This window comes from Phodopus roborovskii, unplaced genomic scaffold (genome assembly GCF_943737965.1).
Source record: "Phodopus roborovskii unplaced genomic scaffold, PHOROB, whole genome shotgun sequence".
Taxonomy (NCBI): domain Eukaryota; kingdom Metazoa; phylum Chordata; class Mammalia; order Rodentia; family Cricetidae; genus Phodopus; species Phodopus roborovskii.
Genome location: NW_026126645.1, coordinates 7,199,226 through 7,338,636, shown reverse-complemented (window position 1 = coordinate 7,338,636; position 139,411 = coordinate 7,199,226). Strand labels below are relative to the sequence as shown.

General features: G+C 51.7%; 6 protein-coding genes across 8 annotated transcripts in view; 3 read left to right on the top strand and 3 right to left on the bottom strand.

Moving 5' to 3' along the window:
- Spen (spen family transcriptional repressor) overlaps positions 1-14,645 on the top strand; it is a 68,419-nt gene extending 53,774 nt beyond the window's left edge. The window contains exons 11-15 of the mRNA XM_051173559.1: positions 3,412-11,440; positions 11,958-12,458; positions 12,606-12,800; positions 13,055-13,213; positions 13,554-14,645. Coding sequence (XP_051029516.1) covers positions 3,412-11,440; positions 11,958-12,458; positions 12,606-12,800; positions 13,055-13,213; positions 13,554-13,685 — 9,016 coding nt within the window. The 3' untranslated portion in view covers positions 13,686-14,645. The remainder of the gene's footprint in view (positions 1-3,411; positions 11,441-11,957; positions 12,459-12,605; positions 12,801-13,054; positions 13,214-13,553) is intronic.
- A 960-nt stretch (positions 14,646-15,605) lies between these two features.
- Positions 15,606-37,027, bottom strand: Zbtb17 (zinc finger and BTB domain containing 17). 3 transcript variants are annotated; one of them, XM_051173478.1, is made up of 16 exons: positions 36,876-37,027; positions 34,457-34,543; positions 20,970-21,176; positions 20,112-20,300; positions 19,456-19,596; positions 19,070-19,192; positions 18,398-18,639; positions 18,174-18,316; positions 17,790-18,090; positions 17,411-17,498; positions 17,213-17,329; positions 17,005-17,125; positions 16,728-16,858; positions 16,263-16,472; positions 16,066-16,155; positions 15,606-15,986 (listed from the first exon to the last, which is right to left on the bottom strand). In XM_051173478.1, the coding sequence occupies exons 3-16, from the start codon at positions 21,172-21,174 to the stop codon at positions 15,703-15,705; spliced, it is 2,385 nt and encodes a 794-aa protein (XP_051029435.1). In that variant the 5' UTR covers positions 21,175-21,176; positions 34,457-34,543; positions 36,876-37,027; the 3' UTR covers positions 15,606-15,702. The 3 variants fall into 3 exon arrangements, with proteins under 3 accessions (XP_051029435.1, XP_051029433.1, XP_051029436.1); XM_051173476.1 differs by lacking the exon at positions 34,457-34,543 and having other exon boundaries at positions 36,876-37,019; XM_051173479.1 differs by lacking the exons at positions 19,070-19,192; positions 34,457-34,543 and having other exon boundaries at positions 36,876-37,020.
- A 20,248-nt stretch (positions 37,028-57,275) lies between these two features.
- Hspb7 (heat shock protein family B (small) member 7) lies at positions 57,276-59,750 on the bottom strand. Its single transcript, XM_051173680.1, has 3 exons — positions 59,349-59,750; positions 58,706-58,854; positions 57,276-57,505 (listed from the first exon to the last, which is right to left on the bottom strand). Exons 1-3 carry the CDS (start codon positions 59,539-59,541, stop codon positions 57,326-57,328), a joined length of 522 nt encoding a protein of 173 aa, XP_051029637.1. The 5' UTR covers positions 59,542-59,750; the 3' UTR covers positions 57,276-57,325.
- Positions 59,751-65,522: 5,772 nt separating this feature from the next.
- LOC127213336 (chloride channel protein ClC-Kb) lies at positions 65,523-75,581 on the top strand. The gene is made up of 19 exons (XM_051173678.1): positions 65,523-65,646; positions 66,285-66,413; positions 66,817-66,945; positions 67,998-68,137; positions 68,453-68,530; positions 68,604-68,682; positions 69,007-69,132; positions 69,446-69,530; positions 69,607-69,708; positions 70,201-70,285; positions 70,535-70,708; positions 71,328-71,397; positions 71,550-71,660; positions 71,999-72,212; positions 72,750-72,883; positions 74,617-74,705; positions 74,850-74,933; positions 75,158-75,244; positions 75,534-75,581. Exons 1-19 carry the CDS (start codon positions 65,547-65,549, stop codon positions 75,579-75,581), a joined length of 2,064 nt encoding a protein of 687 aa, XP_051029635.1. The 5' UTR covers positions 65,523-65,546.
- A 9,535-nt stretch (positions 75,582-85,116) lies between these two features.
- On the top strand, positions 85,117-96,494 carry LOC127213228 (chloride channel protein ClC-Ka). Its single transcript, XM_051173534.1, has 19 exons — positions 85,117-85,208; positions 85,767-85,866; positions 86,546-86,674; positions 87,304-87,432; positions 88,141-88,280; positions 88,560-88,637; positions 88,716-88,794; positions 89,242-89,367; positions 89,838-89,922; positions 90,014-90,115; positions 90,669-90,753; positions 90,946-91,119; positions 91,893-91,962; positions 92,073-92,183; positions 92,522-92,735; positions 94,004-94,137; positions 94,887-94,975; positions 95,096-95,179; positions 96,318-96,494. Exons 2-19 carry the CDS (start codon positions 85,767-85,769, stop codon positions 96,492-96,494), a joined length of 2,106 nt encoding a protein of 701 aa, XP_051029491.1. The 5' UTR covers positions 85,117-85,208.
- A 1,376-nt stretch (positions 96,495-97,870) lies between these two features.
- Fam131c (family with sequence similarity 131 member C) lies at positions 97,871-112,258 on the bottom strand. Its single transcript, XM_051173523.1, has 7 exons — positions 111,980-112,258; positions 103,410-103,528; positions 101,470-101,505; positions 101,128-101,221; positions 99,059-99,241; positions 98,757-98,867; positions 97,871-98,240 (listed from the first exon to the last, which is right to left on the bottom strand). Exons 1-7 carry the CDS (start codon positions 111,999-112,001, stop codon positions 97,984-97,986), a joined length of 822 nt encoding a protein of 273 aa, XP_051029480.1. The 5' UTR covers positions 112,002-112,258; the 3' UTR covers positions 97,871-97,983.
- Between the last annotated feature and the right edge of the window lie 27,153 nt (positions 112,259-139,411).

Below are 139,411 nucleotides of genomic sequence, written 5' to 3'. Positions count from 1 at the left end.
CCATGGACAAGTCAAACAGCCCTGATTCATCCATAAGGGATGAAATCACGCTGCTGACTGTGTCCCAGTGCTCTATTGTTCTGTTCTCTGCTGAAATTAGTGAGCTTCATAGATCCAGCAAAGTAAGCTGTTGAGATGGGTGTGTGCGTGCATGTGCGTGTACCCGCTTGCGAGAGAGCCAGAGGTTAACTACAGGTGTCATTCCTTAAGAGCTGTCCATCTTGCTTTTTCTGAAACAAGACTCACTGTTGTCTGGGGCTTCACACCTGCTCCTCCTGTCTCCATATTCCCAGTGCTGGGATTCTAAGCATGCTATCGGCAGCTTTTTAGATGGGTGCTGGGAATTGAACTGAGGTCCTTGGGCTTGCAGACATTTGGCAAAGCACTTCACCATCTGTATTTTCAGATATAATTTTAATTTTATGTTCTGTTGTGTTAGGCAATGAATTAAACAGAGCATTGTACATGGACATTTTACTACTACGTTCTACCCTAGCCCCCGTTTGCTTAAAACATTTCTTGATACTGTGGAGTTTTTTGTTGTTATGTTGTTTTTGATAGTGGCATTTGGGGAGAGGGGATTGTTTTTTGAGACTCTGTCTCGCCAATCTTGACTGGCATGGAGCTCTCTGTGTAGGCCAGGCTGGCCTTGAACTCTTATGGACCCATCTACCTTAGCCTCTTAAGTGCTTTGATAAGCAAAAAGCATGTGCTGCTACAGCCAGCATGATAATAGGTTTTTAAAGTAAGGTTTATCTGTCATGCTTGATTTGGTGGCTTGAGGAGCCAGAGGATTCTGTGTTCAAAACCAGTGTGAGGTACAGAGCACCTAGACCCTGCTCAAGAACAGATACACAAATCATGGCATGAGACACAGCACTAGAATGCATGTGTTTGTGTTTAGAGACATAGTTTCTCTGTATAACAGTCTTGGCTGTCTTGGAACTCTCTCTGTATACCAAGCTGTTCTCAAACTCACAGAGATCTGCTTGCTCTTGCCTCCCCAGTGCTGGGATTAAAGATATTTGCCACCACTGCTCAGCAGAGTTCTATGTGGAACTGTGAAAAGCATGAACTAAAAACAAGCCTACTGTTGAGCAAAGTAGTAAGCATTCTAGGTAGTCGTCTATTTTCTTTGTATTGGAGAGTATATAGTGTCTTCACCTTCACGGAGGGAAATACTTCTTGCCTTGTGTATTAAAATTGCTCTAGTAAAACAAAAAACAAAAAACTATGGGTTTTTGTTTGTTTGTTTGTTTGTTTTGTTTTTCCCTCAAGCATTTACTTTGTAATCCTCACTAGTCAGGAACTTCCTGTGTAGACAAGGCTGGCTTCAGATTCAGGGACCTGCCTTCCTCTGCCTCTTGAGTGCTGGGGTCAGGGTTATGCACTACCACATCTGGCTAATGATGGTTGTTTTAACAACTGTTTCTGTGTTCCAGTGAGCCACAAAGTGATGTAATTGCTACGGAGGCCAGGGCTCAGAACCAGGCTGTGCTCTTGCTGATGACACTTGAATGGCTTTTTATCAGAGCAGGATTGATTGGTTGGTTGATTGATGATTGGTTGTGGGTAAGCTGACAGTTGAATGAAGCTTATGGTAGACAGTGTCTGCCTCTGAGTGCATCCCCAGTTGCATTCGTGAGAGAGGGGTCACTGAGTATCCAGGCTGGCTTTGAGCTCACTCTGTAGCCCAAGTTGGCCTTGAACCGGTGGTTCTCCTGCCTCAGTCTCCAAGTAGCTGGGATCACAGGCCTGTGTCATCACATCCACCAGGGCTATTGATTCTTAACTTATGTGTTTGTGTTCTAATGGAAAATGGGAACCGTTTATTTTTATTTTCACTTCTGCCGTCACTACTATACCGTAGACAACTGGAATGCACTGTGTGGCTGATAAGACTGGCCTTGAACTTGTGATCTTCCTGCCTCTGCCTGAGCTTCCAGGCACATGCCACTATGCTTTGCTCTCAGATCTTAGGTGTTGACACTTTCAGGAATTTGGCAGTTGGACACATGTCACTTAAATTTTTCTAGGTGGGTCATTGAGATGGCTCAGCGGGTACAACACTTGCCATAAAAGCCTGCACTTAGTTAGATCCCTGAAACTCAGGTGGAGGGAAAACCAAGACTGCAGGGCTGTCCTCAGAAGTCTCACATGTGCTGTGATGTGTACACACCCACACACGATGCTCGCAATAAAATAAGGGTTTTCCGGAAGGAATGGGAAGGAACCAGCATCCCTCTTGTAGGAAGGCGCTCAGTTTTATTTTTCCATGCAAGCTGACTCTTGTTCTGAGTGCACTGAGTAGGTTACTGTAGCGAACATTTTATAGTTCTTAAAGCCAGTCTTGATTTGTTAGCTGGCAGTTTGAAGAAAAGCGAAAAAAAAAAAAGGTAAATGGAAAAGTTGGAGCTAATTTTGTTTTTAATTTTTTTTCAGGGAGGGGTTTTAAGAAACAAACCATGACTGTTGATACTTAAACACCACAGGGTTTCTCTGTGTAGCCCTGGCTGTCGTAGAACTCACTCTATACATCAGACTGGCCTCAAACTCAGAGATCTGCCTGCCTCTGCCTCCCAAGTGCTGGGATTAAAGGTGTGCACCACTGTGCCCAGATCAACACTTTTTAAAAGACTTACTTATTTTTATTTTATCTGTGAGTGTTTTGCCTGCATGTGTGTATGAAGGCGAAGTTGTATCTGGTGCCCAAGGAGGTCAGACGAGGGCGTCAGTTCCCTTGGAACTGGAGTTGTGGAAGGCTGCGAGCCACCATGTGGGTTTTGGGAGCTAAACATGGGTCCTTTGCGAGAATAGTAGTGAGCTTAACTTCTAAGCCATCTTTCTAGCCCTGAGATTTAAACTTTTGAAAAATTCTTTTTTTAAAAATTGATATAATTACATATGTTTACTAGGTACAATGTGATAATCTAATATAGTACATGCATAGGGTACAGCTCAGTGGAATTGGGCTGAGTGGTAGTGGGTCTCCTTAAATATTTGTCTTTTAGGTAAGATTATTGAGTTTCTTTTATAACTGTAAGTACTGGGTATGCATGGTTGTTCTTGCCTTTAATTCCCACACTCCAGAGGCAGAAGCAGGAGATCCCTGTGAGTTGGAAGACAGCCTGGTCTACAGAGTGAGTTATTTAGGCCTCCAGCTTATAATTCTCAGAGCAGCATTTGCTGCTGCTAAACACCTGCAGGTGAACAAGTGTAAAGCAATGCTAAAGGATTCCAGATATCCTGTGTAAGGTTTTCACCGTGTGCCCCAGGCTGGCCTTGAACTTGTGCAGTTGAGGTCATGAGCTGTCCTCCTGCCTCTGCCCTTTGAGTGCTGGGATTGTGGAGGTGGGACTGCAAATGTTGAGAAGACAGAAGTGGTAACACAATCTTTCTGATGTTTGGCAGAGAGGAACGAAGAGGATCCTATGACTACAGCCAGGATCGGACATACTATGAAAGTGTCCGGACTCCGGGCACCTACCCTGAGGACTCCAGGAGGGAGTATCCAGCTCGAGGGAGAGACTTTTACTCTGAATGGGAAACGTACCAAGGGGAGTATTATGAGTCCCGATACTATGATGATCCACGTGAATACAGAGAATATAGGAGTGATCCTTATGAACAAGATATTCGCGAATACAGCTATAGGCAGAGAGAACGGGATCGAGAACGGGAAAGATTTGAGTCCGACAGGGACCGGGACCATGAGAGGAGGCCCATTGAGCGAAGTCAGAGTCCCGTGCACTTGCGTCGTCCGCAGAGTCCCTGTGTGTCTCCTGCACACTCGGAGAGGTTGCCGAGTGACTCTGAGAGGAGGCTGTACCGCCGGTCATCAGAGAGAAGTGGCAGCTGCAGCTCAGTGTCCCCGCCACGGTACGATAAACTGGAGAAGCCTCGGTTGGAGCGCTATACAAAAAATGAAAAGACAGAGAAAGATCGGATTTTTGATCCTGAGAGAATAGAGAGGGAGAGACGAATAATTCGTAAGGAAAAAGTAGAAAAGGACAAACCTGACAGACAGAGACGGAAAGGAAAAGGCCATTCCCCCAGCTCTCAGTCTTCCGAAACAGAGCAAGAAAATGATGGCGAGCAGAGCCCCGAGAAAGCCCGGAGTGCTACTAAACTGAGCAGAGAGAAAGGTGACAAGGAAGGGCCAGCCAAGAACCGCCTGGAGCTCATGCCTTGTGTGGTTTTGACTCGAGTGAAAGAAAAGGAGGGGAAAGTCATTGACCACCCTCCGCCAGAAAAGACCAAAGCCAGGTTTGACCACGACAGTGTTAAGCCTTCAGCCCTGGGTCAGAAGTCCCAGGCTTCTCAGATGGAGCCCGCCAAGTCAGACTCGTCTGCAGTGGAGTCCGCTAGAGGAAAAGCACCAAGGGAAAAGGCCCTTTCAAGCCATGCCGAGGTGGTGGATAAGGAGGGCAGGCCTAAACTCAGGAAGCACCTCAAGCCAGAGCAGCCGCCTGAGGGCCTCAGTGCTCTGGACCTGGAGAAGCTAGAAGCCAGGAAAAGGCGCTTTGCAGAATCCAACTTGAAAGCAGAAAAGCAAAAACCAGAAGTCAAGAAAAGCAACCCTGAGACAGAGGACACACGAGTGCTTCTAAAGAAGCAGCCTGATGTGTCGAGAGACAGCGTTCCGCTGAGGGGAGGGGAGTCTGAAAGAAAGCCTGTGAGAAAAGAGATCCTTAAAAGGGAATCAAAAAAAACTAAGCTGGACAGACTTAATTCGGCTCCCAGCCCCAAAGACTGCCAGGAGCCTGCTGGTGTCTCCTCAGGGTCTGGCTCACGGCCCAGCTCAGATGTACACACAGGCCTGGGAGATCCAACACACGGGTCTGTGGAAAGTCAAGAAGCCCAGCCCAAGAAAGCCACCCCCTCCAAACCTCAGCTCAAACAGCTGCCACTCCTAGACAGTCAAGGGCCCGAGAAAGAGGAAGTCAGGAAAAACTACTGCCGTCTTCGTGATGAGCCTTCAGAGCATAAAGCAGGCCAGGAGAAGCCACACGCAGTAAATGCTGAAGAAAAACTTGGCATTGACATTGATCACACACAGAGTTACCGAAAACAGATGGAACAGAGTCGCAGGAAACAGCAGATGGAAATGGAAATAGCCAAGTCTGAGAAGTTCGGCAGTCCTAAAAAAGACATAGATGAATATGAGAGACGCAGCCTCGTCCATGAGGTGGGCAAGCCCCCTCAGGATGTCACCGATGACTCGCCCCCCAGCAAAAAGAAAAGGATGGATCATGTTGACTTTGATATTTGTACCAAAAGAGAGAGAAATTACAGAAGCTCACGCCAGATCAGCGAGGACTCTGAAAGGACCAGTTCTCCCAGTGTCCGCCATGGCTCCTTCCACGAAGATGAGGACACCCTGAGTTCCCCTAGACTGGTGTCACTTAAAGGGTCTCCTAAAGGGGATGTAGCAGTGAGAGAAGACCCTTTAAAATTTAACCCTTATGATTCTAGCAAGAGAGAGCAGGCGGCAGACATGGCCAAGATAAAACTGTCTGTCTTAAATTCTGAAGATGAACCAAATCGCTGGGACCCTCAGATGAAACAGGACCCCAGCAGGTTTGATGTGAGTTTTCCTAATAGTGTCATCAAGAGAGACAGTTTACGGAAGAGGTCTATACGTGATCTGGAGCCTGGTGAGGTGCCCTCCGACTCTGATGAGGACGCTGAGCACAAATCCCAGTCACCCAGGGCCCCTACCGTCTATGACAGTCCTCGGCTGTCTTTTTTATTAAGGGACAGAGACGATAGACTTCGTGAGCGAGATGAAAGACTGTCTAGTTCTTTAGAAAGAAATAAATTTTATTCTTTTGCTCTGGATAAGACAATCACACCAGACACTAAAGCTTTGCTCGAGAGAGCTAAGTCTCTGTCTTCGTCCCGGGAAGAAAACTGGTCTTTTCTTGACTGGGACTCCCGGTTTGCCAATTTTCGAAACAACAAAGATAAAGAAAAGGTTGACTCTGCCCCAAGACCAATTCCATCCTGGTACATGAAAAAGAAGAAAATCAGGACTGACTCTGAGGGGAAAATGGATGCTAAGAAGGATGACCACCGGGAGGAGGAGCAGGAGCGGCAGGAGCTGTTCGCCTCTCGGTTTTTGCATAGCTCCATCTTTGAGCAGGACTCCAAGCGGCTGCAGCATCTTGAAAGGAAGGGGGAGGAGTCTGACTTCCCTCCCGGAAGGCTGTACAGCAGACAAGCATCTGATGGGGCCAGCAGCACAAGTGACCCGATCCAGGAGCCAGTGGTCCTGTTCCACAGCAGATTCATGGAGCTCACACGGATGCAACAGAAGGAGAAGGAGAAGGACCAGAAGCCCAAAGAGGCCGAGAAACAGGAGGACGCAGAGACCGTTGCCAAGACCCCAGAAGCTGCCACAGAGACTAAAGAGCCAGAGCCGAAAGTTCCCGTTCCAGTTGGGCTTCCTGCGGTCACCCCTGTGACGCCAGAACCAGCACCATCAGTACCAGAGAAGGCTGGGAAAACATCAGAGGCTCCTTCACTGACAGGAGAGAAGCCTGTGGAGCCAGCCCCTGTACTGGAAGAGGCGAAGTCCGCACCTGAGCCCGTTCCTGCCCCTGTGGAGCAGCCTAAGCAGGTAGACTTGCCCCCAGGAGAGGGCGCCAGTGGAAGTACTGCTGTGGTACCTTTGGCTACTCAAGAAAGCTCCAGTACTGACCCCATCCCTTGTGCGGATGCCGAGCCTCTGGCTCCTGGGACCGCAATGTCCAAGGTAGAGAGCAATGTAGATCCAAAACCCAGCAGTCCCCAGCCGCTTTCCAAGCTGACTCAGAAGTCTGAGGAAGCTGAAGAGCCGAAAGTGGAGAAGCCAGATGCAGCTCCAGTCATTGAGCCCAACGCCACTCAGAAAGCTGAAGTCGTGCCTGAAGTTCAGCCCCCAGCCTCTGAAGACGTAGAGGCCAATCCTCCAGTCTCTGCGAGAGACAAGAAGACAAACAAAAACAAGCGTTCCAAGACACCGGTCCAGGCAGCAGCTGCAAGCATCGTAGAGAAGCCTGTCACCAGAAAGAGCGAGAGGATAGACCGGGAAAAGCTGAAGCGGTCCAGCTCCCCTCGAGGAGAAGCACAGAAGCTGTTAGAACTGAAGTTGGAGGCTGAGAAGATCACAAGGACTGCGTCTAAAAGCTCTGGGGGGGACCCCGTGCTCCCTGAGCCCAGCCTACCTCTCAGTCGAACCAGGCGGCGGAATGTCAGGAGTGTTTATGCCACCATGGCTGACCACGAAAGCCGCTCTCCAGCTAAAGAGCCTGCTGAGCAGCCGAGAGTGACCAGGAAGAGACTAGAGCGGGAGCTGCAGGAGGCTGCGGTAGTTCCCACCACCCCTCGGCGGGGAAGGCCTCCTAAAACACGCCGGCGTGTTGATGAGGATGAAGAGCATGAGACAAAAGAGCCAGCAGAAACACCCAAGCCAGCTGAGGGCTGGAGGTCTCCCAGGTCGCAGAAGTCAGCAGCCGCTGGTGGGCCCCACGGGAAAAGGGGGAGGAACGAGCAAAAAGCCGAGGCTGCTGCTGAGGGCGGTACCCAGGTGAACACGAGGGAAAGTAACGCTAAGTCCAGGGGTGATAGAGAAGCAGCCGGTGATCCAAAACGCGACAGGAGAGACGCCAACACAGACAGAAATGGGCCCGACCCCTTCCCAGCTGAGGCGGTGGAGAACAAGCCCCCTCCTGAGAAAATCACCAAATCAAAGAGAGGGCGTGCCCGCAGCACCAGGTCAGCAATGGACAGAGCTGCACATCTGAAAAGCCTGGACATGGCCACCAGGGCTGCAGGGCAGGCTGTGGACAAGGAAGCTGGTCTCGTGGAAGTCTCTCCTGAGAAAAATGAGGGTCCCCCAAAGGAAAGTGTGTCCTCATCTCAGCTGAAAAATGACCCAGTTGACCCTAAGAAGGCTGCAGAGAAGGAAGACGTGTCTACCTCCACGGTGACCCCAGAAGCCACACGGCTAGCCAAGCAGAAGGAGCTGGAACAGGCTGTGGAGAACATTGCAAAGCTCACTGAGCCCTCCACCGGTGCGGCTGGCAAGGGAGCGGCCACGGGGACTTCTGAAGGCCCTGCCACGGAGGATGGCCACAAGCCTGCACATCAGGCAAGCGAAACTGAACTGGCTGCAGCCATTGGCTCCATCATCAGCGACAATTCTGGAGAGCCTGAAAATGTCTCTGCGTCTCCCTCCTTCCCCACAGGATCTCAGACAAATGTTCAGGAAGGGATGGAGCCTCGGCCCGCTGAGGCCGCACCTGGGGCCTCAAGATCAGATGTTGTTTCCCAGTCTTCTGGCTCGCAGCCCAGTGCCTCGGACCCTGCAGCAGGTTCTGCAGACACCACCAAGGAAACCAGAGGGAACAGCAGTGACTCTGTACAGGAAGCCAGGGGGTCTAAAGTGGAAGCCACTCCTCCCCGAAGAGACAAAGGGCGTCAAAAGACGACACGATCACGCCGGAAAAGGAATACCTACAAGAAAGTGGCCACTGCCATAGAGCCTCGTGCCACTGAGGCTGAGCAGGCTCAAAGTGAGAGCCCAGCTGCTAACGAGGCAATGGCGGCACCCCCAGAAGCTCCTCAGGAAGAAAAGCAGACTGAACAGCCCCAACCCACTCCTCCTAGGGAATGCACTTCTGACCCAAGCAAGACCCCACCCTCTGAGAGTCTGTGTCAGGAAAGCAGCGTTGAAGAAAAGACTCCGTGCAAAGCACCCACACCCCCTGACCTTCCGCCTCTTTCCCAGCCATCGCTAGTGGACGATGAGCCCCAGGCCAGGTTCAAGGTGCATTCAATCATCGAAAGTGATCCAGTGACCCCACCCAGTGACTCAAGTATACCTCCACCCACAATCCCTTTAGTGACAATAGCAAAGCTGCCACCCCCTGTCATTCCTGGGGGAGTCCCACATCAGAGTCCCCCTACTAAGGTGACAGAGTGGATCACAAGACAGGAGGAGCCTCAGACTCAGTCCACCCCATCTCCAGCTCTTCCCCCAGACACAAAGGCCTCTGATGTGGACACCAGCTCCAGTACACTGAGGAAGATCCTCATGGACCCCAAATACGTATCTGCAACAGGGGTTACTTCCACAAGTGTCACCACAGTCATCGCAGAGCCGGTGAGTGCTGCTCCTTGTCTGCATGAGGCACCGGCCCCTCCATGTGAACCCAGACAACTTCCCTTAGAAGAAAAGTCAGCAACTCCAGTGTCAAATGCTTCTGACACACAACCCTCAGAGGTCCCAGTGGCTGCTGACAAAGAGAAGGTGGCTCCTGTCATTGCCCCTAAAATCACGTCTGTTATTAGCCGGATGCCTGTCAGCATTGACCTGGAGAATTCACAGAAGATAACTTTGGCAAAACCAGCTCCTCAGACCCTGACTGGCCTGGTGAGTGCCCTGACTGGCCTGGTCAATGTCTCTCTGGTCCCAGTGAATGCCTTAAAGGGTCCTGTGAAGGGCTCAGTGACCACACTGAAAGGGTTAGTGAGCACCCCTGCTGGGCCTGTGAATCTCCTAAAGGGCCCCGTGAATGTCCTCACTGGGCCTGTCAATGTCCTGACCACTCCAGTGAGTGCCACCGTGGGCACAGTGAGCGCTGCCCCCGGCACCGTGAATGCTGCTGCAGGTGCAGTGACTGCTGCATGCGGTGTGACTACCACAGCAGGCACAGCACCTGTGACAGGCGCTGCAGTGACTGTGCCGGCAGCGAAGGGTAAACAGAGGTCAGGCAGCAATGAAAGCAGCCGCTTCCACCCTGGGTCTATGTCGGTGATTGATGAGCGGCCGGCAGACACAGGCTCTGGTGCAGGGCTGCGTGTGAATACTTCCGAAGGAGTCGTGCTTCTAAGCTACTCGGGACAGAAGACGGAAGGCCCACAGCGGATCAGTGCCAAGATCAGTCAGATCCCTCCAGCCAGTGCGATGGACATTGAGTTTCAGCAGTCAGTATCAAAGTCCCAGGTGAAGCCTGATTCAGTCACCCCATCTCAGTCTGCACCCAAAGGCCCTCAGACCCCTTCAGCTTTTGCAAATGTGGCCACCCATTCCACCCTGGTACTGACTGCCCAGACATACAATGCCTCTCCGGTGATCTCCTCTGTGAAGACGGACCGTCCATCCTTGGAAAAGCCTGAGCCCATCCACCTGTCAGTGTCCACGCCTGTCACCCAGGGTGGCACAGTGAAGGTTCTCACCCAAGGCATTAACACTCCCCCAGTGCTGGTTCACAACCAGCTTGTTCTCACCCCAAGCATAGTCACCACTAACAAGAAACTCGCTGACCCCGTCACTCTGAAAATAGAGACCAAGGTCCTTCAGCCAGCTAACCTGGGGCCCACCCTCACTCCCCACCACCCTCCTGCCCTGCCCAGCAAACTGCCTACAGAAGTGAACCATGTCCCTTCGGGACCCAGCACCCCAGTAGATCGAACCATTTCCCACTTGGCAGCCACGAAGCCAGATACACATACTCCTCGACCTAGTGGGCCTACGCCAGGTCCATTCCCAAGGGCGTGCCATCCCAGCAGTACCACATCCACAGCGCTGTCCACCAATGCCACCGTCATGCTGGCTGCAGGCATTCCCGTGCCCCAGTTCATCTCTAGTATACACCCGGAGCAGTCTGTCATCATGCCACCCCACAGCATCACGCAGACTGTGTCCCTTGGTCACCTTTCACAAGGTGAGGTGAGAATGAACACACCCACATTGCCCAGCATCACCTACAGCATCCGGCCAGAGACTCTGCAGTCTCCTCGGGCTCCTCTGCAGCCCCAGCAGATGGAGGCAAGGACCCCGCAGCGTGTGGGCACACCCCAGCCTGCCACAGCCGGTGTACCTGCTCTGGCCGCCCAGCACCCTCCCGAGGAAGAAGTGCACTATCACCTCCCTGTGGCTAGAGCTGCAGCCCCCGTACAGTCAGAAGTGCTGGTCATGCAGTCTGAGTACCGACTGCACCCATACACTGTGCCCCGCGACGTGAGGATCATGGTGCACCCACACGTGACTGCTGTCAGTGACCAGCCCAGGGCCGCTGAGGGGGCAGTGAAGGTGCCACCAGCCAACAAGGCCCCCCAGCAGCTGGTGAAAGAAACCGTTAAGACTTCAGATGCCAAAGCAGTCTCTGCCCCAGTCCCAGCCCCGGGCCCTGTGCCTACCCCCGCCCCTACCCCTCACGGTGAGGCTCGAATCCTCACAGTCACCCCCAGCAACCAACTTCAGGGGCTGCCTCTGACCCCACCTGTGGTTGTAACCCATGGGGTGCAGATTGTGCACTCCAGCGGTGAACTGTTCCAAGAATATAGGTATGGAGACATCCGTACCTACCATGCCCCAGCTCAGCTCACACACACTCAGTTTCCTGTTGCCTCCTCCATCAGCCTTCCCTCCAGGACCAAGACTTCTGCACAGGTGAGGAAGCCAGGTTTCCTCCCTACCATTTTGGGCATGCACTTGGGGAATTTGTTGTTTAGAAAGACAGGCAGGCCATCAAGATGGCTCAGTGGGTGAAGCTACTTGCTTAAGTGTGAACCTGGAAACCCAAGTTTGGTCTCCAGAACCCTCCTAAGAATAGAAGAACTAACTCCAGGGTTGTCCTCTAACCTCCACATGGACACACAGTAGCACACTTGTGTGTGTGTGCCAACATGCACTCACACATACAGTAATAAGAAATGTTAAAAAAAAAAAAAAAAAAAAGCAACTTTGAGCAAGGACTATAAGGTATGGATGAGCAGGTCATGACCACAGCTCTTGGGTGTGGGGAGACACTGTGTGAGGGCTTCTGCCTGCAGGACACGTGTTGTTATTATGACTTGCATTTCCTCTGTGGCCTGACTGTGAGACAAGGGTCCACTGAGTTCTTGTTTGGGAGCTGGGGCTGTACAGCCGATCCTGACTGTTCCTTTGTCTTCCTTCCCAACTCTAGGGCCCTCCTGAAGGTGAGCCCTTGCAGCCCGCACAGTCTGCCCCGTCTACGCAGTCTACGCAGTCTACGCAGCCTGCACCATCTACCCCACCCTGCCAGCCCTCCCAACTCAACCAGCCTTCCCAGCCACTGAGTAGCAAGATGCCCCAGGTCTCCCAGGAAGCAAAGGGGACTCAGACAGGAGGGGCTGAGCAGCCTCGCCTCTCAGCAGCTGTCCCTGCAAGCAGGCCACCTGAGCCCCATGTTCAGGTTCAGAAGGCGCCACTGGAAACAGGCCAGCCCACACACCCCTCCCCCGCGTCAGTCTCCGTGAAGCCGGACCTCCCGAACCCTCTTCCCTCTCAGGCTGCCCCAAAGCAGCCACTGTTTGTCCCTGTGGCCTCGGGCACAAGCACCCCACCTGGACTGACTCTTCTTCACGCTGAAGCCCAGTCAGCCCCCAAACAAGATTCTTCACACCTGACATCACAGAGGCCTGTGGATATGGTCCAGCTTCTGAAGGTAAGATGGACAGAGGCTGCTCTTGACACCCTGACTTTGTTGTGTCCTAAATGTGCCCCAATCTCCCAGCTGATAGGCTACTAAGCTGTCCCCGGGGTCACGTTGGGCATGTCATGACCTTATTTCTGATTTGTCGCCTGTAAGCAGAAGTACCCCATCGTGTGGCAGGGCCTGCTGGCCCTCAAGAACGACACAGCCGCTGTGCAGCTCCACTTTGTTTCTGGCAACAATGTCCTGGCCCATCGGTCCCTGCCTCTCTCTGAAGGTGGTCCCCCCCTGAGGATTGCCCAGAGGATGCGGCTGGAGGCCTCACAGCTGGAAGGAGTCGCCCGGAGGATGACAGTAAGACATAGGGCCCTGGTAAATGTCCATGAGATTCACAGGAGGTAAGAGCACATAGCCTCGGTGGCTTAACTCCAGGCTTTGATAGCTCTTTGACGTGGGCAGCGAAGGACAAGCTACTTGGGTAGAGAAATACCTCTAGTCTCAGAAGTGACCATGTTAGTGTGACACAGCCATCTTAGAGGCGCCCAGCCCCTTTGGTAGGACACATGCTGCTCAGTCGGGAGATCCTTAACCACTCGCCTCTGCTCCAGGTGGAAACAGATTACTGTCTGCTGCTGGCTCTGCCCTGTGGTCGTGACCAGGAGGATGTGGTGAGCCAGACAGAGTCCCTCAAGGCTGCCTTCATCACGTACCTGCAGGCCAAGCAGGCAGCAGGGATTATCAACGTCCCCAACCCTGGCTCCAATCAGGTTGGTCCACTGTGCCATCACTACCCCACATTTGTACACACAGCTAGCACCAGTTTAGGTCAGGGCAGGAGGGCTGGCCCCGGCCGGCTTTGTGGCGTGGGTATTTCTAATACCAACCAGAGTACCCCAGGAGCTCCCAGAGGAGGTGGAACCATAGCACCATGGGTAATGGCCACCAGTTGCCCATCCTGGAAAGAGATAGCTGAGTGGGGGAATGGTGACACCCTGCCCTGATAAGCAGTCTGACTGGGGGGTGGGGAGGGGCTGTCAAGGCCTCCTAGGCACAAGTATGGGGGGGCATGGAAGACAGTGGGTCCCACTTTCTTTCTCCCTCTTCCAGCCTGCCTATGTGCTGCAGATCTTCCCACCCTGTGAGTTCTCTGAGAGTCACCTCTCCCGCCTGGCCCCTGACCTCCTTGCCAGCATCTCCAACATCTCTCCCCACCTCATGATTGTCATTGCCTCTGTGTGAGGCTCTGCTGCAAGAAGATGAACACAGGACAGAACTGTGGACAACCCAGCCAGGCAGAGGGGAAGCTGCTGAGGGGCAGACTGCCAGGCGCCACCAGCTGCCCTCGCTCTTGCGCCCACCCCGCTCCGTGGATAGACCTCCTCTGGGGGTGGTGCTGCTTGTATGTTTACATGAAATTCTCGCCCAGGACAGACCACCAACCATGGCCTCACAGAAACCTTAGGGGCTGGCTTCCCACCTTTGGAGAAAAGGGACAGGGCAGTGGGAGGAGTCGTTTGTGTTGGACAGAACCGGCCTTTGCACTAAATTAGTGACCTGCATGGCGAACACAGGCTGTGACGCTCTGGACGTGTACGTGAGCACGCCTTGGACTCATGCAGGACTTGGGACTTGTGCTGAAGCCTTGGTGTCAAGGAACATTTCATTGGGTATTTTTGCCCCATCTCTTCCTCCTCTCTTCCCCGGCTCATCGGACATGTCATTTCTCTTCATTCTCCTGCTGCCGCCGCCACCTTCAACTCATCGGATGTACAGTTTACAGTTGAGTAAAAGCGAACAGAAGGATTCTTTCTTGGTCGGATGTGCAGAACTTGAGATGTGTATATATAAATATATAATATATATAAATATATATAATACTGACTTAAATCAAATTTCCCTGACATACATTTTTTTTAATCTGTGCCAAAAATGTGTTTTCAAAGAAAATCTTATTTTCATACTCAGACTTTGTACCGTCACTCATTTGTATAAGTGCGCTTCGTTACAGCACGGGTCCTGCTCCTGCAACATGGAAGTGTCACACAGCACCTGTACAGAAAGACCTGGCCAACTCCCTCTTCCTGTGACTCGGACCTCTCCCTGACTTCCTAACACTTATTAATTTATGAAACTGTTTTTCTCAGCGCAGTTTTGTTGTGTGTCCATTGGATTACAAACTTTATTAAAAAATACAAAACACTTCAAGTGTGGATGTGGTTGTCGCTCAAGTGGGAACCACGGGGTCCCTGGCTTGCTGGAACTGTAGTTCCCACCCGAGCCTGTGAACAAGGCCCTTTTCTGCTCCCTAACCCTCCTGGGACCTTTCTCTTTGTACCTGAGGGCTTGAATCACATACTGGCCTGCCCTCAGCCTGTCTCTTAGGCCAATGGGAGGGAAGGGACTTCAGATGTTGATAATGAAGTCTCTCCTTCCTTCCTTCCTTCCTTCCTTCCTTCCTTCCTTCCTTCCTTCCTCCCTCCCTCCCTCCCTCCCTCCCTTCCTTCCTTCCTTCCTTCCCCATTGCAAGCTCCTGCTCTGAGCCTCTTGCAGGATGCATTCCCTTCTCCCCTCCCTGAGGCATTGTTGTTCTTTGTAGTAGTAGCAAGGAGCCTAGTATTCCTGGGGCTGTTAATTTTATGCCTGCTTCAAGACAAGAAAAAGCAGGGACACCAGTTGCTGAGCTACAGATCAGGCCTGTCCAATTCCCTAGGGCTCCTCCATGGGAAAGATCACAGCTCTGCCTGCTGGGATCCCAACATCAAAGCTTCTGGCTGCTCTGTTCCCTTCTCTCCTTGCCAGCCTGGTGGTAGCCTGCAGCAAGTTAGTGTTGCCACAGGAAGGCATCGCTGAGGCCCTAGTTTATTGAGAAGCCGGCAGTCTATACACTGCTCTTGCATTCATTGCTGCTCTGGATAAATAAAGGCTGCCTGGGTCTCTGAAGCTTTGCGCCCTGGCACAGGGAGCTGCATCTCAGCCACGGGGCGCTGCCCACACCTTAAATAATGAAGGACACAGTGTGCAACTCTACTTTCCATGATGAACAGCAGGATGTCCCAGGAAGTGTGGTCCCTGAGTTGTTGTTAACTGTGTTCTACAGTATCAGCTCTGTAGGTGACAGCTACCCACCCACCCATGGGGACACAGGGACCATAGGCAACATTAGAAAATAATCCAATTTATTCTCTAGGGATAGGGCAGGAGCACCTTGAGTCCCAGGGTGCCTTCCACTTTAAATAAGCAGTCAGAGGCCACCTGCTCACTCTGCAGGTGGTGGGCAATCAGGAGCTGTGGGCGGGGTTTCTGCCAGTGTTGGATGGCCCTCAGCCCCATCTCTGGGATGGAAGACCAGCTCTCCTGCCTGCAGCATCTGCCCGGCTGGCCATGTGCTGCCTGGCCCATACTGCTGGTAGAAGTCCGCATCTGTCTGGAACATGACCAGTGCCTGGGCTGTGTGGATCCGAACATGCTGGGCCAGGCTGTTGGCATCCAGGAACTTGTCCCCACAGGAATCACAAGCGTAGAGGATGTGGGTGTTGGGGTCTGTGGAGGTGGGGGCTGTGGTCAGGATGGGAAGGCCCGTGGGTCCACCGGCGTTCATGCCCCAGACTGCCCCGCTCACCTTCTTCCTGCACCTGCTTGACAGCCTTGCTGATCTCGGCTTTCAGTACTTCCGTCTCATCAGCTGTCACTGCAGCCCCCACTGGCACCACTGTGGGCAGAGTCAGCAGGGCCTAAGGCAGAAGCCACAGGGACCTACCCCATCGCTCAACCAAGGCAAGGTGCCTGTGGCTGCCCCCTGCTGCCTACAGTCCACACCTGTGAGCTGAGTAACTGCTGTTGCTGCCAGAGCCTCGGTAGCCAGTGTGACCATGTCGTCCACAGTGACCACGCTGACCTCACCACCTTCTTCTGGCTCCAGGATCTTGATGCCCGCCTTGCCCTGATGCACGGTCTTTACGTGAGAACGCAGGTTGTCTACCCGGTTGAAACCACGACCACACTTGTCACACAGGTAAGGCTTCTCTCCTGGTGGGGAGGCAAGTTACCATCCTGCCACCTGCAGGCCTCCCAGCGCCCAGCAGCCCCATCTTTTCTAGCAAGTTCTCTGGCAGCTGCCCCTGCTGACAGGTGCCTCAAGAACACCCTCCTCCTGGAAGCTCCAAGGCAGCTGGAGTCCACATTTGAACTGAACTTCAAGGCTACCTGTAAGCAAGTGTGGTCCAGGGCTCCCTCCCTCTGGCCCCTGGGAAGGGATGTCACAGGCAGGCAGCACATGCTCACCAGTGTGGATGATTATGTGCTTGGACAGGTCCCCCACATTCACAAAGGCCTTGCTACACACGCTGCACTTGTGTGGCCGGATGTTGTCGTGGTGGCGAATGTGATTGGCCAACTGGCTGGACTGGACGAATCTACAGGGCCACAAGTTAGAGGCTCGTGTTGCCCCACAGGAGCTTTGGTTGGGGAGGGGGGTTGGGAGTACCCACCACTCTGGGACACAGCCTGGGACACTCTGGGACTTGGCCTCATGCTCCCCGGGGTGGGGGCAGACCACTACCTCTTGCCACAGCGCTCACAGACGTAAGGCTTCTCCCCTGTGTGTTGGCGCACGTGGGCGATGAGGGAGCTGGCTTGAGTGAAGGCTTTGCCACACATCACACACTGGCACGGCTTCTCACCTGGGGCAGAGGCACACAAGGCACTGGCACCCACTCGGCTGGCTCCCTGTGCCCCTTCCACAGCCCACACAGGGCCTCCTCACCCACCCGTGTGGATCCGTACGTGCCGCTGCAGCGCGCCTGGGTCAGCAAACTGACGCTGACAGTGAGTGCACACATAGGGCTTCTCCCCGCTGTGTATCCGCAGGTGCCGCTTGAGGTTCCCTTTGGAGATGAAGGGCGACACTGGCGTGCTGCACTGTGAGGGGCTGAGGGACAGGGGGGACCAGGGTGCTCTGGGCCTACCTGAGGTGGTGAATTGCTTCCCGCACTCCCGGCACTTGAGAGGGCCATCGGCAATGTGGATCTTCAAATGGGCCTTCAGGTTCCCCACCTGCACCCAGACAGGGGCTCAGAAGGGTCCCCTAGGAACCCGGCTTCTGCCCAACCCCTTGAGCCAGAAAACAATGGACTTTCTGGTCTCTCAGATGAGCAGAAGCCCACCCCAGACTGAGGCCCAGGCCCCAGCAGTGGAAGGAAAATGCAGCATAGCCTGGAAGTCGGCTTGCCCTTCAGAGAACCATCCTAGGAGAGCCCCTGCCCACAGACACACTGGCTGTCCCTATGCTGACCCTCGGGAGCCACTAGCAGGACCCTACCGTGCTGGCTTAGGGAGGGTGCACACCTGGTTGAACTTCTTGTCGCAGTGAGGGCACTTGTGCTCCTTGTTGGTGTCATGAGTCTCCAGGTGGCGCATCTTGGAGGTGGGGTCAGAGAAGGAGCGCCCACAGTAGTCGCACTGGTAGGGCTTCTGGCCACTGTGCACCAGCTGGTGGCGCTTGAGGTTGCCCGAAGTAGTGAAGAGCTTGCCACAGTCCCCGCAGCGGTAGCGCGCCTCCCCCGAGTGTCTCTTCTTGTGCAGGTTGAGCAGGCTGATGAGCCTGTAGCTCTTGCCGCACTCCTCACACCCATAGGGTTTCAACGGGCTGTGGGTGAGAAGGTGCTAGGTGATAGGAAGGGTTGCAGGGTCCAGGGAGGCCCCCAGTGTGGGGGAGGCAAGGCGGGGTACCTGTGTGTCTTCTCGTGGGCCTTGCATGCTGCGGGGTCTGAGAAAGCTTTGCTGCACTCCCGGCATGAGAAGGGTTTCTCACCCGTGTGGATGCGGATGTGGCGCTTAAAGTTCCCGGTGTGCGTGAACTCCTTCCCACAGTCCTGCGGGCGCAGCAGGGAGGGTGCATGAGGGGCTGTAGAGGCCCTGGAGACACAGGGCTGGCCCCGCCCACGGCCCCGCACCTCGCACTTGTGGATGATGGAGCCATAAGCCTTGGACTCGGTGCGATCCCCGTAGGTGCCTGAGCGCAGGTTCCGGCCCTCCATGCCAAGCTCCTGCCCAGAGTCTGTGCCTGCAGACTCTTCGTTCTCCTCAGGGGTGTCCCCATTCTCCAGATGCATCCCCTCTTCCTTGACTGTGGCAGGCCCTGTGGCCTCTTCCTCTTGTTCCTCTTCTCCTTTGCTGGCTGGCTCCACTTCCATTTCTGCACAGAAAGAGCAGGTCCTGAGGGACTTGGCTGGGCTCAGAGTACCTTCTGGGTCTGGCCCAACCCCCTCCCCACTTCACAAACGCCTCCTTTAGGTGACCCCAGGATCTGTAACCTAAGTGTTTGCTACTTGGAAGGTGTTAAGGCCTCAGGCAGATGTGTGTGGCACTTTCAGCCAACAAGAACTTGTGAGGTTGGCTGTGGGAAGCATGGCACACTTGTGTAATGCCCAGGGCTGTGATGGGGCGCTTCCAGACTAAGGGAAACATGGGGGGGGGGGGGATGATGTGTAACTAAGACAGCTCAAGAGTCAAGAAAGAAAAAAGCTCAACGATGGCCAAGCAGGACAGGCTAGAAGGGAAGAGGTGATCCAAAAGGGTAGTGAGGTGTGCGTGGCAAGGCCGGCGCTGGCTGGGGAGAGGGGCACCTTGCTCTGAGCTCTCTGACAAGGCCTCAGCTTCTGCCGCAGCCATGCCGCTCGTGGGGTCGGGCTTGAGCTGCACAGATGGAGGCTCCCGGGGAGCGTCAGCCTTCTCCGTCTGCTCTGCACCTGAGGAGGGATGGGAGGCCGGATTGGGACTCTGTAGAGGCCAAATAGGTCTCTTCCATGGCTGGAACACACCTGTAGAGCAAACTATCTGAACTAGACATAAGCCAGAAAAGTACAGGAGCGCATGCCACCCCACCTCTCAGCCACAAAGCCTTTACTACTCAGGGGCCCAGGCTGCTGGCAGGTGATGGGCAGAACCAACTTCCTGGTGTCCGTTACCTCCTTCCAGGTAGCCAGCCCATGAGAACCGAATCACAACTCACCACTGGCTGTGCTTTCTGCCTGGCCACCCCGCTCCTCTTTGAGCTCTCTGCCTGGGCCTGTGTGTGGACTGTTTCTTGCATGGTCCAGCCTGCTCAGCATGGTAGCAGCAGCCTTCTCTTCTTTGGCTCTCTTGTCTCCTCCTGGAGACAGAACAGGACAGACTTGTCATTTTCCATCAAGTGTCCACTGTCAGAGGGGTGAGGTGGCTTCTCAAGTCCCTCTGGGGACTTGTAGGTGCTTCACTGGTTTGTTCAGAGAACACCTTACCCCAGGACACTGACTTCACAACCACTGAAGCTGTGACAGCACCACACTTGGGCAGTAGACACTGACTGGTGAGCAGCAGGAGGGGGACAGTAAAGAACCTGCCCATGATGGGAGTCTGCAGGCTTCTGAGGACACCCTGAGAGCCAGGGAGCTCTGGGAGGGCAGCCTCAGGAGCTCTGCTCCAGGGTACCAAGTGACCCAGGTGTGGCTCCCGCTCTCTGCTGCTCGAGGGTAGGAAAGGGCAGGCGTGGGGACCCTTCCCAGACCAGCACTCCACAGTGACGGCAGGGTAGATGAGGACCCAGAAAGGTGACCCAGAATCGGGCAAGACCTCAGTAAGAAGCCAAGTCCCTTGAGCACTTTTCAGGGCAGCCTGCGGTGACCTTACCTTCTGCGGCTGAGGCCTGGGTATCTTCCCCAGTGCTGCTGCTCGGCTCAGCAAGGGACTTGAGTGTATTGCAGGCTGTGATAATGTCCTGCACCTGAAGGAAGCTGGCCACAGCCAGCACATCATCCACATTCTCAGGGCTAAGGCTCAGCTTAGCAGTGTACATGAACTCCAGCACCTGGCGCAGGCCTGTCAAGGACAAGACAGCCGTCCGTCACAGACCCACTGCAGGGCCTACCAATGGTCTCTCCATCCAGTGGGGGAAACCAAATTTTGGAAAATTGAGAGGTAAGCCTCCACCACCTGTCCGCCGGGCTAGGGACAGCTTCTGAAAAGATAAACTGGGGATAGGACACCTCATCCCTCTGACAGCAGGGTCTTCAAGACACCATCACCTGCTCTACCTAACCTTCAGTCATCTGACATTTGTATGTCTGTTGCCACATCTACAAAATAAGAGAAGACCTTGTCCTAACCATCTCAAAAACAGATCAAGGGCTCTGCATGGGAGTACAGACCTAGAACTGGTCCATCCTTCCTCCAGCCCAGGCCCCAGCTAGCCCCTCGTCATTCTTGACCCATCCTGGCTATCGTCCCCATGACTGATCTGGCCTCAGAAAGGGATACGGAGTGTCTAGAGCCAGCCTTAGCTCTATCCCTGCTAACAAGGCTGGTCCTACTCTCTCTGCCCTGATTGTACTGTGAACCTGTGTCCCTGGCCACTTCACACCTAGTCAGAAGAGATGGGATAAACTTGGTACCCACAGGGTCAGAGCTCAAACTCAGGCGGGACATAGCCTGCTGGCACTGCCCTAAAAGGGCCCTGCATAAGATGAGGCTCTGACCCCAACAGGGTACCTGCCGCATTACTGATGTCCAGATGAACCACGTCCTTCTGGTCCACAAAGAGCATCTTGAAGTATTCGCTGCAGGCTGCCAGCACCACCTTGTGAGCCTTGAAGTCAACACCGTCCACCACAAAGGTGCAGTCACAGAGAAGGCCCAGTTGCCGCTGCTGGTTCAGCTGCTCCAAGACACGCTGGCTGTGCTGGGGGAAATCCATGGCTGCAGAGAGCCAGAGCCTCCGGTCAGAATTGAGAGGATACTAGCCCAACTCCATGCCAACTGCCAAGCCCCAGGTGAGATTCACAGAGGAGCTGGGGAGCATTAACAAAGGGAGAGGCTTTTCTACCACCAAAGGGCACATGATTCCAGACACCTGCTATAAGTCAAGGCCGCCCAGTTGCTCCCAAAGCTTACTCAACAGGGCAAGTAGTTCCCCAAACCAAAAAGTATCAAGATAGACCTCATAGCAGAATAAGTTCGACGTAATGAGCTAAGGGGCCAAAAGGCAAACACACAAAACAATTGCTGTCTCACAAAAGAGGTTGACAAAAAAGAACACACACACACACACACACTATTAGAATAAAATACAAATGTTCAGCTTTAGGACTCTAAGTCCAGGCAGAACTCCCTCTTCTGCAGCTCCCACAGGCTCCAGGCAAGTTCCTTGTACACACATGGCTGGGTTCTTTAGGGTAGGGATCTTGCTAGGTCTTTCTCTTTCTCTCCATCCTTGTGTTCCCACTCCCCCCTTGCTTAGTCCCTCCCTCTCTCAGGCTTACAGAACTACATAAATAGTTAGGTTTGCTGCCACCAGAAACCTCTGAGCCGTGACTCTCTCAGGAGAGAGAATTGACTCCAATCCTGATCCACGAGCTGCCTGGGCCAGCTTCTCTGTTAAGGGCCTCACTTAATGCCTGGAAATCCCACAGCTGTCCCAGGGGAGTGTGCTTGGAGAAGGTCTTGGCCTGGTGCCCAATTATGAACTACACAGACCAAGCTGAGGTAATATCCAAGTCGTCCCTGCATGTCCAGCGCCACTGCAAAACCTTCTGGAGATCAGCAATCTCCTAGGAAACAATGGGCTTTGCTTTATAGAAGAAAGGTGCTTCGGGACATTTCAAAGTAAATCCCAGCACCCACTGTGTGAGACCACAGTACACAGAGCTGGCTGCAATGCTGAACACAAACCCCAGTAACAGCCAGCTGCTGCAGAACCAGGCTACTCTGGGCAGGAAAGTGACTTTGGGGAACTCTGCCCCACTGCAGCAGTACTGGCTGCTCCTGATAAGGGGCTGTCACTGGCCTACAGCCTAGAGCTACAATGACCTGTGAAGCTGGCCATCTGAGGAAAGCCAACAGAAGGCAAGCCCCTTCACGCCAGCACAAGCAGTCACCACCCTATGGTTTCTGGAAACAAGAGTATGTGCCTGCAGTCTCAGCACTCAGGAAGCTGAGGCAGGAGAATGACAAGTTTCAAGCCAGGCAGTCACATAATGAGTTAGGATATTTTGTTTATGGTCTCACAGTAAAGCTTGCCTAAAGATCAGAGTGCAGAACTTGTCACACTAGGTAGCCATAGAGGCCAGACAGAGGTGGCACGCACCTTTAATCCCAGCCCTCAGGAGGCAGAGGCAGATGGATCTTTGATAGTTCAAGACCACCCTGGGCTACATGAAATCGATTCAGCCTAAAATAGAACAGAGCCAAGTGGTGGCAGCACACACTTTTAACCCCAGCATTTGGATCCCATTGGATCCCATGCCTTTAATCCCAGCACTAAGGAGGCATAGACAGGAATATAAGGCGAGAGGAAACAGGAGCTCTCTGCAGTCAGTCTGAGGATGCAGCCTGAGGACAGGCTCACCCCTACGGTCTGAGCATTGGTAGAGGTAAGAACTCTAGTAGCTGGCTGCTCTGCTTCTCTGATCTTCAACTTTCACCCCAATAGCTGGCTGAGTTTTTATTATTAAGAGCAAAGAGAACTGGTGGGACAATGCACCACTGTCTCAGAGAACAAGAGATACGGGGGTCTGAACTTGCTGAGCTAAGGCGAAGTCGCTAATGGGGAAGGAGCAGTGGTGTCAGGCTGGAGATGCAGCCCGGTTCCCCAGGCCCATGCAGGGACACTGCTTCTGGGCCTGGCAGTGCTGACATCTACAGCTAGAAGGCAGCCTGCAGCAAGAGTTAGGCACAGGACACCCACAGCAAAGCCACTGCAAATCAGGATGCCTTGTAAAAACACTTTCTCTAAGTCAGTGGTTCTCAACCTTCCTGATGCTGTGACCCTTTAACACAATTCCTCATGGGGTGACCCCCAACCGTAGAATTATTCTCATTATACTTCATAATTAATTTTGCTACTGTTATGAATCATAATGTGAATATCTGTATTTTCCAGTGGTCTTAGGTGACCCCTGTGAAAGGGTTGAGACCCACAGGTTGAGAACGGCTGCTCTGAGTCCTCAAACCCCAGAAAGAGCAAACTCCCACTGAAGGGATGAAAGGGAGACTCTCTGTTTTCCAGAAGACAAGACACGGGGAAGTAAGCCATGTCCAGGCCTGGAGCTACGAGTCCTTTCTGAGATGCCCAGGAGCTGAAGGGTGCACACACCAAGGCAGCAAGCAGGAGTGACCTAGAGCTGTCTTCTGAGGTGGAAAAGCTGCGGGCAGCCAAGAGTCCTGGTCACTCCCCACAGCCACAGTGAAGCCCTCTGGAGTGCAGGGACGAGCTGACACTCTGTGTCTGCTTTTGCGCTTGTGGACCCTGCTGGTCTTGGTGGAGCCCGGCACCCTTCCTCTGTCTGGGATGGTCCACTATTCCCTCTCTTTTCCTCACCAGTTCCTAAAGGTGCCTACTTCTTAGAGCTCTGTGAGCTGTGCAGTGTGTCATGCCCCACGTGATTCTGTCAGTGAACAACTGGGGTTTTTAATTGTTTTTTTTCCAGACAGTTTCTCTGTGTAGCCCTGGCTGGCCTCAAACTCACCTGTCTCTGCCTCCCCAGTGCTGGGATTAAATGCGTGCACAACCACTACCGGGCTGTTTTTCGGGTTTGTTTTGTTTCTGTTTTTTTGAGAAAGGGTCTCACTGTGTAGCCCTGGTTGGCTTATTAGAACCCAAAAGATCCACCTGCTTTTGCCTCCCAAGTGCTAGATTAAAAAAGTGTGCACCACCACACCCAGCAAGTTCAAAGTTCCTAATAAAACAAATAAATAGGCAGTCACAATGGCCCCTAGCAAAGGTTTGTCACTCTGCATGGGAAGTGGCAGGACAATAAGCCTCAGTGGAGGGAACAGCTTGACAAAGGCACATATAGGCGGGACCCAGGAGGACTGGCACATCTCAGTACAAACCATTCAGATCTGAGATCCACTCTGCTCAACTCAACAAGTTCCTCCAACAATGAAGAAGCAGCATGTAGATTTGTTTCAACCTGCAAACAAGCACACAACTATGCTGGGCACCAAGGACTAGGGAGGAATTCTCCAGACCTGAATCCAGGGTTTGCCACTGGCTGCCAGGGGGCCAGAGTCTCTCCAGTGGTGAAGCGACTCACACGTTCTTTACAGGGTTAGTTACATCAACTCAAATAGACCAGAGGCACACACCTACGCACCCAGCAGCCATCTTTTAGCAGGAAGCAGAGAGACACATTCTAAATTACTCCTTTTTAAGCTCAAAGCCCTTATTCATGTGGTCTCTATATCCTTTTCCTGGGCACTCTGGATGTTACTAGATCCACCAATCATAACCCGTCATCCCTTCTCAATGTCATCTGGAAAATTCCTGTAACACAATGAGGCGAGAGAATGACACATCCAAGGGGGCATGTGCTGAGCAAAGGGCTCCTGGGGTGGATTTTCTCTGCTGAGAGGTACTTCACACCAAGCCACTGCACTGTTAAACCCTCAGGGTACTCGTGTACCATGAGCTGCCTGCCTGCAGCACCGGGTGCCTGAACTGCATGGCTCTGTACCAAAGCCAAATGGGCTCCTGTCACACACTGAGAAATGACCCAATGTACAGCAGGCACTGACTAACATAAGGGGTGGTGCCACATCTTAGGCCAGAAAAACAACAACGCTCCCTCAAGCAGACACGCTACACTTGGCAGGCTCCCAGAATGGACTGGCCTGCTCTAGCTTGTACACAAAGAAGTCCCCACTGAGTGCTGCTAACCTTTCCTGATCATTCTGGAAATACAAGTGGCTCACAGACAGACATACTCAGGGCCAGGAAATAGAAGTTCACAACAGGCCACCTCCAGGAGGTTGAAAGCTATGTGCCTAACCTCACTACCAACTTGTCTCTTCAGGTACAACCTGGCAGAGAAAACAATTACCTGCCCTGCTTGCATGGTGCTCCCTCATCCAGCAAATGCTTGCCTTGCAGAGAGCAAGACTGTGTTCTTCCATGTTTAGCAGTTTCTCTCGATATGTAAACATGTGCACACACACACACACACATACACACACACACACACACGCGCACACGCGCACACACCCTACCTACAAAGACACTCCTTCGGTGATGAGAGGGGACAGAGGCAGGGATCAAATCCAGGGCCTTGCACAAACTTGGGAACCAGCTGCTCTACCACTGAGCTATGTTCCCAGCTCTCCCTCTCCCTTTTTTTATTTTTTTTTTTTTTGGTTTGTTTGTTTGTTTGTTTGTTTGTTTTTGGAGACAGGGTTTCTCTGTATTGCTTTGGAGTCTGTCCTGGAACTAGCTCTGTAGGCCAGGCTAGCCTCGAACTCAGAGATCCGCCTGCCATTGCCTCCCAAGTGCTAGGATTAAAGGCGTGCGCCACCAATGCCTGGCTAGCTCTCCCTCTTTTAAACATCCAGATCTGCCTGGGCCACTCCAGATTTGGATGCTTCATCCTCTACTGACACTGCTACCCTGACTGAGGACATGTCTGCCAGTCCTGAATCCACAACTTTTTATAATTTGTTATTATAAAAGGTCAATTCAGTTTTGTTTTTGTAGCCCTGGCTGTCCTGGAACTTACTTAGTAGACCTGCCTGTGCCTCATGAGTCCTAGGATTAAAGGCGTGGGACAGCACTGCCCACCTTGATTGATTTCATTTATTGGCCTGTTTTGTTTTGTTTTCTTCTTGAGCCAACACAGATTGACCTCAGACTCACCTTGTAGCACAGGCTAACCCTGACTCACAACCCTTCTCCCTACCTCCCAAGTGCTGGGGTTGCAGGTACACACGGTCAGGGCAGGCTTTGTTTTGTGTCTCACTTGTCCTATGATACCCATCATGCCAGGGTACAAACACAAAGGCCTGGACCACATGCTTGATGCCTTTTTGTTCAGTTTGGGTTTTTGAGACACAGTCCTTAGGCTGGCTTTGAACTTGTGGTATAGCCAAGGATGGCCTTGAACTCCTGGTCTTCCCATCTCCCAAGTAGAGAAGCTCTAGCATCTTGATATTGTATGTCCCAGCCTCTAGAACTATGAGAAACATACCTGTTTATTACTCTGTTATAGCAACATAAAACACACTAAGATGAGCATTTGACTCGGGAGGCAGAGGCAGGCAGGTCTCTGTGAGTTCAAGGCTAGCCTGGTCTATAGAGTGAGTTCCAGGACAGGCTCCAAAGCTACACAGAGAAACCCTGTCTCGAGAAAAAAAAAAAAAAAAAAAAAAGATGAGCATTTGAGAAACATTCACGATCCTGGATGGGCAATCTCCCCGTACTCAGCCACAGACGACAACACCTGTAGTCGTGACACCTGGTGACTCAACAGCTCATAAATCTGACTAGCCCCTCGCTGTACCCATGTGACGTAAGGCACTACGCTGTGGGCCTCAGAGGAAGAAGACTAATGACTGACAGCACAGGTTAACACTGCTATCAAGTGCTGTGGAAAGACAGGTAGAAATAACAGCCAAGAAAAGGAATGAGGAGGGCCTCTCCCAGGAGGCGGAGTCTAAGCAAAGACCCCAGGCAGTGGGAGAGAGGGAGCCGTGCCACATGTGGGCAAGAGCAAGGGCAATGCTCTCTCTTTGAAAAGCCCGTGTGAAAGGACCGCACAGGCGGCCGGGCTGCAGGACAGGCTGTCACCCAGGGTCTCAGGGGAAGCTAGACTTTAGAATCAAAGTGTGTGTGTGTGTGTGTGTGTGTGTGTGTGTGTGTGTGTGTGTCCCCCGTTTCCCTTCCCTTCCCTCCTCTGTCTCCCCTCCCCAGGTCCCATAAATCTTGTCTGGGTTCAAATCTGTTTTGTACTGGTGGATGAACTTGCTGCCTCCCCCCTGCAAATGCTGGTGTGCCACCACACAAGGTTTATGTGGCAGTGGGACAGGCTTCATTTATGGCAGGCAAGCACTTCGCCCATTAAGCTGCACACACGTCTTTAAAAGCCTTGGGAGAACTGAAAATAGATTGGCAATACTCTGAAAGGGCCACTTAGCAGTTTAAGCGACCACAAGGGAGCAAGAGCAGGGCAGGAGGGTCAGGCAGCCTCGGCCACTGCCTCGGGCGGCCTCAAAAGCTGGCTGCAGTACTCTGATTAAGAGCATGTGCTGGCTGGGCGTGGTGGCACATGCTCTTAATCCCAGCACTCAGGAAGCAGAGGCAGGAGGAGCTCTGAATTCCAAGCCAGCCTTATCTACTAAGTGGGTTCCAGGCCAGCCAGGGCTCTCTCTGTGTGTGTGTGTGTGTGTGTGTGTGTGTGTGTGTGTGTGTGTGTGAGAGAGAGAGAGAGAGAGAGAGAGAGAGAGAGAGAGAGAGAGAGAACACATCCATTGCAGCTGACATAATTAGCTGTTGAAGTAGTTGTGGGCTGTGACAGGGAGAAGGGTTGGGGGGAAGCAGAGGACCACATGAAAGTTCTGTCACGAGAAGCTGCCATGGTAGAACCATTCCTCAGGAAGGAGAAAAAAACAAGAGCCAATGGAAAACCACAAACTCTGTTCCGACAAACTACGGCAGTAATAAAGAAAGGAGATACTGGATACAAAAAAACAGGGCCAGCATGATGGCCTGAGTTCCATCCCTGCAACTCACAATGTAGGACAGAACCAGCACCTTCACATGGGCATACATAAACACAAAATAAACACATACATGCAGTTTTTTTCTAAAGAGAAAGAACGAGGGAAGAGTTGTGGGAAATGAACCTGTGAGGACAGACTAGGGCTGTGACAGCCCCCTAGTCTGAAGAGCAGCCAGTAGAGACTGGCCAACTACTGGGTGGAGACCCCCTCAGCTGGCATCATGCTTGCTTAATACAAAGCTCTGGGTACAATTCCGGGCAATGTACAAACTTCTGAGCGTTGGTACGCCCCCGAAATCCTCAGCTACACAGAGCGTGAGGCAAGCATGGGTAACACGAAGCCCTGCCCCATAAATAAATAAATAAAGATGACAAAATAAAGACAATTCTCACTTGGACCGTTGGGACCTGAAAAAACGTCAATGTCCCCTTCGGGACTAGAAGGGTTTAAGTCTCTGGGCCTCCCACAGAATACCACAGAACCGTGAAGGGTTTCTCCCTTGAGGGGCTCAAGGCCCCAGTGACATTCAGCATAGTCCTGAGCACTGCCATGCTGAGTCACAATGAGGCTGACTCATGCTTCGGAGAGACACCCACATCCTGCAGGGCATGTGGAAAAACAGTAAAGGGGCTCCTCTCAAAAGGGCACATGGGGACAGTTGTTACCCACAATAAATAATATCCATTAAAAACTAAAACAGAGGTAGGGAGGAAGTTGAGTTGGGAGGGAGATATTTGACTTGGGGCCAGAGGCGTCTTTTCCATCATAAAACCTTTAAGGCATCTCTAACTGGCTGTGATGGAATGTACCTGTGATCCTGGTATCAGGAGGCAGAGGCTGGAGGATTCCAGCTAGTTTAAGGCCAGCCTGAGCTATCTTGTGAGACTCAAAAATAACAAAAGACACTTTCTACAAGACCCAGTGACTAAAAACTTCTCAAGAAAAAAAATATTTCATAAGGGAAATGGAAAATTACAATTTTTTTCCATAAAGAATGAGTCAGACAGGAAAATTCTGGGAACAGATCTCTGAAGGGGACCCTAGAGCAGTGGCACCCTTAGCTCCAGCCGCAGATGCAACCGTGATGCTATGAAGAGCCTGCCCCTGCTGAGACCACAGCTCCCAGGCCTGGCTACAGCCCAGGGCTTGGAATCCAAGCAGAGCTGGTCCTGGGGCAGCAGGAACCTCCACTTCCTTTCCCTAAACCTGGGGGACAGTGGAGGCTTCTACTTTGTAAAGCTGCTTGCTGTTTGGCACCGTCATTATTACATGTAAAAAACATGCTGCAGTGACAGCCAGGAGACCAGGGGAGCCTACTGCCAAAGGCTCACTTTCCTCAACCAGATGCAACCCAAGGCCTCAGTGCTTGAGACTCAACAGCAGCACCCCTTCCTTTCCTCAAGAGACATGACTTGCCCAAGCAAAGAGGCTTCACTGACAAAGGCCACAGTATGACCATCCCACAGAGAAAGAGACTCGTTGTCTGTGTTCTATGATTTCATTGTCCCTTGGAGCTGAATGGCATTCCATCACACACAGAGTCACTGCTGTTACTGCCCAGCCAAATTGCTGAAGACATCACCTGCTCTGGCTTCAGGGTAGGAGAAATCAGGCTGAAATTGAGATAAAGCTTTCTCCCTACCGGCTAGCCCTCATGGTGCCAGAAGGTGCTGTGTAGCTGCAAGGAGAGAACTGTTAGCAGCAGCCGGTCTCTATGGAGTACACTACTCACTGATCAGACAAGAAGTGCCCACTGGTGAGGTGGGATGTCCTTCTGTACGCTTCCAATATGTGTTGCTTTTATTGGCTGATGAATAAAGGTGCACCTATGGCAGCTAGGTGGGAATCCAAGCAGAGATACAGGGAGAAAGAAGACAGAGTCAAGGAAGATGCCAGTAGCCGCCAGAGAAGTATGATCCAGAGCATTACCAGTAAGCCACAGCCATGTGGTAATACACAGATTAATAGAAATGGTTAATTTAAATGTAAGAGCTAGCCAGTAATAAGCCTGAGCCATCGGCCAAACAATTATAGTCAATATTAGCCTGAGTAATTTTATAAGCAGCAGCAGGACTGGTGGGCTGGACAGAAAAGTTCAGGCTATACATTGGTGTAACAGTGGTGAGTCTGTTAAGGGGTAACCAAAAGTTTTCTGAATGACTTGAGTGATACTCCACAGAAGGGGACTAACTCATGCTTGGCACTGTCAGCTGGTCAAAGCTTTTGGCTAGAAAGGTCAGGCCCTAACAGGGAGGCTACAGCTGTCATTTTTCTCAGTGGACATGATGTGCCCATAGAATTGCCTTCTGAATAATTATATTAATGCTCAGAGCTCTAGGCTGCCGTCAGCATTGGCCAGAGAAGTTTCTTTTGGGATTGGGTAGCTGTGACCACAGAGACTCATAACTTGTCAGTCAGACAGCCATAAACGGGATACCTATACCACTCTTCTAAGCATCAGGGGACATCATGGGGGGTTAGCAGAAAGGATGTGAGCACCTGCGGGAGGGCGAGTGCTGTGGACCACAACATGGCCCTGGAATGAATTCCTACACTTCCAGCAGCTGTGATGACCTACACCTGACTAGACCCATCCTGAGACGGAGCCCAGGCGCTCAGGAGGTGCCACCCCGCCCCCTGTAAAACCCCATCAGCCATGCAACCCTAATTAAACTCAGCCGGTTAAGTGAGAGCATGTGTGTGTGAAAGAGAGAGAGACAGAGACAGAGAGAGAGAAGGGGGTGTGAAAATAGAGAGAGGACTCGCTGGGAAGAAGGGGGAGAACAGGATTGGAAGTGTTGAGAATGTGACCATGAGAATGAGAACACGATCAAATGTAATATGTGCATGTATGAAGTGCAGTAATGAAATCATTATTATATATAATTGGCATGTGATAAAAACATTAGTTATTCAAAAGAAAGATGCTTATGCTGAGCGTATGGTGGCACCTGTGCTCTCAGCATGAGGGTGAAGACAGGAGAACCAGGACTTCAGGGCTAATTCAGCTACATGCAAGCCTGTCTGAAAAGAATGGAGAAAGACTTAGTGGACCCCAGTATGACACGTGTTCCTCACATGCTGACCTTTCCTGGAGTTTCCCCCATTAGGACTGAGAAATAAGGCCCCTCCTATGGTTAAGATTTAATAAATGTTAAAAGAAAGAGTCAGTTCATGAGCCTGCACATCACCAGGACATGTGCCTGAAGTAGGACAGAAATCAGTGACAAGAAGATGAGGCTTTCTACTAGCAGTTAGCAGGCTGGCTTTTTAACTTTAAATCTTCAACACAGCATTGTCTTAGGACTCCCAACAGTCCCAAGCCATGGTAATGTACATGTGTAATCCCAATGTTTGGGTTGCTGAGGCAGAAGAACTAAATTCAAGGACAGTCTGGTCTGCAGCAAAATCCTATCTCAAAAACAGAAGCCAGGGCTGGGCATTGGTGGTGCATGCTTTTAGTCCCAGCACTCAGGAGGCAAAGGCAGGCAGATCTCTGTGAGATTGAGACCAGCCTGGTCTACAGAGTGAGTTCCAGGACAGCTTCCAAAGCAATACAGAGAAACCCTATCTCAAAAAACAAAACAAACAAAAAGAACAAACAAAAACCAACCAAAACAAAAACAAAAACAAAAACCAAAACCAAAAAACAAGAGCTGGGCAGTGGTGTTACACACCTTTAATCCCAGCACTACAGAGATAGAGGCAGGTGGATCCCTGAGTTCAAGGACAGCCTGGTCCACAGAATGAATTCCAGGACAGCTAAGACTACATAGTGAAACCAGTTTTAAAAAACCAAAACAGCCAGGTGGTGGTGGCGCACATCTTTAGTCCCAGCACTCAGGAGGCACAGGCAGGCAAATGTCTGTGAGTGTAAGGCCAGCCTGCTCTACAAAGCTACACAGAGAAACCCTGTCTCAAAAATCCAAAAAAAAAAAAAATTGAAAAAAAAAAAAAAAACAAAAACCAAAATGGGCTGGAGAGATGAGAGATGGCTCGGTGGTTAAGAGCACTAACTGCTCTTTCAGAGGACTGGGTTTGATTCCCAGCACCCACATGGCCGCTCACAACTGTCTGTGATTGCAGTTCCAGGGAAGCTGATACCTGTGCCATAGCACCAATGCATATAAAATAAAAATAAATTTAAAAAAAAACAAACAACAACAACAAAACCAGGGGCTGGAGAGGAGGCTCAGCAGTTAAGAGCCCTTCCTCCTCTTACGGAGGAGCCGGGTTTAATTCTCAGCACCCACATGGCAACTTATAACCATCTATAATTCTAGTTCTAGAAGATCCAATGCCCTCTAGCCTCTATAGGCACAGACATACATGTTGGAAAAGCACCCATATACATAAAATAAAAATAGAAAGCAATATAAAAACAAAACCAGCCAGGGATGGTGGCACACACCTGTCACCCCTGCAATTGTGAAGCAGAGGCAAGAATTACAACTGAAGCCAGTGAATTCAAAACCCATCTCAGTAAGAAAGCAAGCTCAAAGCAATTCTAAGACTATCTCAACAGTTTAAAACTCTACATATTTATTAAGTTTAAATCTCTCTCTCTCTCTCTCTGTGTGTGTGTGTGTGTGTGTGTGTGTGTGTGTGTATGTGTGCCGGTCGGAAGACAACCTGTAGGAGTTAGTTCTCTTTCCATCATTGGATTCCAGGGGTCAAACTCAGGCGGTAAGGATTGTTGCCAGCTCCCTCCCCTTTGTCTTTGAGACAGAGTCTCATGCTGCCCTTGAACTCAATATATAACCAAGAATGATGCTGAACTTCTGATCCTCCTGCCTCCACCTCTCAAATGCTACATGGCCAGTTATGCAGAACTGGAGACCAAACCAGGGCCTCTGTGAATGCTAGGACCTGGCCCCATCTCAACAGTGTTTACAGCCTGTGATAAGTATCATCTGAAATGAAGATGGGACCAGCAAGAGTGACCATCACACTACAGGAACTCGTTAGTGAGGTGGTACAGATATGTTAGCAAAACACTGATACATAAAATAAATAAATAAGTCTAAACAAATAATCTCTTTCTATCAGGAAGGTGGACAGCATCCCAGTGTAAAAAGGCAGGTAGGTTCTCATGGCTGGGTCTTCTCCAGCAGTAATTTAGTATGACTTGTTCTTTGCTCCAGACTCAGCATGGCCCAGGCACCACACCAAATAAAAATATACCATTCTACACATCAGAACCTTACAGGTGAGTGAGAGGTCCCTGCTCTCTCTCCCTTTTTGAGAGATGGAGTTCATATATGATGGCAGGACCTGAGGGAGTCTGTGCCATTAGATGGATGTCAGCACTGAAGCAAAAACCCACATAGGTGAAGAAATCCTGTTCCAGATGCAACTCATGGGACACTGTGGCCTGATCAACAACTCTAGAATGAATATTCCTAGATTGTTCAGGTGTGAAGAAAGAAAGCTATTTTACGTTAGCCACTATATCTCGGGCTGCTTTGCTGGAACATTTTATTTCATTGATTTGCAACAAAGAAATTTGAACCCAAGGCCTTAAACAGGCTAGGCTAGCACTCTACTACAGAGCCCTAGAGGAAAACTTTAGATTTCACCTAATTAAAATAATTTAAAATCTGGGTGTTGTGATGCACACCTTTAAACCCAGCACACAGGAGGCACTAGCAGAGTATGAAGCCAGCCAGGTCTACTAAAGAACCAGGATAGCCATGGGTAGAGAGACCCTGTCTCAAAAAAATAAAATAAAAAGCAAGCATACCCAATAATTATTCCATTTTAGTTTTTAGTTTCGCTGACAAAAATAAGTAGAGCTAGGTGGTGGTAGCAAACGCCTTTAATCCCAGCAGGCAGATCTGACTTCGAGGCCTCTATAGAGGTCTATAGAGATAGCTAGGAATGTTACACAGAGAAACTGTCTCAAAACCTCATTCCCTATACCCCAAAATTAAGTAGATCAGGCATGATAACTCAAGGCTATAATCCTAGAATCCTAGGGTTAGGAGAATCACTGAGTTCAAAGCTAGCCTGAGTAACAAAGCAAATACCATTGAGATGCTATTCAAGAAAGAAAACAAAGTGTTATCCACAATTTCACAATAAAACTATAACAAGGTTTGTTTGTTTTCACTAAATTTTTTGAAACAGAGTCTTGCTATGTAGCCCTAGCTGGCTTCAAACTCAGAGGTCCACCTGCCTCTGAATCCCCAAGTTCTAGAACCAAAGATGCACACCACCACACCTGACTTTATTATTATTTTTAAATAATAATATGGTGATGTGAACCATGCTGAGTGTAGATAATGACTAAAAACAAACCATCTCAGCTGGGCATGCTGGCACACGTCTTTATTCTCAGCACTCGGGAGGCAGAGGCAGAGGCAGGCAACTCTCTGAGTTTGAAGCCAGCCTGGTCAGGCAACACAAAGAAGCCCTGCCCTGAAAACAAAACAAACAAACAAGCTTCTCCTGCAGACAGCTTCCATCCTGCAGTACTATAGACATACCTCAGATCTCCAAAAAGCCGGGGGCTCTCTTTTCAGACAGTGTGCCTGTAGGAACTCCAGTTCGGCTCCCCTCCTCCAGGACATCACCTGAATCGAAGATACCCAAGTAGAAGTTGCAGTGATGACATGAGGGGACCGCTTGCTTCTAGGACCAGCTCCTCCTCTCTCACCCATCATCAGGCAACTGCAGAGCTCACTACAGAGCCTGGCAAAGGTAACCCCTCAGCGAGTGAACGGTAAAATGAATTACTATTGACCTGCTGTAGAAAAGACTGTGTTTGTTGGGCCTGGGAAACAAGATAAATGATCAGGGTCCCAGGCTCCACCCTCAGGAACTCCTTCCTGAGACAGGCCCAGCTAGTGTTGATGATCTGCCCAGCTGAGTGCAGTATAGGCTTTCCTGAGATGCCCACAACACTGGTTCTCCTCCCATGCATATCCTCACCTAGGTGACCTCTGTGGATGACAGTGGTAAGCTCACTGCCACACAGCTTCACATCAATGTTTTAGACAGGGTTTTGGTTAGCTGTTGTTCTGTTTTGTTTTTAGACAGGGTCTCACTCCATAGCGAAGGCTGACCTGGAACTTGCAATATAGCTCAGGCTATATGCTGAGTTGAGCTGTCCACAATTCTGTTTTGGCTTCCCTAGAGCTGAGATTCTAGGCAGTCACCACCACCCCAGATTTACCCGATTGTTTCTCAAGCATGTATTTCCAACTCATTTAAAACTAAATCTTTCCTCTCTTTAAGTGTGTTCCTTATCCTGATTCCTACCACACCAAGCAATGCCAACATCCACCAGCCAAGGACAGGGGACAGCACCTGGGACTTGGCTTAGCAGGCAAAAGTGCTTGCTTTGCTGTGCGAGCCTGACAACCTGAGTTTGATTCCCCGGAAGCCACAATGCAGTAGGGGCACAGCTGTAATCTCAGCTCTCCTGGGGAGAGAGGACAGGATGCCTGGGGTAGCTAGCCTAGAATATACTACACAGCAAAAACAAGAGAGTCTGACCCAACAAGGTGGAGGATGAGAAACAAATCGACTCTTAACACCTTGTTCTCTGACCCCCCACACACACACTTTTAAGAAGAAATGGAACAATCCTGTGCCTTCTCACTGGAGTTATCACCATGTTTTATCAATTCATTCTCCAAATTCATCTCCCCAATCAAGGCCACCCTTACGCCTCACTTAAATCAGCCTGGCAAACTCTTGGTACTTTTGCTTTTTTTGGTTTGTTTCGTTTTTGAGACTGGGTTTCTTTCTGTAGCTTTGGAGCCTGTCCTGGAACTCTGCTCTGAGCACCAGGCTGGCCTTGAACTCGCAGAGATCTGCCTGCCTATGCCTCCCTAGTGTCCAGATTAAAGGTGGCAGCCTGGCCATCTCTTGATTTCAGTGTCACTCTTCAACTTGCCCAGTGATCTTTCTTGTTCACAAACCTGGTTCTTAAACGCGTTCCCATTAACTTAAAAGTGCTGGACTTTGCAACATCCCAAAGACTCAGGCTCTTACTGTCCCTGTCTGCTAGCGGAAGAGGACTTTGAGCATTCTCACAGACAACACCTTCAACTCTCGATATCCCCACCCTTCTGCCTCAGTCCCCAAAGTATCCTTTAGGCTCAGCTTCCTGGGAGAATGGGATTCCCTGGATTCACTGAGTAAGGTGTCCCTGAGTAAGGCTCCTGTCCTGCAGCACAGTGACATCTGAAAAGCCTGTTTCTCTCTCCCACGTCGAGTCTTCGCCCTCGGAACGGCGATGACACAAATAACAGCAAGGGACTTTCCAGACCCTTCTCTAACCGTCTGTACACCCATTGCCTCGTGTAACCCATCCCACAACCTCAAAAGACAGGTTTTATTATAAGCCCTGCGTTAAGGATGAGGAAACTGAGGCGGAGTCTCCGCTTGGAGCCGGGAACCCTGGTCGCACCAGCGGACTCGGCATCTACGGCTCGGTCCTCAGATCTGTCAGGGGCGGAGAGGAGGGGAACAGGGTGGCCGGCTGGATGGTGAATGAGTGAATGAATGAATGGTGTCTGGTGGGGGCGGTGCCCGCCCCTCTCCCGCAGCACCCAGGCCGCCCCCGCCGGCCCCGCACTTCGCCCCCACGCGGCCGCAGCACGCCCACCCGCCGCGGCCGGCGCGCGGGGTCAAGGGGCGGTGACAGCCCGGCGGCGGGGGCGGAGATGCCACCAGCCGCGGTGTCACCCGGTCCCAGAGGCGACTCGCGCCCCTTCGGCAGCGCGGGGTGCACGGTCACCCCCTCCGGGCCGCCCCAGCCGCTCCCGGCCCCGCGGCGCCCTCCGCCCCGGCCTCCCCTCCCCCACACAACCGTCCCGGCATCCCAAGTGCCCGCCCGCTGCCGCCTCCGTCCCGCCCCCGGGGACTCCGCGGCCGCCGGCGCTGGCCCAGCCTCACCTGCCATGTCCCGAACCCCACCACAGAGGGAGGTGCATCACGGCCGCGAGAAGGCCCGGGACAGCGCTTCACAGCAGACAAAGGGCGCCGCCATGTTAGAGCCGGGCGGAACCGACCTCGCTGGCTTCCCGGCTGTGACTTCCGTAGCTTGCACAGCGCTCGCACTACGTGCGCGACCGCCAACGGGCGCATGCGCCTGGCCAGGCAAAAGTTCGTTAGTGTGCTCCTGTGACTGTCCGCATTTAAACTCCTGCCTTGGTTTTCCGCTCCAAGTAGATCCGCTCCTGCACCTACTGTGGTCCGGGCACCATGTTCATTGTCGCACTTGTTACTCACACCGTAAAAGCGTATCATTTCTCTTTTTTTTTTTTTTTTTTTTTTTAAGAGTGAAAACTTTAGGTGCAAAAAGGGTTAAGTAAACTGTACATACTCGCACATCTTTGTGACAGCAGAGATGTGAACCAAGTTGTGGCTCCCATTATGGTTTTGGTAATGTTTTTGCAATACTAGGGATCAGTGGCAATTTGGACTGGGTTGGTGTCTCTACACATTCACATAGATACATTTAGGCAAAAGTCATAAGTAGATCTTAGTTTAAAAAAAAAAGGTATAGGCATGGTGTTAATCCCATTGATGGAGAATAAGGTCACTACCACAGTTAAAAGACAAATTTGAAGTAAGTTTAATTAAATACTGCCCAGGTGGATGGACCCTGGCCAGTCCATACCCCAGTTCCTGGGAAATGGCCTAGAATTAAGTATGGCAAGGGCTTAGGAAGGAAAACCGCGTAATTCATTGCATTTTCCCATAAGGTTCAATCAAGGGCAAGCATACATCCTGACGTATTTAATTCCTGTCTAATCGCCTCCTGCCACAGTGGTCAAGCATATCTGATGCAGATGGGTTAAACAAACCTATTGAGGGGAGTGAAAACACGTGGCTTGTTATCTCCCATGAACACTAGCCTCCAGCATTTCAGGAGCTATCTGTCTTTGGGCAAGTGACTTGCAGATCAGATGCATTTTTGTTTCATGGATCTTTATGGCATAGTAATTAAAACTTAAAATGTATCTTTGGCTCTCATATCCCTCTCCCCCTTGAGTTGTATCCTGAGTCAAATCCCTGACGCTGTAATGGGTACCTCTTTATATTGGAATCTAAGAATCATCACCTTAATGGTACCCAGAGGGGAATTATTACTTAGTTAAGGCATCAGTGATGCAAGAGCCAACAGCAGTTAACAGAAGCAGAAGGGCCAAAGGCCCAGTGATGGCTGACATCAGAGGTACTGTTTAGAAGGAACCAGAATATGAGACTGGGGATCAGGAACTTACTTAATCTGAGGTCAGCTTTTTTGCAATGATTTCTTTTTTTAGTACAGACGATTATTTCTAATGCTTCCTTAAAGCTATACAATAACCTCTCTGAGCTGGGCAGTGGTGACACATGCATTTAGTCCCAGCACTCTGGAGGCAGAAGTAGGTGGATCTCTGTGAGTTCGAGACCAGCCTGGTCTACAAGAGCTAGTTCCAGGACAGCCTCCGAAACCACAGAGAAACCCTGTCTCCTGTCTTGAAAAACAAACAAACAAACAAAACAACAAAAACAATAACCTCTCTGTTTTGCATAGAGCAGGTTGAGTGCCCTATCATACTAGAGAACTGTTTCAGCTAATGACCCTTCTGTTGATAGATCTGGATCTACTTGGCTTTAACAGGTACCTTTCCCAGCATGCCAATAGGCACTATAGGTAGCTATTTTGTCCCCTATGCCAGGGAGTTTCCTTTGATCTAACATTACAACCTATTGCAGGATAAGGGGCAATACACTCTCTTCTGTAACTACTTTAGGCTGAAACTAGGACACAGTTGTCAGGGCCCAGGGAGGCTGGAATGTTAGGCAAAAGCAAGGAGGAAATTCAGCTAATGGGGCCTCCATCAGAAGCATCTGGTTCACTACCCAGCTGAAGAGACAGAGAGCAATTACTTGGACTAGACTGGTCCACATCAGCTTTTAGCAAGTCCAGGTTTAGAGCAAGTTGTAGTTTGCAGCTGATGCTTGGATGTGTCTGCCTGCCAAGTGGGAATCTGCTGAGACAGATATAGACTATGGACAGAAGTTAAAATTTAGAAACTTAAAGGAAAATATTATATTTGGAACTTTCAGGCCCATTGTCCTAGTAACTAGAGAAGGGGAGGAGTCCCAAGACCAGGAGAGAGAGAGAGAGGAATACCATCCTCAGGAATAGACAGGTAGGGAAAAAGACTGTTTGCCTGGAGTCCTTTTTACCTGTGAGAAGTGAATCCAAGTCTTATGACTCCCTCAGTTCTCTGAAGCTTACACGAATGTCTTAGTTTACAAAAAGACATAAAAATTTTTAGATATATTAGCATTGCCAATCTGTACCGAAATATACACTGTAGAAAAAGTAGGTAACATGTGACTGTAAAATAGCTGGGGTAGACTCACACCTTTGAGTCCTAGCAAAAGCTATAGATTTGGGTTAAAAAGCATGAACATTTTTCCTCTGTCCAGAGATCCAGCTATAGACCAGACAGAAATGTCTTTAACCCAATAAGAAGCCCCACTAGAAGACAACCAAAAGAAATCTAAAAATCTTAGCTTCTGACTGAACAGTAGCGAGTCGGTGCTCTACCAGCTTATCAGAACTCCACTGATCAATGTTAAAACTTTGAACTTTTGAAATCTTAGGGTAACAACAGCATAGAAGGGGAAGGAAATCTGAAACATTTTGCATTTTCATTTACCTTAAATCATTTACTTATAACTTTACAACTTAAATCATTTTTCTGAGACTCTCAGAATGAACTTAAGCTTTGACATCCTTAGACCTTTATGTCAATATACAAAAATCCATACCAATGAGAAATATTTGAGACTACTAGTTGGGTTTTTTGTTTGCTTGTTTGTTTAAAAGTAGGTTCAGTAATATACACTTTCCTATATCCCACCTCTTTTTTATTTTGTTTTTTAAAGATCCCAAATCTAACTGCTTTGTTCAGTTTCCTCCCCGACCATGACCAATAACAACCAACCACCCTTAAACGATGTCAAACTCCCATAGAATGACCGGAAATCATCCATCCCACCTCTTGGGAATATGGGCATTGTGTTCTCTAGAATACTTTCTAGAGGTGACAGCATCTCTAGGGGACCCTTAGAAAATTGGGGTATGGTCAAGTCCTGGGAAAGCTGTATTATTTTTTTGTTTAGTCTCTGTGTGATGGGAAAGTGTAGATCTTGTCTGAAGTCTTGGCAGACTGCACCGTCTCAGATAGTAACTTTTTTTTGTTTACTTTTCCAGACAAGATTTCTCTGTGTAGCTCTCTGGATGTTGTCCTGGAACTCACTCTGTAGACCAGGCTGGCCTCCAACTCACAGAGATCTGCCTGCCTCCACCTCCTGATGCTGGGATTAAATGTGTGTACCACCACCCAGCTCATCTAGCAGCTTTAAAGTTGTTTTGGATGTAGATTTTTGAGGAAAGTGTAACTAAGGTGTTCCAAGAGGGTGGATCATTTGAACTACTTGTTTCGTGTTTCTTCATGCCCAGTCTTTTTGTTCTGAAAGCATACAAACTTTTAAAGGAACATACATGTCTGTATTAATACAAGTATGGAATGTGCAGTGTGCACAAGTCAGCTAAAGAGTATTTGTTTAATGTTTGAACAGGTAAAAGACATCTGTCTTCTTCTTCTTCTTCTTCTTCTTCCTTCTGGGACAGCATTTCTCTGTGTAGCCCTGGCTGTCCTGAAACTCACTCTGTAGACCAGGCTGGACTGGAACTCACAGAGATCCATCTGCCTCTGCCTCCTGAGTGCTGGGACTAAAGGCATGCATTGCCACTGCCAGGTGACATCTTTCAATTTTATAAGTCTGATTGGACTATGTAACAAAACTGTTATGAGGACTCTGTAGCCAACAAGATTTATCATGTCTCACCCAGTCTTGAAGCTGTTCTCAATTAGAGGAATCAGCATACATGTCACCTGTCCTGGAGTCTTTACTAGCTTCCTCCCTCATGTCTGCAGCCAAGATCCTCAGGAGGTTTCCCCCAGTCAAATCTGATCTTTATTCATTTTGAAGGAATCCACAGCTTTTTGTTTCACCTTTTTCCAATGCAACATATTTCCCGACTTCCATTCTGAAGCCAAGACATCTCTAAAGTGTACAGGCTAGTTTCATTCAGCAGTTCCTTCCACAATGCAATGTCTCTCAACAGCTCCTGTTCATTCATCAGCATTTAATAAAATACCTTATTTTTATTTCAAGAGGTAAGATTTAGCAGGGCATTGGTGGAGCACACCTTTAACCCCAGCACTTGGGAGGCAGAGGCAGGCAGATCTCTGTGAGTTAGAGGCCAGCCTGGTCTACAGAGTGAGTTCCAGGACAACATCCAGAGAGGGAAGATTTAGGGCACAACCACAGTCTTCACAACACAAAACCAAGCTCCAACAGTGCAAACAATCCAAAGCTCGAGATCTGGGATTCATTCACAATCCTTTAGATTTTCCAAAGAGGCTCTTCAGCCCCACCCTTGGGAGCATATACACAGTCACCTTTTAGATCCCAGCCTGCTCTGTTTTCCTGGTGGCTGGTGCTTATGGTGCTTAACACATGGCACCAGCATTTCCAAAACTTCTAAGGCACACCATTGCAACTGGGCTCTCTTTAGGAACTCTTAACCCTGCCACACATTTGCAAACCTCAGCTGTTTCCATGATCCCTTCGTGTCTTTAAAACCATTATCGCCTGGGTGACTCTTAAATGACAAAGGTTTAGCTGCCAGAGAAAGGTACATTCTTGCATGTAAATGCATGGAGTTGCATTCCTGTTATCAAACAAGCATTGTTTTTAAATCCTATCTTTCATAAACCTCGTTTTCAGGACAGGACAGGAATTATCAGCCTCATCCAAAGTATCTTGGAGACCTGTTGTTGCCTCCTTGGTAGACCCACTCCACTTGGTCACCTTTAATCAAGATAATGGAGGTGAAATCATATGACATCCATCCTCTCCAACCCTAGCAAAGATGGCTGCCAGACAGGTGGCTGCCCTGAGATGGTGGAAATCTGAAATGGAATCATGCCCATGAGATAATTACTATGCTTTGCCAGAAACAAACATTTCAATGTTCCTCTGACCCTCATCTAACTTATGGTCTTTGTGGGTTTCTCTGTCTCAAAAATCAAACAAACAAACAAATGCTGTACCCTGTGAGAGCCAAAAGTCACACCTTAAGTTTTAATTGCTATGCCATAGAGATTAATAAAACAAAAATGCCTCTGATCTACAAGCCCCTTGCCCTAGGACAGATAGTTCTGAAATGCTAGACGTTATTGTTTATAGTAGATAACAAGCCACAAGTTTCCACTTTCCTAAACAAGTATGTTAGACCCAGCTACATTGGATATGCCTGACCACATGTGGGCAGGAAGTTCACAAACAGGAAATATGTCAGAATGTATGCTTGCCCCTGATTGGACCTGGTAGGATATTCTTTTTGTTGTTGTTTTGTTTTGTTTTAGTTTTTTGAGGCACGGTTTCTCTGTGGCTTTGGAGTCTGACCTGGGACTAGCTCTTGTAGTCCAGGCTGGTCTCAAACTCACGGAGATCCACCTGCCTCTGCCTCCCCAATGCTGGGATTAAATGCCTGATAGGAAATTCTTAAGCCTCTGTATAACTTAGTTCAGGGTCATTTTCTGGAAACCCAGACATGAATCTGGCCAGAGTCCATCCACCTGGCCAGTATTTAATTAAAACTTGCTTCAAATTTGGCTTTTCTCAATTGGTGGGATTAACAACCCTCGAGTTTGGACACCATTCAGAGCTCTAAGGCCATTCTTGGTGTGGCCATCAATAAAAAAGGACTCAAAACTTTTTTTGAGAGGGAGGAATGTGTGACAGGATTTCTCTATGTAGCTTTGGAGCCTGTCCTGGAACTTGCTGGCCTGGAACTCTCAGAGATCCACCTGCCTCTGCTTCCTGAGTAATGGGACTAAAGGTGTGTGCCACCACTGCCAGGTGGGACTCAGAACTTTTAATTGGCTTAATCATGTGGTTGTCAATAAACTATTTCATATGAACCATTCCACACTCCTGAGCTTTCCGTTTAAAATTGCTAAATATTGTAATAACATCGGTAATGCTAAGATTAAAATATGTTGTGAATGGGGGGCTGGAGAGATGGCTCAGAAGCTAAGAGCATGGCTTGCTCTTGCTGAGGACCCAAGTTCAACTCCCAGCACCCACTTGGTGGCTATTGGCCATCTGTGACTCCAGTTCCATGGACTCTGATGCCCTCTTCAGGCCTCCATAAGCACTGCAGATACATGGTACACAGGCAAAATTAATGTCCTGAGACAAATTTTTTTTTAAAATGTTGTGAATGGTATTTTAAATTAAACATAGTTGTAACTAAAATATAAAGGGCATATTTTTTAAAATAAATTCACTATCCTTAAGTATTGGTTTTTTTCTTAGTATCCTTTTACTAAATGGACATTAAAAAACCTATGATTAAGTATATTTTTTCACAAAGCCTTTCCTTTTCAAATAATCCTTGCCTTAAGTATATAAAATTTATTTAGAGAATGATGCCTACATAAAATATTCTACTAAATTACATAGTGATTGTATTGCTTTGTTTTGTTTTTTGAGACAGGGTTTCTCTGTATTGCAGCCTGTCCTGGAACTAATTCTGTAGACCAGGCTGGCCTCAAATTCACAGAGATTTGCCTGCCTCTGCCTCCTGAGTGCTGGGATTAAAGGCATGGGCCACCAACATCCAGCTTTGTTTTGTTTTTTTGAGACAAAGTTTCTCTGTGTAGCTTTGGAGCCTTTCCTGGAACTTGCTCTTGTAGAAAAGGCCAGTCTTGAACTCACAGAGATCTACCTGTCTCTGCCTCCAGAATGCTGGGATCAAAAGCATGTACCATCACCACTGGATAAATATTTAAATCTTCTTAAAATTTTTGGTCTGTTAGATAAGCAAATAACATAAGCTGGGAAGGCAGAGGCAGGTGGACCTCTGAGTTCAAGTTCAAGCCCAGCCTGGTCTACAGAGTGAGTTCCAGGACAGCCAGGGCTACACAGAGAAAACCTGTCTCAAAAAAGAAAAAAAAAAAGAGGTAGTTATATATCTGGCATCGGTGGTGGTGCACATCTTTAATCCCAACCCTTGGGAGGCAGAGGCAGGTGGATCTCTGTGAGTTTGAGGCCAACCTGGTCTACAAAGCAAGTTCCAGGTGTTATACAGAGAAACCCTGACTCCAAACAAACAAACAAACAAAAAAGTTCATCAAATGCAAATAACTGTAAATAAAAGGGAAGGGAGCTATATAGTCAATCTTGTTAATTTTGGTTATTTTAGGCATTTTAGGCATTTGTTTCTGTAATCTCCACACCATTAAGCCAAACTGTGTTTTTGGTTACTTAACTTTCAGGACAGAAATCTATGTCACATGTCATGTCAGATACTTAAGCTGTAAAAAACAATTCAGACATAGATCGTAGTGGCTAACAACTAGACATGATACAGAAACTATATATTTTTGTTTGTTTTTCGAGACAGGGTTTCTCTGTGTAGTTCTGGCTGTCCTGGAACTTGCTCTGTAGACCAGGCTGGCCTCAAAATCATAGAGATCCACCTGCCTCTGCCTCCCTAGTGCTGGGACTAAAGGCGTGCGCCACCGCCCAACAGGAGTTCTATTCTTAATGGCCTTTACCAGCCAATTCCTCTCTCCTGAAGACTGCTGTCCTGACTACTCAACCTCATCTACCCCAGATCCTAGGGATGTGCTTCCTACCTACTAGGCTCTTATAATATTTAATAGAATACGTGGTTTCCAATGCATAAATGCGATGGTTGGCCAACAGGAAGACCTGGGAATGGCAACTCGTGAAAAGAATCTGTATGCAGAGCCTGGTGGATTAGAATCTCAATGTTGAGGAGAGGTTGGAATGTGTAGGCCCTGAGGCTAATTGCCTTATCACCTGGCTAATTTCCCATCCTCTGGAATAGCCATCCTTTGCCTTCCCCCTGTGTGGGAACTAGCATCTTGTGACAACAGACAGAATCCTTTTAGAATCTATTGATTTAGCAGACCACTAGATATCACCAATCCAAAATAAGGTGTCACCATATAGCATCATGAGCCAATTGGAAAGCTTCCCCATTTCTCTGACAACATGAAGTGGCCAGTTGATGACTGGAACTGGCGGGGGGGGGGGGGGGGGGGAATGAGTCCTGACTGGGAAGCTTCCAAGAGTTATCCCCGGTCAGGAAGCAGCTAGACTGGCAAAAGATGTGTTTGCTTGGTAAGAAGCCTGTCTCCCAACACCCAACAATTTGTTGATACAGATTTACAGATCAAAGAAGCCCTCTAAGGCCAGTTCCTGAGGTTCCCTCGTGACTATGGAAGGTTTGGCCCTAGAATGGAGCGGCTATTAAAGGTTCTGGAAGATGTGTCCAAGCACATTTTCTGATGGGCACTGTGGCAACATGGCTTCCTCAAATGACCCCCCCAGGAGTGGAGAGCCAACCTCGAGGATTCAGCCTAGAGACAAGCTCTGGTAAGATGTGGCACAGGCTACCTCAGCACTATGTAATAGACCAGCTGAGCGGGAGTGGGCAGGCAGGGGCCTGATGGCTAGGGTGTACGGCTGTGTGAACTTCACACAGCCCCTGTATCAATCAGCAAACCAGGCAGAGACTACTTGTGTGTGTACACATGCATGCATGGTGTCAGACAGAGCTGGTCTTATTCCACTGTTGCATGAGATCACACTCAGGTTGTCAGGCCACAGTAAGCGATTTTGCCTTCTGAGACATCTCACTGACCTAGTCCCTGTTAGTCCTGTGTGTGTGTGTGTGTGTGTGTGTGTGTGTGTAAGAGGGTACACAAAGCAGCGGAAGGTGTGGTGGGGGAGGATGCACACCATATCTGGCTTTCTTTTTCTTCTACCTCCTCCTCCTCCTTTTTTTCCCACACAGAATCTCACTCTAGTCTAGGCTGGCCTCAAAACAGCAATTCTTCTGCCTAAGCTTCGCAAGTGCTGGGATTACAGACCTGATTACCACACCTGCCAGAGGCTTTGACCAGGCACATTTTTTATCCCAGAGCTGGGAAGGAAAAGGGAATAAGACCACCAGAGGTTCAAAGCTGGTCTGGCCTATGGATATGCTCTAAGACGGCCAGGATACACAGGACACTCTGTCTATGCAGTCAATAAAATAAATAAAATAAAAGCACAGGCTTTGGATTTCAACAGTGCTACTCTGGGTGTTTCTTCCTGAATAAATGCATTGTTTACTTCATCCATTCACTCTTCTGCCCTGTGCTGAGCGTGGAGCTGGGAGCCCCATAGTAGAGCAGTTAAAGCAGGGCTCCCCAGGTAGAGTTAGTTCTTCTGGACATCAGTCCATTGTGAGCTGGGTGATCAGGATTCTGTGGGGCTCCCTAAAGGCCACCAACACCCGAGCTAGCTGAGCCTCATTTTCCTCCTCTGTCCAAGCTACCCCCACTTCCCTCGTGGCTCTAGACCTTGTTCATAGTGTGGTCCATAAACCTGTACTACACAACCGTATGTCCCAGCCTAGACCGATTCTGTGTCTGTGTGTATGAGCACATGTGTGGGCTGGCATAGCATCTAACTCAATCACTTTCTACTTAACTTTTTTGTTTACTTGTTTTTGTTTTTCAAGACCAAGTGTTTCTATGTGTAGCCCTGGCTGTCCTGGAACTTGCTCTGCAGACCAGGCTGGCCTCAAACTCACAGAGAACCACCTACCTCTGCCTCCTGAGTGCTGCTGAGATTAAAGGCATGTAACATTTTAGCAGGCCAGCTAGTTAGTTTTTTTTTTTTTTTTTTTATCTTTATTCATCTTATTTTATATAGGAGTATTTTGCCTGCATCTATGTATGTATACCATGTGTGTCCCATGTCCATGGGAGTCAGAGGAGGACATCATATTCCCTGCAACTGATGTCATAGATGGTTATAAGCAAGCTACCATGTGGGTACTGGGAACTGAACCCAGTCCATCTCTCTACCCCCTCTGAACCATACTTTTTGAGACAGGGTCTCACACCAACCTGAAGTTCACTGATTGGCTAGGCTAACCATCAAGCTCCAGGCATCTGTCTGTCTCCGCTTCCCACCCCCAGCACTGGGACTGTAGACCTGTGCCACCTGGAGTTTCATATGGATGCTGTGGATCTAGGCTCATGCTTGCCATGAAAGGATTCCATTACCTGAGCCTTTTCCCCAGCCTCCAGCCTCATACCTGCAGCTATAATGTAAAGATACTCGCTGGGCAGTTCTCAGGCAAGATAGAGTTGAGACACAATTGTAGTGATTTATTATTTACAATTTATTAAAGTTTGAGGGAGGATTCAGAAAAGCAAAGTCAGCCTCACGCTACAGAGATCAGGCAGTGGTGACACACAACTTTAATCCCAGCAGCCAGAAGCCAGGAGGTAGTGGCACACACCTTTAATCCTAGGACTCTGGATTAAGAGATAGACTGAGCTCTCTGAGATCCAGGCCACCCAGAGTCTTGGTGAAGAGCTCGTGCGTGGATCAGCCCTTTCAGCCTGAGCTACAGGTGAGAGCTGGAGACCATCTGCTTTGCTTTACTGTTATTCAGTTTGAAGACTGAACCTCAAGTCCCAGCACTCAGGAGGCAGAGGCAGGAAAATCTACAAAGCAACACAGAGAAACCCTGTCACTAAAAAAGATTCTCATGCTCTACCAACTGAGCTAGCCTGGCACACCCAGGGGCTGGGCTTGGAATTCCCAGGGACCAGTTTAAATTGAGGTCTTGGGCCATCGAGATAACTGAGTTGGTGAATGTGCTTGCTGCTAAGTCTGATAACCTGAGTTCAATCCCCTAGACCCACACGGTAGGAGGAAGAATAGACTCCAAGTTGTCCTCTGACAACTTGTCACACACAATATACACACACAATATAAATAAGAAAACAAGCTTTGGTTGGCTGTGCTAACCCAAACTTCTAATCCTTTCCTTTAAGGTATGCTGCCGCCAGCCTGCCCAAACAGGGCTGTCCCCACAGCTCACATCACTTATGTTATTGACTGTGCCACTGGAAAACAAGTCTCCCTGGATGTACTGTCAGTGCCACCCCAAGTGTCAAGACCCACCCAGGGACACCTCATTCCTCCCATGAAGACTTTTATATTCTGTGGAGAAAACACTCCCCGAGGGACTCAGGACTCTTCGCTCAGTTGCAGACCTCTTGCAGGGACCAAGGATACCTTGCCATCCTACAGAGGACTTGTGGATCCAGCTTCCCTCCCTGACAGCCCACCATGTCCCCGGGATGATCCTAAAGCTGAGAGGAGCTCCTTGAAGGCTGGAGCTACTCAAAGGACTTCAAATAAGGGGCTATTTAAACGCTCATTCAAGGCTCTCTCTTCCTGTGTCTGTGTGCAGGCCGAGTAGCTTGTTTGGGGGGAGAGCCTGGGAATTCAGCAGTCTTTGGAGTCTGAACCCAGGAAGGGACTGATGGACATGAGAGCCAGTCACATCTCTGTATTATTCTGCATTCTCTGCTAGGCCCTCAGCTGAGGCCAGGCATGGTACCAACCATCTACCTATCCTGCGGGGAGCTGCTGATGACATCACGGTTTTCTTGAAGCATGGGAAGGGGGAACCGATGGAACGAGTAACCACATAAATAAAGATCTTTTGAGCGATGCTGAGCACATCTCTGACATGGTGTGGAAGTGTCTTTCCTGGTGCAGGGCTTGGGGAAGGACTAGTTGTACAGGTAACAGTATGATCTGAAAAAACATAGACAGAACTAGGGAAGTTTTTTCTCCCCAGCCCACGCAGATATCTCATCCCAGAGCAAGTTGTGGGAGGGCTCCGGGGTGTCCCCAGTGTGATGGTCAGGGACAGTTTATTGGTTGCTGTTACCTTGGCTCTGGTGCAGTCCTGGAGGTGACTGGAAGGGCATGGGACAGTAGGGGGAAATGTAGGCGCTGGAGACTCCATCCTCAAAGGAGGCAGATTGGGATGAGGAACAGCTCAGCTGGTAAACTACTTGCTTGCTTGGTACATTCCAAGAAGTCGGTTAATCCCCAGTATCAGGTAAGCCAGGCCTGGCGGCACACAGCTATAATCTCAGCACCTGGGAAGAGACAGCAGGACCAGCAGTCAAGCAGGCTGTGGTGGGGCACGCCCTGATCCTGGCCCCTGGGAGGCAGAGGCAGTTGGATCTCTGAGTCCGAGGCCAGCCTGGACTACAGAATGAGTTCTAGGCTATACAGAGAAACCCTGTCTACAAATAAAAGCAAAAAGAAGAAAGGGACAGAATCCTGCCTTCCTGACTACAAACCTTGGGCAAGCAGGCAGGGAAGAATCTACGGGCTGCACATTTGCTCAGACCAGGGAGATATGGTTTAGACTAGGCTCGGAGTAATATAAAAGGCTAGTGTCCACTGGGAAAATGGATTACTTTCTGCCTTCTTCCTGCTGCACACACATCCCCTAAGTTAATGTAAAAGAGGTTGATTGGAGACAGAGACCCCGGAGAGGCCTGTGACTGCACAGCTCCTGTTTACCAGCAGGTGTCGCCCAACACCAGCTGGCCTGTGTTTTCCAAAAGTAAAGCTACATTCTACTCACCCCGCTTTGGTGGGGGATAATGAGTATTTATGCCAAGCATGGTGACTTTTCTGAATTTAGCCGCTTCGTGAAGGTTTGGAGCTCGGGAACTGTTCTAGTACTCAGTACAGGCAGCTGTCACCGTGACTAGTGGCTAGAGGCTGTAAGGGCAGTATGTCACATCAGATCTTGTCAGTTCAGTCTGCATAAATGTGATTTTTACTGCCATTTTACGAATGAGGAAATTAAGTTCAGAGAGCTGAAAGCCTTTTCCCATGGTCACTAATGGTTAACTGGGGGGTATGGGAGAAGAGAAGGGGGAAGAAAAGAGGGGAGGAGGAGGACCATAAAGGACGGGAGGGGAGAGTGTACAAAACGATTACTGCACAGCCCCTGGGTAAGTGGGACCAGGTCCTCATTCAGAAGGGTGCCCCAGAAATTCTCACCCAGCTTGAGAAACAGAAACACTTAAAGCCCATTAAGAAAAAAAAAAAAAAAAAAAAAAAAAACCTACTTCCTTCTGATGGGGTGGATGAAATCGCTGGCCTGAACACTCCGACCAAGGAAATTTAAGAAGCTGGGCCAGTCAACCACTTGGCTGAGGAACCCCCCCCTGCCACTTGCACCCCATGCCCACCCCAGTGTCTTAGTTAGGGTTCTGTCAGTGATAAAACACCTTGACCAAAAAGGAGCTTGGGGAGGAAAGGGTTTATTTCAGCTTATGCCCTCAGAGCCTTCAGGTCACTAAGGGAAGTCAGGGCAGGAACTCAAGACAGGAACAGAAGCAGAGGCCATGACGGGTGCTGCTTTCTAGCTTGCTCCAAAAGAGAAGAAGGCAAAGTCACGGTCAGAACAAAGCAAAGCCAAACTGCATCAGTGTAAATGGCTCAGTGCCTGGGATCCACTGCATGACTTTCAGAGGGCCTTGGCGGTGACACTTATCTGGCTCTGCCACCCACAGTACACAAAGTTTGTCTCCTAGGCTCAGAGTGGTCCTGTTCCACAGCTGCTGTTCTTCTTGGCATAGTTTCGTGGTATTGGCATCTCCAAAATGCTGGGTTTCTCTGCTGGGGATTGGTGGTTCTCTCAACAGTAGCCTCCCCTGGGCTCTCTTCAGGGACTCCAACTCTGCCATATGATACAAAGTCTCCACTTTCTTTCCTCTCCATGATCTCTTCAGTCTGGGGGCTTCCATCACAAATGAGGTTGTACCTTCATCAGTGACCTTTCTGAACCTCTCTTCAGGAACTCCAGCTCTGTTTACACAGTGCCAAGCCTCGGCTGCTCCCCATGACCCGTCCATGCCTTCAAAGCCAGTACCACATGGAATACTCTTACACATTACACTTTGGCTGCCAGCATAGGTAGAATCATGATCCCCCTGGACCACAGCTTCTGTGTGCTGACCCCAGAAAATTTCACCTAGATGAGGCTGGCTCTCTCCTAAATCATAGCTGATTCGCCAGCCCTAGCTGGCCAGTATTTTTATTGTTGTTGTTTTGAGATGGAGTTTCTCTGTATTGCTTTGGAACCTGTCCTGGAACTCACTCTATAGACCAGGCTGGCCTTGAACTCACAGAGATCTGCCTCCCTCTACCTCCCGAGTGCTCGGACTAAAGGTGTGTGCCACCACCACCTGGGCAGCTGGCTAGTATTAATTGTCCTGGCAAAGCAAAAGTTTCACTGAGTAGTTTGTTTTGTTTTGAGGCAGAGTCTCACTATATAGACCAGGCTAACCTAGACCTCACAGAGAGCCACCTGCCTCTGCCTCTGCCTCCAAAGTGCTGGAATTTAAAGTGTGCACCAACACACCAGCATTTTTTAAAAAATTTATTTACTTACTATGTACACAGTGTTCTGCCTGCATGTGCATCTACATGCCAGAAAAGGGCAGCAGATCTCATTACAGAAAGCTGTGAGCCATCATGTGGGTGCTGGGAAGTGAACTCAGGACCTCCGGAAGAGCAGCCAGTGCCCTTAACCTCTGAGCCATCTCTCTAGCCCCACACCCAGCATTTTAGTGGTTCTTAATTCAAAATATCAAATGGCCCCGATAGAGCCTTAAAGGGACCCTCAAAATGCCCCTCCCGAAGCTTCACAAGCCAGACCTCCATCGTCAGCGGTCCATCTACCACATTGCTCTCAGCGTCTTGGAAGCATCCACAGAACAGTCCACTGAGTGCTGAGCGTTCAGCAGCCTCTCAGCTCCAACTTCAGGAGCAGCCACAGTCTGGTCCTCCCCAAAAATACTACACAATCAGGTTTGCCATAGCAGACGTGGGACCAATCTTTGTCTTAGCTGAGATTTATGAAGTAACTAGGAGAGTGTCTCACTTAGGGTTTCTATCGCTGTGAAGAGGCACCATGACCACAGCAGCTCTTACAAAGAAAGCATTTAACTGAGGGTGGCTGGCTTACAGGTTCAGAGGTTCAGTCCATTACGATCATGAAGAGGAGCGTGTTGGCATCTAAGCAGATGCAGTGCTGGAGTTAGACTGCTACATCTTGCAGGCAACAGGAAGTCGGCTGACTGTCACACTGAGGGAAGCTTGAGAAAGAGAGACTTCAAAGCCCATCCCCACAGTGACACACTTCTTCCAAGGCCACACACCCTATGAGTATGATTCCTTTGGGGGGGCAGTGTTGTCCTTCAAACCATCACACAGGAAAGGCATTAATTCATCTTACAGCTTGTAGCCTGTCATCCTGAGAAGTCAGGGCTGGAGGCCTCGGAGGGGTGCTGTTTACTGCCTTGGTCTCCAAGGCTTGCTCAACCTGATTGCTTATTGTGCCCAGGACCACCAGCCCGAGGGTGGCCCTGCCCACAGTTAGCTGGGTCCTCCCCTATCAAAAGTCACCTTAGAAAATGCACCACAGACTTTTGTACAGGTTAATGAAGTTCTCTTTTCCCAAATGATTGTAGCTTCATCTGTCAAGTGGACAAAACAAGCCAGTGTACCTAGGAAGTTGGTCTCATGTTAAGCTATACTAAGGAGATGGGTGGGATAATTATCCCTTCAAGGAGATGATGTCCTTGTCTTTCTCATTCCTGACCCCAGTGCAGCTCCTGTGACTCACCGTGAGGTTTGTCTGAGACCTGACTCAAAAAGGTCCAATGCTGTGGATTGAATATTCCTTTACATTGTGTGAATATAAATTTCTGTGGTTGGTTTAATAAACAAGGTGAATGGCCAGTAGCGAAACAGGAAAAAGTTAGGCAGGAAAGTCAAACTGAAAATGAAGGGAAGGGCAGAGCCAGAGGAGTTGCCAGGCAGACACAGAGGAAGCAGATGAATGTGCCATGCTAATAAAGGTACCACCACGTGGCAGAGTATAAATAAGGGATGTGGGTTAAGTTAAAATGTAAGAGCTAGTTAGTAACAAGCCTGAGCTATTGGCTGAACATTTATAAGTAATGCTAAGCCTCTGTGTCAGTTATTTGGGACAGGAAGCATCTGCCTACAGTCTAGCTTTAGCTTCTTGTGGTTTTTTTTTTTTTTTTGTGTGTGTGTGTGTGTGTTTTGTTTTTTCCCCCTTTCTTTCAGATGCTGCCCAGAACTTAAGTGTATTTTCTCTGGGTACATAGGGCTTCCTTAGTCCATTGCTAAAGCAGTGGTTCTCAACCTGTGGGTCTAGACCCCCTTGGGGGAGTCAAATAATACTTTCACAGGGGTCACCTAAGGCCATCAGAAAACACAGATATTTACATGACAATTCGGAACAGTAGCAGAATACAATTCATAATAGTAGCAAAATTCCAGTTATGAGGAAATCATGCTATGGTTGGGGGTCACCACAGCAGGAGGAGCAGTATTAAAGGGCTGAAGCTTACAGGAAGGCTGAGGACCTCCGCTTTGGACAGCTCCTCCTCCTCCCCATGCTCAGGTGGCTGGCCTCCATGATGGTTTAACTCAGCTTGGTGTTTTGTTGTCTTTTGCTGCCCCTCCATCCTCCTCCTGCTGAGATTGACAGCTGCAAGCCCTAGGGTTTTTCTTTTAAACTCTAATAAAATTGCCCTCTGTGCATAAACTCTGGCTTTGCTTGACTTTCAAACTTTTCCTGCCTTTTGGTTCTCTGTTGGGGCAAACAGACCGTTCTTGCACACTCTAGATGGTTTCAAGCTCACTGAGGCCCCAGGTAAGCACCTGCTTTCTGCTCAAGAGAGAACTAAGGCTTCTAGAGGCCCCTGTCCCCAGCCTAGGGCTTGGAATGCATCTTCTCAGAAGGCCTGCAGGGGTGGGGGGTGCAGTGCTGGGGTTAAGCTCCACCCTCAGTTGCTCCCCCCCCCTCAGGGAAGGACCAGCCCAATGCAAGTCCTGCTGGGCTAGGGACAGTGAGGTTACAGGAGGCACAGGGATTTAATGTGTGTGCAGGTCTCTCCAAGATGATGGAGCCAAGATTTGGCCCTGGGTGGTCTGACTCCCACAGCCCTCAAGGGACCCTCCCCTCTTTAGTGAGACTCCTTTGGCCTTCCCTGTGCTGGGACTGGGGAGCAAGGGGAGAGCACACGAGGGGTCTGGAGAGGAGAGCTGGACTATGGTGGGAGTTCTGAGATTTCACATTTGCTACTGAACTTTTGAACACTGTTAATGTGTGACTCTGGGTGAGGGCCGGCCCTCTCTGAGCCTGGACCTCACCATCATATGAAGAGTCTGGACTGAATCCCTGAGCTGTAGCCTGGCCAAGCAAATGGATGGGCCAGCTTCCCAGCACCAGGTGTGTGCTATTTCCATGGTTGAAACACCCCTGCAGACAACCTTAAAGGAGATGAACACACCTCAGGCTTGGGAATCTACTTTTTTGTGTGTTTGTTTTGTTTTTTTGTTTTTCAAGACAGGCTTTGGAGCTTTGTCCTGGAACTGTGTAGACCAGGCTGGCCTCAACTCAGAGATCCACCTGCCTCTGTCTCCTGAGTGCTGGGATTAAAAGTGAGTGCCAGCATGCTGGCCTACTTTTTGTTTGTTTGTTGTAGATAGGCTCTAATGTAGCTCAAGGCCAGCCTAAAACCATGTAACCAAGGTTAACCTTGAACTTCTGATCCACCTATAATGGATCCCAGTGTGGTGGGATTTCAGACATGCAACCCCAGACTCCAGAATTTTCTCGGCAGGCACTCTATCAAGCCACAACCAGCCAGGTCTATGGTTTTGAGATTAAACTCTTGGGTCTGTGTGGCTGTGGAAGAAGGAGCCTTTGGCCTTTGGAAGCCTTGAGATACTCTCATCCCCATCCCTGGGACAGCATCTTCTCTGAAGGCCTCTAACCTCTGAGGGTTCCATCTTTTCAACTTCTCCTGGCTGGTATACAACAGGTCTTTCCCCAAAGTTACAAGGCCTAGGACCCTCTCTTCAACCACTCTCCAGAAGTAGGAGCTTCGATGTGTGGAGGACAGGGAGCATGATAATCGGGGCTGACCTAGCTGAGTTTCCTGAGCCCCTGGTTAAGATTCAGATCCCAGCAATGGCACTTCCAAGCTGGACCACTTTGGAGCTCCTGGTTGACCCCTCTGAACCTCCACATCCAACTGTGTGAGACCATAACAGTATCATAGCATAGCCACAGGACTGTCGGGGTGCCTGGCACATACTGGGCACTCAGTGAATGGGGTTCCCAGAATTAAGCTCCACCAATGGGGGAGGGGTGGAGGGCCTGCAGCCAGGTCTATATTTAGTCTAGAAAGGGTGGACCAGCCTGCTGCCCCAGCAGGCGGAGCTGAGGAAAGACTCCTGTATGGCAGCCCCCACATTCCCACCCTCCCGGTCAGCAGGGTCACCTTGGCTGGAGTGACAGCCCAGGGCTCCCTTAGACCAGAAGAACCTGGTTTCCAGCGGCAGGAAGCTGCCTGTGCAGGGGCTGAGACCTGTGATGGGAAACACACACCCACACCCACCCCACCCAGCGCTGGGGACAGTCCCCCTTCCAGGGCTGGCTCTCCCGCTGGCTGCAGTGGTCTTCTCGCCAAGGTGAACCTGACCTCGGATGGGGGGCGAATGGGGAGGGTTGTCAGCACCGCCCCATGCCCCAGCCGCGCTGATGAGTGTTGGGGCTGCAAATAGCCCAGCGGAATCCGTGACTCACGAGGCTGGAAATACTGCACCCCCACTCCCCTCCCTGTTCCGACTGACCGCAGTCGCCAGCGGAGCTGCTCTGGGGACCAGCCGGCGACTCTGATTTCAGTAGCTCCTGGGGGGGTGTGAGGAGTGAGGAGACCCCCACCCCCAATACTCCATGTGTAGGTGATCCAGGACTTCACCCTTCGGATGGCCCTATCCTAATTGGCTGTCTTCGGAGCTGTGTGACCTTAGGCCAATCACTTAGCTTCTCTGGACCAGCAAAGTACCAAGTTCAGCTCAGACATTCCTCTTGAACTAAAGAATGAATACAATAAGGAGGGGAGGGCAGGCAGCCGGGATCAGGGTACCATAAGCAGTTGTGCAGAAGAACGCTGGCTTTCTTCAGGCAGGTCTGGGGAAATGGGAGGTCCAAGGCTCCACACATTTCAAGCCTTAGGCTTCTTTTCCCAATCCAAATGTCCTCCCCACCCACTCAGTCCCTCGTCCCAGGCAGAACTCCAGGTGCGGGGTCTCCTCAAGTCTGTCATACTGTCCTTTTATTGTGTATAGGGTGTAGAGACCAGACCCTCATAAACCCCCACCCTCCCTGTCCCCAGAGTCCCGAGACAGCAGGAGTCAGGTCCCAGGGACCCCCACTAACCGAGAACTTCCCCCTCTCACACCTACTTTGACCATGGGAGACTGAGTCAGAGCTGGGGTCAGAGCCCTGGTCCCCCAGGGTGAAGACTAACAAGGGTCTTTGCCTTGGACTTGGAGGGCAGAAGGGATCTGGGTTGGGGCTCTTCCTGTGGCCACCCTGTGCAGTGAGATGGGAGGCAGGGCATGTGGCTCTAGAGAGCTGGAGTCAGGGGAAGTCTCCCAGGGCACAGGGGTAAGAGGCTGAGAGCAGCTGAGGCAGTGCTGTGTTCAGACCAACCTTCAGAGACAAAACCGAGCATCCAACTGGCCCAGAGACGCAGCGACCCCATTGATGGAAATAGAGATGCTAAATCTGATTCTAGAACTTTTAAATTGGGCTTCACCCAATGGGAATGAGTGTTCAAGGGGTAGGACGATGGCGGTGTGTGTGTGGGTAGATTGGTGCACTGGCAGTCCTGGGACTGCTCTTGATCCCAGTTCCCTTCAGGGGACCCTCTCTGCAGGGGGAGCCACTCAGGAGCCTAGGGACCCAGTGTGGACTAGGGCACCAGCAACTGGAGACACGAGCCTCATGCCATTTTCATAAAGTAGCTGACTGGGGCCCAGGGTGATAGATAGCCCTGGGGAGGTGACAGTCATGGCTATCTCTCTGGCTTGTCCAAGGCAGTCCACCTAGACCAGCAGCACCACCTGTGACCAACTCCTATATTCCATTTGCCAGGAGGGTCCCTGGTCCCCTGCCCTGCAGAGATGCCACTGATGTCTCCCTGTCCACTGATCATTTGCTTAGTCCCCATCTTTCTCTCCAAGTCCACACTTCTGCCCCTATATTGTGAACTAAGACAGGGAGGTCCTATGTGGGTGAGGACAAGAGGGTCATGGGTGAGGACAAGAGGGTCTTCAAACTGCCCTGGGTTGACAGGAGGGCCCTAGTTTTGGGGGGTGGCCCACCTGGGGCCTAAGAGTGTGTGGAGTGACTGGGCCTGGGCTGAGATGTTTCGGGGGCCGTTGTCAGGGGTCAGGATGACCTCACCAGCAGGTCAGTTGAGGAGATGGGGGGGAGGGCAGGGATAGGGAGACCCTCAGATTTTTATCTCTGTCCGGAAGGTCTGCTGGACATGTTCTGTGTGTGGGTGGCGCCGTGCCCGGATGGTGAGGCTGCCATCCTCTCGAAGGGCTGAGGTCACCGATGTAGGGTCCACATCGTCTGGTAGTTGGCACTTGTGAGCAAAGGTGTTCATGACCGTGCCATCAGCCGCCAGCTGGGTAAGGGATGACAGGTCAGGAGTGGCTGTCTCAGCCCTTACCCCATCCTGGGTCCTGGTTATGCCCAAATCAAGCCAGAGTCTCTGCTCTCTGTCCCCAGTTACCCCACAGCTATCAGATGTGTAAGAGCTGGCCAGAGGTGTGGGGTGGCCAGGAGCCAAGGGCTCCGCAGAGGGACTCCAGAGGTCCCGAGGGGAGCTTGGTGTAGGACGGGTTAGGTGGGGCTCCACAAAGGTCTAGCTTGCACAGGAGTAGCTGGAAGCCTGAGACTCGAGCTATGGTGGGGTGATGACACAGCTATGCCCTCTGGATCCCAGGCACCCTGAGTGTCCACCACCAGGGCTACCGCCCTCCCCCGCAGCCCAGCTAGCACATAGTGTCCAGCAGAGTCGGTTGGCTGAGTCATCCTTGGGATGTGGGGCTGGCACGTGCAGCCAGTGACCCACACTCCTCGAACACCTGGTGGGGCTTCCTAGTGTCCGGCTCGAATTAGGGGAGCTAGCCAGGCTTGGGGGGTGGTCAGGGAGGCCTTGGCAAATGTCATTGAAGCATCAGCATGGTCCTAAGGACTGCAGCAGTCACTGTCTGGGCTGGCCATGCCTACTCTGATGATCTAGCTACCCTGAGGTACATGGGGTTCAGGGTGGGCGTGACTCTGAGCTCCGTGGCTTCTGCTCAGCCTCGGGCCCAGTGTGGAGGTTCCAAAACTGGACCCACGTTTCTGGCTCTGGGATGAAAGAAGGGTGCAGGTGTGGCATGAGTGGACCGTGCAGCCCAAGTTGGATCAGCCACTGCCACCTTCCTCTATCTTCTGCCAAGGAGCTGTCCTTACTCCGCCATGGTCACTGTCTTTCTCTCCTCACCCACCCATGTCTCAACCACTCAGGTTTCCCTCTGCCCACATCCCAAGATCCCTCTCTCATCCCTGGAGGACCCGCAGGTACCGTGACATGGGCTCCCAAAGACAGGGTCTGTGAGCCTTAGCTTGGAGGGGGCCATGAAGGTCCCTGGCTTGTGAGCCCACCGCGAATGAGCTGCAGTTGGCCCTGGGGGAGTGCAGACAGGGAAGGAACACTGGTCATAGCTATGAGGAAGTCCCAAGAAGGCAGGTGAAAGCAGGGGACACAGGGCCAGCTAGACCAGGCAGAGTTCAGGGGAAGATGGGGACCCTGGGGTGGGGCAGGGTCAAGACTCACCTTCTCAGCCCGCACCTCGATGTGGTTGTTGGAGGTGGTAACAATAATATCTTCAGGGGAAAAGTCTCTCATGTCCACTGTAAACTCGTAGGCATCCCCGAGGGTCTTGATGTTACCTTGTCCTCCAGGTCGGGCTGTGGACAGAACTGCTGTAAGCTGGGCACCCAGCAAGCCCTGAACCCGAAAACCTGGCTCTCTGCTCTTCTCTTGGGGAAACGAGTGGCTCTGCTAGACAACAGCCCCTCTCCTCACTCTTGCAGCTTGCCTTGAGGAGGGCGGGGGCGGGGGCGAGCCAGACTCTATTTAATCTATAATCTATACATGCACATCCCTCCTTTATCCAAGGTCTGGAAGCTTGGAGGGTCCAGCCAGTCCAGCCCTCAGTCTGAGCCAGCCCTCTAGGGCTCCCATCCGGACATGGACTATGTAGGACTACTGGATTCACATCTCACCCCTAAGGTCACCATTGTCCCCAGGGGGCCCACCTGTATCATAACCATTTCTGTCTTGGTGGCCAGGTCTGTCTTGGCAGCCACATGTGCCTGGAAACCACGCAGCACCTATTCCTGGCAGGTGGGTGGCCTGCTCAGCCCTGCCCTGGAGCAGAGGCTCCTACCTGTGTCCCTCCCCTCAGAGCACTTGCCTGGGAAGGCCAGGGGCTCCGAGTGGGGCCGCATGAAACTGCCAAAATCCTCTGAAAACATGCTCAAAGCTTTGTCCATGGGTGGGTCCTGAGCTGGGAGGGCACGGGAGGCCGAAGAGGAGGAGGAGGAGGAGGAGGAGGAAGAATGGAAGCTTCTCTCCGCTCTGAAGGCGGAGGAGGTCCGGTGGCTCATCCACAGGCAGCAGGGACCCTGTCCAGGCAGGGGCTGGGCTGGAGAAGCGTGGATTCAGGCCTCTAGGGAAGTGTGCTGGGGGCCCGGACTGCCAGCCCTTTATAAGGCCCGACTGTCCCTGGGCTCAGGGCCAGCCCCTTGTCTGCTGGCTAAATTTAGGCCTCTTCATGGCCCAAGGGGCCTGGAAATCTTCTAGGGAGAAACGGCCCTGCTGACAGCCTGACACACAAGGGCCGGGTTGGAGGGCTGAGCTCATCTCCTGGTACTCCAAGCCCAGAGCTCTGGCCCCAAGGGCCAGGGTAGGGGGTGGGTCCTGCCCTGTGCCTGCCCCAGGACTCTGTGGTGGTTTGTTTGCTGTTCCCTCCCTAGCCAGGGACCTGACTCTCCTCTCAGACTGGTTCTCAGGGCCTGTGCCTCCCTTGTCAGACTCCTGAGGGGAGGGAGGGCTTGTGCACGAGCCCGTCAGAAAGGTTGGGACAGCCCAGGGAGGGGGGTTAGAACACATAGGTGGGGACCCCAAGTCTATGTCCCCTCCCATCCCAGCTCTCAGAACAGGTAGTGGCAGAATAGAAGAAAGCTGGTGGGTGGGGGTGAGGGGTTTGGTCTCCACTTCAGGGAAGAGGCAGATAACTATTCTTTAAGGTCTAGGAAGCTAAGTTGCTGGCAACAGTCTGCTCCACCACAGGCTCAGGGGAGTTGCCTGCCCAGGATGGTAGCCACAGGATTTCACATCCAGGGTGTCCCTGGGTACTGCTGCCCCTTACCAGCAGAGCCCTTTTTGCTCTTCCATGGCTCAAAAAGAGGAGATTTTAGCTCAGTTTCTAGACTAGGAAATGGAGCTCCCCGGAAAGGAAAGATTGCGCCTGAGCACGGTACAATGGCTGAGATTTCCATCCCAGAAGTGCTTGACCCTTGTGTCCAAGAAGCCCCTTTGCTTTCACTGACTACTGAGTAGAACCCCAGACTGTGTGGCTCTGGGCAGGAGCAGAAGCCAGGGGAGGCACTTTCAGGAGGCAGGTGGCCATCAGTCCATCCATCAGACTTTGGAACACAAATCTTTCACTCCCCTCCCCCCGTACAATCACCCCATTCCTCTCCCCCATGAAGTTTCTGGTTGTTCCAGCCTACACAGGCTCCTTCTGCCCCGAGTCCCCAGTACCAGAGTGTGACCTGCTCTGACACCTCTCTTGGTACCCCTCATCCCCACTCCTGGGGCAGGATCACTTCTCTTCCTCAGGCGTCCCTGTAAGAAGGTGCCCTTTGTTTCTGGGCTCAGGGGGCCAAGACCAGAGCTGCACCCCTGGTGTTATGGGAAGTCAGGACAGAGCTGGGGGTCAGGGTGATGGCTGGGGCTGAAGGGACCTGTCACTCCCAGACAACCCCTGGAACTGGAGTTATGAATGATTGTGAGTTATCCCTGTGGGGCCTTGGAACCGAACCCGGGGTCCTCTGTGTTGCCTATCCTGGGTGAAGGGCACCTGAGAGGCCTTCAGAGAGTCACTGGTATTTAAGTGACATGGAAAAAGATGGGGTCAGGTGGGGAGCCCCCCCAGAGCAGCCTGCCAGGGGAACAAGAGGCAACAGCTAAAAGCAGACACGCTGTCACTGTCACAGTGCCGAGGGCCTGAGTCACTGCTGCTGGGTGTCAGCCCCCTTCACTCCCCCATACCCGCCCACCATCCCCCCTCCTTTCCCCCACATCCCTGAGGAGTCATCCTTATAAATACTGAATCCTCTGGCTTCAGTGGCCAGACAGGACCTCAAAAGGTCATGGAGGTCATTCTCTGACTCCAGGCATGCCTCTGTCAGATCACAGACAGGGATCCAGTCCCTAGTTGGGTGTAGTGGCACATGCCTGTCATCCCAGAGGAATCAGGAGTTCAAGGCCAGTCTCGACTTCATAGGAAGTTGCAGGTTATTACTTCTGAGACCCTGTTTGAAAAAAAAAAAAAAATGGCCCCAAAAGGCCCCGGGGGACATCACAGGAGAAGGACAGAAGGACAGTGGGAATGGAAGGATGGGGAGGGAGGCACGTGGTGGGGCACTGTCACCTGCATATGACATGACCTTGCAAACATGAGCACACAGCAGCTGAGGCTGTCTGCATGGGACCTGGGGGGAACGAGGGACATTTGGATCGGAGGGGGTGAGTTAGGAGGGAGGAAGTGATGGCTTGGGGATGGGATGAAAGGGGGGACGCAAGATGGGTCTGCATACACAGTAGTTAAGAGTACTGACTGCTCTTCCAGAGAACCAGGGTTCAATTCCCAGCCACATGGTGGCTTTCAACCCTCTCTATCTCCATCCAGGTCCAGGATATCCAATCCCCTCTTCTGGTTTCTACAAGGAGCACCAGGCATACAGATGGGCAAACACTCATACACATAGAATAATAAACTACATTTAAAAAAAAAAAGTCAAACTGGGTGATGGTGGCACACGCCTTTAATCCCAGCGCTCAGGAGGCAGAGACAGGTGGATCTCTGTAAGTTCAAGACCAGCCCGTCTACAGAATGAGTTCCAGGTTGACCAGGGCTATGCAGAGAAACCCTGTCTCAAAAAACAAACAAACAAAAAACCCAAAACAAACTAACAAAAAGCCAAGAACTCCAAAAGATGATGATCCTGTCTCTTGAAGTTGGAGCATCTTCCCTCCTGGGAATGTCACAAACACAGGCGTGGCTCAAACACTGATCTGGAGGAGCTGGGGAGATGGCTCAGCACCCACAGTATCTCCAGCTCCAGGCGAGGCTACACCTGCCTCTGACCTCTGTGGGCATTCCACTTAGCACCCACCCACGCTTAGACACATCCTTAAACATGGAACAAAACTTCTACATCTTTACTCCATTTGTTCATCTTTTAATTTTATGTGTGTTTTGTCTTCATGTGTACATGTGTACCACGTAGATGCTCAGTGCCCATAGAGGCGAGAAGAGGCTGTTGGATCCCCTGGAACTGGAGTTAGGGATGATTGGTAATTAACCGCGTGGGGGCTGGGAATCAAACCCAGATCCTCTGCAAGAACTAGTGCTGGTAACTGCTGAGCCGTCTCTCTGGCCCAAAATAAACCTAATGATTTAATAACATAACCAACCAATCAATAAAGTGATTCTGATGTGGGATTCTGAGGACCAGGATTCTTTCCCCTCAGCTCTCTGCACAGCCAGCCTGAAGGCCAGAGTAAGAATCCATTTACAGAACGCCTCCTGCGTGACGTTTAGGCCAGTGCTGCAGGGTTCACGGGCCAGAATGAGTAAGGCTGCAGTCAAGGGAGGAGTTGGGTGGCAGGTCTGCTCTGGCTCCAGACCTGTTCTAACAGGACAGCTGCCTCTGCTCCTCAGGCGCTGAGGATGTGGGAGGAAGACCTGGGGGCTGGGGGCCCTGGCAGTTGGGGTCAGTGCATTTGGGAGGGGCTTACCCTGAGCAAGGGACCCCGACATCCCTGCCTCAGTTCCCGGGTGCTCACAGGGGGTGGCACTAGTGCCTGGGAGCTGCCAAGACCAAGGGGGGGGGGACGTGTTTGGGTTGTCAACAAAGAGCTAAGCATCTGTTGACTGTTGGGTAAGGGGAGGGTGCTCCCGGCAGTGCAGAACAGTGGGCTCCTGCCCCCTCTACATCACAGAAAACAAAGAGAGAGGCGCAAATGACCCCTTGCCTAGATTTTCTTTCCTCCTCCTCTTTCTCCTCTTCATCTCCTCCTACTCCTTGATACAGCATCTCATGTAGCCCAGGTTGCACTCCTGTTTGCCATGTAGAGGATGATGACCGTGAATCTCTGATCTAACCTCCCAAGAACCGGGATTGCAGGCATGTGCCACCACACTGGGTTTATGTGGTTCTAGGAATCGAACTCAGGGCCTCATGCATGGTAGGCGGGCACTCTACCAACTGAGCTGCATTGACAGCCCCCAAATCTTCTAAAGTAGCCCCAGGCACAAACTCTTTATATTGTTTCCATGTCCTTGGGAGTTTGGAGATGGAACAGTGGGCCCAAACTCAGCCTCTGCTGTGTGGCCATCGGTGAGTGATTACATTTCTCTGACCTTTCATCAAGCATCTCCAGAATGGTGTCATTACTCCAACCCACAAGGGTGTGGAGGCCGCTGAACAGCAGAGCGGTGCTGCCAACGCACACACACACACACAGACACACACACAGATGCATGCACATACATAGATACCTATGCACACACATGCATGTGTATAATACATGCCCACACACATGAATATACACTCATATGTACACATACACATACCCAGGTATACACACACAGACACACAAGCAACACATAAATGTGTACATGTATGCACATACATATATACATGCATGAATGCGCGCGCGCACACACACACACACACACACACACACACACACACACACACACACTTCTTTGCCATTTCCCAATGACAGTTTCTCAGAGGGCCCAGCCAGAGCACAGCTCCTAGAGAGCTGGGCATTGAGGGACAGTTTTCTGAGTTTGGGGACTAGATGAAAAGTTCATTCATTTCCTTGCCTTGTGGTCCCCAGCCCTCCCAGTTCACCACTCTCACCGGCCTCCCCACCCCTGAACAAGGTGGACTGTGGAAGTGAGCCCACAGCAACAGTGTGCAAGCTTAGGTGGCAGGCAAACCATGGGGACCTAAATCCTGCTTCTGGCCCTCAGCCTCTAGGGTCTTTGAGGCGGTGGTATTGGGTCCATGCCACCACTCCAGCTGGCCTCTGTGATCTCGGACAAGAAGCCTCACAGTTCCAAGATGCCATTATGGGCCATCTCTCTGGATCTGAGGAGAATGCTGTCACTTGGGGGAAGTTCTGAGCATAGTGGGCCCAGCCATGGTGACCCTATTGCCCTGTACCCACGTGCCTTCTGCTCCACCCCTTCCCTCCCCTACCCGTATACACCGGAAACCCCTTCTGTGTTCAGCTGAGAGTCCAGACCCCAAGGCTCAGCTGTACAGGACCCTCACTGTCCTGCATGTTCAGCGGCTCCTGTTCTCTGGCCCAGACCCCAGGAAGTCCCAGGGACTATGCAGGGGCACGGGCTCCTTCTGCATAGCTCTCTGGCTGAGACAATCTGCCCCTCCCACCTCCTCAGTAGCTTCCTGGTCGTCAGTCTGGTGAGTTCTGACCAGTTTCTCAAGGACATTCTTAATGGCTTCCTTAACCCCTGGAGGGGAGGGGAGAGGAGGGGAGGGTGTTGGTTGGTGGAAGGCATGCCTGCCCAGGTGCACAGTGCTACAAAGAGACTGTTGGAGATCCTGTCTGGGCTTCAGCGGGGCACACTGGCAGGTGAGGGACAGCTGGGTACTGAGTGGGCCAAGGACTTACAGCATCTGTCGAAGCCATGCAAACATGGGGAGGGAGGGTGTGGGAGCCTGAGGTGTTTGCCTTTAAGGATCCCCTTCAGGACCTGGGTGTCTTCTGTCTTCTGGCCTCTAGAGGATGACAATGGGACATCCCAGCTGCCGTGAGGACCCCACAGAGACTCTTAGAGGTAGAAAGAGCCTAGTGTCTCAGGCTCTTTAACTCCCACTCAGCAGTGGGAGTTAAAACAGGAATTGGTTCTGATTAGGACTTATGGACATGGAAGGACACATTAGAATGACCACCTTGCATGTCAGACAGAACCTTCCAGATGACACATACACACAGGATTCCTATAGGTCAGTCACGTGGGAGCCTGCACATGTACAATATACACAGCTTTCTTTTTTTATTTTATTTTATTTTATTTTATTTGGTTTTTTGAGACAGGGTTTCTCTGTATTGCTTTGGAGCCTGTCCTGGAACTCACTCTGTAGATCAGGCTGGCCTCGAACTCACAGAGATCCGCCTGCCTCTGCCTCCCGAGTGCTGGAACTAAAGGCGTGCGCCACCAACCCCTCAGGCCACAGCTTTCTCTTTTATTTAAAAATCAGAGAACATTGGAATGTCCTAGAAATGGGGCACAGGTGCACAGGACTCACCAAGAACTGTCCACCTGTTTGTTGTCAGAGAAACAATGGAGGAACTAGTTGGGCTTCGTGAGGGCTTCTCTGGAAAGCCAGTGGCTCTGCAGGAGCTGTGGAGTCCCTGTCCTCGAATCCGCAGAAGCATCCAGGGTAAGAACGGGGTCTCCTCCCTCTCAGAGTCAGAACAACACTCACCCTAAGCTCAAGATCACCGTCCAGCTTCTGTTTGCTCCTAGGTGACACATGCAATCTCTTGGGTGGCAAGGGGGAAAGGCCTGTATGTTCACTTTGAATCTGTCTTTGTAGCCAGAGGGCAGAGAAAACAGGGACCCCAGAAAAAGGCAGAGTGGAGGCCCAGGCACTGGTGGCCTCAGCCAGAGAGGGTGAGCTTTGAGGTGGGGCTGGCAGCTGGTGACTAGGGATGTAGCCCCCAGGCAACCCTCCCTAAAATGCTCTCTAGGATGAATACCCTATGCAAACACTGACTAGAACTGCAATGTCAGGCTTCTCCAAACCCCCATGCCCCCTTTAACCGGTCCTCCAGTTCCCGGTGTGGGAGGAGTTGGAGGGGAAGGTCAAAGGCCTTCTATAGGGATACAGGCATGACACTCACGGTGCCACCACACACACTTGCCATGAATCATGCTGGATCCATGTGTGAGGTAAAGTGTACCTCTTCATCATTTGGACTTTGTCCCGGGGGTTCCTACCCTGTCCTGCCTGGCCCTCTCTGCCCAAAACCTGAGCAGCCCCCAGGGAAGGAGCTGTGACCCCAGTGTCCTGCCCAGGGGGCCTGGAGTGGCTGAAAGAGAGGCTGTTCCGCGTGGGTGAGGACTGGTACTTCCTGATGGCCCTCGGGGTGCTCATGGCTCTGATCAGCTATGCCATGAACTTCGCTATTGGGAGTGTGGTCAGAGGTAAGGCCTCCGCACACGCGCACCCTCGGAGCGATGGGATTCCTATGCATGCCTGGGATACCAGTTGGACCACCGGGGCAGTGGGGTGGGGACAAAGCTGTGTGAGTGGCCATGCCAGGAATTGAGCCCTGCTTGGCTCTCGGCTTGCTGTGTGTCTATGGCTCTGTGCCCCGCTGGGCCTCCATCACCTACCTATCTCATCTATACAGGGAGCGTGGAGCCCCTCACGAGCTTGGCCTCCCCTGCCCCTTCTCTCTCACCTTGACCTCAGGCATAGTGTTCTCTACGTCTCACTGGGCAGCTTTGGACCCTTCCCTAGTCTACAAGTAGGCACCACAGTCTGACCCCCCAGGACTGTAGAGGCTCGGGGTAGGGGGGCTCCCTGACTGCTTGGCATTTCCAGCGCACAAGTGGCTGTACACAGAGATTGGGGACGGCCATCTGCTCCGGTTTCTCTCCTGGACCGTGTACCCCGTGGCCCTCTTGTCCTTCTCCTCCGGCTTCTCACAGAGCATCACGCCATCCTCTGGAGGTGAGTCATGCTCACCTGTCCAGCCTGTCTTGTCCTGCAGTCCCCATGAGTCAGAACTGACCCCGTGTAAGTGCTGAGGAAGCAGGCTTGGAAGAGCTAGGCCATTTATCCAAAGTCACACAGGAAGAGGGTCAGCAGGGGACCCGGAACATCACCAGCTCTGTCTGACTTCTCCGGGGCCAAGAAGGAGGATTGGTTCCCATTCAGGACTATAGCCAATGGCTAGGCCTATCTGAACTGCCTCCAGCTACAGGCTGGGGGAATCTTGGGGGTACATCTGACCCCCAGGTTCTTCTTCTGGCAACTGTTAGGAGTCCTACTCATAGGGAGTGTGATGCTGTTTGTGACTTTTCCTGGGGAGTCACCCATGTGTGCTCATCCCGTGTAGAGAAGCAGCAACAGGACCAAAGCAATGACCCCACATTAAGGAGAGATGGCTCAGAGCTTAGGAGGTGCTGAGTTCAATTCCCAGCTACCACATGGTGGCTCACAACCATCTATAATGAGATCTGCTGCCCTCTTCTGGTGTGTAGATATGGGTGAGGGTTAGCTACAGGAGCTTAGGCGATTCGAAGGCATCTGCCATCACCAAAAAGCCCCACCCCAGCATGGGTGGCAACTGATGAAAGATGGGCCTTGTAGGCAGCTCTACCAACTGGCAGAACATTGCCTCTCCCCTGTAATTGTTACTGCTGATACAACCTTGGGGGAGGAGCCTTGTGAATCCTGTACATTTCAGGAGTTTCCTGTACTCAGGGTCTTATTATATATAGTTCTAGATGGCCTACAACTTGATACATATATCAGACTGACCTCGAACTCATGGAGATCTGCGTGTCTCTGCCTCCTGATTTCTAGGATTAAAGGCGTGTGACACCATAGCCAGCTTATTTCTTGAATCTTAACCAGCCTCTTTCCCTGATCTAGGAGGGGGTGTTTCAATTCGGAAGAGAGGCTCTGTAGGAGAGGGCCCCAAGAGTGCTGTGTACACAGGGTGCTAAAAGAATTAATACAGACCCTTTCTCTCTCTGTCTTCTACCTATCTGGACCAGGGTCTGGGATCCCAGAGGTGAAAACCATCTTGTCTGGTGTGATCTTGGAGGATTACCTAGACATCAAGAACTTTGGGGCCAAGGTGACGGGCCTCTCCTGCACCTTGGCAACAGGCAGTACCTCCTTCCTGGGAAAACTGGTACAGATGTAGAGGGGCCACCTGGCATCCTATTGTCCTGCCCTGACTTCCATACTACAGCCAGCCTAGCCTCAGGAGCCCAGTCTTGGAGGGAGCACATCCAGGGGTGGTGGAGGGCTAGGACAAAGATGTGATGCTAATCCATTGCTGGTCAAGGCTTGTGCCTTTCTTCCCAAGGCCCCAAGAAGGAAGAGGAGGCGGGGGGGGGGGGAGAAAGGAGGGAGAGGAAGAAGGGGAGAGGGGGCTAGGGAGGGTGGGGAGGTAGGGTCCAGCTTCCCCAGCAACAGCCCAGCCCCGCACTGCCTCACCCTGCAGGGCCCCTTCGTGCATCTGAGTGTGATTACTGCTGCTTATCTGGGCCGTGTTCGCACCAAAGTCATCGGAGAATCTGAGGTGAGATACTTCCGGTTGGTCCTCCTTGGGGAGGGGGTGTAGAGAGCAGAGCTCAGGATACTGTTCTTCCCAGAACAAGATCAAGGAAATGGAAATGCTGGCTGCAGGAGCAGCGGTGGGTGTGGCCACAGTCTTTGCAGCCCCCTTCAGCGGTGAGAGCTCCTACACACACACACACACACACACACACACACACACACACACACACACACACACACAGAGAGAGAGAGAGACATAGAGAGATACACATACAGACACACCACACACACACACACACAGATACACATACAGACACACACACACACAGACACACACACAGAGAAATACACATACAGACACACACACACAGACACACACACACAGAGAAATACACATACAGACACACACACAGAGAGAAATACACATACAGACACACACACACACACAGTGTCCTGCAACCAGGGGATAGAGGCCCTCCTGAGCCGTGTGTCCCCTAGGTGTCCTGTTCAGCATCGAGGTCATGTCCTCTCACTTCTCCGTCTGGAATTACTGGAGGGGTTTCTTCGCTGCCACCTGTGGCGCCTTCATGTTCCGCCTCCTGGCGGTCTTCAACAGTGAGCAGGGTGAGCCTCATGTGGGGACCTAGTCTCTACCCTTCTTCTGCGACTCCTCCCTCCTGCTCCCCTCTGTTCCTGCTTCTCCACTCCCAAGAGAACACAGGGTCTGGTCTGTGTGAAGCAGGAATGGGGTGGGTGGAGAGCCCTGAGGGCAGGAGGTGTTGGGCTACCTGGGAGACTAGCCAGGCACCTAGAATTGCAGGGAACTTCACGGTTGGGTATGATGCCACCTCCGACCTTTCGATGTCTCGTGAGTTATTCTGAGACTGGTTTGATTTGAGAAGGCTGGCATCCATCTCCATTTTTTTCCCTTTTCCAGAGACCATCACCTCCATCTACAAGACCAGCTTTCGGGTGGACATACCTTTTGATTTACCGGAGATCTTCTTTTTTGTGGCCCTGGGGTGAGTAGGGCCCCCCACCCTGAAAGCCATACTCAAGTTAGGGTGGTTCTGGACTCACCCCCACCTCTACTTCCAGGGCCATCTGCGGCGTTCTGAGCTGCGGGTACAACTTCTGCCAGCGAATGGTCTTATTCTTCGTCAAGGCCAATGGGTTCACATCCAAACTGCTAGCCACCAGGTAGGCTGGGCTCCTCAGGGAGTGGCCCACCTTCCAACCTTCCATAAAGACCCACCCTTTCACTGAATCCTTTCCTTAACCCTGCAAAGCTCCTCCTAGCTCACGCCCTGACAAGTCCTACCGACCCTGCCCCACCTATGTGAAAATCCCCCACTGAGTCTGTTTCCTGAATACCTGCCCCTCCCTGGTCCCTGCCACCCTCCTGGCAACCTCTCTCATGCATACCTGCCTTTAGCATTACTTATGCCCCAGACCAGCAAGGCCAACCCCCATCCTGGCCTGCTAGTCCTGCATCCCAGTCTCTTTCTGCCCCAAACTCTCCTCCAGCCCCTCCCCATCTCACACCAGGTCTCCTGGTCTCAGTCCATCTCTTTCCTTTTATGGGGAGGGCATCTGGAAGTTTCCCTTTCTCCTTTGTAGTCCTTTCTTCAGTGTGAACGCCAAGGCTGTGGGGGAAGGAGAGGAGGCAAAGTAGAACTCTTGCCCCCACAGCAAGCCCATGTACTCAGCTCTGGCCGCCCTGATCCTGGCCTCCATCACCTACCCACCTGGTGTGGGCCGCTTCATGGCTTCCCGGGTAAGGGGCGCTGAGTTTGGTGACGGCAATGGAACTTGAGTCCCTCCCATGTGTACTTTTTCACCCAATCACCTAGAAACCCACTAAGGAAAATGTCTACGGGTCATTTTTCAGATGACAAGGTTGTAGCTCAGCATTGGCAGAGCTGTCCTCAGAGTCTCTAACAGGGGAGGGGTGCAGGAGGCGAGGCTCGGGTGGGCAGCAGGATGGACGGGGACATGCGCTGACATGCCCCTGCCTCTGCCCCAGCTGTCCATGGAGGAGCACTTGAAGACACTGTTTGACAACAACTCATGGGCATTGATGACCAAGAACTCGTCCCCACCCTGGCCAGCGGAGCCAGATCCCCAGAACCTGTGGCTGGAATGGTGCCATCCACAGTCTACTGTCTTTGGGACACTAGTCTTCTTCCTAGTCATGAAGGTGATGGCCAGTCCTGGGCAGGAGGGGCTGCTTCCTGAGCTGAAGCCCGGAACCCTGCCTCCTGTGTCCAGGTCCCTGATCTGACCCTGGCCCACACTGCATGCCTCAGAAACAAAATGCTCCCAGCCTCCATCCCTCCCCTCCCCTCTTCTCTTCCTTCATCCGATGGACGGAGTCTCACTACGTAGCCCAGGCTGTAACTTGTGATCCTCCTGCCTCAACCTCCCAGGTGCTGGGTGATAATCATGACCCATGGCAACTAGTTCCCTTATCTGCGTGCGTGCGTGCGTGGGTGGACTCCAGAGGGCAGGCTCAGGGGTAAGAGCAGTTACACACACACAGACCCTGGCGCCTGGTATTCTTTAAGATGGAAGAGTTGTCCCTTCCTAAAGGTCAGCCTGAGAGAGGAGAGGAGCAAACCTAGTATGTGCTCACACACAGTGGATGCTTTCCCGAGGCTTGCTTGATTCCGTCTCCTGGTTGGTGTCATCTCTGATGCCAGATGCTGCCATGGGCCCCGGCCTGGGCACCTTTTCTCTAGGAGCCTCCCACCCCCCCCCTTGTCTGTGCCCTGCCGTTTGCTTCTAACTCCTGCCATGTGGGTGCCACCTCCCTACAGTTCTGGATGCTGATTCTGGCCACCACCATCCCCATCCCCGCTGGGTACTTCATGCCCATATTTATCTATGGTAAGATGGGATCTGAGAAGGTTCAGGGGTACCAGAGCCGTAGCTTTCCCATACCATCTCCCTCCCAAGATGGTGTTGGGGATGGGACAGGGTTTGAGAGCCTTAGGATCAGGGTCAGCACGGTCGTTTCCTTCACCATGAGTCTGTGGCAGGAGCTGTCATTGGGCGCCTCTTGGGAGAGGTTTTGTCTATCATCTTCCCTGAGGGCATCGTGGCTGGAGGTGAGGTCAATCCCATCATGCCTGGGGCCTATGCTCTGGCAGGTGAGTGGATCTAGGACTGGCAGGTGGGCAGATCTCATGGGTTGAACTGCAACAGGGGACGTGCATGGACTAGTCACTGAGTCACCCAGTGTGTCCCCAAGCCCTTAGTAGGCCTGTCTACTCCCTGAGCTGTTCCATCCCCCAAGCCCTTCCAGCTCTTTCTCTTGCCCCCCCCCACTCCCCTGTTCTGAATCCCTTTCCTCTTGCCATCACCAGGTACCCCTGCACATGCCCTTTACACACTGCTGAGCCTAACCGCAGTCACGCTCTGCCCACCTTGCCCTCTGGGTGAGCCTGGCTCCTGGCCTGAGTCACCCACCGTGGCTCTGTCCCTGCAGGTGCTGCTGCTTTCTCGGGGGCGGTGACCCACACCATCTCCACAGCGTTGTTGGCCTTTGAGCTGACGGGACAGATTGTTCATGCACTGCCTGTGCTGATGGCAGTATTAGTGGCCAATGCCATCGCTCAGAGCTACCAGCCTTCCTTCTATGATGGCACTATCATCGTCAAGAAACTGCCATACCTGCCGTGGATTCGTGGCCGAAAGATTGGGTGAGCCTCAGGCCGGCTGACGGAGTGATGATGCCCAGAGTGGTCTGGGGGTGGAGGGACAGCTGGAAAAGACCAGCACAGCTGACTTTGAACTATAAGGGTATAGTGCTGATACATAACTGCCCTCTGGTCCTCGGCATCCCCAGAGGCCCATGTGCTGGTCTACAGAGCTAGTTCCAGGACAGCGAAGGCTGTTACACAGAGCAACCATGTCTCAAAAACCCAAAGTAGGTAGGTAGGTAGGTAGGTAGGTAGATAGATAGATAGATAGATAGATAGATAGATAGACAGACAGACAGACAGACAGATAGATAATTATGGTTGGGCTTGCTGCAACATGAGAAACCGTTTTAAAGTGTCGCACCATTAGGACAGTTGAGAGCCACTAGTCTAGAACCTATGGACCCCTCCAAACCCATCCTCGAGAAGCATAGATAGGTTTTCTCCCAACAAGGCACCTTGGGATGAGCCTGCCTTGCCTCAGGGGCCGGTACCTCCCTATCCCAGGCCCTGACCGGTGCCTGCCTCTACCCACAGTTCCTACCCTATGACTGTGGGTCACTTCATGAACTGTACCCTTACCACACTGGCCAAGGACATGTCCCTGGAGGAGGTGATCAAGGTTGTGCTCTCCACAGATGTGACCCAGTACCCCCTGGTGGAGACTATAGGTAGGTAGCATCTGCCTAGGTGGCTGCCTGGGAGGAGGGGTTGGCCTTCCCTTGGCTTTCCTCCAAGGCCCCCAGTGTCAGGCAAGCATGGTGTCCGATCTGGTCCTTAACCCAGGCTCTACAACTGGGCGGCTGTGTGAGCTGTGGGCAGTGCCTTAATTTCTCTGAGTTTCATTTCTTCGTGGATAAAATGGACCTAAAAGCCACTCTCCTGGAGATCGTGGGATGATGTCAATAAGGCCAGGGGTACGCGTAAGGCAGCCCAGGACTGGTTCTTTGGATTCTGGGAACCAAGCATCCTGTGCTAACACCCAGGGCAGGGCTACTGCTAGGGTCTTCCAGAAGCTTCTTTCTGCATCCCTGAGTGCCCCTCCCCCCCTTCCAGCACATCCTTTTAAAGACAGGTGAATGGTGTTAAGGCTTAGGAGGGATCTAACCCGAGCACCCTCCCCAGTTCGTAAGCACAGCACCTAAGTGGGGACACTAACCCAGTAGGGAGGGGCTACCTGAACCTCTTCAGAGCTCCTGTGTATCCACGTGTCCCCCCTCTGCAAATGAGGTGGGGCAGCACTGTTGCAGTCTGGTGGCCATTTGCCCTTGAGCAGCCCCTTGAGCGGTGAGCAACGGACACAGACACAACACTATCACCTATGCGTCCACATCAACAATGAAGTCAGTCACCAACAAGAGAAAGAATGGTGGACATAACCTCTTGGGCTCCGTGGACTTCAGTGCTCTTGTATGGAAAGCGTGGAGGGTCACCATAGGCTCCCGCCTAACATCAGAAGCTTTGCCCTTCCCTAATGGGACAACTTCAGCTTTGTGGCAGATAGCATGGCAAATACGTTTTTTTTTTTTTTTTTTTTTTTTTTTTTGGTTTTTGGTTTTGTTTGTTTGTTTGTTTGTTTTTTAACTTATTTCACCACGTAAGGATGGCCCTGCCAAGAGGCTTCACTTCCTAGAGTTGGTTTTGGCAACAGACTGCCAATGAGACAGGCCTTGGCTCTGGATCCCCACAGCCCAACCAGGAAGTAGCTGGTTTAAAAAATTCGGGAAGGCACTTCAACTGTACTGTCCGGTTGCCAAGCGTGTTTGTGGTGTTAGGGACTGAATCTAGGGCCCCGTGCATGCTAAGCAAGTCCTCTGCCACTGAGCTACAGCCATGTCTAGTCCCAGGGTTTTTATTTACTGGAGAGGAGAGAAAATACCAATCTGGGTCCTCGGTGAAGAATGCCTACTAACTCTCAGAATGTCTGTAAACTCCTACCATGTATCCAAGCTAGTTAGGTTGGCTTAGCCCCAACACTCAGTAGGACCAGCACTCAGTAGGAGCTCAGATTATAGTGAGCCTCAGGGCTCACTGACTTGACTCAGATTTTAAACAACTGGATGGAAAACAGGAGAAAACCCAGCTGTGACACCCAAATGCCAAGAAGTTAATGTCCCCAGCTTCCCTCTCTTTAAAATGGGACATGCGGGTATCAGAATATCTGCTAACACCCTGGCAGCCTTGCCTAGCTGCCCTTAGCTGCCATGTCCACACGGAAGCGGAATAGTTTGGGGCAGCAATTAACCCACCAAAACCTCAGTTTCCTGTTCTGTAGACTGGGTGATAAGGATTCTGCAAGACCACACACAAGCTTATGTTAAGTTTCCTCAGACATGAAAGCAGCCCACATGTTCTCGGCACACAGAAGGTGCTCAGCGATGTGCCCTCCTTCTGTATGGTCTAGAGTCTCAGACCCTCGTGGGCATTGTAAAAAGGACCCACTTGGTGCAAGCCCTTCAGACCGAGCCAGTGTCCTGGGCTCCAGGCCAACAGGTGGGTCCTCCTGCCAGGTGTGGGGCTGGTGAGCTGGGCTGTGAAGGAAGGAGATGGCTAACCTCTTATTGAGAGGAGTTTGAAGATCAGGATCTAGAAGTTGGTAGCTACCCCGGCCCCCATGATCCTTTCCTCTATCCCCAGCCCTGTCTCCAGGATATCTTGGCTAATGGCTGCCCCACACAACCAGTGACACTGCAGCTATCCCCAGAGGCATCCCTGCATGAGGTAAAGGGAGAGTTAGAGTGTGCGGGTGGAGGTGGAGACCTGATGGGGAAAGTTGAATAAAGGTGGACCACCAGGTTCTTCCCAGCCAAAGAGCCAGTCAGCTCTTCACGTGGACTCTGGCTCCCCCTAGTGGTCAGATAGCACATAGCAGTCTGCCCACCAGACACGGAGAAGGGTATGTGCGGGCAGAGGGATGTCAGCCTTTCCTCTCAATCCCTCTCCAGACACACAACCTCTTTGAGCTGCTGAACCTTCAGTTGCTGTTCGTGACATCACAGGGCAGAGCTGTGGGCTCTGTGACCAGGGTGGAGGTACTAGGATCTTGAGGGCGGGGCAAAGCTGAGGATGTGGAAGCATCAAATTTCTCCCTGCCAAAGCTTAAGGACTCTAATGTAACCCACTTTCTGGATGACAGTGGCCGTTGGACCTGGGACCCCAATCAACACAGTGCCACTCTCTGGGTTCATTGATTCTATTTATGTATGGGGGCAGGACCCTGCTCTAAATATTCTCTAGGGAAGCCCCCAGCTCCTAAGCCCCCAGGGGATGTCTTCACCTCCTCTAACTGTTTCTCCTCTCTATACTCTATTTCTCTGTTAGTTGAAGAAAGCAATTTCAATCCTGACCAACCCACCCACCCCCAAGTGAGTCTGTGTGTGTGTGTGTGTGTGTGTGACCGGCTGGGGAGCAGCCTGGTAGGGTGGAGGGGGGCTTGTCGGGAGCCTGGGGGCAGCAGCCTTGGAGTCTGCAGCCTGGGGGGGCAGCAGCCTTGGGGTTCACAGCCTGCGGGTGGGAGTGGCAGCCTTGGGTTCTGCAGACGGGGCGGGTGGCAGGAGGAAGCAGCCTGGGGGGCAGAAATGGGGTGGGGGCAGCAGCCTGGTGCCCAGTCCTTCAGCTGCTGCACAGCTCAGTTTCTTGGCACATCAGGGCATCTCCACTCAGCCAAGAAGAGAGCCCCATATTCACATCTCCCCACCCTGAAGGAGCGGAGAGTAAATGAAGACATCAATGTGTAATGTCATCAAGGGCGATGCTTGCCATCTGGGATTGTCTGTTGCCAACCAAGAGCTTCTGAGAAAAATAAAACTGATGTCTAGAGCCACTGCCACCCCCCCTCCTTTCAGGGTGTGTAGACTCAGGCAGAGGGCTTCTGGGCTCAAATAGGGCTCCCTTAGTGCCCTTCTACACTATGGTGATCAAGGGCTTGCCTTGAGTGTTCTAGCATTGCAATTATTTTATCTGTCCAGGGTGATCTGTGTCCCCTAAGGACCAGGCTTCATGTTACAGACTTGGCCTGTGCTCTCCCCAACCCCAACTCTCAACTCAGGTACAGGGAATCGAGCCTCACACCGCTCATCCTCTTCAAGGGACAGCTCCAACCTGACCACTGGGCACTCCAGCCCTTCCACTCAATCAGGTGACCGCCTCAACAGAAGTCCAGGGTACCCCAATACCTCAAACCACCCCATTGTCTGTACCCCAATCCACAGATCTACTCACAACCCTGAGTACTGAATGCCCAGCACCCCAATGCCACACACAGTCCACACGGATGGATGCTTGTCTGCCATACACACACCTTGCCCTTCGTACTCCCTCTTCACGCAGATTCCAAACCGCTCTCACCCCCTATCAGGTCCTATTCCCAGGCAGCATTCCTGCCCGTGGGGACTTTTGTCCTCAGAAAAACCACACTTCCGTTTCTTTTCTGACCTATTCCCACCCCACCACACCCCCAGCCTATGAATCTACAGTTCTAAAGGGGGGTAAAAAAAAGAGTAAGAAAAGAAAGGAAGGAAGGGAGGGAGGGAGGGAAGGAAGGGGGAAGGAAGGCAGGACGATCAAGCAGGGTGGCTCACACCTTTAATCTCAATACCTGGGAAACAGAGGCAGCCTGGTCTGCATAGTGATTTCTGGGTCAGCCACGGCTACATAGTGAGTCCTTGTCTCAAAAAAAACAAAATTGGCTGGAGAGATGGCTCAGCGGTTAAGAGCATTGACTACTCTTCCACAGGACCGGGGTTCAATTCCTAGTATTCATACAGTAACTCACAACTGCCTGTAACACCAAGTTCTGACACCTTCACACAAGCATACACACAGGCAAAACACCAATACATGTAAAATAAAGATAAATAAATTTAAAAAACCCACAAAGATGGAGCAAAAAAGAGGAAGACACTTGAAGTCAGCCCTTCCCACAGATGGTGCATGCACATCGACACAAATGCACACTGACACACACAAATGCACACCAACACACACATGCACACTGACACATACATACATGTACACTGACACACATGTATGCACACACATGAAGACATGAAAAACTAAAAGAAGGCTGTAGGCACAACTCAGTGATAGAATGATTGTCTAGCATGTGTAAGAACCTCGTAGCAGCTGGATGTTGGTGGCACGCGCTTTTAATCCCAGTACTTGGGAGACAGAGGCAGGTGGATCTCTCTGAGTTCGAGGCCAGCCTGGTCTACAGAGCTAGTTCCAGGACAGGCTCCAAAGCCACAGAGAAACCCTGTCTCAACCCCCCCCGCAGAAAAAAAGAAAGAATGAAAGAGAGGGGGGGAGAGACAGAGAGAGAGAGAGAGAGAGAGAGAGAGAGAGAGAGAAGAACCTGGTGGCAGATGCAGATGGATCTCTGAGTTGCAGGTCTACAGAGTGGGTTCCAGGACAGCCAGGGCTACACCGAGAAACCCTGTCTAGAAAAAAACCAAGCAAACCATAAAAACAAACAAGAACCTAGATTCACTCCCCTGCACCAAAAAAAGAAAATCAAAAACAAAACAAACTAGGTGGTTTTGTTTGTTTGTTTGTTGGGACAGGGTTTCTCTATGGCTTTGGAGCCTGTCCTGGAACTAGCTCTGTAGACCAGGCTGGCCTCAAACTCATAGAGACCTGCCTGCCTCTGCCCCCTGAGTGCTGCAATTAAAGGTGCGTGCCATCAACACTTGGCTTCAAAGCAGGTTTTTTTTTTTTTTTTTTTAACAAAACACTGAAATGTATTCGGAAGGAAATCAATTGCATTCACAAATCTACAAAAAAAAAAAAAAATAGAGAAAATCTAGCAAAATAATAATAATAAATAAATAAAGCAGATATGATGGTGCATGCCTTTAGCCCCGGCTCTACAGACTAGATGTAGGTGCATCTCTGAGTTCAAGGCTAGCTTACTCTACAGAACAAGTTCCAGAATAGCCATGTCTATACAGAGAACTGAACAACCTCTATGATGAAAGTTAGAAAATATCAGTTAAAGATGTTAAAGAGAAACCCCTGGGAATGAAAAAAAACATCACATGTCCATGGAATGAAAGAATTACCAAAGTTATACAGATTTAATTCAATGTTTACCAAAATACCAATAATACTTTTTAAAAATTAAATAAGATTTTATGCACATTGGTGTTTTTTTTTTTTTTTTTTTTTTTTTTTGACTGCATGTATGTCTGTGTGAGGGTGTCAGGTCTCCTTGGTAGTGGAGTTATAGACAGGTGTGAGCTGTTGTGTAGGTGCTAAGAATTGAACCTGGATCTTCAGGAAGAGCAGCCAGTGCCCTTAACCACTGAGCCACCTCTCCAGTTCCAACAGTCTTCATAGAACAGAAAAGGATTCCCCTGGGATAGAGCAATGGCCCTGGAGTTAAGAGTTCTTATTGTTCTCGCAGAGGATCTGAGTTTGGTTCCCATTTCCTGCTACAGACCACAGAATTATGCATCAGAGTTCCGCACATATTTAAGGGGTCACTCCACCAGAGATGCTTATCTCTTGAAGGACAAGACCTCGTCTAGCAAGTTGATGAGGAATATTGTCGACAGAGATGAACATCTCATTAACATGTGCAAGACGATGAGGAATCTTGCCTTCTGAATGTATTAGCTGTGCTCGTCACAGATGTCTTGTGTGAAGCTCTTTCCCTCACATTACAGAATGGGGATTCTCCCCACAGCACTACAGTGTGTAAATTGCTTACTGGGTACAATTTCCTCTTTGCATTGGTATATTGGATGACTCCTCCCAGCAATGTGTGATTCTGGCAAGAAAGTAATCGGTCAATACCCTTACTCTCAACCAGGTCTTTGTATATTATACACTTAGAAGTCTGCAGTTATCTCCCTCAGCAGACAGTGGGTCAGTGTTAGTGTCTAGGCATTCACAGATGCCCAAGGACCAGAATTAGGGCATGATTATGGCATGTTTAAGGTTGTTGAGCCACACCTCTCCGAGAGATAGAGAACAAATGTCCTGGATTCTCTCTGCCAGCAGATAGGAAAGTGCTGTCTCAAGCTAACCTCACATTAACTTTAGAACATGTCTGTTCTTTACTTACCAGTCTCTTAACTAAAGACCTATGTCTCAAAGCCTGTCTCACTGTGGTCACAGCTTTACTTCTGTAACTTTGGACCCTTATGTTGCCAGGACAATGGCTGTGCCTATATTGCTTAGCCTGGGAATGTGCTTCTGACCAATGAAAAACCTAACTCTGTAACTCTTATCTTTTGCTTCAAGCCTCTGGGGGAAGAGGGATTTGGAGAGAGGAGACTAGAGACATAGTAGCTGGAGGGAGAGGCTGGTAGAAATGAGCAGAAATGTAAAAGGTTGAGAATGTAGGAAAAAGAAGTAAATAGGAAAGTGAAGAATGAAACAGAATTAGTAGAATTAGGATGGAACCAGAGCTAAGAAATTATAATTAGGACAAAGAATTAGAACAGAGAATAGTAAAGAGCACATGTATAGAGAGAATGTGTTGTGAGAAGATTCTCTTCTATAGCTCTCAGACTTAGATCCTATGCTTATTGTAGCGCCTCTTTTTGAACCCTGAGTGAAGACTTTTAGGGCAGGACCTTGACAGCTTTAATAACTGCCCACATCAGGCTGATCATAACTGCCTGGCCCTCCCACTCTAAGGGAGTTAATGAACTCTTTTGGCTCCAGGTGAACTTGCACTCAAAAGTGTACACACACACAAAATTAAAAATAATGTAACTTAGTTTTTGTTGTTTCAAGACATAATTTCTTTAGCCCTGGATGTCCTGGAACTCCCCTCTGTAGATCAGGGTGGCCTTGAACTCAAAGATCCTCCTGCCTCTGGCTCCTGAGTGCTGGGATTAAAGGCATGTGACACCACCACCTAACATAAAGGGTTTTTTTGTTTGTTTTTTTGTTTTTAATAAGGAAGGAAGTGGGGGACATTTGGAAAGGAATCCTGAGCAGAAAATGAAAAGCTGAAAGGATTATAATACAGATTCAAAATTACAGAAACTGCCAGGCAGTGGTGGTGCACTCCTTTAATTCCAGCGCTCCAGAGGCAGAAGCAGATGAACCTCTGTGAGTTTGAAGCCAGCCTGGTCTACAGTGTGAGTGCCAGGACAGGCTCCAAAGCTACACAGAGAAAGCCTGTCTTGAAAAACAAAACAACAATAATAACAATAAAGACCCCAACAAAACAAAACAAAACAAAAAAAAACCTACAGACACTGAAGCATAAGTGTATGGACCAGCGAGCCAAATATAGAACCCAGAAGCAAATCTGTGCACTTACAGACAATTGCTTTCTGACAAAGGCGGTGAGAATATACACTGATGAAGGGCTTTGCCAATAAATGATGTCTTCAGTTACAATTGAGACCCTGGAGTTGGAGAGGAGCTGAGGGTTGGCACCATGTGGCAGGGTCAGAGACCTTGCACAGAGGCCAAGAGGTCACTGGTGAAGCCTGCTGAGGGGACCTCAGTATACTGAGACTCCAGGACAAAGGGACATCTGCCAAGGACAGTGGCTTGAGCCTATAAGACACAGTGCTTGTGCTGAGGATAGCAAAGCTGGAGAAGAGGGGCTGCTTAAAGCCCTTGGCATCCAGAAGATCAGGAGTCCATGAGACATGAGACGAAGAGCTATTTATACTTCTAGACTTGGGTTTTGCTTTGATTTGATTGGCTGTGCTCTGGTCCTTGTAATAAGAAGTATGTAACTTATTTATGATTTTACAGGAGCCTGTGGTTATTATTATTATTTTTACATGTCTATCCCAGTTCCCTCTCCCTCCCTCACCTGTGGTTATTTTATAGAGATCAAACTTTATTTTTTAAGATTTATTCATTTATTATGTACACAGTATTCTGCCTGCAGGCCAGAAGAGGGCACCAGATCTCATTACAGATGGTTGTGAGCCACCATGTGGGTGCTACATATTGAATTCAGATCCTCTGGAAGAGCAGCCCATGCTCTTAACCTCTGAGCCATCTCTCTAGCCCCTAGACTAAAGTTTTAAAGGGCTTATTTGTTTTGCTTTGTTTTTTGAGACAGGGTTTTTCTGTGTAATGGTCCTGGCTGTCCTGGATCTAGGTTTGTAGATTAGGTTGGCCTTGAACTCACAGAGATCCACTTGCCTCTGCCTCCAGAGCACTGGGACAACAGACACCTAGCAATTGATGGGAGATGTCATTCTGTAAATATGTTTCTCTTATTGGTTAATGAATAAAGCACTGTTGGCCAATAGGAAAGCAAGATAGGCAGGACTAGGAGACTAGGAGGAGAGAGGCAGTAGTAGGGAGGAGATTCAAGATGGAGGATGGAGAGAGAACGCCAGCCCCTCTCTCCGGTAAGATAAGACCACGTGGAAGTACTTAGATTAATAGAAATGGGTTAATAATCAAGACAGCGCTAGCTAATAAAAAATGATAGTAACAGGTCAACAGATTATATCTAATACAGCGATTCTGTGTATTATTTGAGTCTGGCATGGCGGTGGGACCAAACCAGACTGGCCAGGGAAAAACCTACTTGTAAAATACCAAGTGCTTAAAAATTTAAAGACTATAGAGTTTTTAGTTATACTATGTTTGTATTCTAATATCAGCTTGGGATCTTATGAATAAACAAGAAAGAAAAGTTTATGGTTTAATAGTGATGTGCTGTGCTGTGATATGCTGTGCCTTAAATTTACAAAGGGTCACTGGGTGTTGGTGGTGCACACCTTTAATCCCAGCACTTGGGAGGCAGACACAGGCAGATCTCTGAGTTCGAGACCTGGGCTACAAGAGCTAGTTCCAGGACAGCCTCCAAAGCAATACAGAGAGACCCTGTCCTGAAAAACAAACAAACAAACAAAAACAAAAAAGAAAGAAAGAAAAAAGGTGAAAATTCAATGGGCTGGAGAGGTGGCTCAGCCATTAAAGGCTAGGCTCACAACCAAAAATATAAATTTACCAAGGGTCAACTGCAGTGGTTAGTGTTTGTCATCTTGACACAAACTAGGGTTATCTGGGAAGGGGGAGATTCAACTGAGAAAATTCCCCAATCACGCAGGCCAGTCTTTGTGGCGCTTTTTGATTATTGGTTGATGTAGAGGGGCCCAGTTCACTGTAGGCATTGTCCTCCTGGGAAGAAGGTCCTGAGCTCTATAACAAGCTGACAAGCCATGAAGAGGGAGGGGGTTCCTTTCCAGTTCCTGCCTCCAGGTTTCTGCCCTGACTTCCATTCTCAATGGTCTGTGATTGGGCTGTGGGCGCTAAACACACCTTTTCTTCCCCTTTTGAGTAGTTTTATCACAGCAATACAAAACAATTAAGCCACTGGGCACGAGGCATGCTTTTGCACCCCAGCTACTAAGGAGGCTGAGGAGTTTTTCAGTCCAGGAGTTTGAATCCAGCCTGCGTAGCGGAGACAACCAGAAGAGGGAGATGGAGTAAAATCCCCGCCCACAATAGGTTAGGATCCAGCCACACCTGCGCCTGCCCGGCTCCTCAGTGGCAGGTGTCTGTCTCTCTTCCTCCCTCTTTCTGCTTGTTGGTTCCAGAAGTTGCACCTTCCGGTCCTCCCGGAGCCTCCGTTTATGAGACCGACGCGCTACCTACTGCACTAACGAGGCACCTTTGGAGCCTCGGTTTATGCTACCATTTTCCACAGGCTCCTTCCGTACTCCATGCTCAGCAAAGCTCCTGGGCATGTCCTCAGGAGTCCCCTGCACGGGGGACTCTTTCACTTCAAAGTCAATGTGACACAGGTGTGACCCCACAGCGCTGTAGGCGGCACACAAACGGTGCACTCTAGTGACATTGATTTATTTCTTTACTTTTAAACGGTGTGTGTGTGTGTGTGTGTGTGTGTGTGTGTGTGTGTGTATGTGCGTGTGTCAGGGCCCGTAAAGAGGGGGCCCATTTTATCTTGCCTCAAGACCAGAGAGTTGAAAACTACCCTTACACCTATAAGCCTATAGCTTGGCTGCTACAGGATGTTTCAGCTTTGGTAGCAGATGAGATGTCTTTATCTAAATAACGACAGACTTGGGCGCAGGTGTGTTTTCTCTTGACCGTGAAGGCCAGGATGGCAGGTGTGGCAACCAAATACCTGAAGGATTAAGGGAAATAGGTCTGTTGTCTGTTTGCCCCTTATACATGATAATAGAAGTCTTCTGCCTTGATCCCCACTTTTGGTTGGGTACTTAAGAATGTTGAAGAATAAACTGGGGCATTCAGGATGGACTGAATCTGCCCTCCTGACAATACTCCTGTGTTTCTGTCTCATCTCTTAAATGCTGTAGCTAGCCTTTCTCAATCCACATCCCCCTCTTAGGTACGGACCGTGGGCGAGTCGGCTGGCTCGACTTCAGCCCCACAAAGACAGCTTCCCACAAACATGCATTCCTTTGTGTGTGTGTGTATGTGTGTGTGTGCACGCGTGCGCATGCATGCATGCATGTGCGTGTGTGTACCAGGGCTCAATGTGGATATTAGAGACAACCAGCAGGGGACAGTTCTTTCCTTACCTGCTGAGTCATCTTGCTGGTCCAAGTAACTAATTTTATTAAATTTTTAAAATTTACATATATATAGTGTGTGTGTGAGAGAGACAGAGACAGAGAGAGAGAAAGAGAGATAAGAAGAAGAAGAAGAAGAAGAAGAAGAAGAAGAAGGTGTCAGATTCCTTGGAGCTGGAGTTACAGGCTGTTGTAGGAACCAAATTTGGGTCCTCTGCAAGAGCAACAAACACTTAACCACTGAGCCATTTCTCCACATCCCTCTACACAGCAATTTAAAAAAATTCTTTCTACTGGTGGGTTCAGGCTTGGGCAAGCCTGTAATCCCAGGGCTTAGGAAGCAAAAAAAAAAAAAAAAAAAAAAAAAAGGAGAATTTGGAGTTTGAGGCCATACTGAGCTACATATAAGAGCTGGCAATGCAGCTAAGCCAGAGAGTACTGGCCTAGGATGCCTAAGGCCTCACCAACTCCTGAGTTCTCCCACCAACCCCTTAAAAATAAAGTAAGTAAAGACTTTTTAGCTTACTCTGTTTTTTTTGAGATGGCCTCAAATTGATCTGTAACTCTGGGCTCCAAGAAATGCTCCTGCCTCAGCCTCCCAAGAAGGTGACATTACAGGTGCATGTCAATGTGTCAGGTGGCTTCTGTGATCTTGAATAAGAAGCCGGACGGTTCTGCAATACCATTTCCTTCAAACAGAATACCTGGGTGGACATCTCCCTGGGTTTTGGAAGCTTTGGGTTGTTTTGGGGAGGGTCCAGCTCCCAAGAAGGGAGTATCGATGAAGACCCCCTCCCTCCCCTGTGCCCTCCCCTCCCCTGTGCCCCCTCCCTCCCCTGTGCCTCCTCCCCTGTGCCCCTCCCTCCCCTGTGCCCCTCCCTCCCCTGTGCCCCTCCCTCCCCTGTCCCCCTCCCTCCCCTGTGCCCCCTCCACTCCCCTGTGCCCCTCCCTCCCCTGTGCCCCTCCCTCCCCTGTGCCCCCTCCCCTGTGCCCCTCCCTCCCCTGTGCCCCTCCCTCCCCTGTGCCCCTCCCCTCCCCTGTGCCCCTCCCCTCCCCTGCTCCTCTATACCTTCACCAGCTGTCTTCCTCAGCTCAATTTGCATCTCTTTGCCTGGCCCAGCTCAGACAGCAGACCCTGAAGCTCAGCTACAAGCTCTGTCATTGCCCTGTGTGTTCATCAGCCCCTACTCCCAGACCCCAACCCCAGGAACTCCCCCAGGGTCCAGCAATACAAATGGGTGCCCTCTGTCCGTCTCTCATATGTGGGATACCCTGTACCCCTTCCTCACCTCTCAGAAGCTGTGTCCTTCATACTCGGTTGACGGGGTAGTTCTGGTTGGTTTGTCTGGAATATTCTTAGTGGTCACGGTAAACGCGAGCCTGGGAGGGGGAGGGGAGGGTGTGGATTGGTGGAGGGCACACCTGTCCAGGTGCACAGGCTCTGCAAACAAAGAGGCTGTGTTAGAGGAGCGCCAGTCAGGAGCTCTGCGGGGTGGACCGAGAGGTAAGGAGCTGAGGGTGGCCGGGGAAGGCAGGGAGTTGAACTTGGGTGGGCCCTGCCAGGGTCAGGACAGGCAGGCAGGGTGCAGATAGGAGCAGGGACAGAAACTCGTCACCCTTCGAGAATCTCTTTCTGAGTCTGGGGGCTTCCTGCTTCTGTGAACTGAGCTGAGGAGCACAGGGTATTGAGGGAGGGGTATGGGGCATTAGAACTGTCCATGGGGACCAAGTGGCAGGGCCATCTCTGAGCAAAATGTCTGCTCAAAGCAGCCTAGAGTCCCAGGAGGGTGGCAGCAGGGACCCCGGCAAGGGAGTTTCTGAAAGGGATTAGGATCCCTTCTCCATCCCAACCACTTCTGGGCGTGGGTGGAATTGAGAAGTTCCATTCCACACAACAGCATACAGGCGCCACTAACCCTCCTGAGAACTCCCCACACACCAGCCTCGCACACACCCACCCGAGAGCACGAGGCTCTGCCTTCAGCTCGGAAGGTGGAGTACTGGAAGGACCTGGACATGGTGCCTGTCACCAATCAGTTGTCCACCTGTTACCACACAACAGATGGAAGAGCTGTTGGGGCTTCGTGAAGGCTCCTCCGGGAAGCCCGTGACTCTGCAAGAGCTGTGGGGCCCGTGTCCACGCATCCGCCGAGGCATCAGAAGTGAGAGCTCACGCCCTCTTCCCCTTCCCATCATCCTTTGTATCCCCCTTCTCATTCCCCTTCCCATTGTCCTTCCCCTCCCCCTCCCCCATGAAGTCCCCTTGGGACATCAGTGACCCTAGATCCAAGATCACTTTCTACACTTTTGTCTGTGTACTTGTGACCTGACCACCCTTATTGTTAGGGGGAGAGAAAGGGGGACCCCAGAAGGTGGCAGAGGTCAGGGCCCAGGTGCTGATGCCCACAGCCAGAGGACCAGCTTATAGGCTGGGCTGACAGCCAGTGACCAAGGGCATCCCCGGGGCCTGAAGTACAGATGGCTCACAAGTCCTGGGGACAACACTAGGTCCTTGCTGCCCTTCATGGTTGCTCAGACCCTGGTGAGGTGTCAGTTAGAGGTTAGTGTCGGACCCCTCGCTCCCCTCTGCCACCTTGTCCAACCTTCTGAAAGGCCCCAGTGTGAGCTCCAGTGGAGGGACAGACAGACCGAAGGCAGGGACAGACCGAAGGCTCTCACTGTGCCACTGCTTCACTTTCTGCAATGCTGCCCAGCCCCTTCCATGAGGCAGAGCACCTCCTCATCACCCCAGGCTCCAGCTCCAGTCCCCTAGCATGCTGTCCCCACCCAGAGCCTGGGCAGCCCCCAGGGAAGGAGCTGTGACCCCAGTGTCCTGCCCAGGGGGCCTGGAGTGGCTGAAAGAGAGGCTGTTCCGTGTGGGTGAGGACTGGTACTTCCTGATGGCCCTCGGGGTGCTCATGGCTCTGATCAGCTATGCCATGAACTTCGCCATTGGGCGCGTGGTCAGAGGTAAGGCCTCCCTGGCATGCATACCCCCTCAGGGCAATAGGAATCCTCCTTTAGGCTTGGGATGCCAGCTGGACAGCCAGGGGCAGTGGGGTGGGGCAGGGCTGTGGGTAGCCAGGCCTGGAGCTTGTGCTGGCTTCATATCTCACCAGCTGTGTGACCCTGGCATGGTTACTTTCCCTCTCTGGGCTTCAGTCATCTCCCACACAATGGGGGAAAGAGCCTGAATGCCTCTGGGGGCCTTTACTTCTGGCCGCTGTCCCAGCCTTTCTCCCTTCCCTCCATGCTGCCTGCTCAGTGGGGTACTCCCTTCCCCTAGGCTCTCGGCTGCCACAGCGGGGCTCCATGCGGTCTCGCCAAGTCCTTGTGAGGTCTCCTTTGGTCTTTCAGGGACCCAGGGTTGGGGAGGGACCCACCACTGGCTCCTGGACAGAGGGGAAACTGAGGTTCAGTCAAGTTACTTAGCTAAAGTCCCGCAAGTAGGAGGCTGGAAAATTGAGATATAGACCTAGGGTCACTCTCCTCTCACTGGGAGGCATGGGCTTTCTCCTGGTCTGTAAGTGGGCGTTGTAGTGTCTGTCCCCAGGGCTGTAGAGGCTCTGGGTGGCTCCCTGACAGCTGGGCATCTCCAGCGCACAAGTGGCTGTACACAGAGGTTGGGGACGGCCATCTGCTCCGGTTTCTCTCCTGGACCGTGTACCCCGTGGCCCTCTTGTCCTTCTCCTCCGGCTTCTCACAGAGCATCACGCCCTTCTCTGGAGGTGAGTCATGCTCACCCCGTTTCTGGCCAGCCTGCCTTGTTCTGCAGTCCCCATGGGTCCAAATCTTTTCACACCCTGTGAGGATTCTGAGAAGGGAGGGTAGGGGACAGAGCCAGGCCACTTACCCAAAGTCACACAGGGAGAGGGTCAGCAGGGGACCCAGAACATCAGTGGGTTAACTTGACTTCCCTGGGCTCCTCTGGGATAGAAAAAAATGGTGGTGGTTTGTCAGGGCTGGAAGTAGCCAGCTCCCAGGCCCTAGAGCATCCTCCAGCTGCAGCCCAGGGGGATCTCCAGGTGTAGCTGGTGACAGCCTGACAATCCTGGGTCCCTCCCTGCCTCTGCATCCGTCAAGACTCCACTCAGACCTTCAGCTGTGTCTGTTGATAGCGGAGGTCATACATCTCGCTCACAGGGTGTGGGAGGTCCTGAGGACGGTGTCAGAGAGTGCTGTGTGCATTGTGGCACTGTGTAGACTGTGCTAGGTGTGGAGGCCGTCACTCGTTCTTGGGAAGCAAAAGCAGGAGGATGTCTGCCGGTTCCAGGCTATCCTGGGTCACACAGTGAGACTTTGTTGGGAAAGAGCCAGTTGTGACTCCCAGAATGCACCTGATGTCTCTGATCTTGTAGGCAGGGTTGGGATCGGTTAGTACTTGGACATGGGGAAAGAGAAAAAGAGAGAAAATACCTTGTTTTACCTTGCCCCAGGGTCTGGACTCCCAGAGCTGAAGACTATGCTGTCCGGTGTCGTCCTGGAGGACTACCTAGACATCAAGAACTTTGGGGCCAAGGTGGTGGGCCTCTCCTGCACTCTGGCCACAGGCAGTACCATATTCCTAGGCAAAGTGGTAAGAACAAGAGAGTCCGCCTGCCTTCCTCCTCCACGCCTCTGGGTGCACAGCTCAGTCCCCAAGTGTGACAAGATGTATCTTGGGATAGCCCTGGGGTGCCCTGGGGTTTGGGGTTCGCCTAGGACAAGGAAGTGAATGAAGATGCTGCATCGTCTCTGGCCCAGGCTTGTGGCTCCCATTCCCTGGGGTTAAGGAGGAACAGGAGGCGGGAGGACTCAGCTTCCCCAGGGCATGGACCATCTGCCCCAATGCTCTGTCCCCCACCCCCACTCCCAGGGCCCCTTCGTGCACCTGAGTGTGATGATTGCTGCTTACCTGGGCCGTGTACGAACCAAGACCATGGGGGAATCTGAGGTGAGAGGTACAAGAAAGAGCCTCTTTGCCCGGAAGGGGAAGGGAGCTGGTCCTGAACCCAGAGTTTTTCCCCCCCAGAACAAGGCCAAGGAAATTGAAATGCTAGCAGCTGCAGCTGCAGTGGGTGTGGCGACAGTCTTTGCAGCCCCGTTCAGTGGTGAGAGCCCCTGCACCTTGTAGCTGGCCCTGACCCTAAACTCCCTGGCTTGCCCCCAGCGCCGCCCCCCCCCGGCAACTGGCTTCTGATCCCAGCCGGAAAACCTTCAATCCTGCCATGCACAGCCATCCCAGGGTGGCTGGGATGGGGTGTCCAGGCCTGTAGATCCCCTCTGAACTCATGTGGGTTTAAAGCCTAGCCCCCACTGTGTAGCCCCAGCCAGTGAGTTCACTGCTCTGAACCAGGTTTCCCGGGCTGATAAATGGAAACCCTCACAGGTAGGGAGAGGGACACGTGGGCCTTCTTGGCTTGAGCCAAGGACAAAGGCAACAGAGGGCTTGGGCTGTCCAGGCAGCAAGACAGCAGGCCTGGGAGGCTCAGGGAGAATGTGACCCTCACATCCTGCAGCTAGGGAAGAGGGGTCCTCCTGAGCCGTGTGTCCCCTAGGTGTCCTGTTCAGCATCGAGGTCATGTCCTCTCACTTCTCCGTCTGGAATTACTGGAGGGGTTTCTTCGCTGCCACCTGTGGCGCCTTCATGTTCCGCCTCCTGGCGGTCTTCAACAGTGAGCAGGGTGAGCCTCATGTGGGGACCTCGTCTCTACCCTTCTTCTGCGACTCCTCCCCCCTCATCTTCTCCTTCCTCCTCTCCTTCCTTTCTCCCCCCCCCCCATATCAGGGTTTCTCCATGTATCCCTGGCTCTGTAGACCAGGCTGGCCTTGAACTCAGATCTTCCTGCCTCTGCCTCTGCCTCTGCCTCCTGAATGCTGGGATTAAAGGCGTGCATCACTACTGCCCAGCCCTTCTTGGGGAATCTTAGTTGCTAGACCTCCCTCCTCGATGGACAGAAGGGTTGGGAGAAAGGCTCTAAGGATGGAAAGAGCTATGGCTGGCTGAATGGTAAACTCAGGTTGTCAGACTCACAAAACCAGAGACACTTGACCTCGGAGGCACTGGGCTATATCCCTTGAATGAATTATTCTGGGAGACTCTTTGGGTGGGGATGAGTATGACCTCTGACCTTCCACTCCCACCCTCCCCCAGAGACCATCACCTCCATCTACAAGACCCGCTTCCGAGTGGACGTGCCCTTTGACCTGCCTGAAATCTTCTTTTTTGTGGCCCTGGGGTAAGTAGGGTCTCAGGCCCTGACAGCCCAACGGGGCTCGTCCAGGTGTGAACTGGGACAGTTCTGGATTCACCCTCACCGCCACCTCCAGGGCCATCTGTGGTGTCCTGAGCTGTGCTTACCTATTCTGTCAACGGAATTTTCTCCGCTTCATTAAGACCAATCGGTACACCTCCAAACTGCTGGCTACCAGGTGGGCAAAGGCCTGCGGAAGCGCCACTCCCAACCCGCCATAGAAAGCCCACCCGTACCTGAGTTAGTGTCTCACCCATATGTCCCTTAAGTCCTTGCTGTGAGACACCTCACCCTCAGCGTCCCATTTCCCCATTCCCTCCCCAGTACCCACCCAGCCAAGTCCCACATCTCCTGCCTGCTTACTGGAAACCAATCCCATCATGGAGCCCCACCCCCCATCAGCCCTGGTCTCCTCTCCTCCGAGCCTCCCACCTCCTCCGCCACCCCCTCCCCCGCCCTGTCCTAGAGTCCCTCTCCCTCCCTCCTGACCCGGCTGACCTGTCATCACTGTCCCCCTCTGCTCCGAACCCTCTCTCTGCCCCTCACTGCCACTCCACTTCTCCTGGGCTCTTCTACCCGTTTCTTCTGGAGGGTTCTGCCGGTTTCTTTGCCCTGCCCTCCTCCATAGTTCTCTCCTCATTGTGGGGTCGTCTCTGGCAAGGAGTGCTGTGGTGTCTCCCCACATTGTGGGGGAAGGAGAGGAGGCAAACTAAACTCCCTTTCCCTCACAGCAAGCCCTTGTATGCAGCTCTGGCCGCCCTGATCCTGGCCTCCATCACCTACCCACCTGGTGTGGGCCGCTTCATGGCTTCCCGGGTAAGGGGCGCTGGGCTAGGGGGTGGGTGGTAAGCCCATTTGGTGTCCCTGCTGTGTACATTGTCTCATTCATTCCCCCCAAAACTCTCTAAGGGAGCTTCCTATGGGAACTCGGCTAGGAAGGGGTGGGTGAGGCTCAGGTGGATGATGGGACAGATGGGACATGCTGACCTACCACGGCCTCTGCCCCAGCTGTCCATGGCAGAGCATCTGCGCTCTCTGTTTGACAACAACTCGTGGGCACTGATGACCCGGAACTCGTCCCCACCCTGGCCTGCTGAGCCTGACCCCCAGAACCTGTGGTATGAATGGTACCACCCAAGGTTCACCATCTTTGGGACTCTGGCCTTCTTCCTGGTCATGAAGGTGAGTCGCTTCTGTATGTCGATCTGGGGTAGGAGGGGGCTGCCTCCACAACGGGACCCTGGAGCGCTCCACTTCCAAGCGGGTTCCTGATCTGAGCCTGACTCACTGTGCTCCTACACAAGTCACACTGGCTCCCCCCAGCCTGAGATCCCTTTGTATTTCTCAGTTCCTTTATCATTACCACGAAGTATGGGCTGGGGCGATGGCTCGGTTAACAAAGTGCTGGCCTCAGAAGCATGAGGCCCTGAGGCCCACCCGCAGCCCCACCCCACGTAAAAGGGTGGGATGATGGCACGTGTAATTCCAGCACTGGGGAGGTGGGCTCTGGAGAACTGCTGGGGCGCTTTGATCTGTCTGCCTAGCCCGATCCATAAACTCCGCGCCAATGAAAGACTGTCGCAAAGGTGGATAGCTTTCTGAGCATGACCCCTGAGCTTGTCCTCTGACCTCCGCAAGTATGCACGCATGCAAATTCACACACACATTAAAAACAAAAGCAATCTATGGCGTGGTTACTCTTTCTACCCAAAGGGCAGGCTAAGGGTGAGAAAGTGAGTGGCTTAGTGTGTGCCAAGCGCACACAGTGGGTACTTTACCAGGGCCTGTTTCTTCCCCTGTTTGATGTTGTCTGTAACTCCACACAGTGCCTCAGGCCCAATATGGGCATTGTTTTCTCGGGGAACTTTGCACTTCCATCCCATTCCTCCCTCATTCGCTCCTGCTCCGTTGTCTATAACTCTGCCCTATGGTCCCCTCTCCCATTCCCGGCACAGTTCTGGATGCTGATCCTGGCCACCACAATCCCTATGCCTGCTGGGTACTTCATGCCCATATTCATTATCGGTGAGTTTGGATTCCAGGGAGCCCCAGGGGCATGGGGCGGAACCATGGTCCCTGTATACCATCTGTCTCCCAGGTCAGCCTGACTCCCCTTCACTCTGAGTCTCTGGCAGGAGCTGCCATCGGGCGCCTCTTGGGAGAGGCCCTGTCTGTCGCTTTCCCAGAGGGCATTGTGGCTGGAGGTGAGGTCAATCCCATCATGCCTGGGGGCTATGCTCTGGCAGGTGAGTGGACCTGGGTCCAGCATGTGGGCTTGTCTATGGCTGAATGGACTGATGTTTGTCTATGGCGTGAACTGTACAATGTGCCTCCCATGTGCCCAGCCCCATCGCCCTCTGGAACTCCCAGCTCTCTTAGCGCTGTCTTCCTCCCCCCCCCCCCCCATTCCCTACACCCTCTGTATCCCTCTCTCTTGCCATGCCTGAGCATTACTAGCAGTTTCCAGTATGCGCCCTCTAGATATTGCTGACATGAGCCAGCCATGGTCACGCTCTGCCCACCTTGCCCTCTGGGTGAGCCTGGCTCCTGGCCTGAGTCACCCACCTTGGCTCTGTCCCTGCAGGTGCTGCTGCTTTCTCGGGGGCGGTGACCCACACCATCTCCACAGCGTTGTTGGCCTTTGAGCTGACGGGACAGATTGTTCACGCACTGCCTGTGCTGATGGCAGTGCTGGCGGCCAATGTCATCTCCCAAAACTGTCAGCCCTCTTTCTATGATGGCACCATCATGGCCAAGAAACTGCCATATCTGCCGTGGATTCGTGGCCGCAAGATTGGGTGAGCCTTGGGCTGGCTAATGGGGAGTCCAGGATGGTCTGGGAGGTAAGGGACCTCCCCAAATCAACACAGTTGTCTTTGGGTCACCCTCTGGCCATCAACCTTGCTAGAGCCTCATCCTTGGAGAGGAAGCTGGGTTCAGACAGCTGTCTGCCTTGCCTCAGGTCACATGGAGGTGAGGCCTCTCTCCTTCCTCTTTTGCTGTTCTCTGAGCGGGGTGGTCAGGGGTTGGGATGCAGATGGTGTCTGAGGACCTTCTTCCACCAGACTGTACCCAGTGGTTTCAGTTCCCAAAGCAGTAAGGCTAGAGGCTCAAGACCCTCTGTGCTCTGGGTCCAGCTCCAAGCTTGTGCAAGCTGCTGTCCTGCTCCAAACCTGTCACCTCAGCTCTCACGTGGGCATTACTTTTCTCATATTCTCAAAAAACTAAAACTCTCACTGGGTGGTGGGGGCGCAGGCCTTTCACCCCAGCAGCATGTGGGAGGCAGAGGTGGGTGGATCTCTATGAGACTGAGGCCAACCTGGTCTACAGAGTGAGTTCAGGGACAGCCAGGCCAGTTACACAACACAGAGAAACCCTGTCTCGAGAGAAAACAAACAAAACAACAACAATAACAACAAACTTCTAAACAAAAAACTGAAATTCTCTTAAGTGTGAAAAACAAACAAAACCAAAAGAAATTCCCTAGGGCAGAATTCTGCTAGGTGAGTGATCCAGCCTCCAGTAAAGCTAGTGCTGGCAGCTGAGGGTACAGGGTGCGCCCACTAGTGAGTCGGTCTCCATGTTCCTTCCCATTGCAGGGTCCTGAGTGTCATTCATTCCAGGAGCCCTTCAACCCCCTCATCTTGTACACAGAAACCAAAAGTATTTGTTACTTGGTACAATAAAGCCCCTGACAGAAGCAATTTCACGGAGGGAGGGTTTATTCCAGCTCAGAGTTTGAGGGTGCAGTCTATCATGGCAGGGGAGGCGTGGCGGCAGGAGTGTGAAGTCCCAGGGCATCCATATCAGGGGACAGAGAGAGATGGACACTGGTGCTCGGCTCGCTTTTGTGTTAAGTTTAGGACGATCGCTCGGGATGGCTCTGTCACGCTTAGAGTGGGTCTTCCTACCTCCGTTGACAGTCTCTTTTTCCGAGGCCTGGAGATTGCAGGTCTCATTAATAATATTAACTATTACAGAGGTCCTTCCCAGCAAGGTTCCCTGCCCCTTCCTGAGGTCTAGCAGCATCAGGCAGGGCCTGACAGATGCCTCCTTCTGCCCACAGCTCCTACCCCGTGACTGTGGAACACTTCATGAACGGTACCCTCACCACACTGGCCAAGGACATGCCCCTGGAGGAGGTGATCAAGGCTGTGACCTCCACAGATGTGGCTCAGTTCCCCTTGGTGGAGACCAAAGGTACTCAGCTGGGGTCCAGGGAGGCTTCCTGGGAGGATTGGGGGGGATTCCCTCTGAGTGTCAGGAGAGCAAGGGCAAGCAGGGAGAAGGATCTGCTGTGTGACCTGTGAAAAGTCACTTAGCTTCTCTGTGCTTTGGTTCATTCATGGATGAAATGGACATAATAACCATGCTACTATCTTCTAGGTTTGTGTCATGTTTAGAGATGAGCATGCTCTTGTAAATCAGGCTAGGAATGCCTCTTGGGATTCTAGTCTGAGATGATGCAGCCATCTACAGCTGCCAAATATCTATGTCTAAAACTGAATTTCTGTAGGCAGGACAGTTACCTCACTGTGCCTCTCAGCCTTCCTCATCCGTAAACTGGGTGACAAGAGTCCTAAGAGACGGCAAATTGTGTAAACTTCCTCTGAGATAAGAGCACTCAGCATGAGGCTGAAGAGAGAGTCCGCTGAGTAAGAGCATTGCTGTTCTTGCTGGACCTGGCCTTGGTTCCCCGAACTCTCATAATGGCTTACATCTGTTCCTCACTCTAGTTCCAGGGACTCTGGAACCCTCTTCTGGTCTCTGTGGGGATCAGGCACACAGTATACACAGTGAACACACATGTATGCGGGCAGAACACTCATACACATAAAATAAAAATTAAATCTTTAAAACAAACACCCAGCATGTTCTTGGCACATAGTAGGTTCTCAGATGAAGTGGCTTCTGTATTCATAACATGTCCCTCCTTCTGCTTTTCCTAGAGTCTCAGACCCTTGTGGGCATCGTGGAAAGGACCCACTTGGTGCAAGCCCTCCAGACTGAGCCAGCTTCCTGGGCTCCAGGTCAACAGGTGGGTCCCCCTGCCAGGCGTGGGGACAGGGCGGAGGTATGAGCAGGGCTATGAAGGGGGATGGGAGCTTAGAGAGCTGTAGGCTGTCACAGGTCTCCATCATCTTCCCCCAATTCCCAGCGCTTTCTCCAGGACATCTTGGCTGGTGGCTGCCCCACACAGCCAGTGACCCTGCAGCTGTCCCCAGAGACCTCTCTTTATCAGGTAAGGGAGAATTAGAAAAAGTGGGTGGAGGAGGACCTGATGGGGGAATTTGGGCTCCACATCCTCCCACTGTGCAGTCTCTCTCTTTCTCTCTCTCTCTCAGCACACACACACACACACACACATCAAACTCATGTATTCACACACATATACATTCATGCACACACACACATACATGCACGCACACACAAACCATACTCACATGCATGTGTACACACACACACACACACACACACACAAATGGGCACAAACATGTGTGGTGTGTGTACACACTTCTCACCTGCAGATGTTTACAGCAGCCCCAGCCTGTTTGCCCCTTCCCATTAGGGATGTTGGGGCAATGCAGAGGAAACAGGGTAGAGAGAGCTTGAGAAACACATGCTTCTGGGTAGAAATACAGTGTTTGTCAGAAGCATCCCACAAAGCTGGAGAGATGGCTCAGCTTTAGGAATACTGGCTGCTCTTCCAGAAGACACATGTTCAATTCCCAACAACCACATGGTAGCTCACAACTGTGTGTAACTCTAGTCCTAGAGGATTCAACACCCTCTTCTGGCCCCTATGGGAACTGCATGTGTGTGGTACACATAGGCATACATGCAAATACCCACACACATAAATTATTTAAAGAAAAAAAAGTCAGGATATTGTGGCTAATGCCTTTAGTTCCAACACTTGAGAGGCAGAGGCAGGAGGGTCTCTGTGAGTTTGAGATCAGCCTGGTTTACATAGCAAGTTCCAGACTGCCAGGACTATATAGAGAGACCCTTTCTGAAGAAACAACAAAACAAAAAAATGTTTAAAAATTTAAGCATCACACAGGGTCTGAATTTAAGGACTTTTGCCTTCATCCTGTGTGACAGCTAGTAAATTACATAGCCTCTCAGAGCAGGCAATTGTGTGGGGGTAGAGACAAAAGCAGCTTAGGGAACCTGGCTATGGCCCCAAGTTTTATGCCAGGGCTGGGTAACCTGGATCAAAGGATTCCTTCTACCTGAGGCCTTGCTTCTCATATGGAGTCTGGCTACCACCTAGTGGTCAGACTGGCATTGCATGCTGAACTCTTCTGCTCACCTGGCTGTGGGCACAGGGGATTGAGATCCCTGACTCCATCATTTCCCGTCAACTGTCCCTCCAGACACACAGCCTCTTTGAGCTGCTGACCCTCCAGACGCTGTTTGTGACATCACGGGGCAGAGCTGTGGGCTCTGTGTCCTGGATAGAGGTACTAGGGTCTCAAGGGTGGGCAAAGCAGAGGTGGGGGGGAGGCACCAATATTCTCCCTTTCAAAGATGGGAGCTACAAAGAACTCTGATGTACCCCAATTCTTGGATTAGAGTTTCCACTGGGCCTGGGGATCAGTGATCAGCCTGCCATTCTCTGGGTTCAGTGTCCTTTATGCCATGGGATAGGAGCCAGCTGTAAATCTACAGACTGGACCACTGGGGGTACCCTCGATGGAGGCCAGAGCTGTCTCCATCCCCTCTAACCCTCCCTCATCCTCCATCCCCTTTTGTCCGCTATAGCTGAAGAAAGCGATTTCCACCTTGATCAACCCACCAGCCCCTAAGTGAGCCAGCCTGAGGGTTGGAGCAAGGACCCAGCTGCCTGACTCCAGCACAGAGCTCCGTCCCTCTTCCCTCCCTATCCCACCCCTCCAACACAGCTCTGCCCCCGCAGTGCAGCAGGAAGCTCTACCCAGTCTGAACAGAGCTCCATATTATATAGCCCACCCTGGGGAGACAAAGAAAGGGAAACAAACCTCGCCCTGGTGGATGTGCCTTCTGAGGCGATCTGTTCCCAACCAATAGCTCCTGAGAAAAATAAAGTGATGCCCAGAGCCGCTGTTCACTCCCGTTCTCCCTAGAGAGTGTGCATTTGGCCCCTTGGGTTCTAGTATTGGCCTGGGTTAACTCTTGCAGCATCTGGTGCTCACAAGGGCATCGAAGGCTGGGCCTGGGACTCTCCAGCCTCTACATCTTAGCGAGAGATGGAGGGAAGTGAGGGTCCCTACCAGGTCTTATGACATCTTATGACGCTTGGCCTTACGTATAACAGGACCTTGGGCGTGAGGTTCTGCCTTCTAGACTCAGTCTCCCTGACTGTGGTTCAGCTGGTATAGTAGGGTCTCAAGGTGTGGCTCTTTGGGGACAAGAAGATGCCCTGGGCCTACTCCTTTGAGGCCTCTCAGGTGTTTGTGTGTTGGAGGTGGCGCCCCACTAAACCCCTCAGACCCTCCCAGGCTCAGCAACACGCCTTCCCTGGGAGACCAGGCCAAGCTCATCCAGGATGAACAACCTACTTTAATATCACCAGACAGCCCTGTGGCAAATGAAAGGGGAACATGGTGGGGGGGTCACAGAGGAACCAGATAAGAGGGGAGGGACAGAAGACCCTCTAGAGATGGAAGGAGTCGAGGAATGGCTTGACCGGAGGAAACAGTCCCACCTTCCATGGAAAGGATGCACAGGGTGAGTTGGGAGGGGCTGAGCCCAAGTCAAGGTTGGCTCCCCAGACCCCCCCCCCAACGACCCTCCTAATCTTTCCATGGTGTCCTCTGGCAGCCTGACTGTCAGCTCTCCCGGGGCTGAAGGCAGAGGCCCTCAAAGGGCCGAGCACACAAAGCAGGGGCTCCCACTGTTGAGGGCAGGTCCACCGAGGCACTGAGTGGGCCACAAGGATGAGGGCTACCATCCCTGCCACACTCCACCTTGTGTTTGCCCCCAGGAGTCAAGAGATGCCCAGTGCTAGACCGGTGCCTTGGGCTCCCAGCAAGGAGTACACACTGGACTGGCCAGCCGCCTTCAGTTGTAGAAAACTTCATCCTCCTCTTCTGAGAGAGAGCCACTGTCCACTGATGGCAGGGATCCATGCAAGTGGGCCCCGCCATCAGGCCCCTGAGCCCCTGGCAGCCTCTGCCGATGCTGCTGGGCGGGGCTAGGGGGCTCCTCCGGTGAGGGCCAGCTGTCATCAAGGGTGAGGCCAGGGGAACAGGCTAGGAGGCTGTCGTCCTGTGAAGGGCCACTCAGGAGGCTGTCCTGAAGGTAGATGCTCTCCAGGTCTAGAATACCAAAAAGGGGGTACAGGGGAGAGATGGAATCTTAAATCCTGCACCCTACCTCCTGGGTGTGGGAGGCCAGGCAAGGGTCGGGAGACCTGTAGGTCACTGCTGAGCTGTGTGATCCCAGGCAGGTCTCCAAACCTCTCTGAGCTCAGTTGTCTCCCCATGCATGACAGGTGAGCAGAGTAGCCAAGAGCAGGAAGTAAGTATTGGGACAATGGATGCTCCTTCTGGTCCTCTGTCCCCTCCCCTCCTGGTCATTAGGGAGAATCAAGTGAGGTATGCCAATGCAAGCTTCACCAGGACCCAGGTTTGGAAAGGCAGCACCCACGATGCACCTAGTGTCAACTCAAGCCACACCACAGGCAGACTTTGCCTTTTGCTCAGGGCAGTCCCTGGGAATGCCCAGGCCAGAACTGCCAGTCCCAGATTACTGAGGAAGGAGCCCGCCTGAGCGACCTAGGCGCCAGACTCAGTGCTCCCCTGCCCGCCCTGCCTTGGTATCCCGGGCTGTACCTTGGAGCTGGAAGGCACCCTGGGTACTGTCCTCTGGTTGCAATTCTTCATCATCCAGGGAGGACCAGGCACTCAGAGTGGCCTCCGTGATAGCAAACTGCTCAGCGACACCTAGGGGACAGTAAGATCAGGCTCAGTGAGTGCGTGGGTGGGAAGGGAGCACTCCCGGGACTACACAGGCCTCTCTGAACTGTCCCTTTCTGCCCAGGTAATGAAGGAAGCCACCTAGTGCCCCACCCATCATGCTGTGCTCAGACCCAGCTTCACCCCTGCAGACCCCGCCTATGGCCTCCCCCACTCACCTGCAGCAAAGCGGGCCTCGCGCAGCTCATCAGGGAGACAGCAGTAATGTTCGTCCTCCGCTGGGGCCAGCTCCCAGCCTGACTGCTGGGTGCTCCAGCCTTTCCACTCGATGAGGTGGGCCACTCGGCCACGAGCCATGGCTGTAGGCTTTGTGATGTGGTCCTTGATGCTTTGTACCACCCCTGTGAGGTCATGGATGGCTATACGGCGACCATCCCAACGTAAGCCGCAGTTCACAGCACCCCAGAATCTTAGACCATCCCGTGTTCTGTATCCCAACCCCTCCCGAACTACAGGCCTGCACCCGGTGGCTTCCTGTGGCCGTGACCAGGGGGTGTGCTTTGCCTTAGGGGACCCACGTCCTGCCCTGTGCCCGTCTCAGCCCTGTGGCTCTACTTCCTTACCGGTCTCACCCATGTGTGCGCCCCCCTTCCCAATGTCTTATTGAATCTGGATCTGGTTTCTAACCAGTGATTTCTCAGACTAGCTGTGACCTTCAGTTCCTCTTGGACCCAGCATCCTCCTCCACTCACGAACTGACAGTGCTGAGGGTTTTCCCTGTCTGTGCTCCCAGCTCTTCGGAGTGAGACTCTGGTGTGGAGCACTCAGGGAGGACTACCTGGAGGAAGTGGCCTGGATTGGGCTCTGCAGTCCTACTGTGAAGGGAGAGATGGGAGCCAGGCTGTTTCACAGATGGGGTGGGTTGGTCGGGTGGGGTCGGAGGCACAGGAAAGCAGACATGACACCAGTCCAATGAAGGGTGACACACAGGGACAAGAGGCTGGGAGCCCCACAGGTGCCCGACTGGCGACAACTCCATGTTGCCTACACAGTGATGGAGAGCCCCAGCTGGACATGGACCAGGGAAGAGGGAGATTAGATCTGTTACTAGGAAACAGCATCCTAACTGAAAGATTAAAGTTCAAGGGTGGAGATGGGACAATTTTGGGCCATTGCAGGGACCCAGCAAGAGGCAGGCCAGGGCTGGACAGAGGAGAAGCAGAGTGCATGGCTTCTGGCTGGATGTGGGAGGCGATGGAGAGGTGGGAAGTGGTAGGATCAGCTCTGCATCTCCAATAGCTGAGGCGGGGACAGATCTGGGCATCCCCAGTGTCCCTTAAAGCCATGCAGACATGAGGCTCTGGGGAACGTGAGTCCCAAGGACAAACGAAACACCCACAGGAATGAGGCACCAGGGATGTGGGAACAGCAGAGATGAGGAAGAAGGGGAGACTTGCTCCCCCAAGTGGGGTGTGGGGCGCTTTGGGAGAGATGTTGCTTCCCAGGCTCTTGAGGGCATGGGGGCGGGTGTTTCAGGTGAAGCGAGCTGCAGAGACGGGGCAGAGGGTGGCAGCCAGGCCCCGTGGGAACCTGGAAGGATCTGGTGTGGTGGAAACTTGCAGTGTGAGGGGAAGCCGAGTGGCCTGGTTGTTGGCTGAGGGCAGTCGACAGCCAAGTGCAGCTTCCTGGGTCCCCTTCCCCGCTCGCTCGCATGCCCTCTCCTAGCCACCTCAGTACACCACTCTTGGAAACTCCTACACCTGCGCCAGAGGACTGTCATAGCTTTGGGTGCCACCTCATGCCCTGAAGGTGGCACAGTCCTTGTCATGGACAACTGAGGACAGATGCCCAGACACATGGTCTTCACGCTCCATCCATCCTTCAGGCTACCATGCTGCAGGACTCCCCGCGGGTTGAGGCAGGGAGAGAACTGTGACCAAGTCTTCACTGAGCAAAGTCCTCAGCCTCCCCTGATCCTTCACTCCCCAGGGACCCTCCCAAGAGCATCCCCCCAGGGGGGCACAGCTCCCACCTCAGGATCTGCTTCTAGGGAACACGACCCAAGGTGACGTGGGAGACACCCAAAAACTACACACACACCCCCTTCTGAGGCACCCCTGGGGCCTGAAAACCCAACAAGTCAACTCCTGAGGGAAGAGCCCAGCCTGAAGTCTGGCAATTAGGGAACGTTAAACCCAGCGTGACTGTGACCCTTTGCCTCCCCTGGGCACGTGTCTGGGGAGGAGCCTACAATCTCTAAGGGCTGGAGGGGACTGTGAGGACTTACCCACAAGGGATGAGGTGGCCAGGGCAGCCACACTGTAGTTGCTGGGGCAGGCTCTGGAGTCGGATATGTAGCCGTTGGTGGTCTGGAAGCACCTCTGTAGAACAAGAAGGGGTGGGTAGGAAGGACAGCCAGCCAGAGGACACTGTTCCCCCACCCCAGACCATTGTTACTTAGGTGGTGGTCAGGGACCAAGTATAGAAAGGTAGGGATGTCCTATCCATTCCCACAAGACTTCCTCCCCTGGGCTGGCTGGACTCTGGGCCTGGGTGGGCGCAGCAGAGGAAGGAGGGATGGTGGCATCAGCTGGGCTGGCTGGACTGTGGGAGAAGCAAGCACACTGACCTGCCATGGATCCCAACAGAAATCCATCTGCTTGTCCTGAAGCAACAGGAGAAAGGGGACCAGTCAGGGCTGGGGGCCTTGTGCACATGGCCAAGTCCCAAAGCCCCTGCAGGGCAGGGTGGCCCTCCACCTTGTGATCCTCTGAGAGATCAAGGTCACCTGCTGTCCCCTGGCACTCAGAAAAGGAAGTGGAACTCAGTGGCCCTGGGAGCTCAGGGAATCAGTGCAGGTGACAGGTCTGACCTAGACCGAGTAACTTTACTGTTTCCTGATACCTGGAGACTAGGGACTTTACAAAATAAAAAACAGACCAATGACCTAGCTGGTGTGGTGATGCACACCTCTAATCCCAGGACAGCCTGCCCTAACCAGTGAGTTCCAGGCCAGCCAGCACGACATAGTGAAACCCTGCCTCAAATAATAATAATAATAATAATAATAATAATAATAATAATAATAATAATGAGGATGAAACAAAAACAGCATCTTGAAGCTAGAGAGATGGCTCAGTAGTTGAGAGCATTTGTTTTTCCAGAGGACCCGGGTTCAGTTCCCAGCACCCACAAGGCAGCTCGCGATCATCTCTAGTCTAGGCTGTCCAATGCCCTCTTTTGGCCTGCACAGGTACTGCACACAAGTGGTGAACATAGACACATGAAGGCAAACATACACATAAATTAAAGAAGTGCTTTTGTTATTTTTTATTTTCCCCAAGACAGGAGCTCTCTGTGTAGCTTTGAGCTTGTCCTGGAACTCAATCTGTTCAAGACCAGGTTGGCCTTGAACTCACAGAGATCTGCCTGCCTCTGCCTCCCAAATGCTGGGATTAAAGGCATGCACAACTGTTGCAAGTAGGTTTTCCGCCAGCCTGGTCACACTGCTGCGCCAGCCCCAAATAACACACAGAGACGCTATATGTGATATAATGCTGTTGGCCTGTTACTAGTTTCTTATCAGCTAGCTCTGTCTTAATTATTAACCCAAGTTCTATTAACCTAAGTATTTCCACATGGTCTCATCTTACTGGAGAGTGGGCCCGGACCTCTGTTCTCTCCAGTCTCTCCATCTGACTCCTCCCTCCTACTTCCTCTCTCCTCCTTGTCTCCTGGCCCCGCCTCTCTTTCTTTCCTATTGGCCAACAGTGCTTTATTCATTAACCAGTATGAGAAACATATTTACAGAATGACATCTCCCATCATCTCCTCTTTTGTGTCTAAAAGAAGGGTCTTAACCTTAACATAGCAAAATATATCATATAACAGTTACTTATTTTTTATTACATATATAATGTTCTGTCTGCACATCTACCTGCAGGCCAGAAGCCAGAAGAGGCCACAAGATCTCATGCTAGATGGTTGTGAGCCATCATGTGGTTGCTGGGAATTGAACTCAGGACCTCTGGAAGTGGTCAGTGCTCTTAACCTCTGAGCCATCTTTCCAGACCCAAATAAAGAAATCTTAAGCAAAATCAATTGGTAGGTTGAAGCCACTTCCCTGGGCAAGTACATAAATTATGCACTAGGACTCCTTGCTACACCAGGAGCCCTCACTACCCTAGGAGCCTTCAGTGCACCAGAGCCCCTCACTATGCCTTCCTGATCTACGTGAAGAACACCCCTGTTTTTAGTCTTGAGAAATGGTTGCCAGTTGCTAAGCAGTTCTGGGCTGGTAGCAGTGCCTACCATCTGCAAGGCTGACTTAATTTGTGCAGGAAACCCTTTGGGGTGGTATTGTGTGTTCTAAATAAGTCTGGCCCAGTCCCTGGTCCCCAGCTCAATGCAGACCCCCATCTAGCCAAACGTCAAGCCCTTGGGTCCCCCATTACCCAGGAAGAAACTGGGCTACCCAGGGAGCCACGAATGGCTTCTGCTTGCCTTAGAGAGACAAAGGGACATCTGGAGCTAGGGCAGGCAGGAGGAGGGTGATGAATGGCCAGTTACCTTGCCAGCAACATGGTCTGGAATAATGGCGGGTGGGTGATGGCTGGAGGGCAGATCCTGATTCAGGAGGTCTGCGCCCTGCGGCCTGGGACAGTCTTTGTGGGCACTGATGAACAGATCTGGAAATGAAGATGACCGGAGAAGTTAAAAGAAAATTCTGACTTAGCCATAGTAGTAAAACAGGGAAAGAGATAGGTGTATCGGAACTGAAAAAGAGGGAACGAGCTTTACCTGTAGAAAAACTAAAGACAGCTGGGGTGGGGGTGTGGCACACGCCTTCAATCCTAGCAGAGGCAGGAGGATCTCTGTGAGTTTGAGGCCAGCCTGGTCTACAGAGTGAGTTCCAGGACAGCCAGGGCTACACAGAGAAACCCTGCTTGGCCATAACACTTAGATTAATAGACAAACTGTACAGAGATATTCTACAACTATACAGAGATATTTTCTTTTTGTTTGGAGACTAGGTGTTTGTGTGTGTGAGTGAGTGTGTATGTGTGAGTGTGTGAGTGTGTGAGTGTGTGAGTGAGTGTGTGTGAGTGTGTGAGTGTGTGTGTATGAGTGTGTGAGCATGTGAGTGTGTGTGTGTGAGTGTGTGAGTGTGTGTGTGTATGACTGAGTGAGTAAGAGTGTGTGCGTATGTGGGGGATGGCTAGAGGATAAACTTGGGTGTTGTTCTGCAGGAACTGTCCATATTTATTTATTTCTGAGGCAAGGGCTCTCACTAGACCGGAACTTGCCACATAGGCTAGGCCAACTGGCCAGTGACCCTCTACCCACCTCTGTGCCCTGGCACCTGGCATTGCAAGTGCAGGCTACCATGCCAGGCCTCCTAATGTGGGTCGGGGGAATGGAATGTAGGCGGGTTGCCAACTGAACATCTCCCCAGCCTAGTTTATTGGCCCCAGCAGCCTCAGCACCTCCTGCCACAGGGTCCAGCACTCAGCAGGGGCTTCACAAAGGCTTCAGACAGCAGCACAGCAAGTCAGCATTAGTGAGGGCTAGGACAAATGAAAACAGCTGGGTTCAGCCTCCAGGAGACTCCACTCCAGACCCCAACAGATCAGGGAAGAAAGGGGTCCCAAGGGAGGAAGGGCCCAGTGCTTGCAAGGCAGACACGTCCAGCCCGGCTGGAGGGCAGAAAGCAAGTACTGGCCTGTATTCAAGGAGACTTTCAGCCAAATTGCATTCTGAAAGAGGCCAGAGGATCTGGAACCTGCCCCAAGGCTGTAATGCATAGACTAAGGCAGGGAGGCTGAAGCCAGGCTGTCTGGGACACCATAGGAGAGGAAGGCAAGGTGATGGTCAGTGTCCTTTCTTGCCCCGAAGTGACCCAGACATAAGGAGGGCAGGGCACAGAGGACGGCATGGGTTCTGAGGATGAGGGCTGACCACATGCTCACACGTACTCTCCAGTTCCCAGCACAGCCTGCTGCGTGCCAGTCCTGGCTGAGTTAATGTCGCTCTTCTCTGGGCTCCAGGACCTCCCATCTTTACAAAGGAGGACTCAATGGCAGGGCAGGGGCTGCGTCCTTCAGTGGCCACACAAGCCATTCATCAAGTTTCTTATTTATTTACTGCTTACTTACTTATCCATTTATTTGAATGGTCTCCAGCTGGAGATCAGAACTGGCATGTTATACATGCTGGGAAGGGCTCTAACCACTGAACTACACCCTCAGCCCTCTCTTCACCAGGTCTGCTTAAACAATAATAAAGTAAGTATTGACTAGAATGGAGAGGAGATCATCAGAACCAGAGATAGCCTGAGATCATTCAGTCCTTTGTCATGGAGCTTCTGTGTGTCAAATGCACATAGGCGTGTGTGTGTGTGTGTGTGTGTGTGTGTGTGTGTGTGTGTGTGATATGTGTGTGAATTCTCACAGGTGAGAATTTTCTAGATATGCACACTGGATCAAAGTGCAAAATATATTTGTTCCTCCAAGTCTGCTGTAGTCACTTTTCTACTGTGATGCTAAGATACCATGACTAAGGCAACATATAGAAAAAGCAGTCAATTGTGGGGTTATGGGTTCAGAGGGCGAGTTCATGGCCATCGTAGACGAGAGCATGGTAGCGAGTGAGCAGGCATGGTACTGTAACCATGGCTGAGAGCTCACAACCTGATTCACAAGCACAAGGCAGAGAGAGCTAACTGGGACTGGCATGGGCTTTTAAAACTTCGAAGCCTGTTCCCAGTGACACACTTTCTCCAGCAAGGCCACACCTTCCCATCCTTCCCAAACAGTTCCGCTAACTAGGGGCTAAGCATTCAAATATATGAGCTACAGGGGTTATTCTCATTCACCACAAGGTCAGAAAATAACAGTTTAAAAGTTCAACAGCAATATGTCTCAGTGGCTTAAAGGTACCTGATGCCAAGCCTGCTGATCTGGGTTCCATCCCTGGGAGCCACAGGTGACAGAAGATAAGTGACTCCCAGTTAGTTTATGACCATCACACATGTAATGTCACATATGCACACCCACATACAAACACATAGCAAACCGGTAAATATAAAAAAGAAAAAAGCCAGGGGCTGGAGAGATGGCTTAGTGTTTAAGAGCACTGGCTACTCTCCCTGAGGACCTGGGTTCGATTTCTAGCACCTACATGGCAGCTCACAACCATCCATAACTCCAGTTCCAATGGATCTAATACCCTTCCCTGGCCTCTATGGGCACTAGAGACAGACATGATGCACATGTATACAAAATGGAAAAACACATATAAAATACTTTTTTTCAAATTAATTTAATTTTTTTTTAAAGTTTGAAAGCTGTGACTAGATATGGTGACTCATGCTTGTGATACCAGCACTGGAGACTAAGGCAGGAGGATCAGGAGTTTGAAGCCAGTCTGGAGTATATGGTATGTTTCAAGTCAGCCTAGAATATACACCACACACACATAGAGAGGCACACACACAGATCACACTCACTCACACACACACACACACACACACACACACCTAACAACAAAGCCAGAGTCTGTTCTAGCTGCGTACAGGGTGGTGCTGGGTACCTGGATGGATGCTGGAATGCTTCCTTGAGCACCCCTGAAAGCTGTGAGCTCTCCAGCTCCAGAGCAGGAGTGAGGAGGATGAGAAGGGGGAGCCAGGATGGCAGTGACATCAGATATTTACTGAGGTGGTGCTGGGCTGGCGGCCCTGGCTCCAGCCCCTCCCCTCCCTGCCTGACCCCCATCCCATTGGGGACCCAGGCGCCTCTACCAATGTCTCCTTTTCTCCCTGAAGACTTTAGCCCCATGATGTCATGAGCTGGTTGCCATAGAGATGTCAGGTAATGAACCAGCCCAGGGTGAAATCACAGGCTGCTCTTAGCCCAGCAGGGACCCGGCTACATCAAGGCCTAGGTGATTGGAAAAACACACTGCCCTGTGGGGTGGGGCAGGGGACAGTCCAGGGGACCTCTAATGCCTGCTTATTTTGGATGCCTCTCCCTAGGGAGCTGTGTGGTGACACTCCTTTTCTCTCACAGTGTCCTCCCTACTTTCACCTCAATGTCTGAGGTCCTTTCTTGGACCTGCTCCCTCCCCCACCTCCTCAGGCTACAGGAGTGACAACCCTCGTGTTGCCATGACAACCTGAAGACGGTTTGATCCTTCCAGGAAAGGGGTGTCATCTAGATGTCCCCTCCATCCCTCTACTCAAGGATGTTTCCTGCCTTCCTACTAAAGTTCTCCAATCAGCTTAACCACCCAGACAGTTCTCCATAATGTCTAACCTAAACTCTTCATGCTTTGGAGCTCCCCCGACCAGCCTTTTTTTCTGCTTGGTCCCTGGGTGAACCTGAAGACTCCTCTCATTGCTTTAGAACTGTCCAGTACTTAGAGCTAGTCATTGGGGCCCTGCATCCCAGCCCATTAGTCACCGCAGTTGCCATCTGCACCCTGAGTGTTTCTCAGGAGCAAGAGAATTAGCCTGCAGCCACTTGGGAGGAGACAGTGCAGATGAAGTGAAGAGAGCTCTTTCCCCGCAGCCCGGAGAAGGTAAAAAACAAGTGAGCAGCAGCCTGGGCACAAAGCCCCTGGTGCTGTCTCCCTGGAAGCCAGCCTCCCCAAAGAGGCTCCAGGCACCTGTGCAAATGGATGCACCAGGCAGTCCCTTCCACTGTCATGTGTCAGCCGCCCTGGCTCTGCACGGAAGCTGCCCTGGGCTTAGTCCTCTGGGCCACAGGCATGTTTGCCTACATGCACCCCACTTCTCATCCACGTGTGCCGAGGGCCACGCAGGAGGAGGCCACCGTTGTGGCCAGCGCTCCCTTAGAGAAACTGCTCTCTGTCCCTCAGTCTGACTTTTTGGACAGTGGTACTCCTGTCTCACCTTCCTGGGTTTGCCCAGGGGACCCTGTGAACCCTACCCAGGGGAACCAAAGAGTGTGAGACTTCGGCCTCTTTGCCTGGAGAGTCGCTGCCGGGAGAGCAGGCCCCAGAACTTGGCAAAGTCTCATTCTCTCATGTCTTTCCAAACCGCCTGGGCCATGATGGTCTTGCAATACTCTGGTTGGCTGAACTCAGAGATGCTCATGGGGATCCCTTTGTGTATCCCTAGCCAAGGGCTTCCACTCATCCTAGCTCCTTCTCTTCCCTCTCCCCTGCCTGGGCCCAGCCTACTCCAGTCACACCAACTCCAGGCAGACTGCCAGGCTGGCCTAAGGTGATGAGGTGACTCCCTTGAGGGAGAAGCCTGACCTGCAAGGACATACTGCCTGCTTATTAAGTATGTGCTCCAGCTCAGCCACTATGCTGATTCCTCACCTAGGATTTCACTTTGAACCCTGCAACATAGGCAGCAGCATGCCCCTTTGACAGATGGGAAAATGAAGCCTCAGAGAGTCTACTAATCCAGAGCAACAGGTAGTGAGTGGTATGGGCGAGTTTCAGACCTGGGGGGGGGGGTGGGGGACAGTAAGGAAAAGTCCAACTATCAAATAGTTCTGGTCTCCAGAAAGGGACCTCCAGTCATTTTTTCTATGGTGTGTGTGTGTGTGTGTATGTGTGTGTGTGTGTGTGTGTGCATGCTTGCGCTTTTTCCTAATTCTCCCACACATATCTCTGCCAGCAGGGGCTCTGGCAGAGCCTCCTCAATGGCCCACAATGCACCGAAACCTAGAGACCAGGAGACTAACTAACTAGCTGGAGAGGACCGTGGTAGGAGGGATAGGTAGAGGAGCTGAGGGGCCAGGAGGCTAACGTGGGCACAGAGGGACCCCGAGATGGAGAGGAGTAGATACTGACTTCCTAATGTCCCACACTCTCCACCACTGACCGTGCCAGGAAAATCTAACCAGACCAGAGGCCTCAGAGCTATGCCAAAAATGGGTCTGGACTGTTGGCCATGTACCAAGAGCTTTGGGGGACAACAGGGAATCTGAAAAAGCAAAGGCAGGGGCGTCTTGCTCAGCACCGGGACCCACAGATCTGGACTTGAGTCTGCCTCTCTGTACTGCCAACTGGGAGACCTGGGTGAGGTTCTGCTCCACTCTGAATCCACTTCCGTCCCCGGTTCAAGGAGAACTAACTGGGTCAGGAGAGCCAAGACCTGGCTCAGCCTGACTCAGGATAAGCATCCAGTGAGTGGCAGCTTAAAAATAGATGAACCAGAGTCTCTCTGGTTGTAACTCAGTTGATGGAGTGCTTGCCTATCATGCATGAAGTCCTGGGTTCAAGACCTCAGCACCACATACATGAGGCATGCTGGTACATGTCCGTAATTCTAGCACCTGGGAAGTAGAGGCAAGAGGGATCAGAAGTTCAAGGTCATCCTCAGCTACATAGCAAGTTCAAGGTTAGCCTGGACTACTGGAGACCCTATTTAAACAAGAAAGAAAAAAGATAAATAGGGCAGATGTGGTAACTCAGATATGAGATTCTAGCATTTGGGAGATGGAAGCAGGAAGATGACCTTGAGTTCAATGCCAGCCAGGACTACAGAATAAGACCCTGTCTCAAAAATAAACAGGTAAAAGTTGAAAAATAGAAATAGATAAGGAATAAAAAATAGTCCCTAGATGCAGTGTGTTTGGCCAGTGTCCCACTGTCCTCAATACAAATGCCTGGCAACTAGTGCTCCTTTGGAGGCAGGAGTCGTCCCCTTTCCCACCAAGAAGGCCTGGAACAATTGTCTGTAGGACACACCAGCCCCATGATAGGAATGGCTATTGAGTGTTGATGGTGCCAGCATTGATGGTGGGGGTGGCCCTCACACTGAGACCCTCTCCCACCCAATCCTATATTCCCACCACTCTATTTGATGAGATCACACACTTGGGGACAGTGGCTCAGGGACTGCAGACTGAGGACTCCTGATCCCCCAGCCCAGTCGCAGAAGCTACTATTGGGTAGGATGGATCTCTTGGGTGTAGCCTGGACCTGGAGTAGAGGGAACTGGGTAGCCCCTGTTGGTTGCAGGCTCCAGGCTCCGTGAGGCATCAGTGCAAAGTTCATGACTTCTGACCTCCACTTCGGGCTCTGAACATGGTCCATGCAAACCCTTGGCGGGTGGGGACTGTGGTCCAACAACTGATCAGGGTGTGCAGAGGTAGGGACTCAGGAGCCCAGGGGAGCCTCAGATGATCCACAAGACCAAGGATGCTGAGGATGAGGACCTGGCTGGTCTCGAACTCACAGACAACTGCTTGCTTCTGCCTCCCAAGTGTTGGGATTAAAGGCATGCACCACCATCACACGGCTCATACCTCTCACTTCTAAGTTGTTGGAGTACATGTTGAGACTGCCAGGCTCTGTCCTCTCAGGGTGGGGAGTGGGTTAGAAAATACAGCCTGATCTTGGGATGGTACTCAGGATGCAGGAGAGTGAGTGTAGTGTCTCAGATGGTATGAGCTCAATGGCCCTGGCAGAGGGGTTGTGGAGGGAATATGGGAGACGGAGGACCCAGGCCTCTGCCTCATGGTGTGACCTTGGCAGGCATCCCGGCTGCCTAGCCTCTATCCTGTACTCTGTGGCACCTGTGCCCCCAGGCCAGTGCACTAGGATCCCACAGCTGCGAGCATGGGTTGACCAAGGGATGGAGAAGGGACTTGGTCACTAAGGAAACATCCAGATACCTAACTCCTGGAACTGTCTCCAAGGGAGACTACGGGTTTCTGGGGACAGCTAAGAGCCTGAGCTGAGAGACCCTTCCTCACCCTTAGCTATTTCCCAGGCCAGATGCGCGCTGCCTTCCTTGGGTTTTACAGGACCACACGGCTTCTAACACAGTGGCTGATACCCAGTAGGTAGCCGTGTTACCATCAGTCAGAACCAACTTCATACAGACTGACCCTGCTCCTCCCCACCCCCACCCATGACCCCACTGCTGACACCTTCCAGGGATACCCTGAGCCACTTCCCTGAATACTCTTCCATGAACTTGGGGCAGAACTCCCTCAGAGTCCAGAGGATGGGGGTGGGAGGGACAAGTTTCCCTCTAGGGCCTGCCCAGCTCTCTCTCAGGCCAGTTTCCCCTTCTCTGCTGGGTAAATTACTGGAGTGACCAGTGGAATCTTCTAAGACCTTGGGTGAGGAGACTTGGTCTCTACACCCTCACTCCCAGCCTGTCCCCTGCTCCCACGGAGGTTTAGAGTCCCAAGTGCCCAACATTTTTTTTTGGGGGGGGATGTTGCTTTGTTCTGACACAAGATCTCAGGTAGCCCAAGCTGGCCACAAACTCTGTGCTGTGGGTGCTGGCCTTGAACACTTGATTTTGCACCTTCTGAGTGCTGAGATTACAGGCACGCCCCAACACCTCCCACCTCTTTTCTAAAACATTACATTAGAGACAAATACGCCCATCCCCCAGCCTCCGTGAAAGACCCTATTCCCCCATTCACTGACAGGTGCCCCCACCCCCTGCCCCGCGCGCGCCCACAGATGAGGGACAGTCACTCCATTCCCTGGAATCACCTTGGGGATAACCAAGGTGCCAGGTCAGAGACAAAGGCCCAGGGGTTACTGGGAACATCAGCTCTCCTCTCTCTTCTGTCCCCTGAGCAGGGATGGAGGTGGGGATGGAGGTGGGGATGGAGGTGGGGATGGAGTTAGGGATGAGGATGGGGAAAAGCCAGCCTTGATACCCTGTTCATCCCCACTGATCCTTTCCTGCCAGGGGTTTCTAGGGCTGAAGACAGAGGCACCGGGAGGGAAAGGGATCCTGGGCTAGGAAGGCCTGCGTCTTGGGGAGCAGGAGCGAGGTCTCAGGTCTGCCTGTCATCCTGGAGCTCAGTGGCCCATAAGAGGACCAGAAAGAACCGGAAGCCACCCTCCCCTCCCAGGCACACTGCAGGAGGCGTGTGGCTGCAGGGAAGAAAGCATGGCACCAGGACCTTGCTTCATGCCACCTGCCGGGTGCCGAGTGGGGCGTGGGGTGTGGAGACCTCTGCCTGCTCTGCGTTCTGCACGCTGCCCGCTCTCCTGGCGAGCCCGTTCCCAATGAGGTACGGTGTCCCCTGGGGCGCTACTGGTCCGTGAAGGGCGGACACCCACCCTGGGCTTCCCAGGGCCGCATGCTGGTGCCCCCGCTCCTCGCCGCGTCCCGGGCCGCTGGGTCTCACCTCGCGACACGCAGGAGCCCATCACGGGGCAGCGGGGCCGGGCCACTGCGCCCGGGGTGCGGCGGGCTGCCGCGCGCTCATGTCTCCGCGGGCCGGGGCTGCTCGGCTCGGCCTCTGCTAGCGCCTGGGTCGTTGTCCCCGCTGTCACTTCCAGATCGCCTCGCCTCGCGCAGCGCCTGCAGCTGCCAGGACCAACGCCGCTGCGGGCGGGGGGACCCGGGGAGCGCGGAGGGCGGTGCTGGGGTGCGCCCCGCCCCCTTCATGCCCGTGCACCTGTTGTAGCAGCCCGCGGTAACCTGGACTCGGTACTGTAAGGAAAACTTCTAGCTTCAGACCTGAGTAAAACCTGCTGTCTGGAGCTCAAGGTCAGGGGAGGGGGCTGGGAGTGGCGGGAAATCTGCAATGAGGAATCTCATCCCACTGTGCACACTGAGGATAGAGACTTTATTTGCTCTCTCTCTCTCTCTCTCTCTCTCTCTCTCTCTCTCTCTCTCTCTCTCTCTCTCTCTCTGTGTGTGTGTGTGTGTGTGTGTGTGTGTGTGTGTGTGCCACAGCATGAGTATGGAGGTCAAACCGAACTTGGGGGAGTCTATTTCCTTCCACTATGTGGATCCTAGAGGCAGAACCCAGGTGGTCATACATCCTGGAAAGTGCCTTTACTGGCTGAGCCATCTCCCCCAGGTCAGGGTGTTTTAGTAGTCACCTGCTCATAGGAGGATGCCGGGCCAGGGTGAGAGTTCTGACGGAGGACCAGGATATATATAGTGGCCTCCTGGCTGGATAGAGGTCTCATGAACACGTCCTCCTGCATGTATGGTCTCCACACATATTCTTGTGTGCATTCACACGTGCTCATTCAGGATCCCAGAGTGGCCAGCCACTCCTTGGCAAACCTTGCCAGGCTCACAACACCTCATGTCTGAGGCAAATTTTATCTCACTCCATCCTTGGGCAGAGGAGTCCCTGGGTCTGTTTACTAGGCATGTGTCACTAGAAATATCCCTGAGGGATAGATAGGGCTTAAAGCAGGGGTCTGGGCTTTGGCTGAAGGCCCTGTGCAGAGCAGAAGCCAAGCCTGGTGGGGCTGCACAGGGCCAGGGCCGGGCAGTTGAGTTCTTGAGTAAAGTCAGAGGAGAGATGGCTCTGTGCTGGCCCTGGTGATGTCAGATGGAGGTGTAAATGGAGATCCAGCTCAGACAAACCGTGCTACTTAAACACACAATTGAGTCCCTACACAGCACAGAACAACAGCATTTACCAGACATGGGGCATCACAAGTAACCCTGACACAGTTGGACTTACACTGAATGGGAGCAGGGATGATGTCCCTAGTATAATGCCAGCACTCAGGAGGTGGAAAGAGGAGGATCAGAAGTTCAAGGTCATCCTTGGTTACATAGTGAGTTCAAGGTCAGCCTGGTCTACATGGGACCCTGCCTTGAAAAAGAAAAGGATAAGAAAATAAAGTGTATGGGAGGTTTGCGTGGGTTATGAGGCAATACTGCACCAAGGGACTGGTGCCCCTGGGGATGGATTCCTCGAGGACCTTGAGGGTTGGCTGTCATGACGACAGCAACACAAATTACTGCAGCCTCCTACGTCCACGGAGGGAATTGAAGCCACTGTTTGCATGAAGCACCGACCAATGTGAGTGCGAACAACACTTGAGTGTCCATCCTCCAGTGGGTGCAGGGCTCTGTCCCAGCTGCTCAGAGCCTGGTATTCTGCCCTCCAAGCTTAGCCTCATTGAGGTGGCTGTGAAGGGACCATCCTTTATTATAAGGAAACCCCCCACGTGGCCCACTCAGCATTAGGGGTACTTTTACCCATGTGGAGAAGGAGAGACAGACCTGCCTCTGGTCCTGTCCCGTGCATGTGGCCTGGCACTGAGCAGGCAGATGTGTTTGCCCTTCTTGTCATCGTTCTCGAGAATCAGCGGACATGGCTTGGAGGCAGGGCTGTGACTCACCATGACGTAAGGGCAGGAGCTGGTCACAGCTGCTAATGTTTCTGCTGGCAATATGACAGTCTGGGGGGGCTGGGGTGGGATGGTGGAAGTGAACCCCTGAAGAGAGGAGAGAGAGGACAGTTCACAGGGTAGGGGGTTCCTGGGGTGGAGAGAGGTGGGTGGGATGAGCAGAACATCATCCAGGGTCCCTGTCTGGCTGACTCAGAGGCACAGGTAGGGTGGGATGGATGCATCTGCCTGCCCCATGTGTTTACAATGCTTATCTTCCTCCTGATGCAAGCTTGTTACCATGCATACTGGTACTCAGACAGGGGCAGAGGTTTGCTTAAGGTTACACACCTTACTGATAGCGGGGCAGGGACCGGAACATAGGTCTCCTGATAGACACCCCGGCACTGGTACCGTCCTGAGACTGGGCCATCCTGGGGAAGGCAGGTGGTTCTTCCTTGTGTGTCCTTGGAATTCTGCTGAAGCAAACGATGTCCAGACAGCTCCAAGATGTGTGGCTGTCCTCCCTGAGATGTCCTGTCCTTTCCCAACTCACCCTACAGCCCATCTGCCCCGTAACCTTCCACTGCCTGCCTCGAGTGCCCTCCTGCCACACCCACTCATGGCAGAGGGGGGAGGAAACACCGGGAGACAGTGCCAGGACACATCCTTCACCCTGCGCACTCTTTCTGTTCTCCTGGAATGATCTTGAGGACCCAGACAGAGCCCCCTCACATGGCTATCCATCAATAATCAGACATCTGCCCCCAAGAGAGCATGCCCTGCTGTGGGCACTGAAGCATGGAGAGGAGACAATGCAGGGCTGGACGGGAGGAAGATTAATCTGCAGGAGCCACTACAGTGATGAATCAGGCCAGTGCTTGCCTGGCAGTCCAGGGGTCAGCAGGGACACTGTGGAAAGAGCCATGTGTGAGATGAGCTCAGGGTCAGGGTGGGAGGTGCTACTTCCCTAGCCTTGTCAAGGGCCAAGGGAGCATGGGGTCAGCATCAAGTCTGATTTTGAAGCTGGGTAGAGTGTTGGTAGCTAGAACTGATGGAAGGCTTTCTATACACAGAGGTTTTTAAACAGGGATGCTTGGGGACACTCTGAGCACATGTGACATCTGGGGAGCAATAGCAGAGGGGAGGCCTGATCTGGTCGGGGCTTGGAAGGCACATCCTGGCAGTGATGAGGATGGAGCCTGATGTCCAATTATTAACGGGGCTTAGAAGGAGAGAGAGAGAGAGAGAGAGAGAGAGAGAGAGAGAGAGAGAGAGGGCATACACACTCTCAGTCTGATGGGGAAACAGTCCTGAGGGAGCTCAGACTGATGGAGGCAGTGACCACCACTGAATGTACTGGAACACCAGGACGACAGGAAAGCTTCCGGAGCAAAGAGAATTATGGAGTATAGGGTATGTTAAGTTTGTTTCTGAAATGCCTAGTGTGGGCCTGGTCCTGATGGCCTCTTCGAGACAGGATCCCTTTCTCAGGGTCCAGGGGTCTGATGATGTAACTCTGGTTCTGATCATTTTTGCAGGCAGAGGCGCCCCCCTGCCAGAAACAAGGCCTTGATGACGCCAAGTTCTTGAGTTGTGCCTGTCACACAGCAAGTGACCACCAGGGGGCAGACTGAGACAACATCATCCTAAATAGTTTTCTCTTTCCTTTTCTACCCTCGGCCAATTGACACAGAAAGTACCATGCTGGCAACTCTGAGGCAGTCAGGGCTCAAGCTTGTGTACACTGCAACCTGAACTTAGTGCCTGGTGAGGGGGAGGGACTGGAACATTGTCCCCTCTCTGGCCACTGGGCACTGAGGTTTACCATGGAGCTGTTTGCTCCAGAACTGTGCCACCTCTCCTAAGCCATGACTACAAGGTTGCGTCTGCCCAGAAGGGGGCTTTGTTCTAATAGAACATCTCTATAGAGACCACTATCCCTCAGTCTGAGATCTGCATGGTCCTGAGCCCACTGTAGGGATATGGAGACTGAGAGCCAATAGATGGACCAAGGCTAAGTAGAAGAAGAGCTGGGACCTGAACCCACAGCCATGGGCCCCTCTGATCCAGTGCACTTGTGGGGGGTGGGGTGGGGTGGCTAATGCTAACATTTGGAGTCACACCTGGCCTGAGCGCCCCAGAGGACTGAGAAGGCTGGAAAAGTGACAGTCTGACCTAGAAAGTCACACACAGCTAAAGACTGGGACAGGGGACTTCCAGTCTGTTAGAGTCTTCCTCAGATACCCAGGTGGGCTAAGCAGAACAAGGAGATCCCACTCTGATGGGGTAGAACCCTTGGGGAGCCCCAAGTCTGATAAGAGAGACACCGGTGTCTGTGCTGAGGCCCTGTCCCAAGCACTGGGGACATTGGCACAAGGTTACCCAGCTTGAAGCTCACAGGTGTCATGGCACCTGATCATGAGGCTGGCCCTTCCCATCGAGGAGCCCTGCTGAGCCAGATGGTGCCTTGGTAGGACTTAGGGGGTAATTCAGGTGCTTGGGTTAATAACAACATGGTGCATTGCATGGCATGAGCCCATTCAACTTTCCAGTAGCCCAAGCGGTGTGTCCACACCATGGCTACACGGGAAGCTCTTAGAAATGCCCACTACTCTATGGGTGGTGGTGGCACACATCTTTAATCCCAGCACTCGGGAGGCAGAGACAGGTGGATGGATCTCTACGAGTTTGAGGCCAGCCTGGTCTACAGAGTGAGTTCCAGGACAGCCAGGGCTACACAGAGAAATCCTGTCTTGAAAAAATCAAAAGAAAACAGAAAAGCAACACCCAGTCCAGTTCCCCTTTGTCAGGACCTCTACGGTGATTCCAAAACAGCAAACTCCTGGGGCCTCTGGGACCAGTATTGCTCTCGCAGTTCCTGCCTCTGGATATTTGCACAAGCCATGCATCCCCCCTCAGGCCACACAATGCATGCCAGTCCTCTGAGCCCTGCCCATCCGGCTCCCTCACCTTCATCTCTATTCTGCAAGCTTCCAGCAAGGTGCTCACCACACACATCCCATTGGCTGCAAAGAGCACACGGGCGTGAGCTGGCCATCTTCAAGACTGACGCTGGCGTTAACAAACTATGGTACACAGCCTGTTTCTGCAAATGAAGTTTTATTTAAACACAGCCATGCTCATTCATTCGCCTTTATCTTCTTTAGCCGTTATGCTTTACGATGTTGGAGGTGTGGCAGACACGGCATGACCCTATAAGCTGGAAATGGAAACATTTGCCAGTCTCTAGTCAAGACTCTGGCTGAGGGGATATACAGCAAAATCGCTGGGATAAATAAGCTGACAGCTCGTGAATGAGAAGTGCCAGGTGGGACAGAACCGGGGGTGGGGGGGAATTGGGACTGTGGGGGTGAGGCTGGCTCAGACGTTTCTCATCCTACTCTTCATCCCCAGGCGCCTGAGCAGGTTGGCCTGGGTAGAAGGTGGGCAGGACACATGGCTTGGCCTCTGTGAAGATCAGGCTGGACCTGGATTTTCCTTCCCAGCTGCTGCTCATGGCTGGCTAGTGGAAGGTCCTGTTGGCATCTGTCCTTTGGGAGTTGACTGCATGCTAGACAGACACAGTGACTCTCTTTTCTGGAAGTTCACAAAAAATTGTGGAGAGCTGCCCAAGCTGAAGCCCAGGTTAGGAGTGGAATCCAATGGGGCCTGTCCTCTGCCCCTCCTCATATGCCTTCCAATCACTCATGAACATCCCCAAGTGGTCCAGGAGCAGGACATACACCCCTTTTATAGACAGGCTAACAGAGGTCTGTGATGTTTGATGAACCGGCCAAGACTTTGGTCTGTGTCTGCAGGCAAAGCTCTGATTGTCGTGGGAAACCCCCGGATGGTATTTAGGACAATGGGTTCTAGCCCAAGACTTATTCGGGCAAGTCTATCCCCTCTGGGCCTCAGTGTGGTCGTCAGGAACCAAGAGGGCTGGGTAAATGTACCTGGAAGATCCGCCAATTGCGCACGCTACGGCTCGCCTCTTCCCTTTCAGGCCTCAGTTTGTCTCTGTAAAATGGGGAAATGAATGCTGGTCCTCCCACACTCTTGCAGCTGGTCCCAGTCCAGGGAGATCACAGATGGGAAAGAGCTTTGAGCTCAGTGGAAGAAAAGAATTCTATAAACCTAGGGGGTTATTATGCTGCTGATTTGGGAGCAAGCATGGGCTCGCACCCAGAGGAGGATAGAGAGTTTAGTCTGGCCAGTAGAGGGCAGTATGGGGAAGCTGGGTGGATCATGAACTGGAATCCATTTGGTCCTTGGGAGATCAGCCCAGATATTAAGCCTTCAATGAGGGCATGGGGGCATAGGGGCATGGCTGTGAAATGTAGGGGTCCCAAGATGCCTTGGTATCAGTGGTGGGGGCTGAATAGGGTAAGAACATGAAACAGATTAGCCTTAACCTAGTGAGGTGGGGGCTAGGCTGGGCACTAGCCAGGCGGAATGAGTCTCTTGATGCGGAGCCCAGGGAAAGGTGAGTAGAGATATCCAGGCTGAAGTCTAGATCAGAGTTCTGGGCTGGAGAGCCCCCAAGAGCACAGGGAAGCGATGCCTTCAGGCTCCAGGACCAGGCTGTGCCGCCTGGGGGCAAATTCCTTCATGTCTCAAGATGTCTAGTCCCTTCCAACAAAAGGAGAAGCATCCCTGGGTGATGGTGGCACATGCTTTAATCCCAGCACTTGAGAGGCAGAGACAGGAGGATCTCTATGAGTTCAAGGACAGTCTGGTCTACAGAATGAGTCCCAGGACAGCTAGGGCTACACAGAGAAACCCTATCTAGAAAACAAAAAACAAAAAAACAAAAAGGAAGCCTCTTCTGCCCCCCCCTACTCTACCCCCACCCCCCTGGGACTAAGTGACCAAACCCTGAGTGATAGCTCTTAGGAAGGGGCTGGACTTTGCAAACCCCATCATGCCAACATGGACTGGTTGATTGATAGTCTAAATCTAATAGTGGGCCCTATCCACTCTTGCCTTTCCAGCCCTGGCTAGAGATGGGTAGGAAGGGGAGCCAGAACTCTGGGACTGTGTCTCCCCAGCACAGGTGTGGAAGTGGGTAGCAAGGAGGTCAGGGTGGACCTCATGGGGACCCCAGGAAATTCAAGAGACTGCTGGCTGGACTAAGGACATGATTAGTTATCAGGAATCATTCACTGAGAAGAAGCAGGTTAAACAAGCCGATTCCAGAAATTTCCGTATGTCTAGTGAAGGACATAAATCCTTGTGGGAGAGTAACCTAGAAGGTGACCTGCAAGGCCCCTTGGTTGGGCTTGAGACCCCTGAGAAGGGTAGAAGCCAGTTTGGGGAGGGGCTTAGGTGAGTGGGAGGCTCTGTTTGAGGTTGGAAGCCCTTACAGAGTCCAACAATGGAACTAAGGAAACGGGAAGGGCAGGAGAGCAGAACAGGGCCTTGAAGACACATGGGAGCAGGGGGCTGGTAAGAGAACACAATAAAAACCAAAACCCTGGGGCCTGGAGAGATGGCTCAACAGTTAGGAACACTGACTTGCTCTAGCAGCGAACCTGAGTTTGATTCCCAGCACTCACAGGTCAGTGCACAACCATCTGTAACTCCAGGTCCAGAGGATCTTACACCCTCGCTGGCCTCCTGGGGCATCGGGCACACACATGGTGCAAATGCACGCAAGATGCCACACACATCAAACAAATTAATTAATAAAAAAATTTAATTACAGTTCTTGCTAGGTGCAGTGCCATATGTCTATATCTGCGATCCCAGCACTTCAGAGGCAGAATTACTGCAAGTTCAAGGCCAGTCTGGTCCACATAGAGAGTTCTAGACCAGCCAGGGCTTCATAGTGAGACCCCAGCTTAAAAAATAAACAAGTAAATTAATAAATGCTCTGGTGTCACCTGGGTGATGGCTAGGAGCCCAGGTGCTGCCAAGTGTGTTCCAGGACCTGGGTTTCATCTCTAGCACTAGGAAAAAACACAGGACTCTGTACCCACAGAGTGTGAGCCCAACCCAACCCCGCCCCCTTTAATCCCCAAATGAATGAACCACAGCTATATTGCTATATTACCCCAGCATGGGTGACAGCGCACAAAGCTGGAACCTGAAGCACACTACACAGTTTGCAGGCAGCTCCACAGGTTGGAGTGTCCTTTCCAGGAGGCTCAGTTGTTCTAACCTCTTCCAGGCATCTTGTCTGGTCTCAGAGTCTTTGCAGCTCAGCTTCCCCAGACCTGAGACCCAGCTTTGGCTGTCTTAGAACTTGCTCTGTAAACCAGGCTGTCCTCAAACTCAGAGATCCACCTGCCTCTGCCTCCCGAGTGCTGGGGTTAAAGGTGTGTGCCACCACTGTCCTGAGACACTGAGCTTTTATTGCTTACTCTAACAGTGCGGAGCCTACTGAATCTGGTACGTTTTAGGGACTCCCTGGAGCTGTTTTAAATTGTTTACCTTGGTATTTAAAGAGCTTCCCTCTGAATACAATGTTTCGATCTCAGAAGAAACTGTTACAGAACATCTGAGACCACCTGTGTTGAGTTAGACTTCATTAGGCAGTCAGGGGTACAGAGAGGTCCAGGTAGATCATCCTCCTATCCCTGACAGCTCCCATTCCCACCAGTGAAAGCCTCCATCTGGGGTTATGCTTTGGAAGCCTTGGAAGGTTGTCCCACTGCCGGAAGGTAGCAGGTGGAGAGGAGGCAGAAGCAGAACTCAGAAGGGCCATGGATTCAGGGCTTCAGGAATGCCCTGGCTGAGGACACACCTGTGATTTGGGGCCTATATTTGGTTCCTTCTCCTTTTGAAGTCTTTCCCCCACCCCACCTCCAGTGCTTTGTACCAGGTGTGGGCAGTGCCTTCAGAGGCCAGAAGAGGGCATAAGGATCCTCTTATAGGACTGAAGTTACTGGCCACTGTGAACGGCCATGTGGGTGCTGGGAATCAAACCTGAGTACTCTATAAGAGCAGCCAGTGCTCTTAACCTCTGGGCCATCTCTCCAGCCCCCAACTGAAGTTCGATTTCAACTACTAGACCTTCTTCCTCCATCACTACTCCCTGTCAGCCTCTGTGTCTATTGTTCTGCAATCTTTACAGTAGGCCCCAAGTACCCTCTGACCACCTGTACCTTGTATCACTTCCTCCTGTGTTCCCAGCCCAGGCTAATGCCCTCCCCCCGGGGGGGGGGCTGCATAGCAAACAGGAAACACCTTTCTGAGTAAGAGATACAAGAAGCTCAGAGATGCTGAACTAGAAAGAGAGAGTCAGGCTGGGGATATAATACAGATACAGTAGAGTGATTGTGCAGCATGCAGAAGGCTCTGGGTTCAATTCCCATAGAGCCCTATACATGCCAGACCTGGTGGTACACACCTATAACCCCAGTGCTAAGGAGGAGGAGGCAGAAAGATCAGAAGTTCAAGGTCATCCTTGGCAACTAGCAAGTTTGGGTCTAGTCTGTCTGGGATAATCAAAATCCCGTCTCAAAACTAAGTAAATAATAAGTAGGTTATTGAGATGGCTTGATGGGTAAAGGCACTGGTACCAAGCTAAGACAGAAGAAAAGAGCAGACCCCCACAGAGAGGTCCTCTGAACTCGACACTACTGTCCTGGCATGTGCCCTGCCCCCACCACACACATGATGGCAATTAAGAGAGAGGGCTGGTGGTGGTCAATCGAGTTAACAACGTTAACATCCTGTCTCAGCTCTTGAGCTTGAAGGGCCTGCCATGCCCTTAGCACTCAGGGAAAGTTTGCAGCTACTGTTATTGGACGTCTCTCACCCCCTCACTTCTCATGAGAGACAACCAAGCCCAGAGAAGGTGTGGCCCTGTTCAAGGTCACACAGCAGTCCTCTCCTGTCAGACTGTGCTGGGCAGGCGCCACCACAGGGTGGGTCCCTTGGGGGCAGCCTCCATTGTGCGCTCTCCAAGCAGGAAACCGCTGTGCTCAGCAACCTGGGCAGCAGAGAGGAGGAACGAGTTTGGCTACGTGACTGGCAGGGCCCTGGAGGCTGAGCCAGGCCTGAGTCTGGAAAACAACCTGTTGGAGTGGGCTTGGGTGGAGGCCTGCTTGCTTGGAGAAAGGCGTGGCTGAGGGTGGCCTTTCCCCAGACAAGGCTGGGAGGCTCAGGACTTGTTCCCTGCTTTTGAGGGGGTGGTTGGAAGGCTTAAGTGCTCTGGGGAGCAGTGGGGAACGTGGGTGGGCAATGAAGCCAGTAGGCGCATGTAACCCTGGGGTGACCCATGTAGGATCCTGCTTTTTATAAGCCCTGGTTTGGGGAGGCAGGAGGCAAAGCTATGCCTGTGGATTGCTGGGTTTCTTGATGACTTCAGGGACCCAAGCCCAAGTCACAGGGGCTGAGCATCAGTAAAGTACTCAGAGCAAGGTGGAGGCCCTCTGGGCCATTGCCTTTGCCAGCCTTACCTCTCTTCTCTGACCTGTCTCAGAGCCAGGAAACCAGCATCAAAAAGGGCCCTGGAGGGGGCTGGAGAGATGGATCAGTGGTTCAGAGCACTGGCTGCTCTTCCAGAGGACACAGGTTCAATTCCCAGCACCCACATGGCAGCTCACAACTGTCTTTAACTCCAGTTCCAGGGGATCTGACACCCTCACACAGATAGACATGCAGGCAAAAACACCAATGCTACAAAATAAAAATAAATGAATTGATTACAAATAAATGAACTGATTAATTCATTTAAAAAAAAAGAAAAGAAAAAGACCCGAAGGCCAGGGAAGTCAGGGGTCACAGAGAAGGTACTGAATGTCAGAACTACCAGGGGGCAAAAGGGAGCCATTGATGGTCCACAGGGGAAGGTGACAGATGAGGCTTTGGGAAGGGGGAAGACTATAGAGGCCAGAAGCCAGATGCAGCGGGGGAGACTCGGGTAAGGAAAGAGACCCTGTTTGGGCATCGGCATGGTACCGGGGAAAGACAGCCAGGTTTGATGGGTGTAAGCACAGGCATGGAGGGGCCTTGCTTGGGCTCCCTGTGGGCGCCTCCTCTGCAGCTGTGAAGTTAAGCACACCTTGTTCCAGGTGATGTGCCAACCGCCACCTGTTAATTATGCCCAAAGACAAGGGGAGGGTGGAACTGGGTCAAAACCTAGGGACCTCCCACCTCTTTCCCTGAACACCCCAGCACTAACTGACTGCCCCAGGCAAAGGGCACCCTCAATCTGGCACAGGGCACAGCTACAAGGCTAATGTCAAAGCAGCTGCCTGGACGTCAGAGAGCCAACAGGGAAGCTGGATGTTGGGGAGACCCAGGGGCCTAGGTCAGCCCCCGGAGCTGGTCATGGTGGGCACTGAGCAAAGTATCAGCCTGTACTTTGGAGTTGCTATGTCCTTGACAGCTGAAGCCGACTCCATGGTTTAAGGAATGAAACTCAGGAAGGGCAAACAGGAGAGATGCTCTGCCTGGTTACAAGAACTGCTCAAGATGGGGGTGCCACTGCTCCACACCTGCAACCACACTCTGTGACCGTGCACTTAGAAAGAGGCCAGCACCAACATCTCCTGCTTCACAGGGTCTCCGTTGGCTCTCTGGTTATATGTCTAAAACAGGCTCTGTGTACACTGCCTCAAGGGACTAATGGCAGGAATTTGTGAGTCTGGTGCAGGGGCATGGCATGCCGAAAGTACGTCTGACAGCCAGTGGACAGTGCTTGCCCTGAGCAAGCCCCAAGAGGCAGATGCACCCTTGTCCTCATGCAGAAGGAGACTGAGGCTCTGATGGGTTAAAGCAGTGGTTCTCAACCTGTGAGTCGCAACCCCTTGAGGGTTGAATCACCCTTGCACAGGGGTCTCATATCAGATATCCTGCATATCATATATTTCCATTACAGTTCATAACAGTAGCAAAATCTCAGTTAAGAAGTAACAATGAAATAGTTTTATGGTTGGGGGTCACCACAGCATGATGAACTGCATTAAAGGGTCACAGCGTTAGGAAGGTTGAAATCCACTGGGTTAAAGGGACTTGGGATCATCCTATGACTTTATGTCCCAAGCCTGGCGTCTTAGTTAGGGTTACTATTGCTGTGATGAAATGTTATGACCAAAAACAACCTGGGGGGGGTTATTTTACTCAAACTTCATCATTAAAAGCAATGAGGGCAGAAACTCAAGCAGGACAGGAGCCTGACTGCAGAAGCTGATGCAGAGGCCATGGAGGGGTGCTGCTTACCGGCTTGCTCTCCATGGCTTGCTCAGCCTGCTTTCTTATAGAATCCAGAACCCCCAGCCAGGGATGGTGCTACCCACAATGCGCTGGGTAATAAAAAATGCTCTCCAGCCAGATCTTACGGGGCCTTTTTGAGATTTGTTCCTTCCTTCCAGATAATTTTAGCTTGTGTCAAGTTGACATAAAACTAGTCAACACGCCTGGATTTTCTGCACTGTGGAAGGAAATGGACGGGTGGGTGGGTACAGGATATGGTCATTTCTGGGCTTAAGCCCCCAGCTCCATCTCTCCTGGCCTCTCTCCCCATCTCACCCTCACCAGAGGTAGCCATCAAGAGGAATCAGGCTGGCATTCTTGACCCCAGCAACCGTCCTGGGTGACCCTCTAGGGTCTAACCTGGTCCTTCCTGCCCAGTGATAACCCACTTTGCCCCACTGATATAGGATGGAAGTCTCCCAACCCACTTCGACTTGCCTCGTGACTTTGGGCCTAGGGGTGCCCAGGCTCTGCCAGCCTGTCCTGCATGGGAACTTCGGCACTCTCCCTCCCGCTCCCACATCCAGTGGGTCTCCCATAGACCCATTCAGTTCCCCGCTGGTGTCTACACCCTGCAGAACAGGGCCTTGACTTCCAGCTGGAACCTGGCAGAAGCCAGCCAGCCTGCCCTGGCACACCTGGCCAGGTGAGAAGGCAATGAAGCCAGGGGCCAGCTCATCACTTGGGTGTAAACAGCAGGGAAGTTGGCAGCTGCCTTCTCAATCCTTTCCCCAGCCCTCTCCCTCCAGCCCCACCCTGGGGACAGAGGGTGTCCCGACTTGTTGGAGAAGTTTCCATCCCACACCTGTACCCATGCTGGGTGTGTGTGGGGGGGTCATGGATGAGGTCCCCAGATCTCTATATTCTAGACCCCCAGCCGGCCTGTGCTGGGGTGGCCCCCATCTCCCTACAGATCTAGAAGCCTTGGGCTACTTATTCCAGGTCCCATTCCCCCCCCCCCAGACAGAGCAAGGGCATTATGGGAGCTGGAGAATGCCCTGAGGGGCCTCCTGGTTCCTAGTTCCCACCAGCTGAGAGATCTGTCAGTGTTCTGGAAAGGAGAAGAAAACAGATCACAAAGCACTTGACCCAGCTCCCTGGTCCCTCCATTTAGAGCCAGGGAGATGGAGGCCCAGGAAACTAAGAACTTGTCTGTTATTGCCTATCTCAGAGCATACTTTGGTTTGGGTTTTGGGATTGCTTATTTCTTTGTTTGTTGAGACAGGTCTCTCTATGTAGCCCTGGCTGTCCTGGAAATTGCTGTGTAGACTAGGCTGGTCTTGAATTCACGGAGATCCGCCAGTCTCTGTCTCAAGCACCAGGTGCACCACCATGCCTGGCTTATATTTTGTTTTTTATTGGTTTGTTTTTGTTTTTAATACTTTATTTCTTTTTATTTTATGTGCATTGGTGTTTTTGCCTGCATGTATGTCTGTATGAGGGTGTCCAATCCCCTGGAACTGGAGTTACAGACAGTTGTGAGCTGCCATGTGGATGCTGGGAAATGAACTTGAGTCCTCTGGAAGAGCAGCCAGTGCTCTCAATCACTGAACCATTTCTCCAGCTCCCTATACTTTGTTTTTTTTTTTTTTTTTTTTTTTTTGTAAGGACTTTTTAAAGTGTGTGTGTATGTGTGTGTGTGTGTGTTGCGGCAACATTCATACACAGAGGCCAGTGGAGATTAGGTCCCAGGTCACTGAAGCTGGAGTTATAGATGGTTTCAAGCCTCCTGAAGTGGGTTCTGGGAACTAAACTTGGGTCCTCTGAAACAGCAGCTACTACTGAGCCATCTCCTTAATTCCAGTCAAAGTAAAATTGTGGAGTGGATGAATAAGGCTCAGAGAGGGCAAATGACCTGGCCAAGACCACACAGCCAGGAAAGAGCTCCAATGGGAACAGAGCCAGGCCGAATTGAAACCTGAACCCAGACCCACCCATCGAGGCTAGAGCAAGGTACGCATAAAGCACACGTACCCACCCCACGTCCACACCTACCCACACCTATCAGGGGCACATTGAGTACCCTGCCTGCCCACATCACACAGACCCATGTCATAGGTGCCCCCTCTGCCATCTCCAACACATACACAACTTCCTTCTATGCTGGCTTCATGCCCTCATGACACCACCCCCTCCTCCAGGCCTGCTGAAGGCAGGACAGTACATGCCCTCCTCCGCCCCCACACACCGTGCCCTCTCTGCCTCTCTGGGATGTTTTGGAGAAACTGAAGAACCACAAGATATCGGTTCTGGAGGGCTCCGTGACGTGCAACAGTGGCGTGCAGGCTGTAAACAGTAGCCTCCCTTCTGGGTAGTCAGTTCCTCGCTCCTTGCAGGGCGATTTTAAGATATGGGGTCCTCTTCCTGCTACGCAGTCTTTGGGGAGTTAAGGGGAGGTGTGGGTCACTTGCCTCTCTACTAATAAGAGGTCTGTGATGGCAGAGGACCAGCACAGTTCCACACTTGACATGCAATGTTTAGTCACAGCAATGCTGGACGATGCAATAGGCTCACATGAATCTCAGCTACCAACATTGTTCCCATTTCCCAGAGAGATAAACTACGTGCTGAGAATTAAGGCACTGGCCTGAGGCGCTTGAGTCTTTGCATAAGGTGAATGTTCTTTGGATGTTCGTTGAAAGAATGAAGCTGCAAGGCATGATAGGGAGCAAGCCTTGTCCACAGGCAAGCCTTGGGATTTGAACTTAGGTCCAGGCTTCCTTCGTAGCCATAGAGCAAGCCTGTCTAGCTGGCTGGGACCTGCCCCTCACCAGAACCCTGGGTAAAGCTACTGGCTTTCCTTTCAAATGAAAAAAAAAAAAAAAAAAAAAAAAAAAAGCTGGAAGAGTCCCCTGAGTGTGTGCCATCCCTGCAAATAGAAGCAATGTTGCAGATTGCCACGTCAAACAAAGTCAGTGTAGGACCAGAATGCACCAAGGCTGTGCCACGTCACGTATGAACACAAAGGAGAAAAGGAAGGCATTGTACTCCACAGAAGGGCCCAACATCCTGGCTAGATGAATGACAGTGGCTTTAGCTTCACTTCCTGTCTCCTTTTAGATAAAAATCTCTAAGATCCCCTATTCACAGTCACCTCCACTCTGTGACAACACCTGATACAGAGCAAGGCCACACTTCCTAACACCCCCCCCCCCACAAGCGGAGGTCATCTCAGTCCTTTCGAAGACCCCCGTGCTCAGACACCCCGTATTTTCCAGGTGTGGGAGCAGCAGTAGAGAGTACAGCTGGCTGTGTCCTGTGTCTGGAAGGCTTGGACACAGTCCTTATGACAAAACAGGACCTGTTTTGTTCAGCCCATTTTGTTGATGTTTTTGGAGCTGGGAGCCGGTGAAGCTCCAATCTCCCGTGAAGCATGACGGAGCTGGAGAGGAACCTTAATTGCTGCTGCTGCCAGGGGGCCTGTTTCCAGGATCCCAGACAGGAGGCTGGCCCTGCAGCCCTTGCCAGCCCCTATCCACTAAAGAACGAAGTATGGGGTGTGACACCCCTGCCGGTCCCCATGACAGGCCCCCATCCCCTGCAGGCATGGACACCTGTGTCCATTGACAGGCCAGAGGAAGGGAGGGAGCACAAAGCTGGGAGTCAGGAGACCTGGTTCTGTTTTGTGGCTGCCTCTCTCTCCTCTTACAATCTGCACTTTAATTTTTCCACCTGGACAATGGACAGGGCGGGGATAAATGATTGACAGCTCCCCACCTGGCTCTCTCACTTGGCTCCTGGCTTTCTATCCTGGAGTAGGTGGGTGGAAGTCTGGCTTCCCTGTCTTCATACTGGCTCCGTGAAGGTGAACTGGTCAACACTGGGCTGAACTGAAGGGCAGATGAGGGTTCAGGTGGGCCTCGTCCACCTTCAGTCACTAGACTCCCGGCTGGGAAAGCCAAATGGCTGAGACCATTGCTAAGAGCTCAGGGTTCAGGGCTGTGCCCCTTCCACCCTGGCCCTTTTTGTTCCGAGATCAGGGCCCATGTCCAAGGCAAACAGGACAGAGCGGAGGTGCCACAGGAAGGCCCGGCAGAGCCTCGGGGCGCATGGCAGGATGAGGACTGTCCGTGGGGGAGGTGGAGGAGCCTCTCTGTAAGGTCTTTCACCTCTAAATCCTGTTCTCTGAAGCAGGGGGATGTGGCCTCCACCACTCTGCCCTGGGCAAGAGGGAAGGAAGGAGTCGAGCTGTGGGACTGAGGTCTGAGCCAAGGACTGTGCCTTTCCTGAAAGCAAGAGATCAAGGGAGCTAGCTGGCTCTCCTCGGAGCCCAGAGCGCAGGATCCTCCACCTGCTCCTGTCTAGAGGGAGATGTGGGATTCCTACAGCTTGCCAGAGTGCAGACCCTCTCCTACATCCCCCCTCCCGCCCCAGCCACCTTCTCTCCCTGGCCGCAGTGGCGCATTGGCAAATCCTTTGCCTGAACTGCCCTTCCCTCCCACAACCCTGTTTCCTGGTGATCGTTCCTCGTTCTTGCAACCTCAGCTTTAATTTGCTTCCTCCAGGAAGCTTTCCCTGATTGCAAGGTTCCTCAACCATGACCATGAAGGCTTGTAACTTCCTGTCCATTATCTTCCTGGTATGTGTGTGTGTGTGTGTGTGTGTGTGTGTGTGGCGGGGGGTGGCTTGTAACTTCCTGACTATTATCTTCCTGGTGTGTGTTGGGTCGGGGACAGCCTGTCTCCTTCACAGCTGAATTCCTAGTGCCTGTGAGGAGTACTTGATGGGAGCCTCAGGGAGCTGAGAGCAAAGGTCTTCAGGTGGGATGGCTTGTCATGATGATAAAGTCACACGTAGGGCATGGAGACAGGTTCCAGAGGGAGGTCGGTAGAGGCTACATGACGGCTAAGGCATAACCTGGGCAAAGGTGAGGGGGAAGCCTTGGCTTCAAAGGGACCTTTACTTTAAGTAACAGAGCTGGCACTGGAACCCACATTGCTACTGAGGAAGATTAAAATCTCAAGGTCCAATAAAGTGTTTTTTTATATTGGGCTGGAGAGATGGCTCCACATGAGTGCTAGGAACTGAACTTGAGTCCTCTGCAAGAACAAGTGCATTTAGCCTATGTGTCCTCTCTCTAACCCTGTACAATTGAATTTTAGCAAGATACTTAAAAAGTTCAGTGTGTGTGTGGTGGGGGTAGGTTTCAACAAATTTGCTGGATATACCTCACACATGAAATGAGCCAGGCAATGGTGGCTCACACCTTTAGTCCCAGCACTCAGGAGGCAGAGGCAGGCAGATCTGAGTTTGAGGCCAGTCTGGTCTACAGAGTGAGTTCCAGGACAGCCAGGGCTACACAAAGAAACCCTGCCTTGGAAAAGCCAAAACAAAAGCTATCCCATTACTGCACACTTGGGTCCCATTCACCATTAACTTTCGGTGAGGATGGGACCCCCAGGAATGCAGCTAGTGGCCTATCATAGAGTATCTGAGGTCAGGATGTAACAGCACAGGCCCGGGATCCCAGCACCTGGTGGGGGTTGGGGAGTAGGCAGGAGGACTGGAATTTCAAGGTCATTTCCAACTCAGCCTGAGTTACATGAGAATTTGTCTCCAAACCACAGCAACATCAAAAGAAGGCGTTCGAGTCCTTCCCCTATAGCCATGGAAGTGTCCAGCAAGAAGACAGGGGACTGTGTACCAGGGAGAGGTCCCTCCCCAGAGCCAGCTGTGTGCCCACCGTCAGCTTAGACTCCCAGCTCCTCAAAGTACGAGATGGTTTATAAATTGCAGTTATTTATTTATTTACTTATTTTGCCTACCTGTGGGCATACTAATGGAAGTCAGAGGACAGCTTTGGGGAATCAATTCTCTTCTGCTGCTGCCTGAGTCCTGGGGATCAAACTAGGACCATTAGGCTTGTCATCAGACATATTTACCCACAGGGCCATCCCGCTGGCCCAACTGTGAGAAATCTGTTTCTGTCGTTTGAGTCACCCAATCTGTGGTATTTTTGTTACAGCAGTCTGAGTGAAGACAATGTCATTAGTCACTAGGAAATAGAAACCACAATGAAATTCCTTTTCACACCCACTAAAATGGCTGCAACCAAAGAGACAGGCCATAACAAGTGTCACCAAGGATGTGGGAAACTGGAGCCCTCTGTATCGTGATGGGGTGTAAAATAGGCCGCCATTTTGGAAGTCAATGTGCAGTCTCACAGAGTCCAGTAATTCCTCTCCCCAAAGCCCCTCAGAGAAAGGGAACATGTGTTTGTGTGAGATGTAGACACATGCAGGGCGGTGGGTCACACACCTATGATCCAGCGCTCGGGAGGCTGAAGCAGGAGGACAGAAAGTTCCAGGCTGCTCTGGATGAGGCAGTGAAACCCTGTCTCAATAACAAAAGCCAGGCCTGGGGAGGGATGGGCCTAAGGAGTAAGAGCGCCCATTGCACAGGCCTCAAGAGTTAAGTTGCATCCCCAGAGCCTGCACATTAGAGGTACAAAGTCCTCCAGTCTCCACACACACACACACACACACACACACATGTGCTCACACACACAAACACAGGCACACACACACTAAAGAACTCAGCAAAGACAGCTGGGCCTGGTGACACAGGTCTGTAGGCATAGATATTCAGGAGGCTGGAGGCTTGAGAGTTCAAACCCTGCCAGAGCTACAAGAGTGAGTTCAAGGCCAGCCTGGGCAACTTGATAAAACCCTGCCTAGAATAAAATGTAAAAAGAAGGCTGGGGGCTGAGCATGGGGGCGCACACCTTTAATGCCAGCACTCAGGAGGCAGAGTCAGGTGGCTCTCTGAGTTCAAGGGCCAGTCTGGTCTACAGAGTCAGTTCCAGTACAGCAGCCAGAGTTACATAGAGGACAACAACAACAAAAAGAGGCTGGGAATAGAGCTATACGCTAGCCGTGGCCCTGGCCCTACCTGCAATCCCCAAAACCAAAAAGAAAACAGTGAGAGGAAATGAATGGAGCAGTCTGCGGCGCCAACAGGAGTGGCCTTGCAAACCTCAGGGCAAGTGCCTGTCACACCGCTGCAGAGTGCATTTCCATGAATGTGTAGACTAGGATCACCTTAGAGACCAAAGTGGACAGGGGGTCTCACACCCTCAACTTTAGCACCGGTCTGGCACCTTTAAAAAGGTAAACATTGGAGCCTGAGAGTTGTTCCCTGCCGTCTTGTGGGTATGTGCTCTGCCTCACTCCTTTGAAACTGCTGTCCTTGGATGTCATCCAGCTGCCTCCTCGTTTCAGGGGGAACGTGCTTCCAATGGTGTCCCCCTGACACCCGAGGCTACCTGCACCTCGTCACAAACCTCCTGGCATTTGTCCCTCCAATTCTTTTTTTTTTTTTTTTTTTTTTTGCACATGTATGTGTGTAGTGTGCAAGCATAGACATGTTCGTACACACCCATGTGCAAATGCCCATGGATGTATACTGTGACTGTGTATGTATGGTGTGGTGTGTGTATGTGTATGTGTGGTGTCTGTGTGTGATATCTCTGTGTGTGTGAGAGAGAGAGAGAGTGTGTGTGTGTATATAATTTTTTTGTTTTATACAGGGTTTCTTTGTGTAACCCTGGCTATCCAGGAACAACTTGCTCTGTAGTTCCTGGCTGGCCTTGAACTCAGGGATTCACCTGTCTCTGCCTTCCTAGTGGCATATGCTCTACAACTGGCTTACTGAGTAATTCTTTGCTGATTTCGTTTAGTGAGGCATCAATCAAATCTCTGTTCAGTCAGTAGAAAGAGTTCATTCCCCTTACCCCCAGTGTGAGGGAAAGGCCTCCAGACAGAGCAAACATCCCCTCTGGGGAGGCAGATAGTGGTCTGTAGTAAAATGCACTATTCAGGGAAAAAGTAAGAGGCCTTAAATGGGCAGGCTAAATGAATGGCTGCAGGGTCAGAGCAGGGTGGGGCGAGGGGGTGGGGTGGTATGGCTGTGCACATTTCTAATTTCAGCATTTGGGAGGTGGAGGCAGGAGGATCAGGAGTTGACGGTCATGAAACCTGGGCCACATACATGTCCCCTGTCCCAGAGAGGAAAAGAAGTGGCCTGGCTGTGGCTCAGGAGACATGGCCCACCTGTCAGGGCCCAGCTCTGCCTGTGGTAGAATGGCAGACCAGCTATAAACCCTGCTTCTGCTTATTTATTTATTTATTTTCCGATGCTGTGTTTCATTTTTCAAAAGTACACTAATTTACTTACATGTGTCTGCATCTGTGTCTGTATGATGCATACACATGTGAGTGAGCACATGTGCAGGTTAGAGGGTAACTTGCAGGAGATATGGCTCCCAGGGATGGAATTCAGGTGGTCAGGTTTGGCAGCATCACCTTCCCCTGCTGAGCCAGCTCACTGGCCCTCCAGTTTCCTTCTGCCTCTGAAGTCCCTTTCTAGGCTTCTGCACCCACACTGCCTGTCTTGTGTCTTCTCTCTGGGCTGGGGTCCTCGGGTGGCATTTGGAACAGGCCCCTGGGGCTGGTGATTTCAGATCCACCAACCAGAAGAAAATGCAGCCGCATGTGTGCATGTCTTCCCTGGACCCCCTAAGTCTGAGCAGCGCCCCCCCCAGACGCTCACACTCCCTCTTCTCTGCTATCGGTGTCTCTGATCATTCTGTCCCCAGCCCATCCTCTCCCCGGGAGTCTCTGAGACCTCCTCCCCTTTGTCTCCCAGTGCTACTGATATGACATCTCACATGCTCCGGTCTGCATCTGTCTTCCAGTTTCCTATCCTTCTCTGCAGCCTCCCTCACTTCCCTCCTCCCCTCTAGAGTCTGTCTCTCCCCTAGTGGCTCCAGTGGTTTGGACACCCTGGGCTCCAACTGCCCGCATGACTTCACTTCATCCACCACGTGCACACGCCCGCTGTCACACACACACACACACACACACACACACACACTCACACTCACAGACCTGAACTCACACAAACACACAAGGACACACACAATGCACACACAGACGTGAACACGCTGCCACACACAGCGTATACACACACATCTCTTCTCCATTTCTTACTAGATCGGCAGAGGCAGCCTTGGCTCCTCATGGCCCCCAGTCAGGAACTTGCCTACCTCATCTGGTCCCTGGGGAAGAGAGAGTAAACTCACATGGGGCCAGACAGGCTGGGCTTGCAGAGGGCCAACTCTGCACAGGGTGCAGCCTTTCCATACCCTGACTGGCCTAGACATAAAAGCCCAAACCCATCTTCCAGTAGCCTCCCTTTCACTAGAGTTGAGGAGCCTGAGCATATAGATCAAGATTTCCCCACTCTTCCGAGGGACTGACAGTCTCCTCTGTTCCCCACTCAGCCCTCTGCTTTCTCCAAAGGAACCAAGTCCTGGCTGGGAACTGGAGACTTGGGTCCAGCCAACTCAGCCAACTCAGCCTGGGAGACTCTGGCATGTGCCTCAGTTTCTTCCTCTGGAAACCAGAGTCCTGGCGCCAATCTGGTGGTGTTGCTGGCAAGTTACAGACACCGGTTAGATGCCTACTCTCCTTCAAGCCCCCCATTCTGGGCCCTGGGCACCTCTGTAGTTAGTCCTCAACTCGTGGCCTGTGTCCAGGAGAGCTTCCCAGCAGACTTGGGGGGTTGGAGGGAAGGGGTAACCAGCCTTCTGCCTTTTAATTTAGATTCCTGGGTTTATGGCAGGAAGCATGGCAGGGCTGACGGCTGTAATTAAGGCGATTCCTGAGGCCGGAGGAGGCAGAGAGAGGAGCCCGCTAGGAGACTGGTTCCCACATCTCCTTCTCTCCAGCCCCAGTCCCGACCTTGTGCTTCAGCAGCCTCCTCTGCTCCAGTGCCAAGGCACGGACACTCCGTTCTGCATCCCAGAAAACCAGAGCCGGGAAACTGCACGCCCAAGGTCGCACAGCAACAGAAGCCTGTGTCTCCCTCAGATACCTGTGGTCTGTCCCAGGGATGCAGACAGTGTTCAGACTCTGGGACTTCAGGCCTCATCTTCCCTGGCACCCCGCCCCAAGTCCGCACTCCTGAGGAGTCTGGACAGAGTCTGGCTAGGGATATGGTGGGAGGGGCAGATCCCACCCAGGGTCAAGACCAGGGCAGTAGCCTAGGGCTGCTGAAGCCTGCCAGCCAAAGCCTAAGCTGGTCTCTCTGATGGACCAGCGCTGCCGTGAGACCTGGAGATACAACATCTCCCATCCATGGGTCCAGGAACTGGAGCTTAGATTGTCTGCTGGTTATTGGCATCCCTTCTTCCTTCATTGACCTCCCAGGCTGAGCCCTTTAGCAACCCCTGTTCTCTCTGGGCCTCTGAGATAAGAATTAAGGGTCTGGCCTTGACCAGTGCCTCAGGTCTATAATTCCAGCCAGCAGCTACCTGGAAGGCTAAGGCTGGGAGGTTGAAAGTTCAAGTCCTGTCTGGACTACAATACAAGAGAGACACTGCCTGGAAAAAAAAAATGGCTGAGTGGCTGGCAAGATGGCTGAGCAGGTAAAGGGACTTACTGCCAAGTCTGAATACCTGAGTTTGATTCTCAGAACCCTCACGCAGGAAGGACAGAACTGACTCCCCCAGGTTGTCCTTTGATCTCCATACAGGCACTATGATAAACATAAATAAATAAATAAATAAATAAATAAATAAATAAATATTTTTTTGAGACAGGGTTTCTCTATATAGACCAGGCTGACCTCGAACTCAGAGATCTGTCTGCCTCTGCCTCCTGAGTGCTGAGATTAAAGGGGTGTGTCACTATTGCCTAGCCTATAATTTCTTTTTAAAGAAGGCGCTGGAGATAGTTTAGTATACATGAGATTCCAGATTTAATCCTCAGTTGTAGGCAGAGTTGTAGGCAGAGTATAGGCTCCCAAATAATCACACAGAGACTTATTAATTATAACTCTTTAAAGGTAACATACATATCTGCATTAATACAAGTATAGCTGTGTGTGGTATACAAGTTAGCCATAGATTTTTTGTTTTATGTTTGAGTAGGTAGAATATACATTGTGTCTTGTAGACTTTCTTTTTATTTTTCCTTTTTAAAAATTTAAATTAGAAACAAGCTTGTTTTACATGTCAATCCCAGTTCCCTCTCCCTCCCCTGCCCTCTTGTAGGTTTTCTAGATTTTTTTTCCTTTCTGTCTGTAGCCAGGATTTCCAAGGGTCTTCCTCAATCAAACCTGATCCTCTTTAACCTTGGACAAATCCACAGCCTTTTATTTTTTGTGGGAATAAAGGCATAACCTCTTCCCCAGAGCAACACATCTTTGGACTTCCATTGTGAAGTCAAGAAATTTTAAAAGCACCTAGGTTGATTTAATCTAGCAACCTCTATAATCCAATGTATCTCAGCAGCTGTCACTCCTCATCAACAATCAAAAATGTAAAGACAACACAATAACATACAGGATCCAGACTCCCTGGCTTTTCTTTTATATTAACTTACTCCTTTTTTTTAAGGACTTTATTATTTTTAAACTAATTTTTTTCTATGACTGTCTATACATTTCCTCTTTTCCTCCTAAGCTTGCGTATATTTTAAAACACACTGTAACCTATTTAGAGTTTCTTTCATCTGGATCTGTCTTTACTGTATATCTGTAATCTTTCTGTCTTCATGAGCAAAATCTTAAATTTGCCATGTGGCCTAGCTCAAGGCATGGTGGCAGTGTTTGCTGTGGTGGCTCCAGTCTTTAGGCAATGTCTGGGAGATGCCTCTGTAGCGAGCCCCATGTGAGAGACTATGGGACTAGGAAACCGTGTTTTTCTCCATTTTTGTGTGGTTGGAACCTTTTATTAGCTTTCTCAGGTTGTACATGGATATTCCTGGCCCCACATTGGCCACCATATGTAGGCAGAGTTTTTTGTTGGGATCTCTGGCTCCCAAATAATGACATAGAGACTTGTTTTTAATTGTAAATGATCGGCAGATAGCTTTGGCTTGCTACTAACTGGTTCTTACATCCTAAATTAGCTCATATTTCTTATCTACACTCTACCACATGGTGATACCTTTTTCAGCATGGCACATTCATCTCCTGTTTCTTCTGAGACTTGCTGGCAACCCACCTGAATCTGCCTCTCTTCTTCCCATCATCCTCTCTGTTTGGCTCTCCTGCCTAACCTCTTTTTGTCCAAAGACAAAGACCCATCTTCACAGTGTACTAAAAGATTATTCCATAACACCCACTGCAAAGAGGGGCATGGACTGAAGCAGGGTCTCTAACTTCATAATCTGATATTAATTCTGAAATCTGTTATCAAGCACAAAGACATAGAACAAACAGGTGGGGGGGGGGTTAGAGCACATGATGATGCCTGCTCAGCTCCCAGTTGGCTGGGGACATTTTTGACCTCAACTGCTCAGTATTCACAGTGGGGCTTGGGGTCCGACCCGAGGGCTGAGCTATGTGGAGAGGATAAGTGATTATGTGTGTCACAGTGGGCTGGGCCTGTTGTTGTGGAGGCTTGAGATTCTATACAGCTGCCTAGTGGGCGGCTCAGCCTAAACCCCATGGAGTGAACCCTGGGGTCTGGGTCCTGAAATGGAGGCTGGAGAGAGTGCTAGGCATTCTGCAAGCTGGGGAGAAAGGGGGCTTTGTTGCCTGACATTGAGCTACCCTCAGCCTCTTTGCATGCCCAGGCACTCTGCCAACGACAGAGGAGCCCACATGGTGTTGTTGGGGATGCCAAGCCTGTGCTGGAGCCACAACCCACCCAGGCCTGGATGTCTCCCTTCTCACATCAGAGGCCAGGACAGGTACCACAGAGGCTACAGGTCCTAGCCAGGACCCCAAGAGAAATGGGAGTTGGGGCGAGAGTGAACTCGGAAACACCTGCCGTCAGCGAGTGGGTGGCATGAGGAACGCTGGCCTGCTTTGTCCTTGTTCACAAACAGTAAACTGAGGCTCAGAGAAGGGAAGGACCGAGCATGGAGAAAGAGGCCACAGGCCGTTGGAGCCCCTGATGTCCCACCGGCCCCTCTGCCCAGCCATGGGGGAATGTGAGAATTTCTGGGGAACTTGGGAGCAGCTTGGTCCTCCTCTGAGAACTATCAGAGTGGTCATGTATGGAGCTGGTGATGGTCAGTACCCTCTAGGTTTATGAAATTAGCTCTGTCCGTGTTTAAAAGAATTTGTTAGGCCAGATGGTGGTGGCATACGCCTTTAATCCGAGCACTCAAGAGGCAGAGGCAGGGGGATCTCTGTGAGTTCAAGGCCACCATGGTCTACAGAGCAAGTTCCAGGACAATCAGGGCTACACAGAGAAACCCTGTCCTGAAAAATCAAAAACAAAACCAAACCTGGGTGGTGGTGCATGCCTTTAATCCCAGCACTCAGGAGGCAGAGGCAGAGGCAGATGGATTTCTGTGAGTTTTGGCCAGCCAGGAACAGAGTGAGTTCCAGGACAGCCAGGGCTATTACACGGAGAAACCCTGTCTCAAACCCAAAACAAACAAAAAAGAGTTTATTGATGCAATGGTTAGCGGTACCCTGATACACTCCCCTGCTCCCCCCCCCCCCCGCTCACTCCCCCCTCCTCCACTCTATCCTAACTAAGCCTGCCTTCCCCAGGCCTGTCAGAGATCTCTGCTCTCTCTGGCTCTTGATGGTACCTCTCCTTCACCCAAGGGCTGGGGTTCCTCTGGGCTCCCCTCTTCATTCTACAGGTGCTAGGCTCTGAACTTTGCCTGCAGCCTCCTTCCTCTTCAGCTGTAGACTCTAGCTTTGTGGGCGATATGAACTGGGAAACATAGCCCATAGCAGTGGCAGCCAGGCCTTGCCCTGACCTAGAGGCCCAGCTGGGGGTGGGGAGAGCAGGCTTTGGAATGCCTAACCCTTGTGTCCACCCCTTCCTCAGACACGGTTAAAACACAAAGTCCCTTCCTTTGTCCAGACCTCCCCCACCCCCCACTGCTTGTTTAATAGGATTGGGCAGGGTGGAGAGTGGGCCTCTGGTGGGGCAGGACTCCCCCTGCACAGCCACAATGGGGCCCTGTGAAATCACACTGCCCCCTGCTGTGATGTAAGGAGCTGTTACAATGGCTCTACCCAGACTAGGGCTGGGACAGATGGCTGGGGACTGGGCCTTGGGGGTGGGATGGGACCTGCACCATGGAGGTAGGCACAGGGTGGAAACTGAAGGACAGGCCCAGGGCCCTTGCCCCAGTTTTGGTCAGAGTCAACACTTCAGAAGAGAAGGTGACAGAGACAAAGACAGATGGATAAGCATCTGCAGGCCATCCAAGCTGCTGTCATACGGACATGGCTGACAGCAGAGGGCTGTACAAGGTCTCTTGGAGAACTGGGGTAGAGGTATCAGAGTATGGGGACAGTTTCCAGGGCAGAGGAGGCCTTGAAGGGAGAAGGGGGGCCTGTGTGAGTCAGGGGACAGCGGGGGGCGGGGTGAGTCAGGGAGCAGTAACCAAGAGCAGACGTTGGGATTGGCCTGAAGCCCCTGGACCCGGTCCCTGATGGAGAAGGGCCTGGCCATCTATCTAGCAGGGGACCTGGTCCTGAGCTGCCAGACTCTGCCAGACCAGTGTGGAAACTGCATGGCTTGGCCTGGGCTGCGGAGCCAGCCGGGAATGTGATGAGGCTGCTGAAATGGGGCCTGGGCCCAGGGGGAAGGCAGGGGCCCTGTCCTCAGCAGGGTATCTGCAGCGTCCCAGAAACGGCCTGGTTCACCCATGGTCAACAGAAATGGCTGTAGTGGCACCTGCTCTCTGGGTGCTGAGGCTAAAGAGTGGCAAGTCTGGGGGGGTCACCCTGCTTTCAGGGGGTCATCCTGCCCTTTGTCATAAGACAACACCGACACCAAAGGCCCAGGCCCTTCTACTACGGCTGTTTCCCTGTATCCCAAGAGAAGCCGTCCAGTCTTCAGATGTCATTCAGAGCAGCAATGGGATTGAGCTGGTCCTTGTCATATCCCAAAGCACCAGTCACCTGGTAGATAGCTGTGGCATTTTGTTCTGTGACTTCACCAACCTTGGTGTTTCTATCTGTAAAATGGAGTAAATGAGCAGTCTTGCAGGGCTGTGATTGGTGCTGGGGTGGGGGTGGAGCTGAGAGGGGGCTGAGGGTGTAAGGTGGGGTGTAGGGTGAGGGTGTTAGGTAGGGGTGTAGGGTGAGGGTGTAAGGTAGGGGTGTAGGGTGAGGGTGTAAGGTAGGGGTGTAGGGTGAGGGTGTTAGGGTGTGTAGGGTGAGGGTGTAAGGTAGGGGTGTAGGGTGAGGGTGTTAGGTAGGGGTGTAGGGTGAGGGTGTAAGGTAGGGGTGTAGGGTGAGGGTGTTAGGTAGGGGTGTAGGGTGAGGGTGTTAGGTAGGGG

What these genes read in the sequence shown, in the direction of transcription:
- Zbtb17 (XM_051173476.1), bottom strand. An exon ending in GCCCACGAGAAGACACACAG is followed by an intron (nt 18,091 to 18,173) that starts GTACCCCGCCTT and finishes TCTCACCCACAG; the next exon opens with CCCGTTGAAACCCTATGGGT. An exon ending in TGTGAGCGCTGTGGCAAGAG is followed by an intron (nt 16,859 to 17,004) that starts GTAGTGGTCTGC and finishes GTGGCCCTGTAG; the next exon opens with ATTCGTCCAGTCCAGCCAGT.
- Hspb7 (XM_051173680.1), bottom strand. Translation starts at nt 59,541, where the DNA reads ATGAGCCACCGGACCTCCTCCGCCTTCAGAGCGGAGAGAAGCTTCCAT. An exon ending in GGAGCCCCTGGCCTTCCCAG is followed by an intron (nt 58,855 to 59,348) that starts GCAAGTGCTCTG and finishes CCCAGCTTACAG; the next exon opens with CAGTTCTGTCCACAGCCCGA. An exon ending in TCGAGGTGCGGGCTGAGAAG is followed by an intron (nt 57,506 to 58,705) that starts GTGAGTCTTGAC and finishes TCCCTTACCCAG; the next exon opens with CTGGCGGCTGATGGCACGGT.
- LOC127213336 (XM_051173678.1), top strand. Translation starts at nt 65,547, where the DNA reads ATGGAGGAACTAGTTGGGCTTCGTGAGGGCTTCTCTGGAAAGCCAGTG. An exon ending in GGTCTTCAACAGTGAGCAGG is followed by an intron (nt 69,133 to 69,445) that starts GTGAGCCTCATG and finishes TCCCTTTTCCAG; the next exon opens with AGACCATCACCTCCATCTAC. An exon ending in CCTGGGCTCCAGGCCAACAG is followed by an intron (nt 74,706 to 74,849) that starts GTGGGTCCTCCT and finishes CTCTATCCCCAG; the next exon opens with CCCTGTCTCCAGGATATCTT.
- LOC127213228 (XM_051173534.1), top strand. Translation starts at nt 85,767, where the DNA reads ATGGAAGAGCTGTTGGGGCTTCGTGAAGGCTCCTCCGGGAAGCCCGTG. An exon ending in TTCTTTTTTGTGGCCCTGGG is followed by an intron (nt 89,923 to 90,013) that starts GTAAGTAGGGTC and finishes CGCCACCTCCAG; the next exon opens with GGCCATCTGTGGTGTCCTGA. An exon ending in CCCCTTGGTGGAGACCAAAG is followed by an intron (nt 94,138 to 94,886) that starts GTACTCAGCTGG and finishes TGCTTTTCCTAG; the next exon opens with AGTCTCAGACCCTTGTGGGC.
- Fam131c (XM_051173523.1), bottom strand. Translation starts at nt 112,001, where the DNA reads ATGGGCTCCTGCGTGTCGCGAG. An exon ending in GGCCACCTCATCCCTTGTGG is followed by an intron (nt 99,242 to 101,127) that starts GTAAGTCCTCAC and finishes ATGACCTCACAG; the next exon opens with GGGTGGTACAAAGCATCAAG. An exon ending in GGGTGCCTTCCAGCTCCAAG is followed by an intron (nt 98,241 to 98,756) that starts GTACAGCCCGGG and finishes TTGGTATTCTAG; the next exon opens with ACCTGGAGAGCATCTACCTT.